The sequence below is a fragment of the Pseudonaja textilis genome, chromosome 2, assembly GCF_049901715.1.
Source record: "Pseudonaja textilis isolate UNSWEBS1 chromosome 2, rPseTex1.2, whole genome shotgun sequence".
Lineage (NCBI taxonomy): Eukaryota > Metazoa > Chordata > Lepidosauria > Squamata > Elapidae > Pseudonaja > Pseudonaja textilis.
The window spans coordinates 196,261,047-196,405,225 of NC_141991.1; the positions used below are offsets into that span (position 1 = coordinate 196,261,047).

General features: G+C 37.2%; 1 protein-coding gene across 4 annotated transcripts; it reads right to left on the minus strand.

Moving 5' to 3' along the window:
• Positions 1–27,290: 27,290 nt before the first annotated feature.
• On the minus strand, positions 27,291–106,843 carry LOC113438464 (transducin-like enhancer protein 1). 4 transcript variants are annotated; one of them, XM_026703841.2, is made up of 21 exons: positions 105,585–106,843; positions 104,735–104,835; positions 102,916–102,979; positions 102,498–102,542; positions 85,265–85,327; positions 84,182–84,256; positions 73,908–73,982; positions 72,476–72,680; positions 71,693–71,709; positions 58,436–58,552; positions 56,651–56,704; positions 53,015–53,167; positions 51,070–51,214; positions 49,783–49,973; positions 47,633–47,709; positions 39,415–39,664; positions 38,198–38,445; positions 29,937–30,084; positions 29,165–29,315; positions 28,129–28,205; positions 27,291–27,847 (listed from the first exon to the last, which is right to left on the minus strand). In XM_026703841.2, the coding sequence occupies exons 1-21, from the start codon at positions 105,606–105,608 to the stop codon at positions 27,740–27,742; spliced, it is 2,388 nt and encodes a 795-aa protein (XP_026559626.1). In that variant the 5' UTR covers positions 105,609–106,843; the 3' UTR covers positions 27,291–27,739. The 4 variants fall into 4 exon arrangements, with proteins under 4 accessions (XP_026559626.1, XP_026559625.1, XP_026559628.1 ...); XM_026703840.2 differs by having other exon boundaries at positions 84,152–84,256; XM_026703843.2 differs by lacking the exon at positions 73,908–73,982.
• Between the last annotated feature and the right edge of the window lie 37,336 nt (positions 106,844–144,179).

Consider the following 144,179-nt stretch of genomic DNA (forward strand, 5'->3'; position numbering starts at 1 on the left):
AACCTTTTTACAGTTCACCAAAACTTCCTCATCCCATTGTTTTCCTTTCCTTATCATCTGAGTTTAGAGAATAGAAGATAATGTAGCAGAAATAATCCGGGATTTATCAGCGTTAGAAAAAGAAAACCCAAGCTGAAAATAGCATTGTTTATGCTAGTGACATAAACGATCCTAACCAATCAGCATGTATTCACTCAATTAGGTTGCTTTCCATACAGTGTCAATTTCTTGCTGCTGACAAAGACAGCTGTGGGAATTCCTTCCCATACTTTGTGGGAATTTGCTTATTTTACAGTATGCCCAGATATATTCAGTGAATTAGAAAATAAGAGTACTGCAATCTTAGATCAGCCCCAAGGGATATTTGCTACGGAGACATACAAACTCAATATCCAATCAAAGTATCATGTCATACTTATTACCCTCATCTGCTAGAAAGTATAGTTTAAATTCAATATTTCTTTTTGCGGTTAATAAATCCACATGAATCCTATTTGCTTCTATGGAAAGGTACTATTCAGAGAGAAATGGCTGTATTATCCTCCTACTAGTCAAGACTATAATTATCCCTGTCAGTAGCCATATTGCACTTATTATACACTACTATTTTACTGTCAAAAGTTGCATAAGGTTCTTCCATAGATGTCCAGATCTGGATTTAATATAGAAAATACTTTTAATAAATAGGTGGCTTTGACCTGCCTAATCTTAAGCACCTGATACATATATACACAGACACATTAATATTGTATTGGGGGGGGGGAGGGGAATCCATAATGTGGCTCTAATTAATTTATTGGAAACCATTTGCATTTTGAAGTACACATAAAATGGGACCATATGTGTTAGGTTTTAACAGATTGCCAGATATTTTGTTCTTGTCCATCATTCAGAACACCCGTGTATTTAAAATGACTTTCCTCAATCTGTTGTCTCTAAATGTCTTAAGGACTGAAATGCCTCATAGTGGCTGGGATTATGGCAGTACCAAAAATTTGGAAATTACCAGTCCAAGTAAAGGTGAATTAATTCCATCATATTTAATACAGCATTAACCTAGAATAACCTACTTAAGAATACTTGTTATGCTTCATCCAAGTAAGGCGAAGTTGAGTGATTTGTGTGGCAAGCACAAATAAATATTAAAATCTTTACATCGGATCATAAAAAAAAATCAGCTATTCCCTTCTTATAAAGGACCTACTTAATTATAGTGTATTTGATACCTCAGCCTTCATGCTTTCAGTACCTACTGTATTTCCTACACATAGATCTACTTTATACAAAATTTAAGCGAACCATTCAAGAGATGTTCCTCCACATTATGACCTTACACCAATAAAGGCACCAGTGTGTGTGTGTGGGGGGGGGGAGTTCTCTAAACAACATCTAAGCAGATTTTTCAACTTTTATAATCTCAAAATAAGCCGTAAACTGAACCTTCAATGATCAGAAAAATAAATGCATTTAGATATGCCACCTTATCACAAAAATCAGTTATGTAGCATTGATATGTGAGCAAAGTACAACATCATAAAGTGAGTTCATTAAGTTATTAATATAGATTTGTAATCTATGGTACCTTCCAGTTAAATCATGATTATGCAGTCTGTACATGAACTACAGCAGTGGTTTTTAGATTCTGATTTCATGCTTGAAAATTAATATGATTTGGAAGTCTTCAGATGTTCTATCTCAGTGATGGCTAACCTTTTTGGGCTCCTGTGCCAAAAATTGTGCACACACTCACATGCCAGCATCCTGAAGGCAATGTGCACGGGCCCCCACAGCCCCTGTGCATTCATGTTTTCCCCTCCCCCTTACCAGCACTGCGCCTCCCAGCTGATTTTTGGCCCACTTGAGGCCTTTTTTGGCCTGCTAGAGGCTTGAAGGAAACCTCTGCAGGCTTTGCAGGCCAAAAAATGGGCCTGTTTCATCACTTCCAGTATTTCCAGAAATACAGGAAATGATGAAACGGGCCTATTTTTCAGCATGCACAGTGAGGTAAGTTTGCCTGTGGCACACATGTCATAGGTTCACCATCACGGCTCTATCTAAAATGTTATTCCTTCCCATTGTTTAGCTCCAAAATCAACAAGTGATTTCTCCTTGACAGACACCTTTGATGCTCTAAGAAACATACATTCCAGTTTTTTAAAAAGCAAAATTGCAGCCTTTTTTCTCCTTCAAAAAAGATCAAGTCTGACAAGTTTCAGAATTTGGAGTTTGGATTCCGTTTGTTTTTTTTAAGTCCATTTGTGAGTAAATGTTATGAAAATTCCAGCCATTTTAAAAAGGATCTACAAACAGTTTTTCAAAATCCCAAATGTGCCACCACCTCCCCCCAAAATGTTGGGATTCCTGGCACAATGTACAATTAATAGTTGTTGGCTTTTGAGTTGTTGGTTGTTTTTTTTTTTTTTTTTGACAGCTGCAGTTGAAACATTTCAAACCTTAGCCTGGAAAATAGACATACAAAGCAAACAAACCCAAAGGGTTCATTGGAGGGTGTTTTCAGCACAAATCCCTCTACTTCTTGATGGAGACCTGATTCAGCAGAAAGCAAACGACAGCAGGAGAAAAAAATGTATCAATTGTGTCTCAAGTGCACAGGGCAAGTCATCGCTTCTTTTTGTTTATATTATAGTGGCCCTTGATGCTCTTAGAGCAGTTTGTTCAGCTGTATCTACAAATAAAATGATGTGCTCTGTTCCCTCTTTGGCCATATTTTCAACTTTCTGGGAAGAGCCTTACGTTTTAGTACAGCCTTAGTCTCTTTCTCTCTCTCCCCCTCTCCCTCTCTTTCTCTTTCTCTTTCCCTCTCTGCCCCTCCCTCTCTCTCTCTCCCTCCCTCCCTCTCTCTCCCTCCCTCCCTCTCTCTCTCTCCCCCTCCCTCCCTCCCTTTCTTGGTCTCCCTCCCCCCCACCCCCAGGAAACAAGACCATAACAGAATGCTTACAAAAGTCAATGCTACATCCATTCTCTGCAGGTGAGTACACGACTTATGAAGTCCTCAGCAGCATGGGTCTTAAACCACTTCGTTATAATGGTCCTGCACAATTTCTGCAACCCATTATGACTGAGCATATTAATGGATCTTCTATAGAGTGGCCAAGGCACAGGCAGCATCGAGATGGGCTCTTGTCAGTTGCCCCCCTGCTTTGCCAAGCCCAGGGATTTCTTAATGGCAATTCAGACCTGGCTGTGGACTCCCATTCCATTTACAGTTTATATCGTTATAGAGTAGACGCTAAAAGAAGCTCGGATGTGGGGAACCAAATCCTCGCTTAACTAGAAGCGTACTGGGTGGCCTTGGACCAATTCCTTATTCCTGCAGCTTAGCTTACATTATAAAGAAATTGTAAGACTGAAATTCTTCTTTGAATTACATGGCAGAAGACCTGAATATCAATGTGGCAAATAAAGGATAAAGGAACTTTCCCTTATTGTATTAACTCTGCAATTGTTGCACTGAGCATCATGAGAAGAAGCAGATAAATGATGTGATTAATTCATAATATGCAAAGCAGCTTTATTAAAAAAAGGTTGCCATTTGATTAAGAAAACTTTTTTTAAATTTCACACATGCACACACACACACATATACACACACACACACACAGACAGAGAGAGAGAGAGAGAGAGGGAGAGAGAGAAATGGCATCTTTTCCATATTGTATAAACAATTTGAGTAATTTATCACTTTTGCAAACTAGACTGGGCAAAAGATGGAATAAAAATCAATGGTGCCTATTTAAATCACTTAATATTTGCAGAATGATGATGTACTTTTCTCACAAGACCCAGAAGAGCTACAAAGACTCCCACAAGAGTTACACAAAGCAGGAGAATCGTTAGGCTTAAAAATAAATCTAAAAATGAGCCAGGTTATTTTTAATAAAGTCATCAAAGAAAATTAGATTTTTAATATCTGAACATATGAAAATGAGCCAGGATATTTTTAATAAATTCACCAAAGAAAATAACATTTTTTTAATATCTGGAGAAGAACTAGACTTAGTAAACAACAACATATACCTTGGCCAATGGAATTTCAATGGAAGGTGATACAATAAAGGAAACTGGATGTGTGTTAAATGTAGTTGGCAGACATTTGGCAAGCTAAGCATAATTTTCCAGAACCTTCCCCTATGCCTGAAGAGAAAACGTGTATGCTACCTGCTCTAACATTTGCCAGTGAAACATGGACACTAACCTCACAATCAGTATAAAAGCTAAGAGCCATGGAAACGTACATGCTTGGCATCACAAGACAAGATAGACCTGCACATGGATTAGAGAACAAGCAAAAGTGTATGATATCATCAAGAGAGTAAAAGAATTGAAATAGAAGTGGGCTGGTCACATAGCAAGAAGACTGATGTCAGGTGGACCAAGGCAGTCACAGAATGAATCCCACTTGATAAAAAGCATCCATGAAAGAGAGGTAAAACAAGATGGATCAACAGTATCAGCAAATATTGTGGGTCCAATTCAGTGGTGGGATTAATTTTTTTTTACTACCGGTTCTGTGGGCGTGGCAGGGGACAGATACTGTAAAATCTCCAGGCAGAGGGAGTATTTCCCGGTTCTCTGAATGACTCAAAATTTCCACTACCAGTTCCCCAGAACTGGTCAGAACCTGTTGAATACCACCTCTGGTCCAATTGGCAAAAGAAAGCTCAATGGATAGACAATGGCTAAAAATGATGACGAATGATGAAATGATCACCTTCTCTTAAAATACAATAAATGATCTCTTCTTCTCATGTCCCAACTCTTATCAATAAACAAATCCTTAAAAATCTCAGCATGTCATTCAAATGAGCCAAGTCCATTAGGGACTACTAGGAATAACAACATATCTATTTTAACCTTGATCATTTTTTGACCATTCCCACATAAGGGGAATATGTATGTACATAATAGGGCATTTCTTAAATCATTAGGAATTGAATTGATGGGGGGGGCGGAGCTGGCATTGCGACGATACGACGTGCAATCTTGGAGGTCTGAGATCGCTGCCGATATCTTTGCTCCTGGACGGTCCAATCGGATCTAAACCATCCCGAAGAGACAGTGAAAGTAAAGAGAGCATCCTGTCGATCCCAGGGATATTGCAAAGATGCAAATAAACCAGGTAGATGGTTAGCATACAAATTGAGAAAGGAGAAAGAATCAAGGAAAATATTGCAATTAATAGATGACCAAGGCCAAGTCTGCTATGGCAGTAAAGAGAAGAAGGAAATCATACGAGACTATTATGGGAAACTATACACAGAAGAGAATATTGATGAGGAAAGAGTTAAACAGTATTTAGAATGCTAATCTACGCCAGATACCTAAAGAGATTGAGACAATGTTAGAAAGCAATATAACAATGATGGAGTTAACTGAAGCACTCAAGAAGCAAAATAATGGAAAGGCACCAGGCCCAGATGAACTTCCGGCAGAATTTTACAAAACATTACAAGAATCGTTGAACCTTCCATTGCTAGAAGTTATGAATGAAGTTATGTTAAAGAAGAGGATACCTAAATCATGGTCAGAAGCTTATATTACACTTATTCCAAAAGAGGAGGCCGATCCATTACAAATCAAGAACTATAGACCTATTTCCATTCCTACTAAATGCAGATTATAAAATTTTTGCTTCAATATCGACAGAAAGACTTAAAAAATACTTAAACAATTTTATCCATCCTGATCAAAATGGATTTCTGCCAAAGAGACAAATTAAAGACAATATGAGAGTAATCTTGGACACTTTGGAATACTACGAGGCACATCCTGAAAAACAAATGGCTTTGATATTTTTAGATGCACAGAAGGCATTTGATAATGTGAATTGGTGGTTCATGTTATTACTGCTGGAACAGATGGGCTTTGCTAAAAAATGTATTCAAACAATAGAAGTTATAAACAGCAAAGGTAATAATAGAGGGAGAACTGACAGATTCTATCGATATAAGAAAAGTAACAAGACAAGGGTGCCCACTATCACCTCAGTTGTTTGTATTAACCTTGGAAGTGTTAAATAGAAATATTAGAGATGAAAAGAATACAAAGGGGAAATTAAAAAGGAAGAATTTAAATTGCAAGCATTTGCAGATGATCTGGTTTTCATTTTAGAAGACCCACTAGAAACAGCATCAAAATTGATAGAAAAGATAGAGACATATGGAAAGGTGGCTGGCTTGAAAATAAGGAAAGATAAGACAAAGATCTCGACAAAGAATATGTTATCAAGACAAAAGGAAGAACTGACAGATCTATTGAAAATCCAGGTCATGAATAAGATCAAGTACTTGGGGATATATTTGACAGCAAGATGCAGTACACTAAAAGAGAATAATTATATCAAACTTAAGCAGCTAGATCTGGCGAAATGGGAAAATTTACAACTGTCATTAATAGGGAGAATATCAACAATCAAGATGAATATCTTACCCAGAATTTTATATTTGTTCCAAACAATTCCAATTAGGCTTGGAAAAGATTACTTTGAAGATTTAAATAAAATTGTGTCGAAATATATATGGCAAGGTAAAAAAGCGAGAATAAAGTTAAAACTTTTGCAAGATGCTAGAATGAGAGGAGGATTTGGTTTGTCTAATTGGGAGTTGTACTACCAAGCTAGAAATTTGATGTGGGTTAAGGAATGGATAACATTAAGAAATACTAGATTGTTGATATTAGAAGGACATGATCTGTTGTTGGGGTGGCATGCTTTTTTATGGTATAAAGGAACTAAAACACAGGGGTACTTTAGAAGACATTATATCTGGGAGTCTCTGTGGTTAAACTGGGAGAAGATTAAAAGACAATGTTATTTGAAAATTCCAGTCTGGCTATTGACTATTGAAGCATTTTCTTATCCTATAATATTCAAAAAGGAACAAACAGTTAGATATGGTGAAATATTGAATGAAAAGGGTGAACTTAAATCTATACAAAAACTAGAGGAACAAGGTATAAAGATGAATTGGTTTTCATATGTGCAAATACATTCAAGGTATGATAAAGATTCTAAAACAGAAGGTTTCTATGATAAACTGACTGACTTTGATAAGATTTTGAAAGGACTGATGAAAAGGTGATTAAAAAAATTGTATGGATATTTATTAGAAATTTAACTAGAAGAAGAACAAGTTAAAGAAACTATGATTGCTTGGGGGAAGAATTTTGGATATGGGATTGATCTAGAAAAATGGCAAAAACTGTGGTCTCAAAATTATAAAATGAACAATGTCAACAGCATATAAAGTAAATTTGTATAAGATGTTTTACAGGTGGCATTTCCCCCGACAAGAATAGCAAGAATGTTCAAGAATAAATCCAAAAAATGTTGGAAATGTCATCAGACACCTGGCTCATATTACCATATGTGGTGGACATGTGCAGATGCTAAAAAATATTGGACTAAAATCCACACGTGATTGAAAAAAATGACAAAAAAGCATATAGATTTGAAACCAGAGATATTTTTATTGGGAATTTTACCTGAAATATATAGTAAAGACTTGAAATACCTGACTATTGTATTTGCTAAAAACTGGAAAAATGAGAAAACACCATCACAGGAGGAAATCATTAAGAAAATATTGGAATGTGCTGAAATGAGTAGATTGACATTTCAAATCAGAGAACAAGATGATAAACAATTTTATAAAATTTGGGATCTATTCTATCAATGGTTAGCCAATAAAACATAGTAATGAAATATGTAGATTCTTAGAAAATAATAAATATATAAAGATGTATTCTTTTCTAATTATATCTACAAAATGATTTTAGGATAGATTTGGGATGATAATATGAACCGTTATAAAACAAATTAAGTAAAATATGATTATTTTATAAAACATGAATGAATAAAAGTATAGTCAAATAATTGATTAATAATGATATTAATGTACTTAATATTTGATTGAAAGTATGAGAGTATATACAATGTAATTGTAATTGGAGACTACGAAATGGAAGCACAAAACAATTTGTAAACCAACCGGCACACTGTATGTATATATATGGAAGATGGCTTGATGTTTTTATGTTTTGTTTGTTTATGTTTTTTTAAAAAAAAATCATTAATTTTTTTTTTTAAAAAAGGAATTGAATTGATATAAAATGGTGTTCAGAGTGGTTTGAATTTTAGATCTGTGCCTTCTTTAGGCTGGGTTTTATGTGCATTCATAGGCATAACCAAACCACTGAATGATTAAATTGGAATCCAGTAGAAAATCAAGAGACCAATATAAGTTTCCAGGTATCGGCCCTGTCAAATATCCTCAAGCACCACTTGCAGGACTAAGGAACAAAACACTCACCACTTGCTTTATTATAACAGAAATACTCCAGATAGGATGTATCCGGAGTGGATGTCAAGTCAATAATTATTGGAAATTCCAGAACTGTCCAAACAATAAGGTGATCTTAGCAACTGAACCTACTTGATTTTAACATTTTGCTTATGTAAATAGTAACTATTTGAAGAGTAGCATTTAAAAACCACAAACATGTAAGAAACATAAAAATTAGTGGCATTTTGGTTGTCCCAGATGCACTTATTGGAAGAGGGTTTTTCTTTTTCAACACTGAATATTTGACTGCCTAAATGGGCATGTGATGGTCTCCTGTGATAAAGAAAATCATTTTCTGCTATTTTGTTTCTGCAATGTGCTACAGTCTGTGTTTATAACAAGTATTTCTCACTGTGCTCCTACTTTAAAATCTGGAAGTTTATCCATAGCAATTTCCCACGTTTTTCGTGCAAAGCCTCGAAAAGATGCCTCAAGCAAGACATGCAATCAAAAATAAAACATGCCAGTTATTGACTCTGTCTCCAGCTCCTTAGGGGGCAGCTTCCGGCTACGCTAGTCTGAAGAAACCCATGTTATGAAAAGTGAAATTGAAAGAAAGCAGAAATTAAAGCCAGCAGCTTTGTCTGGGCCTCCCACGGCAATATATATGTTTTAGGTTTTTTAAAAAAAAAAAAATCTTCAAAGTTCAAAGCCTCTCTCACTTCCCCTGACCCAATTTGATCATTTCTTGTTTAGTCCTATATGAACTCTAAATTCTAGGCAAAAGGAAATGCTCCTGAGGTTGATTGGAGAATCCTGCACACATTATATTTGTAATGAATAGCAAAGATCTTTGAAATGCATGCCTAAATTGACTACAGGATGCAAGGTGACAAGTGTGATACTTCCAGAAGCCTGTGACTGGCTACGGTCTCTTGCTGAGTGCAGTTTCTCTCCCAGAATATGCTTGTTTCCATGTAACATAAATCAAGGTTCATAGCTTGTTCTACACTTGACCTCTGGGAAGGGGAAACTCCAAAAAGTTGTTAGATGAAGCAAGACAGAAATACCAGATTTCATTTAAATTGAAATCATCCATAGGTTTATTTTCAGACTTCTTTCGGCTGAAGGTAGACTAGAATCTCTGCAAACTATGAAAGCTGTTACAGAACTCTGAAACTAACAGTTTTAAAATGCAATATTTCTGCTTAGGCTAAAAACAAAATTCAAGTTTTGAGGTTTTTTCCCCTGCCCACGGGGTGTAATAAATGGAAATTTTCAAACTTTGGCCAGGAGGCACGACTGCCACTGATGCTTGTTGTTAGCAGATCTAGCTCTTGCACTGATGAATTTCATAATTTCCTTGGTCTAGCATATTAAAAAGTACTATTTTGGGCCAGCAGTCTCATAACTGCAGCCAACCTGACCTTTAGTCTTCAGGTTGGCCCTTTCTGTTACAGGTGGACACCTGGGATGTTTTAAAAATCACCAGAGATGGGCAAAGTCTTTGAAACAGGTATCAGGTTATTTCATAAATGTAGTGTATTCAAATAGAGACTTCTAAGTCGATGTTCCTATTGGTTAGTAAACGCAACAAAACTATTGCTTAATAACGTGAGTATCTAATTGGTCGCCTAAAGTGGCAGGAAGTTTAAATAGATGCCATTGGTTGCGAGCCGCAAGCAGCCACTATAAAAAGGGCTGCCGCAGCTCGACTGCAGTTGAAGTTACTTGTTATTATTAAAAGAGCTGAATTCAACTCCGGTCTGCGGGTCTCTTTATTGGCGACAGAACACTGGCGACGAAGGTGGGATTGAAGAGACAAAGACCATAAGCACGTGGCAACGATAGCCAAAGGACCCACGAGATGGCCGGCAACAATTCACCACCCGCACTGTTCAACCCAGCCGAAGAAGACTGGGAGTCATACATTGACAGATTCCTGATGTTTTTAGAAAGCAATGAACTGCAAGGAATCACTGACCAGAGGAAGAGAATGCGTATTCCTAACGCATTGCGGTCCGACTGTTTTTAAAATGGCCAAGGCATTAGCAAGACCAAATGACATTAAACAAATGGCCTGGCCAGACCTAAATCGGATGTTGAGGAATCACTACGCACCAACCATATCCAACCTCATTAGAAGGCATGAGTTTTACAAGCACGACCAACTAGAAGGCGAAAGCATTGGAGACTTCGTAGCGGCTTTAAGAGAAATTGGGGGGGCATGCGAGTTCCTCAACATGGACGAAGCCATGAGGGATCGCATAGTCCTAGGACTACGAGACGCAACCCTACAGAGCAAACTGCTAAACAGACCCAACATCACCACGAACGAAGCCATCACAGAAGCAACTGCCGCTGAAGCTGCAAAGAAATCTGCAGCAAAAATGAAGCAGATGAATACAACGGGCAGCCCAGGAGTAAACAAAGAGAAAAAGACAGAAGGAACCCAGAAGCACGCTGCCACGACCTCCTACCATGAGGACATCGAATCATCAACCAATTCAGATGATGAAGACGAGGAAGTAAACAGGCTCTATTCAGAAAGGAACCGGAGAGAGAGAGGAAGCAGAAAACCCGAGTTCCAGTGTGCAGGTTGCGGCGGAAACCACCCAAGATCCGAGTGTAGATTCTTGGATGCCACATGCTGGCACTGTGAGAAACGGGGGCACATTGCGAGGGTATGCCAAAACAAAAAGAGCTATAATCCAAAAGGACAAGGCAGTACCCCTCCCCCAGGAACACAGAAAGATCAACCGGAAACCATTGGAGCCGAGACGGAAAAAGTCAATGGCTGAATGAAAGAGAAGAAACACACCAAACTATCACAATTGGGATGGCCAGAACAACAAACACTAAGAAGGTTCGAATCAACGTCCTGATTGAAGGCAAGCCGTGCGAAATGGAAGTAGACTCCGGTTCATATTTATCAATGGTGTCATGGAACATAATAAAAAGTTTGATACCCAACATAAAACGTAGAGAACTTGAAAAGCAAAGCCTGATCATCAAAGACTACCAAGGAAACAAGATACCAGTAGTGGGACTGGGACATTTCATAGTGAACTTTAAAAGGTACACCGAAGTTCTTCCATTAATCATCGTAGACAGAGATCGCCCCAGCCTACTCGGGTTGGAATGGTTTGAACCACTCAGAATCAAAGTGACAGGAATCAACATCACCATGATTGGGAAAAAAACCTGATGGAAGAATTCCATGACGTATTTGACAGAACCTTAGGCAAGTACCGTGGGACCCCTATATCATTTAGTTTAAACCAAAACATAGCTCCAATCAGGCTTAAAGCCAGACAGGTACCATTTGCTTTAAGACCAAAAATTGACGAGCAAATAAACAAGCTAATCACTCAGGGGGTACTAGAGCCAACCGACCATGCCAGATGGGAAATCCCAATTGTGACCCCCATAAAACCTGACGGGTCCGTGCGCATCTGTGGTGACTATAAGGCCACCCTGAACCACGCATTGCAACAGAGCGCATACCCCATTCCGGTAGTCCAACACCTGTTGCATTCACTGGGAAGAGGAAGAATTTTTGCAAATTCTTTTTGCAATTACCTGTTGATGCTGAGACAGCCGAGGCACAAACCATCGTAATGCATAGAGGAGCCTTTAAATGTAATAGATTACAATTCAGTGTAAACGTGGCCCCTGGCATTTTCCAGAGCCTGATGGAACGCCTCCTACAAGGACTAAAAGGAGTGGTGCCCTACTTCGATGATGTACTAATATCAGCTGAAAACAAAAAACAACTAAAAGACCGTTTAAGGGCAGTCCTGACAAAATTTAGAGAAGCAGGACTCAAAGTCAAAAAAGAAAAATGCCAACTTGCCACAAACCGGGTCGAGTTCCTGGGATAACTTATTGATGAAGCAGGAATCCACCCCACACAAAAAAAATACGAGCGATAAAGGAAGCTCCCAGACCCAAAAACAAAACGGACTTGCAAGCATTTTGGGGACTCATTAATTTTTATCATGTCTTTCTGCCACAGAAGGCAACAGTAGTGGAACCACTGCATAGACTCCTTGATAAAAAGCCAACTGGGAATGGGGCCACAAAGAAGAAACAGTGTTCCAAGAAATTAAAGACTTAATCACATCGAAATCAGTTTTGATTCAATACAGCGACACACTACCTCTAACTGTCACCTGCGACACTTCCCCTTTCGGGATAGGCACAATACACAGCCACACATTACCAGACGGCAGAGAAGTACCGATCGCCTTTTATTCCAAGACGTCCAAAACCGAAAGAAACTACAGTCAATTGAACAGGGAAGCCTTGGCAGCCATCTCGGGGGTGAAACGTTTCCACGAATACTTATACGGTAGGACATTTTCTTTGATTAATGACCACAAGCCATTATTGGGGATCCTAGCCATAGACAGGGCAACCCCCAATATCCTGTCCCCAAGAATGACTAGATGGTCAGAATTTCTGGCAGCTTACAACTACAAACTCATTTATCGCCTGGGGAAAGCCATATCCCACGCAGATGCCCTAAGCCGCTCACCACTACCAGGTCACGATGGCGATCCAGTTCCCACCACAGAGACATTACAAATTGAAACGATTCCAAATTGGCTAATCACCACATTGGACATTGCAAGGGAGACAGCTAAAGATGCACTAATGGGCCGAATATTGAACTGAGTGGGAAGGGGCTGGCAGGAAAACATAACAACCAAGAGTTTTAAACCATTTAAAAACTGGCAAACTGAATTATCACTGGAAAAAGGGTGCATCTTGTGGGGAGACCGGGTGGTTGTGCCTCAAAAATTACAAGAAAACGTGTTAAATATGCTACACGAAGGACACCCCGGCATGGTAAAGATGAAGTCCCTGGCCAGAAGCTATGTTTGGTGGCCAGGAATAGATAAAGACATTGAAACCTGGGTTAGAACATGTAACAAATGCCAATCTTCCAGACCCACACCCCCTTCAGCACTGGTCCTTGAATGGGAGACACCCAGAGGCCCCTGGTCAAGAATCCATATGGATTTTGCCGGCCCCACAAAAGGTCATACTTACCTAATCATCGTAGATGCCTATTCCAACTGGTTGGAAGTTATCATCATGAATTCAACAACTACAGAAGCTGTCACCAAACAGCAACAAAAAAATTTCGCCACCCACGGTCTACCAGATGTAGTAGTATCGGACAATGGGCCACAGTTTACACATTGGCCTTTGAACAATTCTTGCAGAACATGGAATACGACATGCTTTGGCAGCGCCAGCTCATCCAGCGGTGAACGGAAGAGTGGAACGCATAGTTTGTTTCACGAAGGAAGCATTGGAAAAGCTTGACGGAAATGACATGCAAGAAAAACTCAACACCATGCTCACCGTCCAGCATATAACACCATGCACGGCTACGAACAGGAGCCCAGCTGAACTTTTGATGGGGAGAAAGTTGCATTCTTACTTGGATAGACTGCACCCTATTTACAACCCAGAAAACCAGACTCTTTACAACCAGACTCTTCCAGTAAGTACCACTCTTTCTTACCAGGTGACTTAGTTTATGCAAAAAATCTCACCGGAGAACCATTGTGGTTACTGGCAACAATTACACAAATCACCAGCCCTCGTTCCTACTGACTAGAAACCGCTGATGGCAGAGAATGGAAACAACACATCGATCAACTACGGTCACGATACATCGAACGAGACACTGATGTTCCCCGAAGTGCAGAACAGACAATTCCCCAAACATCCCCAGAGAGTAATAAAAAATCCGGGGGTGGGGGGAACTAATTATAAATAAAGAAAATGAAAATCATCCGATCACAAAACACCAACCGGAAACAGACATCCCAGAAAGAAATAAAAATAACTTACCATTAGAAGTTTCCAAGCAAAGGGAAGAACGAAAGGAACCTCAGGAGAGAGGCAGCCAGGCCGACTCCACCTGCCCGCACAGGGTGCAAGGAGACTACACCACCAATCCAAACAACCCAGAGCGAGAAGACACACCCGTCAATCCAACAAGGCATGGCGAGAGTGGCAGGATTGAGGAACCCTTCCAAGAAATTCCAGGGAGATGAGTGGGACAGTGGGCCTGTCCGAACCAGTGGAGACCAGCACAGGGACTGAACTGAGCAGGTCAACTAGGGCGCACAAGAGCCCCGCCTACCTGCACAACTACGTAACGTTGAGACGAACCAAGAGGGGAAGGGTATAGTGTATTCAAATAGAGACTTCTAAGTCGATGTTCCTATTGGTTAGTAAATGCAACGAAACTATTGGTTAATAATGTGGGAAGTTTAAATAGATGCCATCGGTTGCGAGCCGTGAGGAGCCGCTATAAAAAGGGCCACCGCGGCTCGACTGCAGTTGAAGTTACTTGTTATTATTAAAAGAGCTGAATTCAACTCCGGTCTGTGAGTCTCTTTATTGGCGACAGAACAATAAATCCTCTAATTTATGAAAAGGAAAAGAATTGTTCTTTTTTTGAGTCATTGAAGCAATATCCCCAAAGAAACCATATGGAAGGGTAGTGAGAACGCATTTTAATGTTTGATATAAGTAGGGGAGGGTAACTGGGATCTACAGGGCAGGGTGGTAACGACAGATTCTGCCTGTTATAAAAATCTGAATGAAAGAAGAATGCCAGAGAGTCAAAGGTTCACTTGTTTTAGAATTCGTAGAGTTGGTTTCTGATTGTGGGTAGAGGAAATTTTGCTGGTTTTGCTAAAATCACAAAGTAAATGTGTAGGGTAACCAATGGCTCAGTTGAAAAGGCAGTCCTTCTTCTGCAAAATAGTCACTAGACTGTGCTGTGCTAAGCCTGCAACAGATTTAAGTACTCTGTTCCAAATGGGCAGGAAGTGTTATTCATAAGCAGACAGAGAAACCTACCCGGAAGTCACTCTGAAGGCGAGTGGGGAATTAATAAAGAGCCATGTTGTTCATTTCTGCCCTCCAAAAACAGTTGCCTGCCTGTTCTGGTGATGAAGCAATGAGGTGGCTCAGATAACTCTGCCATTAAATGTGCATTGCATTTCCATGAAAAAGGGCATTTGATTTTATACAATTTTCTATCAGTTGTAGGGAAAGAAGGCAGGAGAACCAGAAGCATCTGCTTTTCTCATCCAGAAAGCTATAAAGATATAGCAAGTATTTGAAAATGGCATGCAGGAGAGGAAAATACCCTAACCAAGAGTTGTGTAAACAGAAGAGTTCTGTTGGCTGTGAATGCAAACCATACTTAGTAATCACAGCCATTACAGCCATCTTCTTGTAATGAGTCACTTGGGGTTCAAGGAATTTCACTGGAATGAAAGCAATGAAGCATTTGCAGTTATGTTGACATACTAAAATTCTAGATCATGTTTATTAAATATAGAAAAGCTAAAACTATTCATGTAAGACATTTTTTGCATGTAGATTTTTGCAACTAAATGATTGTGGTAGAATTCTGTATAACATTTTGACATTGAGATTTTGGGATTTCAGGATTTATTGTTTATTTGAATATGCAATCCTATAAAGATCTATTTCTTTTTTCATGTATGGTCTATCTTTCCTTTAGGTTTGGTAGACGTGATTGTCTCCAGCTCTGTCTTCACAAAAGCCCTTTGAACAAACCTGGCTGAATAATGGGGTCAAGAAGTAAAATGAATATATGAATTTAGCATCAACATATGACTTTTAACCAATATATTTAAAGGTCTATTTTCTCCATACTAACCTGCCAGCTTATTAAAATCTGATGAGCATTGTCAGGAAAGGTTTTCCCATTATTTCTCCCTTCAGATGTTTATGAGATGTCTTTTTAGGCTCCATTGCAGTGATGGGATTCAAAAATTTTTGCTACCAGTTCTGTAGGCATGGCTTGGTGGGTGTGGCAGGGGAAGGTTACTGCAAAATCCCCATTCCCTCCCTACCCCACTAACCTACTTTCCAGCTCTATTCTCCTGTGCAAGGCAACAAAAGAAGACCCAACCAATCATCTTGGACTCAGGAGGCAGAGAATAGATGGGGGCGGGCCAGTCAGAGGTTTTTTTGCCGATTCTCCGAACTACTCAAAATTTCCCCTACCGGTTCTCCAGAACTGGTCAGAACCTGCTGAATACCACCTCTGCTCCATTGCCAGATTAAGACACTATTCTCTGATGGACTCCCTGAAAAAAAATGTATTTTAAACTGATTCTTCATTATCTTTTCTTCTTTGTCTTTACTTGGTTCTTTATGGTGCTCTGAATATGTATAATCATCATAAGCACAATTTTAGGAGGTGAGAAAACTGAGTATGTTGCAGTCAATGCATATTAACATCAAGATATATTTCTACAGTTATTTATTCAAAAAGGTATGCTTCTGATGATAAAACCTCATTAATACAAATCTGATTAAGTTTTTCTGTGCTGGGATACCAGAAGCATTTATTTTCCTTCCATTTAGATTGAAGCCATCCTAACATAACTTGCATTGATACTTCAGGGATATTTGATCATTCATTCTCTTGTTCAATAATTCAATAAGTATTAACTAAGAGTTGCTGAATGATCCCAATGACTTCTTCCTATAATTATCCTGGTCCTGCCAGGAAAAAAGTCCTGATCCTTTCTCCATTTAGCTCCAGCAAAAGGATTACAGTAAATTAGATGGTCCCCAATATATAGCCTTATAGGAGTATACAAAGACTTGTTTTAACATTATTTATTTTAATAATATAACTGATGCCCGGGCTTTAATATCAAACATTTCCTCTATTCTTCATGGATTGGCATGGAATCTGATTTATTGAGATTTGAAACAGTCTCTTTTCCACTGAAAAAACAATTGTTGAGAATCGTAAGACCCAGTATTTTTCTGCTTAGACTAGGAAGATATAATTAAGAAAAGCTTAATTTTCTGAAGACATTTGCTATAGAAGAGAGCATTGCTGACATACGTATTACATATAGGTACTTAGGCATTCAACATGTCACCTTTTGTTTGGCTTTCACTTTGTGTTCTGTGTGAACATAACTATTATGTTTCTTAAAATACATGTTTTTCGTTAGCCTGATATGTGGACATGGCTAACAAACCCAAGTTAGTATATGTGAGATTTGGGTGTTAACTTAGCCAAATGTGGAAGACAATGTGGAAGAAACGAATCCAAATTGCTTTTATATGGATTCTACTAGTGATCCTGAAGCAGATGTTCTTTTAGAGTAAAACATACAAAATGCCTAGCTATATAGATCAAGGACCCATAGGCCCATGGGATACCAAGGAAGTATGTACCCGAACCTATCTTAGAAGTAGTTGGGGATAAAAATGGATAAGGCTATATGTCTCAAATTGAGGCACTCATCTATAATTTTATACATAGCATTTAAACATGCCAAGCAAGAACTGTAAAATCTATAGATGCCAATCAATATTCATTTCTGTTTCAAATACATCAAGTTTCGGAATGATCAGATTTGTTACAAGTCTATACTCAGTGCAAAAAAATTTTTAGTGGACATCATTGGAGGTCCTTATGTTGGAGTAGGGGAAGAGAGGAAATGGCAGAGTAGAAGTGTAATCTGGCATTCAACCAAAGTGTTATTTTATTTTCTATGTACTGAGTCTTTAAATATCTAGGAAGTAATTATCCATCCAACTTATGGAAATGAGAGGCATGCAATATATTCTCCATGTCATTCATGCTCATTCAAGACATGCTCTGGACAGGTGTTTTTTCCTGTGTGCCAACCTAGCCTTAATATTGCCAGCCAGTTTCTTACTATAAAGAATGTGAGAATGAAGAAGGTGAACTCAGATCATTACATACTAAGACATTGAAGGGATCAACAAAAACCAGGAAGTTAACTGCCATTTTCTATCTGCAGAGAAAGTAGATGTTTTTTAATCTAGGCAATTTATTAAAAATTAAGTTCTATTTAGCATACGCTGGCTTATTTTCAATTAAGTGGAGAAAAATTATTATTTTCCAAAGGAAGAATATTTGATATAAACTTTTTTTAATTCCACAAAATCCACCCTTAAGAATGTCCTAATTCTAGTAGTATCAATTAGCCAAGGCCATCCCTGGTGATGTTGATGGGGGAGAAGAAGAGACGGAAGTAGCTGCAGTGAGTTTGTTTTAGCATTCAAATCACAGGAGAAAAGAGGAAAAACAGAAAAGGGTCAGTCTTCACTGGGATGGTGCCCTGATATATACAACTTTGCATTTTTGAAAGGTACAACAAACCCAAGAATTCTTCCAGTCTTCCTTTCAAGAGGTTTTGTGCTCTAGGTCCTAAAAACAGTTCTTCTCTGCCATTTCCAAGATTCAAAGAAGAGAAACACTTAAAAGCTCAGCAAAGCAGGACCACTACCCACGTAGTAGGGGATAATAATTTGTACCTTCCTGCAACCGCACATAATACACCCTTTATTCAATAAATAGCAAAGCCGTTTCACACCAAGCCAAAGGTCAGCTTTTGCTGTATTAATAGCTGCTCTGGGAGGGTCACTGTTGTGCTATCCTACATTTTTTTTTCCAGGGCCTGGAGATGCAATTTCCTGCAATCTGCAGGCAATTTCCCACCAATTTTCTCAGGGAGCTAATAGGCTGTGACAGGAGATGGAGCTAGCAAGCAGCAGGCGGCTTCAGAAGAGACAAATTGCATCTCTGCCACCTAACTGGGCAATCTAGATCGACAGAGTTTATAGCTTTGTAGTGTTATTGGGCCCCATGCTAACCCAAATCACTCAAGCTGCTATCTGAATTTCATATTCTCCTTCCATCTGAATTTGCCGTCACCACATATCACCCACGGTTACAAAATAGATTGCATGTGATTAGCGGTTTAACGGCCTTTCAAATAGCTTCCTAGACATTGTTCAGATTCAAAATAGGGAAATGCAGAGTCTGCCTTCAGATATCATAGTCATTCATATTGTTCAATCAGTTTTCTGAAGAGGCAGCAAGTCATCCCCCGAGGGGATTTGCAACCACAGTTGAAATTCATTGTACTGTCATTTAATGGCAAAGGCTGGATTTTTAAAGACTGACACAGCACAGACAAAAAGACGGGAAATTGTGTAAAAGAGAGTTGTGCAGGAGCACAGAAGAACAGAGTTACTCGACAGTTTCCAGGGATCTGTTTGCTTCAGAATCTGGATTGTGTTAATTCTTAAATACATATAATTATCTCTGTTTTCTTGGATTACATAAAATACAGTAGTCCTCAATTTACAACAGTTCATTTAGTAAATGTTCAAAGTTACCACGGCACTGAAAAAAGTGACTGACCATTTTTCATGCTTTTATGACAATTGCACCAACCACATCATCATGTGATCAAAATTCACTGACTCATATTTATGATGCTTGCAGTGTCCCAGGGTCATGTGAACACCTCTTGCACCTTTCTGACAAACAATGCCAATGGGGAAACCAGATTCACTTAGTAACTGTGTTACTAACTTAACACCAGCAGTCATTCACTTAACAACTACGGCAAGAAAGGTCGTAAAATGGGACAAAATTCACTTAACAAAAGTCTAAATTAGCAACAGAAGTTTGGGGCTCAATTGTGATCCTAAGTTGAGGACTACCTGCATCAAAAAGTCTCAAAGGTAACAAACAAAAACAAAAGAAAATTGAAGTTAGCTATGGAATTAGTACTGATGATGTTGAAGGACAAAGGATGTTCTGTGGGCTGGCAAGACCATGGTATGAATATAATAGAATAGCATTTGTTATTGGCCAAGTGTGATTGGACACACAAGGAATTTGTCTTGGTGCAAATGCTCTCAGTGTACATAAAAGAAAAACTACATTCATCAAGAATTGTAAGGTACAACACTTAATGATAGTCATAGGATACAATAAGCAATCAAATCATACTAGGAAACAGTCAATATAGATCATAAGGATACAAGCAACAAAGTTAGTCATACAGTCACAAGTGGAAGGGGATGGGTGATAAGGAATGATGAGAAGATTAATACTAATAGTGCAGACTTTGTAAATAGTTGGAAAGTGTTGAGGGAATTATTTGTTTAGCAGAGTGATGGCATTTGGGGAAAAACTGTCCTTGTGTCTAGTTATTCTGGTGTGCAGTGCTCTATAGCAGTCATTTTGAGGGTAGGAGTTCAAACAGTTTATGTCCAGGATGTGAGAGGTCTGTAAATATTTTCACAGCCCTCTTTTTGACTCGTGCAATATGCAGGTCCTCGATGGAAGGCAGGTTGGTAGTAATTGTTTTTTCTGCAGTCCTAATTACTCTCTGAATGTGACTGAACATCAATCTATTCTATCAGGAAACTTAAACAATTTCAATGACCCTATCTGAATTCCAAATTCCACACCGGAAACATGATGTGGAAAACTTTCCATTTTCACTGCCAGCATTATTATTTCTTCTTTCTATTCAGGCAAATACATAACTGGTAATTCAGAGAAACTGTCTATGTATCTCATAGTGAACCCTGCTCTATAAAAGCTTTGCCATTAGCAAGTGTGTTAATTTTCAACATTTGTATCATTAAATCTGTTTAATAAATATATACAAAAGAAATATTTATATTAAATGTTTATATGAATTCATGTTACAGTTCAGTTCCATGTATGGTTAAGAGGAAGGAAGCATATAGTCGAATATACTTCTTTGGGGCAGAAAACAGTGCTTGTAAATTAAATAGAAACATGAGAATTTGCTATTCAGAACTTTAGACAAAAAAGGTAAATGAGCTGAAGTAATTCCCCCCCCCCCCCATGGAATAAATATTTCCTATTGAGAGCGAAAAATATAAAATTACACTGTATTTTATCTTTAGGAGCCTAATTACTTCACCAATGGAAAAAAAACACAAAATTATAATGAAGACATCAAAACAGCCTTTTGTAACAATTCTTCTGTTTTAAATCATACAGAGCTTAATATCCTGTTTTGGATTTGGGTATTTTTTTTTAATGAAGTGCTGTTTCTTCAAAGCATGGAAAAGTTAGAGACTTGCACTCAGACACCATTAAGAGGCAATCTGTAATTACCATTCTAAATGTAATTATTAAAAAACACACAAACAGCTGCACTTGCACAGAAGTTTATAGGAAACTTAAGTTGGAAGCTGAAATGAAATTAAGTGGATCATGGTTAATGGAATAAACATCTGGAGTAATTTACATTTTGACTCACCTGCAGCTGAAAGTCCTTCACATTAAGAAGTCTTGAAGTACCCCTGTTAAACGTGAAGTAGAACACAGAAACATTCCTAGAGTAGATCCAATTTAGCTGTAATGTCCTGCCCCTCAGTTCAAAGTGGTGGCAATATGAGGACAATTAATCACACCCTCACTTCAGTACACTGCAAGTAAAAAAAAAAATCTTAAGAACCAAGAGGCCTGGTGGCATGATGGTTAGAGTGCAATATTGCAGGCAAACTCTGCCCTCAGTCCGGGGTTGATCAGGATGGGCTGAAGATTCACTCAGTCTTTCATCCTTCTTGGATCAATAAAACGAGGACCCAGGTTGTTGGGGTCAATAGGCTATGTAAACTGCTTAGTGTGGGCTATAAAGAGTGGTATATAAGTCTAATTGCTATTGCTATTAGGGGCACAGTGGATCAAAGAGTTAAATCTTCACGTGCTTGGTTCCTGATCAAATCCACTAAGTGTTGGATTTATTTATTTAAAACATTTGAATAGCCATCCCAATTCTAACCAATTGGGATGGGGCTCCCAATCAACAGTTAAAACAACATATAAAACTAAAGATGTGAAAACTCTAAAAATACTCAGAAACCTGGCTCCAAGTCAAACTTTTAATGTGTGGTAACCCAATCTTATTCCAGCACTTGGGGGAAGCGGGGAGTAGGCTGGTCTTTAAACATTTACAGAAGGCTAGGAGGGTGGGGTCTTGCTTCAGAGGTCAGAGTGTCCCATAAGGCACGGGCTGCCATGGAAAAAACATGCCTCCTCCCATTAGATGGCAATATTTAGGGGAAGGGACTAGAAGCATGCCCATTCTATCTGACCTGGTGGGATGGGTACATGTCATTAGGGAAAGGTGATCCCTCAGATAAACTGACCCTGTGCCATACAGGACTTTAAAAGTGATAACCAGCATCTTGAATTGCACCAGGAAAGAAACTGGAAGCCAGTGCAGCTCACGCAGCCAAGGTGTTAAATGGACAAACCTAGTGGATCCCTTTACTGTGCATGCCTCTGCATTCTGGAACACCAGTTGAGGTTTCCAAGCAGTCTTCAAGGGGAATCCCATATAGAGTGCATTGCAGTAGTAAGAGAAGGAATTTTTCTTAGCTTTCAGTAAATACATTTAACTAAATACATTTCCACAGGCACAACACTGGTGAGAACTAACTTTGCAGGAGGAAGGGGCACAAGAGAAGAAAGGGACGTTAAAGAGTGAGATGTACTTGAACCGGATGAGTAAAATCTTAATGTGTAATTTTCTCCAGTAATACATGAATGACATTTCCAAACACCAGCCCGACATTAAGGTTATGCTCACATTAAGAGGAAATACATGGCTGATTAATTAGGAGCAAGTAACTGAATGACAGCATTAATATAGCATTTATAAATATTAAAATTGGGCATTAATTTTAAACCTAGGTTTTTTTCTGTGAACACTTGGCCCAATAGATGATTTGGATAATTCTGAAGAATGAACTGAGAGCTTGGAAGTGATCCAAATATCTTGATGCAGTTAACCACAAAATAAAGAGTTATTAGCTTATCATAATTGCAGCCAATTTTAAAGTAACAGAGTACTCCACTGTGGATTGCTGCAAGGAAGTGGAACAAAGCGTGTGAAATGAACAGATGGATTTGATTTGAAACAAATTAAGCTCACTCTCTGGGATGTAACAAGTGATTTTGTAGTTTTCCATGTTATGGGTTAACTTCCCACTGTGACCTTCTCATGCTGCTTGGTAATTTTTTTTTTGTCATTAAGCATAATCATTGAAAGAAGATGAGGGCTTATTATATTCAGTTCTGAAACTCTCTTCTTCAGCTTTCAGGTCTACAAGGACTACTTCATACAAGATAAACTTTACCTACAGCAAAATGAATGTGCCTGAGCTGGTTCTCATATGCTAAATTGCATAATTTCCTGCCTGGGATTTGATTTGTGAGTAGATAATCCTTCTTGTGTGAACTGGCCCCTAAAGCACCCTGAAACATGAGCAGGCAGTGAATTCAGCCATTGCATTACGGAACTGGTTTTCATCCTCATGTATTCAAGACAAAAACATAAGAGCTAAGTATGATCACACCAGCCTCTAACAAGGGTTATGCCTATCAAATCTTCCTATCAAGGACTGGATCAATACTGTATTATCCAAAAATTAATATGTCGGGTGCTCTGTGATGCTTCCTGCAAACCAGGGAATAGACCTTCCACTGGTGTTGTCTAATATTTCATAATGATCATGGGTGAAAAGAATGCGTGGAATAGAGTTTCTTTAAGAGGTAGCAGATATCACAGAAAATGCTTTATTTAGTAACTTTAATGAGCATCAGACTTTCTACTCCACTCTTCTCTTATTGCTGCAAATATTAAAAATCAGTAGAAGAATAATCAATAAATTTAAATTACAAACCACAGAGGGAGATAGAATAGCAAATTAAATGCTACGATTACAGAAAGTCCCTTCCAAACTCTAGGTTAAATGTCCTTGTGTACCAACAGCTTATCATCAAGAAACCACGTGATAGTACTTAGGCAAATTGACACAATCTCACAATCTGATTCTAAATCACTTAAGGGTGTCCAATGCTGGCTGGGGAATTCTGGGAGTTGAAGTCCACCTTCAAAGTTGCCAAGGTTGGACACCCCTGACTTAAGAGCTTTTATAGCACAACACCATGTCTGATTTAAGCAGATCTCAATACAACACAAAAGACTATATATAGCCTTTACAGAAGAGAAAAACAGGAAAAGTCTTGACGCTTACCCTGAAAGTTAGAAAGACCTGACTCCTTGAGTCAACTAATCTGCTTCAGGAAAGTCAGGTGGCATGTACAAAAATGCTTCTGAGAATTGCAGTATATATAAGTATGAAAGTTCATATATAGGTTAAAGAGACAAAACCTACCTAAATTGAAGAACATTCAAATCAACCTTATTTACTCCAGAAATGTTGGGTCTACCTCCCCAAATTAAAAAAAAAAATGATTAGAAGTTTGTGGGTGAGAAGAAGGCATTGCTTTACTCCTGAATTCTATCTTCATAGCACCAGCAGCAGAAGTACTGATTGGGCATCTGGAATCAACCCAGCTCCGTATATGCTTTACACAGGATACGGTCTCCAGCTGCTATGTTCAGCTACTTTCTGAGAGCAGAACCTGGGAGCGGCAGAAACAACGGGCCCTTTCTGCTGCTAATAAGTGCTTGTTGGCTGTGTGGATTTCCAAAACAAAAGCAATCCTCATGTAGCGGGAATATTTGTGATAGAACTAGACAACTATAGATAGAAAGAAGATATGAATAGATGCACCACTAAGCTAATCTATACAGAGATCGCTGATGAGTATCTATCTCTATCTGTTTATTGGAGTTATTAGGGTTAGAATTGTTTCCTTTTATTTCTTTACTTATTTTTCACTAAGCAAGCAATATTTTATATCCTTTTAATAAGTAAAACAATAAGTTTGTTTACTTATTTTTATAAGTATCACATTTCTACATTGCCCGCCCCACTAGAGTGACTCCATCCTCTGCTGTCCAAATTGGGCTGTATTCTGTAACATTACTTACAGAAGATAATTTGTCCTGTTATTGCATATTATGCTACAAGTAGTCCTGGACTTAGAACAATTCATTTAGTGATGATTCGAAGTTGCAACGGCACTAAAAATGTGAGTTGTGACCATTTTTCAAACTTATGACTGTTGCAGCATCCCTATGGTCATGGGATTTACATTTAGATACTTGACAATTGATGTGCCAGGGCCATGTGATTCCCTTTTGCAACCTTCTGACATGCAAAGTCAATGGGGCAACCAGATTCACTTAATAGCCATTTTACTAATTTAACAACTGCAGTGATTCACTTAACAAACACGGCTAGAAAAGTCGTAAAAAACAAAATTTTCACTTAACATAAATTTTGGGCTCAATTCTGGTCATACATTGAGGACTACCTATATATTTAGGGACCTCAGTCTGTTAGAGAGAAAAAAATACTACAAAAACAAGCAAATCTGCAATTCCATTTCTGCAACTGAAAAAAAAAAAAATCTTCAAGCAGAACACTTACATGCTGATTTAAGCTGCCTAAGTCAGGAGATATCTCCATATTAGTCCATCCAAAGAACCGAGACTTCCAACATTAAAAAAAAACACCCATAAACTCTTTTTAAGGTTTTAAGTATCCTGCTGTGTACAAACACACCGAAAAATAAATAGAGACCATCTGTTCATGAGCAGTAAAGTTGTGCAGGAGAAAAAAAAAGGGATAATTTGAAATATTTACCTTTTTATAGCTTGATACAGAACAGGATTTGAAAGTGGTTGAAATGTGGGAACCTCATGCATCAAAAATGGCATATCAAAATGAAAAACTCAGTCAGCCATTTTCATATAGATGTACATCTATTACGAATCTGTTGATATGGAGACACTGTCCTCATTTTAAAGGCAATGCATCTAGGCCATCAAGAATACTTAATATTTTATATTCCAGATGCAAAGTTATATATATTAGAACTATTATCATTTCATGCTACTATAAAATTGATTCAGCAGAATGAGCATGTAAATTGAAAAAGAAAAAAAAACAAACGTCTTTTCAGGCACTGGATGCCAGAAAGAAAATTTGCTCCCAAATGGAAAATGTCCGTAGTTAAGCCAACATTGCTCGGAGATCTTTTTTAAATTTGATTTTCAGGTGAAATTCTTCTGAATCAGGACAGAGAGGCTGGTTACTTATCACAAGTTGTGGCAGATATATTCAAGAAACAAAATTAACATTAAAACCCAAACGTTTTCTTTTTCTTCTAATATGATTAAATTTATCTTGTGTACCAGTTGTACAAAATGCACATTAACTTTTGAAGAAATGCATTTTGGATTCAAAAATGTCATTCAGGGTGGGAATAGACATGTACTTCATATCTCTCAGCACCTCTTTAGGTGAGCTATGCCTTTTCCTGGGCTCCCCAGGTAGTCCCAGTAAATCTGCATTTGGCTCACCTTTTCAGCTTCAGATCTGAAGCACAGTATATCTGCAGTTTCTATTATAGCAAATTCTTCGTAAAACCTTAACTGTATTCATATCCTTTCAAAGTAGCAAAACTCACAGAAGAATGGAATAGCTCAAAAGCAGGAAGGGCCTCAACTACAGGTAATCCTCAACTTACAACCATTCATTTGGTGACCGTTCAAAGTTACGATGATGTGACTTAGGACCATTTTTTCCACTTACCACCATTATAGCATCCTGGTGGTCATGTGATCAAAATCCAGATGCTTTGCAACTGGCATGTATTTATGACAGTGTGGTTACCTTTTACAACCTTCTGACAAGCAAAGTCAACGGTCAAAGCCAGATTCACTTAATAACCATGTTACTAACTTAACACTGCAGCGATTTACTTGTGGCAAGGAAGATCATAAAATGGTGCAAAATTCACTTAACAACTATCTTGCTTAGCAAGGGAAATTTTGCACTCAATTTTGTTTTTAAGTCAAGAACTCCCTGTGCTCATTTTCTGATGCAGTGTTGTAAACTACTATTTTCTATCAGTAATAGGAGTACTACATTTTATAAATATGTTCATATATTTCCGAACAGTTCTGTATTACTTTTGTTGGTTGTCAACATGAACTATGAATTCTTATTCAACATCCCTAAATAAACTTTACAGGTGCTGAAAATAGAAAACCTGAGCAAATACTTGCCAGTTTTAGCCGAGCTTCTAAGTTTTAAACTATATGCTGCCTTTTTTTTTCTTTTAAATTATTTAAGGGGCATCGGTGGGGGAAAGAAAGGAGACTGTTTATTGATACTAAAGCCTTTACTGTAATAAACCAAATATATTTACAATTTATACAAATGTTTGATCTTCAACAAAACATACAAAAACCCATATCCCAAGAGGCAAAAACCAGGAAACAATTTTATCCAAGATACCACTGTTCTACACAAGACAGAATGCAGGTGGAACCGCAAGTGCTGAAACGTCATCCCACATCATCAAGCAATGAGCATGATTCTATGATGTCATAAAAGGAGGCCCCCAAAAGGCTGCAACAGACTCTGCTGTTAAAAATCCATTAAAACTATGCTACGTTAGTCCTTCTTGCTAGATGTTGAGGAGCGTTGTGGGAAGATGTGGGAACCAAGTTCTTCGTTTCATCGTTTTAAAAAATTAGAGTCTTTCTACATCTACAGTTTAAAATCATTTTGGCCCAGTTCAACTCTTTTTAAGTTTCCAACACAATTTCTCAGTAGATAACTTCATAGACGGTAGCCTTCTTGTCTCCAGACCCGGTAACTATGTATTTATCATCAACGGAGATATCACAGCTGAGCACAGAAGATGACTCTTTGGACTAGGAGAGAAGAAACAGAAGTATAAGGGTCTATATGCCTGAACTCACACCTATGCACAAACCTTCCCTTGCTCCTACCCACAATGTATCAAGTTTTGGATTTAAATTCTAATGTGAGTGTAACATGTCCTTTTTTAAGGTTGAAATAAGCCTATGCTCAGTTCCCTGAACCTCCTGGCTCAGCAGAAAAGGTATTGGTAATGGTACTGGTAATATTAACCCCCCCATTTCAAAAGAATTCTGTTTTTAAACTTATTTTATATGCAAATTATAGTTCTTACCTGGAATATACTGGCACCATATGGGGTCCTCCAGGCATTTAGGAGATTATCTTTCCCGGTACTTACAAACCATTTGCCTGGAAAATGATCATTAATGAGAACATTTAGATATACTATATAGACATATACTGTATTCATAAAAGCCCTCTTCTGAATTGTTTCCTAATACAATCAACTCTGTGACTCAAAACATCACATGGGAGAGAAGAGGACAAGGGGAACAGAAAGTAGGGAAAAGTGTCAAAGAACACTTCACGAAACTTAATACAACTTTTCATTTTGACAAATGCTTGCTGGCATAAATAACCCATGGAGTTTCTGAAATCAACTTTTCAAGTGATGTATCCTTATGAAGTGACTGAAATGCAAGATTTAACTAAAAGGTCATAACTAACTGGTCCAGTGAGTATCAAAACTGTGGACCTTCAACCAGGGGTGGGATCCGACCGGTGTAACTATTGGTTTGGGGATTTTACATTTTGCATTACATTTTATCTGACAAATAAAACCAAAGCATATCAACGCCCTCAAAGTCCTTCAGAAAAGGACAATGTTAAAGACATACAAAACTCCACAAGAAGTCATCCCAGATGGCCAACCACATCATTGGAAAAAAAAAGTGGCCCCATGCTGAGTATTTGTGGCAGTTTAACAAATTATAAGGGCATGGACCACTGTAGTCATGCCCTCTATTTCAAGTAAGGCTGCAACTAGCACATCAGCTAAAATTGGCAAAAAAAAACAAAACTCCATGTACTGATCCAGCAGGAATTAAAAGTCAAAGAGTACTCCAAATTTGCAAACTTTCTGCAGGTGGTTAAAAATATTGTACAGTGCCTCTATCTGCTATATTATTATTTTGTAAGCCTTCTCACATCCTTGCTGGGAGAACCACCAAGAAGAGAACTACATTTATTTTCTACTTCTTAATGCAAAGTGGAATGGAAATATTCAAGTGGCATCTCTTCTTTTAAGGGCAGCTGCAGCTAATTTATACAAATGTTGATGACTGTTAGACATTATTCCTCAAACTTACCACAGTATGCAAACTTGAGTGATAGCACACAGCTTTCATGCAGATGAAGCTGGTATTTGTCTGGCTTATTTACATGCAGTACTTCCACATTACTGCTTTCCATTCCCACAGCCAGCCATTCACCAGTGGGACAATAGCCAAGGGAAAATATCTTTAAAATAAAAACAGAGAGCTATTTACAATCCCAGCAAAAAGGGTAAACAATGAGAGAAGGAGAGAAAGAAAGGGATGGAGGGAGAGAGAAATAGAAACTGCTTTGTATATATATTGTGAAACATAGGATGATTTAGAGCTAAAAATCAGGACCAATATACATTTATAATATGTATATATTAATTCCAGAATATGTGGACTAGTGCTAAACAGGCTTGTCACCTATAAAAGCATTTTGCTGCATTTTATTCTCCTTTGTTTTCACCTAACCCAAGTGAAAAATGCCAAGTAAGATTTATATATGCACTCAGTTTTAAAGATTGTATAGGAAATATTCAAAAAAAATTTCAAAGAAATTGTCACAAACAGGTGGTATAAATTCCTAAATACATCCTGTTAGAAGTGGTTTTTATCCCTTAATAAATGGCTTCCTTAATAGTAGTTTGAGACTATAGCAACCTATATGGATAATAAGGTTAAACTGTGAACACTGTTAAGCAGTACTTCTGAACAAATGTTTGGTCTCCTCCCAGAGTTACTAAATGTACCCAGTAGATGAAGGATTTGAAATGTGTATTATTCACTGTCTTAGAAATGCTTTAAAGAAAATAAAAGACACCTGGGATGTGAAGTCATGCTGCTGGAGCTGCCTTCCTTCTCTCAAGTCCCAGGATCTGACAGTGTTGTCCAGGCCTCCCGTCCAGAGCTTGGTACCATCATTAGAAATGTCAATACAGCTGGCTCCATCTGTGTGGCCCTGGAATTGCCTGATAAAACAAACCAGATTGAATAATGATTTCCTGCCAGAACTCAAGGTAAACACTGTTGTGTTGTTAGTTTTGGATTCTGCCTGAGTATCATCTTCTCTGCATTAGCTAATGTGCATGAAGCAGCAATCTTGCACCCTTCCTACTGTGAAATGAGCTCCCTGTATGCAAGCTTTTTTTTTTTTTGCAGGTGCCAAAGCACATGGAATGAGCCGCAAATTTGGGTAATGAGAACCAAACATATGTGTGCATTGATCTGTAAAAGGTGGAAGACTCTTTGATAAGCTGTAATTCACTACTGCAACACCTGGAAATAAAATTGAACAGATTACCAAGCTAAACTCAATATACAAAAGACAAATTGGCTCACAGAAAGAGCCAGTTATTTATAGGCTTTGTCAAGCTGCCAAATCAAGGACATTTTTTAAAAAATGTTTAAAGGATTTGGCTACATAAACACAAGGAGGAAGCTATCAAGAAACACGTCCTGACTAAGCCTTGCAAAACTCTGACCTAAGTCTGTCATCATTGTTCAACATTTTACATTTTAAATAGTTATAATTTAAGTATAAATTTTATCTGTGGAACCCCTTGTTCTCAGTAATAAAAACTTACTCAAGTATATATTAAATCCTAAGCTTGAATGTTTAAAAGACTTGCTTTTTTCCCCCATCAACAATTAGATTTAGTACCATGTCATAATAGTAGCTGAAGAAGAACTATCCTGGGATAAGCTATGAATCTGCTTGATAAGCCCTAGAGGAGCACTGTCTTTCGGAAAGTGAAAAAAGGAGTTTTTCTACAACTTGTACTGACTGCAGGTAAGGCTAAATGAATCACAAAAAGTTCAACCAATAGGGAATAATTATTGCCACCACTTGAGGCCATGTCACATTACTATTTTTAGTTGCATTTTCAAAAATAAAATTCAAATTAAGAATGTCAATGCTGATTCAGATTGTTTTTCTAAGGTAGTGAAAAAGTTCCAAGGCTATTGAAGGAAAGTGACTATTATTCAAAAAGGAAAGCCATGAAAGAATTCAAAAAATGTTCTATTGCTGTTTTGTCTTTTTTCCAATATACACATCTTATATTTCAGTACCACACTCCCTTTTCAAAGGATCTGATCTACTGTGTAATTAGTACTTGCATAAGTAAAGCCCAAACCTATTGTAATTACAGATGATGAAGGGGAAAAGAGATACAGAAGATAAAGGCAGATACAAATAATAATTTCCGCTTGAAATACTGGCCAAAACTTTCCGGTATAATGCACAGTGCAGTGTAAATTATATTCAAAGGTGGTAACTGACAAACTATTTCAACTTAACCTGATTTCTTGGGCAAATCAAACATCTAAATGTATTGATGCCATAGCTTATAAATAAGCATGCATACACTGTATGTGTCTGAAAATTTGGCATTGCAAAAGCAGAAATGCATTGTATTAGTTGATAGCATCAATATTATTAAATAACTTTATGAATATGGGTATCAGCCAGGAACCAGGAGGAAGGGAGGAAAGAAAAAAAGAGATTGAAGTTAGGGACTCAGTTTTCAAAGTCTTAACTTTTTACTATTCTACTTTATGGGCATAAAAAAAAGAATAAATTAAATACAGAGCTGTCCGTTTTCTTTAAAAACAAAACACAAGCTGCAGAACTTAAATTAATTTGATTTTTGGCCCATCAGTATAGGGTTCACATTTCTGCTTGTAATTAAGATGACTCATTCAGTCTGTAAGTGTCCAGAAATGCTTAAGTGGCCAAATGCCGATGCTTTAAATAGTCTCTCATTATGAAGGCAGGTGCAAATGTCAGCTGTGCTTGCTGAGATTTATTGTGCATCACTGCCAGGTTTTTTTTTGGTGATATATGAATAGTTGGTTTTGTGGTCCACCAAACACTGTTATATTACAAAGCTATTTTGGACTGTTAAAAGTTTCTGCCTTGCCAAAGCATTCCCACCAAGGTGTACCAAAACATTCTTTCTTTTAATCTTGAAGGCTTGAAAGGAAATTACTTATGTGAGCATTATGCTAATTACACACCAGGCCTTGCAAGCTTGGAAATATTAGAGATTGTCTGCAAAAAGAAGCCAAGGGAGAAGGGAGAAACCCCTGACTAGAAACCAACAAAGGCATCAAGAAAAGCAGAACATTATTTGAGCTAATTTTTATTTTTATTTATCCTTTAGGTAAGTGAACTGTTTGAGAGCTGTTTCATTCATTTACAGTTGACAGTTATTTGAGGATAGTTTTAAATGTACTTAACTTAAATTTAGCCTTACATTTAACAAATTGAAGTGTGTTTTTTTTTGGGGGGATTAGCCTATCATGATACAAAGTATTTAATGCCAAGAGATTGAAGCTCCTAGACCACCAAGATTAGATGCTGTCAAGCTAGTATTCAAAGTATCATGACAGAAAGGTTTTTGATTTCACACTAAGGAAACAGGAAGAGAGTTCTAAAAGTGTAATTTTAAATTTTCAATAAGTTTCATGAAACAAGGCAGGCAAAACAATGAGAGTTGGTGCCAGACTACAGTGCAGATAAATGGAAGTTTTGTTATAGTTTTTAATCGCCTTGGGTAGGAACTGTTTTGGCTAGCAAGAGGGTTAGGGTTGAATTAGGCATCCAGTCTAATTGTCAGTGAGAATTTGTAGAAATGGGGGATGAAAACATATGAGAAAATGAATAATAGGATTGTGTTGTGAGGAAAAGAGTGAGAAAATGTTAAATGTTATGAGAAGTTGTTGACAGAAGGTCAGACCAAAAGGTGAGGAATGGTGGATGTGTTATTGGAGATAGATGGACACAAAATTGAATCATGAAACTTGGCCATAAGATTTGGAGTTGTCAGACAGTGGTGAGGAAATTAGGGATAATTCAGGTTAGCAATTTTCTGATGGCCTCAGTCACTAAGGTCACAAATGGAAAATACAGCAGCTGCCATTATTATTTCAGCAGCCACTAAAGAGAAAAAGGAGGCCCAATCAGGAAAATACACACACATGCACACACACGTGTTCTGACAGAGGTGGATAACAGAGGTAGAGGCTGTGATGACAGCCGACACTGAGAGACCAATCTGGGATCAGAGACTAGAAAAGTAATGGGAGCAGTAGAAAGCCAATCCAGGAACCCAAGCTGATTTGACACTGGCTGAAGATAGAGAATGGAAGGAACCTGAAATGGCCAGGAAGCCTAGTTGAAAGAACAGGCTAATCTGGTGGTGGACTTTGGAATTCAGCTCCCAGGTGAGAGGTAGGGAGAAATGAAGAAGACCAAACTATGGGAAGAGGGAACCAGGGAGAGTAGAAACACTTGTCTTACTATAGTACATTGAGTGCAGTAGTGCATGAGTGCCACTAGGAACTATGTTGACATTGCTGCAGGTAGGTAGGCAAAAATGCCTAAAATTGGTAATGTGCAGCAGAAGGCATGACTATGTGGATAAATGATAGTAAGTTGTTTGAATGGTGAAGATGGAATGGAGTTTGATGAAGTCTGTAGAAATTCCCTGGATATTATGGCCAAATGGGATATCTAGGTCAGGGGTCTCCAACCTTGGCAACTTTAAATCTTGTGGACTTCAACTCCCAGAGTTCCTCTGCCAGCAAAACTGGCTGAGGAACTCTGGAAGTTGAAATCCACAAGACTTAAAGTTGCCAAGGTTGGAGACCCCTGATCTAGGTGGTAAATGAAAGAGGAACAGAATTGGGGAAGAGGCCAGGCATTTACCACAACAGAAGGGCAGAGGAAAGGTACAGCAAGGGACTTTATAAAAACCAACATTTATTAATATTGATATTGGACCCTAACCTCAACCATAAGTCTAACTAGCAGTGGGATACTACATGTTTCACTACCGGTTCGGTAATCATGTGTGCATGCGCATGCAGCTAACATGCTTTCCCCACACCAGCTGAGGCCTGCAGTGCCAATCAGTTGATCGAATAAAGAAAAGCACAGGGGTAGGTGGAAGGGCCGTTCCTGTGCTTTTCTCTTCTTTCTCCTCTCAGCTGATCATGAGGTGTTTTTGGTTTTTTTAAACTACAGGTTCAGCCAAACTGGGCCGAACCGGAACATACCACCACTGACTCTAACCCTCCAACCTGACGGGCTCCTACTGTAGTGGCACTGATGTCAAATATCATGGGGGAAAAGACCGACCCTTTGAAATTTCACATTGGAATAAGTACAGAACAGAGTTTTCATCATATTTATTAAATGGAACAATCCACTCAGGTAGAAGAACCAGTCTAACCAATTGTTCGCAATCTTTCGAGACAGCATTTTTCTCTTTTTTTTAATTATTTTAAGGCATGCTGATATTCAATTATACAAAGCTACAACCAGCTTTGGAAGTTTTGAATCAGAATCTGGTGGCTGTAAGAGACTGGGTACCAAGAAACTGTCTGTAACTGAGTGGAGTTGCTTCTCATTCATAACTATCTTGGCTGTCCAGAAATATCTACCAAGGGTTATACTTCCCCTAGAACACTGGTCCCCAACCGTCCTGGCTTGGAAAGAGGGGGTAGTTCTGTGCGAGTGGCAGATGAGTGGCACTTGAGTGCAAGCACCCTTTACTTGCACAAGGAGAGCTGCATGCATGAGACAAGCACCTCTGCTCACAAAAGGAGAGCTGCACACAAATATGTGTTCTCCCGATACTTTCCGCAGCCCAGTTCCGAACTGGGGATCCCTATCCCAGAAGATCTAGTTTATACTTTGTTGGTCCACCTAGATTCATGATTCCTGCTTGGACAGCAAATAGAAATTAGGACTCCTTTGCCCATTTTTTAAAATAGAAATGCAAGTTATGGCACCACTTGGATTACATGGCTCTGATGGCCCTCACAATCACACATTTTTTACTATTCCAACACACTCTACTGCCTTTGTAAATGATTCAGCACCTACATTTTGTGAAGGAGGATTGTAGAGTTACTGCCATTCTATGGTCCCTGAAGAAGCTGCCAGTAAGTTTCTGAATCTACCTCAAAATGCTGATTATTATGGATTAGGCTGTTCAGTGCATGACATTTGGCTACAGACTACTTTAAAAAAGATGATTCTGCCCCACCTACCCCAGGCAACCAAAGGAGGTGTTTTTAAGGCCATACGTCATAAGCAGAGGGAGGGTGAGGAGCCAAAAAATGGCAGCCTATTGCATTCATAAGCTGCATTCGGAGATACATCTAGCTTCTGCTATTTGGAAGGACCCTGACAAGCATCTTATTCCAGTTGGACTCTGGCCCTTGATGAGAAATTTCATCTTGTTTTTGATGTGTTTAAATGCTGCATTGATATGATCCTATGACTTTGAACACAGCATCATATCTTTCAGATTGGAGCAATATTATTATTATTATTGATTAAATTTATTAGCCACGCATCTTACCACAGGCTAACTGGGCAACTTACGATGTTAAAAAGGATAAAAATTATACAAAGCCCATATATATTACAAATACAATACTACAAAAATATAAAAATACAAATTCTCAACCCTAACTAAAAGTGGGGAGGGAGGGAGTAGGATAAGTGGTGGGTTGGAGGTGGGATTTGTTATTAATCTATCAATTACCTGCAGTGTGAAACTCCCCACTTGGAGCCCCAAGCCAACTGACAGAGTCAGGTCTTGAAGCTCTTGTGATTTCAATTTAATTTCAATTTTTGTTGACACAAATATAAAAATATGGATGAATCAATCAATCAAATGGACTATGTATTGTTCTTAAGAATATGGAATCAAGAACAGCATATGTCAACAAACAAAGCTACGCAAGAGCCTGAAGCCAGCATCAGTGGAGTAATAGTTCAAAATAAGCAGAAGGCCCACATGTAACTGAATTAAGAAAGATGATTGAGGAATTAAGAGGTCAGGTGCAGTAGGAACTCAAATTAAAAGAGCCCACTAGAGAATGAAAAGCTATTAAAGTATGATGGAAAAATGGATGAAGAATGTCAATAGAGGATCCACTCTTGATCAAGCACATTATAAAAGAGGTTAATTATGTAACAAGTTTGCCATCATTTCACTCTTAATGTTATCAGCTATCCCTGGTGGAGGCTAATTGAATGGGAAATCCTTCAGTCACTAATTATTTGTACTTACATACCAATAGATTTATGTTGTATTTTATACAGGTACTCCTTGACTTACAACCACAATTGGGAGTAGAATTTTGGTTGCTAAGGGATTCAGTTGTTAAGCAAGTGCAGACCAATTATATGGACATTTTTAAGGTGGTAGTTAAGCAAATTACAACAGTGAATCACAGTCATTAAGCAAATCCTAACTGACTTTGCTTGTCAGAAGCCAGATGGGAGGGGTACAAATCATGATCACATGACGACCACAAGAGCAGGGGTGGGATTCTATTGGTTCGGCCCAGTTCTATAGAACCAGTAGCTCTGAAGAACAGCTGACACTGAAAGGGTCCACTGTGATGATCTTCTGGTCATCTGTTTGGCCCACCCACCCGCCTGGGCTCTAGGCTGTCCTTTATTCTCTTTTTCCTCCTCAGCTGCTTTGCACAGCATAGCTGAGTGCCGCTCGTCAGCTGGAGCAAGTGCATGCTTGCTGGACCCAGTAATTTGTAAGTAGTGTGCACGCGCAGCGCACGTTTGGCACGCACGCATGCAAAGTGAACCGGTTGTTATGCTGGTAGGATCCAGGGGTGGGATACGACAGGGTTAACTACCGGTTCGGGATTTACGAGCTTCCTTGCATGCTGTGAGCTGTGCACCTATAAATCGTCATTAGCAAATCATCAGCACGCTGCGTGCAGAGAAGCAGCTTTTCTTGTTTTTTTTTTCTTTTCTTATTTTTTTAACTGCAGCTGTGCTGTGCCTCGCACAGCAGCTGAGGTTGAAAAATCAGGAAATAAAGATCCGGTAACAGCCCAGGTGGGTGGGTGGGCAAAAACATCAGCAGACATAGAACCTATGTCTGCTGCTCTTCAGAGCTACCGGTTCTACAGAGGTGGACAGAACTGGTAGAAATCCATCCCTGGTAGGATCCCACCCCTGCACGAAGAGGCTACAAATGTTGTAAATGTGGGGTAGTTGCCAAGAGCCCTAATTGTGATCATGTTAGTGTGACTATTCTAATTCCAAGAATGGATTGTCACTTCTTCTGAAGCCATCATAACTTCTAACTGTTGAGGATCCACTCTTGACCCTCAACAGGGAAAGGTCGTACAAAGTACAAAGACTACCTGTACTTTTTCTTGATACAAACTATGCACTGTACAACTGAAGATAACCAGATAACCTGAAAACAAGTTATAAATATTCTTTAACATTCAGCATTTTCAAGTGTTTGCAGAGCACACCTGCAGTATTTTTGGCAGACAAGGTGGCTAACAGTCAGCTTTCATTTTTTTTTGAGACAGGAATGGCATTTATTTACAAATGGTGACAAATAAATATTCCCTAGAATAAAACTCACTCCCTGTCATGGCCAGACACGTACAGCAATCACAAAAAAATGCACCTTTGCTCAAAACAAGTGCAGAAATTGAGAATTGGTGTTAGTTTCCATTCTAGGTAAGAAAACAAAGGCTGTAAATAAACTATATATAAGTAGCTAATGATGTACCTTCTCAAATGTTCAAACTATTGTTTTTGAAAACAAAACAGAGGAAGGAGTAGGACATTGTGCTTCCAGCTTTACAGTACAATTTGAAGCCAGAACAATCAGATTTGACACAAAGAACATCTCAGTTTCAAACAAAACCCATGCCAATTAATCGTAGAACTCATTTTTCTCACAACTTATAATTATTTTCATAGCATTCTAAAATATAAACCACATTAATGATTGCTGGATTTTTATTTTTGGACGTCATCTCACTGGCTTCTGAGATTTCAGAAGACATTATCCATAAAAATACAGCTTCCCACTCATAAGGTTTTGTTTCAAAATATCAGCACCCAGACAATTGAATGCTGCAGATTTTCTTGTGAAACTGAAACACATAACCCTGAAAACTTTTGATGTACTCAAACTTTTCATTCTGAAGAGCCAGTTGCAGATGGAGTACGTCCACATAAAAGTAGCTTTCAGAGTAGTTTCAAATGGATAAAGTAGAGCAACTAACCTGACCAGGGTCTGATTGTGCAGGTCCCATACTGCAATGTTCCCATCGCTACAGCAGGAGAAGCACACCTTGGAATCGGGGCTGATTGCTAGAGCGTAGCAGGCGGGGGCCGAGGATGTCAACTCTGCTTTTATACGTGGAGTGGGCGCTGCCAGGTCCCAAATGGATAACGTGCTGGCCTCCCCACCAACTATCAGGGTGCATCCATCAGGCAGTAGCTTACAAGACCGAATGTAGTTATCTCTATTCTGGAGAAAAACACATGGCCTCAGAAATATATAATGCACTGATAGGCTATGACACTTTTGCAAGCCATTTCAAGAAAGAGATTAAAGGACGTCTCTGTTATAGTTAAGTAACCCAAAAAGAAAAAAAGAGATGGAAAAAAATAAGGAGTTATTATAGATTCCAACCCATAAACTAAAAACAATTGTCAACATGTTCACTTCTAAAACACACATTAGAATAGTAAAACTTCTGTAAAACATCGAGAATAGGGGTGTCAAATTTGATTTCATTGAGGCCCGCATCAGGGTTGTGTTTGACCTTGGGGGGACTGGGGGGCCATGGCTAGTGTGGGCATAACCAGCTCAACATCACTCGTGTTGGGGGTACCTGTGGTTGGCCCGAGATCTCTGCCAGTGAAAACGGAGCTCAGGCGGGCTGCACGCTGAACCCACTGGCAGAGGATTGCAGGAGGCCATCACAGCTTAAAACAGAGCTCAGGAGGGCCATGCACAGCCCTCCCGAGCTCCGTTTTTGCTGGCAGAGAGTTTCAGGAGGCTGTCGCAGCCAAAAACGGAAGCAGCAAAGGTACTGCAGGCTGGTTCTTCGCTGCTTCCAGGGCAGCCCTGCAGGCCAGATCCAAGCAGCCCTGAGTTTGACACCTCTGATCAAGAAAATACAGTGCTACAAACAATTTCATTTTCTTAGAAAGTTCAGTAAGTTTTTCTCTAGGGCAGATGAATTTCATTTTAAGTTAAGCCACTTGAAGCACTGCAGCTAAAACAATATGTGTTTTTGGCAACACTGATATCTTGTAATATGGTGGAAGTAAGGATACAGTGGCACAAATTATTAATAGCTTGCTTCTAAGTGCATTTAATTAAAATTATTGCTTTTATGGTAGAAATAACCTCAAGACTAAACTAAGTTCATCTGAACCCAGGTTTTAGTATTGAACTTCAATGAAACCACCTTTATTCAGAATTTCTTACCAGACAGTCCAGTTGAGAAACAGGACTCTTATTGCCAGGTTGGCTGATATCCCAGACTTTGACACACCCTTTTCCACCAGTATACACATGTCTTGTTGGATTGCTTATGGTAACCGCACACACTACTTCCCCATGGTTCAAGGTATTGATCTGGCGAGCATGCCGAGGTATTCCCGGTCCAATGAGAGCATCTGGAGGGAAAGGAACTGGCTGCATCTGGCCATCTGCAGTAACGTGAAACGAATATGCTCTGTAGGGATGAAAGGAGCAGACAGTTTGGGAAGAAAAACAAACGTCAAATTATTGACACATTTCAACCTGTGAGTATATGTCTATGTGCCACATGGTATGGAGTGCAGGTAACCCTCAAATTATGACCATTTATTTAACAACCGTTCAAAATTATGATGCCACTGAAAAGTGAATTACAATCAGCCCTCACGCTTATGATCACTGCAGTGTCCCTGGGATCATGTGATCAAAAATCAGGCACTTGGTAACTAGTATATATTTATGATAGCTGTAACATTTGGGAGGGGGTGTCATGTGATTGCCATTTACAACCCTCCTGAGACAGTCCATGGAGGACACTGGATTTGTTTAACAACCACAGCAAAAGAAGTCACTGGGTGTGAGTCACTTTATGACCTCATCTTTTAGTGCTAGAAGTTCTGGTCTCAGTTGTGGTTTTAAGTTGAGGATTACCTATAGCTATTTCTATCTGAACAAAAGTAATCAGTAGCACAGAAAAAATAAGTTATTTTTCACAGTGATTAATCAAGAATATCTATCAATTCTGAACTAATGTGCCTTTTCAGTTCAAATACTTTGCCTTCCCTTGTCCCCAGTTTTCTAGAGCTTCAATAACCAGTTCTTAGATGCTGAATGCATAGAATAGAATGTATTGATTCAGGGAATGACTAGTCTGAATTCTTCAATAAAGATCATTGAAACTTGATCATATCCTAATTCCATCTAATAAAGGTAGTCCTCGACTTATGAAAGTTCATTTAGGGACGTTCATAGTTACAACAGCACTGAAAAATTATGACCCTTGCAACATTCCCAAGGTGATGTGATTTATATTTGGATGCTTGGCAACTGACTCATATTTATGACAGTTGCAGTGTCTTGGGATCATGTGATCCCCTTTTGCAACCTTTTGACCAGCAAAGTCAGTGGGGAAACTAGATTCACTTAACAATCATGTTACTAATTTAACAACTTCAGGATTCAGCTAACAAATGTGATAAAAACATCGTACAATATGGCAAAACTCGCGTAACAAATTTCTCAGCAACATAAATTTTTGGAGTAAGTTCTTTAAAACATTTTGAGGTGGAGGAGGAGGAGGAGGGGAGGAGGAGAAGGAGGATAGCAGCAACAGTCATATGCCTTAATTTCTCTTAGAATCTTGTCAGGCTAAAAGCATTAGCATTCTTATTACTGTTCTTTTGAACAACCAGCCTGTATTTGTATTTTAAATGCCATGTGTTAGTTCAGAAATCCATTTTGCTAGAAAGAGCACAATATATGTTGAATAAACACTAATTCACACTCATGCGCACACACTCCACCCTATTGACTTCTTGAACTATGAATGAAATGACGAAGCTCCCCCAGTCAAGAAGAGACATAGCAAGGATCCTGCATTTCATTTGCCAAATAAATTCAATATGACATCCTGATTTGTGTGCCTGAAAGGAACTAGTTTTCAAACTCAAGCTGAAAACTCTCCTGCTGTCAATATAAATTTGCAGTAGACAGGGCATTATCTGAACTCCTACACCAGAAATTTTCAATAGACTTATCTATCACAGATAAGGCTATAACATCAGAAAGTTGCTATGGGTAACTGAAGACATCCTGCTGCCTTGGGGTGATCAGGCGTAGCGTCAATCTAGTTTCAAAAAGCAAATAATGAGAGGAGATCAACTCAGCACCCAGGATTTTCAAAGTTTATCTTGTCTATTTATATAGTACACAAAGACTAAGAAAGAAGCAGCTTCTTTAAGGCAGAAAGAATATACAGTGGGTGTATGTTGTATAGGAGTCAAAGAGAAAGGGACCAGGTAGTATTATTATTTTTTTGTTCAATCAAAGAAACAAGACTGGGGAATAATAGCCAGGAGATCTGGGGCTTTTATGATCCTGGAGTTCTCAATTCATGGAGGTTTTACTTTTCAACTTAATTGAAGGTTTTGCAACCACACTGTCAAAGGAAAAAAAAGAAAGAAATCCTCCATCAAATGTCTAAACATTAGTATTTTAAGTAAAACAAAAAACAAAAAATAAAAACTGTCATCAAAATCCAGAATATGTAGTTAGTACATAATATACAGAAACTTGTGTGCTGAGATAGACATACAATTGGAGAAAGAAAACAATTATTTTATGATGATTGGGTGTGTATGTTTATTGTAGGTAATGGAGAACTGATAGGATGCAGAATATTCCACATTTACAATTTAAGCCCAGATCAAATCTCAGAAAGGATCCTAGAAAACAGGACTTCAGTTCTTAGATATCTGGGGCTCTCCAGGGATACTAAAATCACACTGAATCGAATAATGAAAAAGTTTTAAATAACAGGCCTCTGCAATTCAGCTTTGGTATGATTTCGGGATCTGAGATTCAGAAATAGAGTGATCTTGACTCAGACACTTTGTGATTTGATTTGGGAAAGAAATCATCCATAAACTATAAAGGAAAGGCATATAAATACTTGCAGTTGTTTATTTTTTAGCAAAAGGGGTTTTAAAATGATAAGAATCTCTAGAGAACATTGACCCTACCTAATTTCTGTCAAGCATTTTATAAGATTTCACAGGAAGGTTTTTTTTTTAAAAAAAAAATCCCCCTTCATTTTTTCTAAGACCCAAATCACCAAGAAGAAGAATGTAGTGAAGTAGCCCTCAAATTATACCTCAAAGACTAGGCTACTGATCCAAGGTGTTCAGAAAGATTCCTGGGGGAGAGAGGCAGAGAGACTCAAAGGAAGAGTTCCCTCACGGTTGACTTTCAGAGGAAAAACTCTTGCCCAGAGCTCTTCTGGACAGGTAACAGAAGAAAACTGCTGACTGGGACAGCATAGCTTTGCTGCTTCTGTGAGTTCCCTTTGCTTTGTGTGTGGTGATATTGTCAGGGGTTCTTTTTAAACCATATCCCATCATTAGATTGACTCATCATCATTAGATTGGAGACACACAAAAGCACTAGTTCCTACATTTGGGGATTTCCATTACATCTCCCTATAAGGAAGGAAGAATTTTTTTTTATTTTGCAAGGGTGTACAAAAATCATGCATAAGATATGTGCAAACATACACTTCCTATTACCTCTGTCCTCCTCTATTCTATTACTGTAACAACTTTTGTTTGTTTGCTCTGTACTCTTAACTATGATATATCTCTATGTTTTCTTCTTACAAAGCTAGTTCTGTTTTAACTCTCTGTGGTTTCTTCTACTTTTCTTCTTTCTTGTTGTTTAACAGCCAGCATGTAGAGCTCTTGCACCTTTCCAAGTTATGCTTTCTCTTGCTGGGCCCTTTCTACTTTTTCTGAGGCCATTTCTACATTCACGCCCTCTGAAGAAAAAGAGTTCCTTCTTTCATTTGGTTGTGTAGTCTGTTTGCTAGCGGCTGCAGAACTCCAAAACTCACAACTCCTCTATTTTTCTCCCACACCTGTGTCAAGGTTGCAGCTTTACTGGCAACTCTGCCATGCTGCAGCTGGGGAAAAGGCCTCAAATGGGAAGCAAGGAAGGCAGCTCAGGTGCCTGCAATTTTGTCAAGGAGACTTGCTTGCTTGCTGAAATTGGTATCTGCTCTGAGCTGATGCTGCTTTTTGTGTTGAAAGAATCTACAAATGGTATTATAAACTTTACTCATGTTAATATGTTTATAAAGAAGTTAATGATCCTGCTGAATCATCTCTGTGTTTCTTGGAGTTGAATTTTTGCTGCAAACTCTAACACAACCCTTGTGTTAATCTAGCACTCATTCATTCATTTTTGAAAGATTTAAACCATTTTGGGCACAATTTAAAGGTATAGTTTGATCCAAATTGCTTATTGAACTGACTGGTCTTATTTTCTGTTAACCTCAACAAAGAAGCTAAGAACCGAGAAAGTAAATTGCACCCAATTACTGTTAACCTCACAGTTTTAACAGAGTTCAATAATGTGAGTGTGGGCAACGATAAAACTCAAAGGCCAGCCACTCAAATCTGTCAGAGAGCTCCTCACACCTCTCAATCACCCAGTCTCCCTTTCTCTCAAATTGCATAAACTGTGATGGCACAAGAAAAGTTATCAATTCTGAAAAATGTTGTGAAAGACTACAAAGCATTTCAAAATCAAAGACTTCAAGCAGGTACCTTCTTTGATTTGTGAATTAACGTTAGTAACATGATTTGATCAAAATTCTTGAAAATGTTGATGAAAATGATGAAAATTCTTGAAAATTGGTGCAACTCTGGTATATACACTTTATTTGCAGAGAATGACCTAGTTTGCAGAACTACTTTTCAAATGTGGCATTTGAATTTTGCTTCGGAACATTAGGAATGAAACATGCAGAGCAAACATTTGTAAAGAATTGAAATGTGACTGACAGGTTTTATTTCTGAATTCTGAAGCTGAATGTTTGCCTTGCATTCCCATTCCACTATCTTGCAGCACAGGAACAAATGAGTACATAATATATTCAAATATTCTGAAACTGCTTGAAACTTGAAAATGAAATTATCTTTTAAGTCATATTAAACTTAGAAGTAGGAATCACCATTTTTAGCATGTACATTTCTACCGTGTTTCTCACAAAATAAGGCCGGGCCTTATTTTTTTTTTGACCCCTAAAAAACCAGGTAGGCCATCTTTTCGGGGGTGACTTAATTTCCTCCCCCACCTAGAGTGGCCCATACGCACATACCTCGCTGCGAGGCTACTTCTATCGGCTGACAAAAGCTCCCCGAAGCCAGAGTCCCCACCTGCTTCAGGGCATGGCATGGCTGCCCGTGTCCCCTTGCCTTTAGGCAGTCTCTTTTGGGCGATGGAAGCTCCCCAAATGCAGTCACCAGCCACTTCGATCGGCTGGTAGAAGCGGCCTCGCAGCAAGGGGAGTGTGTGTGCCACGCCTCGCCCCAAAGCAGCTGGGGACTCTGCCTTCAAGGGAGCTTTCATTTGCCGAAAGAAGTGGCCTTGCGGCGAGGAGAGTGCATGTGTGTGTGCACTTGCCCCGAGGCTACTTCTACAGGCCGATCAAAGTGGCTGGTGACTGCATTTGGGGAGTTTCCATTGCCCGAAAGAGACTGCCTAAAGGCAAGGGGACATGGGTAGCCACGTCTTGCCCTGAAACGGCTGGGGACTCTGCCTTCAAGGGAGCTTTCGTCTGCTGATAGAAGCGGCCTTGCAGCGAGGGGAGTGTGTGTGTGCGCTCACCCCAAGGCCGCTTCTATCGGCCGATCGAAGATCTCTTGAAGGCAGAGTCCCCAGCTGCTTCGGGGTGAGGCATGGCACACACACACTCCCCTCACTGCGAGGCCGCTTCTACCAGCCGATTGAAGTAGCTGGCGACTGCATTTGGGGAGCTTCCATCACCTGAAAGAGACTGCCCTAAAGGCAATGGGACACGGGTAGCCACACCACACCCTGCAGTGGCTGGGGACTCTGCCTTCAGGGAGCTTTTATCAGCCATCGGGGTATTCTACCCTAGGCTACCTGCAGGGCACTCCTAAGGGCAAGTTTTCTCCCCACCCCCTGCCCTTCCCCCGCCCATTTCTCTTCACCTCGTGTAGTTCTAACAAACGTTGTGAGAAATGGCAGGGAAAAGCATGGTTTGAATAGGCCTAAATTTTGGGGGCGGGGCTTAATTTCATCTCATGCCTAGAAATCATGCTGGGCCTTCCTATTGGTGGAGACCGTATTGTTGGAGAAACACAGTAGCTTAAATGCAAATTTAAACTATGTTTTATTTATCAGTTAATATTAAAATCCATTTCCCTTTAGCATTCTGGTGATGCAAAATTCTAAGAGACAACAAATCTTGCCAATATCTTCTGCCAACTAAATGGCATACAAACAGTATAATGTGCTCTGTACAGGAATGGTAAATATTGTCCAGTTTGAGCTCCTTCAGAGACGGACCAAAATCCACATTTGTGCGTGGTTTCGATCTGTGCTCACTGCCGGAGCTCCCCGAGCCGGCTGGGTTCAGGGCTAAGCCACCCCGTAGAGGTGGTGAAGAGGGAGGAGACCCCCAGCAGGGTCGAGGAGAGCCACATTTCTCCTCCCCAGCTGGCTATTACTCCCTTTCCCGAAGGCGGTTGCAGCACTGGTCAGAAATGGCCACCTCAAAGAAGAACTTGACCGGAAAAGACAGTACAAGAGGAAAATAAGAAGAGAAAGTTTTGGTTGACCGGGTTAAATCAAAAAAGCAACAACATAGGGTACCCTGGAATTTAAACTATAAAAATAATATTGTCCCCAAAGATCTTGAAGCGGCGAAGGAGAGAGGAAAGGGAAAGGATCTGGTTTTTTCCCCTTTCCTTTCTTATATTGACAGCTAAGAGACTTAAGTAGGAAATTGATAAAAATCCACTTTGACATTAATAGGCATTTAAGCTGAAAATAAAATGTCAAAGGGATAATAAAGATTTTTGGATATTTAAAAACTTTTAAAAGCAGGAAAGGAGAGAAAAGAATAAAGGGGTAGGATCTGGAAAAATAGAGGAGACTGCCTGGAACAAAAGGAATTTACAGTGAAACTTTAACAAGATTCCTAAAAGATACATTCCAACTGAAACTTTGTAACAAAATAATAGAACCCCAGGAAGAGAGAGTGAAAAAAGAAGCAAGAAGAAACACCTTTGGATTATTTGGATTATTTGGTGATTTTTGGATTTTTGGCTATTGCATTTAAATGACTAAAATCAATCGGGTGGTTGTTTAAAAGTGTTTAAAATGGCATCACTTCGAGAAGAACTGAAAATGGAACTCAAAAAAAACAGAAAAAAGATGCACAAGAAAGGAGAGGCTCTTTTGGCTTCATATTTCAATTCCTAGAAGTTGAGATCTGAAACTATGAGAAACAACAAGAAACGTTTGTAGAACAAGAAGATCTGGACAAAGAAGAAGCCATCTTTAATGATCAAGTAATTTTATGTGGGGGAAAAAAGGAAAGGGGGGAAAGAGAGTGAAAAGTTTAAGATTTGAAAAACAATAAAAAAAAGGAACAGTTTGAAAAATAATTACAATATTAGAAAGCAACAGAAGAGGGGATTACAGAAGAGAAAATTAGAAGTAGAGACAAGGGGGTAAAAGGGGGAGGGAGAAGAAGAGGGGGAAGAAGGAAAGGAAAAGAAGTTATAAAAGACAGGAACAAGATATAGAGAAGATATAAGGATTGAAAGTATAACCCTATTCAGAGATAATGGATGAAAATTTAATTGAAAAAGGGATTCTGCAAAGGTGCATAAGATAGTATTGTTATATTAGAAATAGAAATAATTTTAGAAAATATGATGACTAAAATGATGGATAAAATGTTAAAGGTATAAATTGAACTTTAAATAAGAATTGAATGGACAAAATCAAAAGATATAAAGATGTCATACCCCAATTAGTAACTACAGGGAAAAATTTGTTTAATGAGAAAAGATAATATGAAATTGAAACAGGACCGACAAAAGTACAAATATGATTTGAATTGAGATATGAGATAATTAAAAATAAAGTTGAGAATATCAAAGGAGGGGGAAACTATGTAGAAAATATTAAACAGTAATATAACATGGAATAGAACACAAAGATGAACATGAAATTGAGTTTGTGTCTGTATGAAGAAGTGACAACCCGTGATCATGCTATTCTCAAAAAAATATGTTTTATTTGTATTATGCTTTTTTTGTGAAAACCCAAATAAAATTTATATTAAAAAAAGGAATGGTAAATATTGTTAGAAAATATAATATAGGTAGTCATCAAATTATGACAACTGAGCCAAAAATTTCTGCTGTTAAATGAAGCAATTAAGTGATTTTTGTTTTTTTGAACAGTCACGAAATGAACTGTTGTAAATCGAGGATTATCTGTAGTAAAAGATGGTAGCCTTTCTAGGAAATCTTATCATACTTGCATCTTAAGGGGGTACTCATCTCTTACTAAAAACATTGTGCTCTGGTTAATTTAAATTTCATTATGATTATCAGAAATTACTCACGGTTTTCCACCAGGGATTCCAGCCAGATTGGGAGGGATTCCAGGTACTCTCATATGAGGAGGAGGATCAAACCCAACCTGATAAATTCATCAAAGAAACAAATATCAAAAATAGGTCAATCAGTTAGAAAAAGTACAAGACAACTGAACTTTCTCCCACAGTAGGTTTCGGAAAATACAGGTCTACTAAAACTAGATATATGTGTTCTCATTGATGAACAAAGTCCACCATCATAATAATACACTGCTCAAAAAAATAAAGGGAACACTTATACAACACAATGTAACTCCAAGTCAACCACACTTCTGTGAAATCAAACTGTCCACTTAGGTAGCAACACTGATTGACAACCAATTTCACATGCTGTTATGCAAATAGAATAGATAACAGGTGGAAAGCATAGGCAGTTAGCAAGACATCCCCAGTAAAGGAGTGGTTTTGCATGGTGACCACAGATCACTTCTCAGTTCCTATGCTTTCTGGCTGATGGTTTGGTCACTTTTGAATGCTGGCGGTGCTTTCACTCTAGTGGTAGCATGAGACGGAGTCTACAACCCACACAAGTGGCTCAGGTAGTGCAGCTCATCCAGGATGGCACATCAATGTGAGCTGTGGCAAGAAGGTTTGCTGTGTCTGTCAGCGTAGTGTCCAAAAAATGGAGGCGCTACCAGGAGACAGGCCAGTATATCAGGAGACGTGGAGGAGGCCATAGGAGGGCAACAACCCAGCATCAGGACCGCTACGTCCACCTTTGTGCAAGGAGGGACAAGAGGAGCACTGCCAGAGACCTGCAAAATGACCTCTAGCGAGCCACAAATGTGCATGTGGCTGCTCAAATGGTCGGAAACAGACTCCATGAGGGTGGTATGAGGGCCCGACATCCAAAGGTGGGGGTTGTGCTTACAGCCCAACACTGTGCAGGACATTTGGCATTTGCCAAAGAACACCAAGATTGGCAAATTCACCACTGGCGCTCTGTGCTCTCCACAGATGAAAGCAGGTTCACACTGAGCATATGTGACAGACATGACAGGGTCTGGAGATAACGTGAAGAATGTTCTGCTGCCTGCAACATCCTCCGGCATGACCGGTTTGGCAGTGGGTCAGTAATGGTGTGGGGTGGCATTTCTTTAGGGGGCCGCACAGCCCTCCATGTGCTCGCCAGAGGTAGCCTGACTGCCATTAGGTACCGAGATGAGATCCTCAGACCCCTTGTGAGACCATATGCTGGTGTGGTTGGCCCTGGGTTCCTCCTAATGCAAGACAATGCTAGACCTCATGCGGCTGGAGTGTGTCAGCAGTTCATGCAAGATGAAGGCATTGATGCTAAGGACTGGCCCGCCCGTTCCCCAGACCTGAATCCAATTGAGCATCATGGGACACCATGTCTCGCTCCATCCACCAACGCCACATTGCCCCACAGACTGTCCAGAAGTTGGGGGATACTTTAGTCCAGGTGTGGGAGATCCCTCAGGAAACCATCCACCACCTCATCAGGAGCATGCCCAGGGGTTGTAGGGAGGTCATACAGGCACGCGGAGGCCACACACACTACTAAGCCTCATTTTAACTTGTTTTAAGGACATTACATCAAAGTTGGATCAGCCTGTAGTGTTTTTTCCACTTTAATTTTGAGTGTAACTCCAAATCCAGACCTCCATGGGTTGCTAAATTTGATTTCCACTGATAATTTTTGTGTGATTTTGTTGTCAGCACATTCAACTATGTAATGAACAAACTATTTAATAAAAATATTTCATTCATTCAGATCTAGGATGTCTTATTTTTGTGTTCCCTTTATTTTTTTGAGCAGTGTATATATTTCTTGCCTCATCTTTAAATGGAGGAAGAGAGCCTGTTCATTTAAGAAAACAAATATTTTGTACAGCTGTTAACTAATGGGTAACATTTTGAAGGAACTGAGACCTTATTTTTCAAATAAGGGAAAATACTATTTTGTGTAGGAACATGTAAACATCGTAGGGGACAAAAATCCCATCTCTAGAACTGCAGCATCCCAAATGTTCTTTAATGTTTAAAGAAGTGTATTAGTGTTTCAGTAAATTTTATATATATATATATATATATATATATATATATATATATATCCATCCATCCATCCATCCCATTTGACAAGACTGCAAACCTACCATAGGGGAGCGTCCATAGGCAACTACAGCAGCTGCAGCTGCTGCAGCACTCATTTGGGGGGACATGTTGTGGAGACTAGCATAGGCAGCTCCTGGACTGGTCAGGTCTCCATTCATGCCAGCATGGGGTACCATTCCAAATGGAGCAGGGTAGGGACCTGGTACAGCCAGAGGTGTTCTCAAGCCAGCAGCTGCAGAAAAAGGAGACAATCTCTGTATACTTGATGCAACTTGTTTTGATTTTTATCATATTAATCTACCTGCATGGAAAACTCTGCTTACACTATATGTGATTGCGATCCTGTGTGAAGTAGAATGACTTCGCACTCCAGTATAAGGTTGAGTAAGAGTGTTATTCAAAGAGTTTCCAAAGGTAAAGATTAAAGAAATAGGGTGTCAACCATAAACTCAGCCAACATTTTTCACTCTAGCAACCTCTTGTTAGAACTACAGAGTGAGAAATGCAACCCGACCCCTTTTCCAAAATAACATTGACAGGCATTTTCTAACATTCAATCTCACCACTGTTCTATTTTTTTAAATTATTCCAATAAATTATATTTGCAGTTTGATATTACACAAGCATACAAATGGCCATAATAAAATCATTTTGCCAGGTCTGGAATCTGATAATTTTTAACATTATCACTATGACTATTATGTTAATAAACACAGGTCAAAATGCAAATGAAAAATATTAAGTCACCATACAGAATCGTCCTTTCCTTAAAAACCTTTTCTAGACTCCCTGTGCAGTTAATCCTCCAATTACAACAGTAACAGGGACTGGGAATTTCTACTGCTTAGTGTGACATCACATAACTACATCGCTTATTGATGGCTATCTCAGCACTCCCCATTGCTGTTGTTAATCGAATGCAATCAGTCATTTGGTGAGGACTCACTCCAAGCCAAGCCATTCCTGGATTGGTCCTTCCCCTGAGCCTCAGTAAGGTAAAGGACTGCCTCCTTTTCAACTTGCCTCCCCACCTATTTTTCCCTATCTCAAAGGTGCTTTTTCAAGAGGCAACTTTTTTTTTTCTTTGAAGACGTTTCGCTTCTCATCCAAGAAGTTTCTTCAACCTCTTGAAAAAGCACCTTTGGGATAACCATGAATTGGAGGACTGGGTATCACCATAGGTATCTTGCCCAATCTATGCCTTTTTATGCTTCCCACATCTATGCTCCCTCAACAGTAGGGACAATATTAATCCTCAGGTACATGATAACTATATCAAATTATATTAGTCGTAATAATTCAGTGCATGACAAAAGATTTTATTTTACCAGCTTGGTTGACCAAAGGGTCCATGGTTGGAGGTTTAGCAAGACCGGGACGAAGACCTGGTGTAGCACTAGTTCCTGGAGTCGGTACATCACTTCGTGGAGTTGGTGTGCTGGATTTAAGGACTGGTGTGCTAGCCTTTTCATGCTGGCATCATTACACAAATCAAATAAGTACTGTTATTAATCCAGGCAATTATTGGATATTCAATTTCAACACTACGTGGAACTGTGAACTTTTACAATTAAATATCCTTGGGCAATCTCCTATATTTCAATATTAGTAGTGTCTGCCCTCCCTACTTCTACTAAAAAAAAGCATGATATGCAACGTTCTTTAGTTGTATAGCTCATTGGCAAGAGGTGAAAGTTACTAGTTATTTGTAATTTTTTAAACTCTTCAACCATTTTAACTTAAATATAGGACTTTGAAAGAGGTAAATGACAGAGTAATTCAGATTACCAAGATATATTTTACAAACCAATTGAAAAAAAAAAGAGACAAAAGGCAAATGTTATGCTTCAACTAGAATTCAAAAGGATGGTGATTTACTACAAAAGACTTGTTCTCTCTGCCAGAAACTTCACAAGGAAGAAGGGTTAAAAAAAATCTAGTTTACAAGAAAATAATTATATCCATGACCTCATTAAGAATGGATACATCTTGAGCTTTTTTCATCCTTTAATTTTTTTAAGATGTACAACTAAAACTAGACAAATGAACAAAAGAGAAATTAAAAACAGATTTACAACCTGTGTTAAATTGAATACTGTAAGTATGTTCAATAGAATATTAGATTAACACTACATGTAAAATACTCTTTTATCATATTTGACTATTTTTAAAAGGAAATCAATAATAACTAATTACCAAAGGCAACCGTTATAAAAATGATCAGTCAGAATAAATGATTAACAGGGTTTCCAACCAATTTTAAAGATTTACACACACATACACCCAATGAAGGCAAATATATGTGTCCCAGGATAATGATATGAGATCAAATTTGGTTTGGTCACGGGCCCATCTTTTGTTTATCCTCATTACAATAAATCCAGCAAAGTTAAATATTTTAATGAAAAATCCAACTTGTCACACAAGTCCAGGGATAGAATTATACTCCATAAATGGCTTCAACATTAATGTCTCAACCAGACTTGATTTTTAAATACAAAGTGTCTTTTGACATTATTGCATTCTTTTATAGCCTAGTTTGTCATTCTTCTAAGGAAGGAATTCCATGCAATTTCCAGTAAGACACATAAAGTATACTGACAGCTGATACAATTTATGAGGGCAACAACCTATGCAGGGTCAATTACAGGACAATATGAACTGTTAAATGTTAATCGGAGTCTACTTCTTCACCTGTTGTCCAGTTTTTAAAGAGGGGAAAATTTTCTATGAATTGAACTTTAGAATAGAATGTCAAACGGCTACACACCAGAAAATGAATAATTTGTAATTTTAGTAAAATGAACTCAATTAAAATTACTTTCATTAAATGCACAATACAATTGTTATATGTAATGTTTCTCTTCCATCAAAATTAAGCAACAACTTTTTCATGCCACAACCAAAGACAAATATGGATCACACATTTTAATCTCCATTTGAGATATTTTGTGTGGAATGTGAAAAAGCTGTACAAACCCACAAAAGACAATGAAGCCCACATCAAATCACAACTGAAATCCCAACATTGTTTTGTGATCGCATTTCATGATGTGGACAGTGCCAGAAAAATGAAAAAAAAAAAAAGAAGGGGGGGGGCAATATTGTCCAATAATTAATGAGCAGGTAGTTTTTCTGTTAATAATGAACTGCTACTACAGTTTTGATCTGTCTCACCACAAGAACTATGGTTAAGTCATGAAGCTTGCACACAATGCAGTAATAAATAACGATTAGCTGTCAAAATATAGTACAACTGAGAAGAATACTTACCAAACCTATTTCTTTGGATTTCATGGAAGCAGAACTTCCTGATGAGGCAGTAGATGCTGGGCTACTAGAGGCATCTTTCTTCAAGATACGGGTTTTGTCTATGCCATTCTCTCGTGGAGAATGAGCCGGACTTGCACGGGGAGACGAAGGGTCCTTTATGGGCGATGGAAGTAACAAAGACACACAGTTAGTTGTTGTTAATTTAAGTGCAGTAAATTTGTACCCACAGTTGGAAAGCTTTGCCATTTATTATATATTATGTTAAATATGTGACTGCGTAATAATTTATTTTACACCAGTTATAAAAATATCTACCACATGGAAAAATTATATGTGCTTTAAATAATGAACATGACTATTTCAAACCACTAAGAAAAAATGTTTAATGCATTTCAGGTCAAGTTCCCAGGAACAAAAGGCAGTAAGAAGGATAGATAATTTTACATATTACAGCCTCCTAAAAAGACATCTTTTAAGTAGTGTGAGGGGAAACAAAGCAAAAGTACTGTATTAAATTTAGCTTTCTACTGATCATTATTAAGCATGATTATATGCTTCCACATCACACCAAAAAGATCAAAATTGTTCTTTAAATGGCTTCCTTTCCTGCATATTCCCTTCACACCATCCCTCTCCTTTAATATATATCCAGAATAAACATTGTTCATTTATTGATGAACATATGCATAGTAAGAACTTTGAATAAGCAAATAGCATCATTACACCATTTGCAGAGCCACAAAAACAATAGTGATAATTTCTATTTTTCTTCTTCTCATGCATTTAGTCTACTCAGTTCTATTCTCAAATAAATACTGACAGAATAAATACAGAGATCAAGCATTCCCAAACATCTATAAGCCACAGGACAGATGCCTTGGTTTCTAGAGTCTGTAGTAAATATGAATTTAATAATAGTGTAACTCCTGACTTCTGGTTTGCAAGCTTCAGCGGCGGCAGGAATCCGCGATCATGCGCAGTTCCTGCTGCGCTCGCCACTGGAGTGGCCCCAATCCAGCTGGATTTGGAGGCTATAGTTACCCACACCGTAGAGGTGACTGAAGATAGGGGAGATCCGGACAGGAGTCCTGGGGAATCCCAACCCCCCTCCTCAGCCGGCTTAACTCCCTTTCCCAAAGGCGGTGGAGCGGCGGTCAGCAATGGCCGCCACAAAGAACCTTTCAGCCAGACAAGAATGTGCAGGAGGAAGTTGAGAAAGTGAAAGTTTTTGGCTGAACCAGGACAACAAGTAACATCTAAATACCCTGGAAATTCAACTTTTTTAAAGATACATTGTTCCCTAAGAAGATTGTAAAAAGCGGCGGATGAAAATGAAAAGGGAAAGTTTGTTTTTTCTCATTCTCCTTCCCTATGGAGATAGCAGATGGAAATCGGAAAAAACCACTTTGGCAACAGAAGGTAATTAAATCTGAAAATTAAAGCCAATGGGACATTAAAGATTTCTGAACATTGGAATTTAAAAATTAAAATCTTTTTGCTATAAGTGGGAAGGGAGAGGTAAAGAATTTATATTAAGACTTTGCTGGAGGAGACTGCTTGGAGCTTATAAGATCAGAGATAAACTGCAATAAGACTTCTAAAAAATACATTTTGGAACTTTGTAATTGAATTCTACCCCAGGAAGAGAAAGTATAAAAAGAAGAAAGTGCTAAATGAAACAGTTTGTGTTGATTTGGATTGCTTGGTGACTTTGGGACTTTTGGAAACTATTTCTTGAAAAAACTAAAAACATTTGGGTTGGGTTTTTTTTAAAAAAAAACCTAACAATGGCATTGTCGGTTGAAGAATTGAAAATGGAATTCAAAAAGCTAAAAGAAGAGGAACAAGAAGGCAGGGGCTCTTCTGGATCTGTTTTTCACTTCTTAGAAATGGCGATTTCTACCTACCAGAAATTACAACAACAGGAAGGCTGGGATGAAGAAGTAGTAGCCATTTTTAATGAACAAATAATCTTAGTTGAGGAAGAGAGGGGAAAGAGAATGGAGAATACAGGATTTAAAAAAACAACCAAGAAAGGGAAAAATAAGATGAAAAATCGATACAATGTCAGAAAGCAACAGAAAAGAGGAATACAACAGAGAGAGGAGACTAAGAGGGCGGAGATTAAGAGATGGGGGCATAAAAAGGCTAGATTCGACAAGAAAGGAAGGGAAAAGGGGAGGAGAAGTTATAAAGGCTTGAAACAAGATGTTAAAAAACAGGTTTTTTTTCAGAGATAAAGGGTAAAATACAATTAAAAAAGAGATTCTGCAAAAGTACATAAAATAGTATTGTAGTATTTGTATTTAAAATAGAGTTAGAAAATTGGAATATTATGTGAGTTAATGTACTAAGCAGAATCAGAATGGAAATTATATATTATTTTAAGTGTTAAATTTAGGGGAAAGATAGAAAGGCGTCACACTTCAACCAGTGATTACAGGAGAAATTTTGTATTAAAGAGAAAAGATAAATAGATAATTGAAAAAGAACGGACAAAAGATACAAGTATAATGATTTAAATTGAGACGAAATAAATAAAATAGAATTATGAGAGTGAAAAGAGGGGAGAAGACATATAGAAAATATAGAATGCTAAAAAGATATGAGATAATGGTATATAAAGATATAAAAAAGATATAATGGTATATAAGGTGAGCATGAATTTGATTTATGTCTGTACAAAAAGATGTAACCCAGGGTTAAGCCACTTTCCAAAAAGAAGTTTTATGTTTTCATGTTTTGTGTTTTGTTTGTCTATGTTTGTTTATTGAAAATTAATAAAATTTTGGAAGAATGTTGGAAGAGAACATATGAAATTGTAAACAAGACAGACAAAAGTATAAGTACAATGAATAAAAAGATATAGATATATATAAAAAGATATAGAAATCTAGGTAAAAGAAATATAATTGAATAAGAAGAAAATGAGATAATCATAAAAGAAAATTAAGAGAAGCAAAGGGAGAAATAGTGAGAAGTTGGAAAAAGAGTAATAAGATATGAAGTTTAAGATGAATATGCATATGAAATTGTGTCTGTATGGAAATGTGATAACGTGGAACTATGTTGTACTCAAATAAGATGTTTTATTTGCTTTGTTAAAACTTAATAAGCAGCTTTCAGAAAAGATGTTTTATGTTTTTATGTTTTATGTTTTGTTTGTTTGTGTATTGTCTTTGAAAATTAATAAAATTTGTTTAAAAAAAATAATAGTGTAACTCCTCCCTACTGCTTGGCTTCTGTAATGAAGGTAAATTACTAATAGCATGTTTATTTGTTAAATTTACATGTCACCCATTTCAGTCTAAGTGGCTTATAACCCAAAGAAACAATGTAAAACCTTAAAATACTAAAATGTTAAAATATTAACATTAAAATTAAGAAAGATGGCTAAGGAAAAATGTGAGATAAAGATTCATGCAGGTTTCTAACAGTCTAGAACAGGGGTGTCAAACTGGCGGCCCGGGGGCTGGATGCGTCACACACAGGCCATGCCTACCCTAGCTCCGCGAAGGCAAAAAAAATGTCACAATACGTCAAATGATATCAACGTGATACAGTGAGTTTGACACCCATGGTCTAGAATATTCCTTTCAGCTTCAGCTTCAGTAAAAGAAACACTAAGCAAGTTACCTCATTAGATACATCCACAACTAAGTTGTCATCACTTTTGTCTCCATCACTGTCCTAAATTTAAAAACAATGTTTAGTATATTGGACTTGAAGAGTCTACTCACTTCAACCAACAACAAAACAAAAATAACTCCACTCATAACTCCTTTAACAAACTACCTTCTTACGTTAGCAGAGCATATGTAAGTGGGTGCCTCGGACAGTATTTCACTAACATTTGGATTTACTTAATGACAAATTGCAGGTTTTCTATGTCTGGGACCTATCAGATGTCCTTTCTTTGAAACAGCACTTTCCAAAATAGCCAAGCTGATAAGTCATGGGTGCAGAAAAGGGATATAATGTATAATGAGATAAACTCCTCCTGAGTAATGGCCCATCTGCCTCACTTCCATATTCTCATTCTTACAATAATTACATTTAGTGACAATTCAAAGTTACAACAGCACTGAAAAATGTGACTTATGATGATTTTTTCACAGTTACAACTTTTATAGCAGCCCCATGATCATGTGATCAAAATTCAGATGCTTGGCAACCAGTTCATACTTATGACCCTTGGTGTGTCCCAAGCTCAGGAGATCTCCCTTTGCAACCTTCTGACAAGCAAAGTCAATGGGGAAGCCAGATTCACTTAACAACCAGGTTACTAACTTATCAACTGTAGAGATTCACTTAACAACTGTGGCAAGAAATGTTATAAAATGGGACAAAATTCACTTAACAACTGTCTCACTTAACAACATAAATTTGGGGCTTAATTGTGGTCCTAAGTTGAGGACTACCGGTCTCACGAACATATTTTATCATTTCATGTACACATGCCTTTGTTGCTCTTTTTCACACATACTATTGCTTGTTTACTTATATATTTCAAGACAGTTCTAGCATTACACTTGAATATAAGTCTAATGTGTTTTTAAAGAGTGCTAAACCTGCTTATTCAAGGGATATATAAGCATAAGATCTAACAAGCATCTATCAGTGTATGTTAAGATGACTCTGTGAAAGGTCCATTCTTTCCTGATAGACCAAGCCAAAATCCAACGGAGAATAGTGCTCAGCCACCACAGTAGAAGACATGTCTTCTGCAGCCTAAAGTGGCCGATAGGAGCTGGGTAGAATTTAGCCTCAGACCATGTCACCAACCTATGATTAAAACATCCTAAATGGTGTCCATAGTTGTGTTAGGAGGAAGAAAATACTTCTTCAAATATGGAATAGCTATCATTGACTCATGAGTTAAAGGCAATGTCACGAGGACATATGATTTAAAAATGGCTGCTGGGGCATGTTTTTGTGCTATTGTTGGATTGTTAAAGGGCATAAGGATCAGTAACGTACACATTTTCCAGTGAAAATCATATTCATTCTTTGTTCTTAGCAGGAATACCTATTTTGGAATATTTATATTAAAAATGAAGATTTTAAAACATAATGCCCTACGTGCAAATATATGTAATTCCAAATGCCAGTTTGGCAATGATGTTCCTATTAGATGATTTATAAATAACTGTTTCTATTCTGCTATCAGCAGATGGTAAATTAATTAACACATAAATACTGTATCGTTCATCACCCTCTCCCCATTCCTCAGCTTCTTGTGAAAAAAAAATCAAACCTAAGAAATCAATGGCTATGTTAAATTGGTAATATGATGAATAATCTTATAAGCAAGAATAGGCATTGAAGAGAAAGATTAAATATACAGCAACCCAACAGAAGTGCCTTGAAAGTGGTAATGACTATTGTAAAACTGGCTACATTTTAGATGAAGTTTCTTACATAATGGCTTGAGTCCTTATCATCCACTTTTCTTTTCTTCATGTCATTGGAATATTCTGGTCCATTCCTTCGTTTATCGGTGTTCCTCAGACTCTCGGAGACCAAGAGTGAATTACTCTGCAAATATACAAAGATCATGCTTACCTTTAGAATCCTTTTTTATATGGATATTTCCAACAAACACAATTGGGTTTTTTTTATTCACAACACAGACTGCACGTGTTGTTTTGCAAGATTCCGCTAAGGCAACCTACTCTACACAGTCTTCTTTGTATGGCTTCTGTGGGACAAAGTAATGGTGGGAACAGGACCATTTGTTCATGAAAACATTGATCGCTTTCTATAAGAAAACAATTTAAAATATATCATAGTTTACCCTTTATCTTCTTTTACTGATTAACATGCTTTGAGTGGTTGGATTTGTCTTTGTGTCAGTGTTGAATCCTGACAATTACCTGCATTTTTTGAATCCTGACATGTCCTTGCATTTTTTCTTTCTGGTGATTTGGCATTCTTTGCTTCCTGGGCCTAAGACAGAATGACTGATCCAAGGTTACCCAGCTGCTTATGGCAAAAGTGGGACTAAAAAAAAAAAAATCACAGCTTCCTGGTTTTTACCCTGGTGCCTCAATCACTACACCAAACTGGGTCTCTATTATTAACACATTAACAATATTCATTTAAAACAAAGTAGAGGGAGAAAAGACTTGAAAGGCATTCTCTTTTAGCTACATAAACATGCTCTCCTCCAGGCCATGAGTCATCAGAAATGCCTCTCCAATACTAAAAATATTATTTTTTAAATATGCTTATGCAGAATCTCCTCAGAAGAACAAAAAACCTGTAGTGCATTCACAGGTGACACAAGACAGCTTAAATTAACTTTTTGTGCAGAAGAAATTTATGTTCTCTCAAGAAAACACCAATTTTATTTTATTTTTTAAAAGTACACCTGAATCTCTTTCAAAGCAACCAATGATATGAAGATCCTGCATAGAATCTGATATTTACTTTGAGGCATGCCAATGAGACATTATGATGACAAATACTTCTGCAGAAGCCAGATGTTGAGTCTCTAAACCGATATGGCCAAGAAGTTCATTGCCCAAAATCATAGGAATATCTACTGGAGCCTAAAATGGCTGAGAAAGCTTGGCAGATCTTAGTTCCTGTTTCCATCATCACCACTGTCAATGAAACACTCCAGATTAGTTCCATGACAAAAAAAAAAAAAGTTGGGAAAATATATTTTAAAAACCCAAACAGCTCCAAGTAACTTAGAAGCTACGTCCATTGTATCTGGGACTGAAGGAAAAGCATCATTATTTATATTTATATAATTTAGATAAAAAATTAGTGGGCCACATTAGTGCAATAATGTGAGGAAAATGATTTTGAGTTTTAAATCATTGTGTCGGTCTGTTTAGGAATCGTTGTATTCCTGGAGTGGTTTGGAATCAATAAAAATTTAACTTGTTTGAATCTCTTATTATTCAAGAGTGACATTTCTTAGTGTCAGAAACTGCCCAGTAATATTGGATTGTAAGAAAATAAACATAAGTGTTAGTTTGCATGTATTTAACAAGAATAAATTGAAGTCTAAATAAATACAAAGCGACCTCTATTACTTTATCTGGGGTTTGTTGGTTTCTCCTAATTTACTGCTAATACTTCTCCCCCCTTTTAAACTCCAGCATCCAACTCTTAATCTGAAAGAAAGGCCAAAAAACAAGAGCAAGGACTAATCTTGTCCACAATCTGCAGGCTACTTTCTTTAGATAATGTTAAGTACAAACTGTTGACCCAAAGGGGAAGAAAGGCATTTTAGATATTTCTGGGTCACATGATAATTTGACATGCCTCCAATTCTCATCTTCCCTCCAGCTAAAGCATTAAACATGTCACAATGGGTTCTTTTAAGTTCAGGATTAGCATATGCAAGGAGGGCAATTTGTTCAGTGGTGTGTTAATGCCATGAACAGTGCTGAATAAAGGGCTGTGGGGGGTAGGGTAGAGTAGGAGAGAGCACTTTGCACAAAGGCCTGACAAACCTTTCTAAAAGTCGCTTGTATAAGAAAGCATCACGCCAACAAGCTTTCTGAAGTTTACACAAAAATCTATTATATGCCTCACTACAGTACTACTCCAGGGAATACATTTGTATATATACTTAAGATGCAAAATTATAAAAATAACTCAGCTAAAGAGCTACCCTCCCCAGCCAAAACATAAGGGTCACTGTGTTAAGGAAGGATAGACATCTTATCTGTATCCTATAATGAAATGAAATCATGGACTCATACTGCCTAAAGTAATGTGAAGCGTTTGTTATGGTACCTTGTATTACATTTTGAAGGCAAACTCTTTTATTTCTGCTTCTTCAACCTCAGCCTATGTATGGCTTCTTCAAAGCATAAGGGAAAGCCTCATCAAAGTAGCTGAAAAGCAGCACATCTCTTTACTGCAGTGTTTCTTGATTGAAAAGGTGGGTTTGCTGGGTCACTGAACTCATTAATCTGAGATGTGAGTTTAGATCTCCTACCCCCGCCCCCTGCTTAAACCTCTTGATGGGCTAAGACAAATCAAAAGCAGCAGGGGAAAAATTGAGAACAAACACCATTTCAGATTTGAAAATGGTTTTCCGTGCTAACACAAACATATAGATACTTTACAGGAAGTTTAGCAGTATATGAAAAGGCGGTTGAGTGATCATATTGCACTAACCTATAAAATAGCTGGTTGGGTTGAGCAGAATGTGCTAACTGGGTTGGCTGTAGCTTATTCTATAAATCATGTTGTTTTTTTTAAAGAAACTTTGCTTTGAATGTATGAATATGAATGTATGAAGAAATATGAAATCTAAGAACAGTTCAGATGGGAAATCTTGTTATTGTTGTTGTAGTAGTAGTAAATCTATATTGGATGTATAATCATATTAGCAACCTCAAGAGAAGTTGAAAGTGAAGTGTATCAACTGTATCTTGGAAAATCAATGTTTTTTATTAATTTTAATTGCTTTATTTGTATCTCACCTTTATTATTTTTACAAATTCAATGCAGCAAACATATCCAACATATCCTATTTTCCCCATAACAACAACCCTATGAGGTGGGTTGGGCTGAGGATGACTAGTTCAAAATCACCCCACTGGCTTTCATGGCTAAGACAGGTCTTGTACTCACAGCCTCCAGCTTTCTAGCCTGGCGCTTTAACCACTAGACCAATTTGGTTCTACATACAAATAACAACATAATACTCTATATTCATGGTATTAGCCTTGGTATAGGTCTTTCGTCAAGATGGGCAAAAAAAAACATGGCTGATTTTTCAAGGCATAGTATGAATTTAGATCACCCATATACTTGGATATCATTTTAGATTTGCCCTATTGGGGAAAATAACCCTAACCCTAACCCTAAGCTGGTGACTTGGGTTTCTGTGACCCCAGGTCAAATGTTGACCATAGGAGCTTTACACAATGAACTAAGCTCAACGTTCAGAAACTGCTATGTCCCTGACAACTACAGTTCCCAGTCAGGTCTGCCATGACCCTAGCTAGGGGAAAGGGGTGTTGTGTCCCTGACACCTGCAGTTCCCAGTCAGGTCCGCCATAACCCTAGCTAGGTGGAAGGGGTGTTGTGTCCCTAGCATCTGCAGTCCTCAGTCTGGTCCGCACTTCGAGCGGGAGCACCAACCATTCCCATTGGTTGAGGCCGTTTGACAGCTGCTATAAAAGGGAGCTGTCAAACGGCATCAGCTGGCTCTCGCTCTCGCCCTCTGGGCTGCCAGCCCAGCCAGGGCAGCCGCAGCAACCTGTTATGCTTCAATAAAGAGATGTTAACCTTCAGCTCCGTGTCTGCCTCGTTGTGTCCTGCCGACCACATAACAGAAACCTTTTGTATTATATCCAACTAATGAAATCTTAGAAAGAAATAGCGTAAAAATGTTCATTTCTGGCTATCACAGACTAATTCTTCAAAAGGCAAACTGAATGGTACCAAATCTGCTCTGTGGGGGAAAAAGTCATCAAAATAAAAATGATGTTCAGAAATGGACCAGATAAGACCCAGAAACTGCCTCACTAAATCAAGGGGAACAGGCAGTTGGGCAGCTACTCAGAATGTTCTAGAGTCCTCCATTTTAAGCCTCTCTTCCCCGTCCAGCATGGACATATGCAATCTGTCTTGTAATTTTCAGTGTACACAGGCACAAACATACCAATACACCAAAGGGACAACAGAATAATTACATAGGGATTTGTTTGCTATTTGTTTATTTGTATTTAAGTGCTGTCTGATTCCAAAAGAGCTCTGAGTGGCACAAAATAGAATAAGCAACAATAATACAATGCAAAGCACCAGATTTTGGATCTGGTGGCTCTGTATAATGATAGACAAAAATACAATTAACAAGGATGAACATCCAATTTGGGACAGCAGCCAGATCTTTAAAGCCTTCCAGAACACCATCAAGATGGGGACCAGATGGATCTCTGGGGGCATCTTGATTCAGAAGGAAGGTGCAGAAACTGTCAGCCCCACCCAGTAAATTGGACCAGAAATCAACTCCATAGTGAAGTTAAAACTATTTTTATGGTGTTTGAAGTAACAGAATTTCACAAGACTACTTGTTGTGTACCTCTTCTACTTCTTATAGTCATGTGAATTAGGAAGGTGTCTGCCTGCACAACTTTCCTGTATTTTCTGCTTTTTGTGATTTAATATATGTTTCTTTCCCTTATTGCTTTGGTAGTGGATCTTTTGTCTGTGTCTGTTAAGATCATCTTCCTTACTCTTTGCAACTTACTTCCTGGGTCCTGATGGATGGCACTGTTAATTTGAAGGAAACCTGGAATGTGCCAATTCTGCCAGCAGATACCATCTTGGCAGAAACCATGCAGTTCCTCAAATAACCTGATCCTATGCCATTTGGGGCTGTACTGTATAAGTGACAATCAGCACCTTGAAGCATACTGACAATCAGTGCAGCTCGTGAATCAGAGGTGCCTTAGGGAACATAGGAAGACATGAGTTTCACGGCCTGCATTCTGGATAGGTTGAAACTTCCAAGTAGTTTTCAAGAGCAGCCTAGGGTAGGGTTCACTGCATTAGTCAAGCTATGATATGACTAGTCAGGAGTGACTGAAGGGCCTCTCAATTTAGGAAAGATGCAACCGATACCATCAGATGGAGTTGGCAAAGGCCCTGTGGCCACAGCTGCCTCCCTGCTCTTTTGCAAACAGCCCTGTTTGTTTGTTTTGTAAATGAGTGTATCTTAAAAGATGTAGTTTTGACAGAGAAGAGCAAGTCTTTTTAAGAGCTTTGAAATTTCAAGGGTCCATGAGATAGACTACTATAATTTAAGCAGATGAAATTAGGAAAATAAGTTTGATCATATAGAATTACTGCGAAAGGGGAAGAACATAGAATGAAAATTTATAAAAAAAAATTATAGATGGTATAAAATAGGTAGGATATCAGACAAAGCTCTGCTCTCTCCCTCTTTTCCTCCCTCCCTCTCTGTGTATTCAATCCAATTGAAAAAAAATCCTGAACTGTTTAACAGGGAAAAACTGAATAATGCAAACCTCTAAGTAGGGATGTGTCTGTGTTCAGAATTAACCAAACACCTTCAAACAGATGTTTACACCTGCAATGAAATAAAGTGACTCTGGTCAAGCCCATATAAAAATTCAGCTTTTCTAGTAGGATTTTTCTGACATTTACTCAGTTGTCTCTTGCAGCAAAAGTCATGGTTTGCAAAGAGCTTACAAAGCATTCAAGGAATTTCACTGTTGGAAGTCAAGAGAAGGGTACAATTTTTTTTTCAAGGCACTGGATATACCAATGGAACACATTGAAGAGAGTCATCAACAAGTGAAAAAAATATGGCACAACAGTCACATTACCAATGACTGGATGTCCCTCCAAAACTGATGAAAAAACAAGACAAAACTAGTCTGACAGACTGCCAAGAGTCCTACAGCAATATTAAATTAGCTGCAAGAAGTTCTGGCAAGATGGACTGGTTGTGTACTACGTGACAACAATCTCTGGTATTCTTCATATGTGTGTGTTATGGGGTAGGGTAGCAAGACCGAAGCCTTTTCTTACAAAGAAAAACATCCAAGCCCAGCTACATTTGCAGAAACCTACAAGTCTGACAAGAACATGTAGAAAATGCATTATGGTCTAATGTGACCAAAGTTGAACATTTTGGCCCTAATTCCAAAAAGTACAGTCAAAGTGGGGAAAATTATGAAATATTAGTCAGTTTTGGTGCAGAACCTTCAAACTTCTACTAAAAAGTTTTAGATTAAGAGAAATTTCACCTTGCAATGACCCAAAGCATACCTCTAAATCAACAAAAGGATGGCCTCACCAGAAGAAGAGTAACAATAGCATTTATATACCAGTCCATAGTGCATTACAGCAAAGGTCTCCAACCTTGGCAACCTTAAGACCAGCAGACTACAACTCCGAGAATTCCTCTGCCAGCTTTGCTGGCAGAGGAATTCTGGGAGTTGAAGTCCATAAGTCTTAAAGTTGCCAAGGTTGGAGACCCCTGCTCTACAGCACACTCTGAGCAGTTTACAAATGTTGGCATATTGCCCCCATATGTGCCCCCATTTTACCAATCTTGGAAAGATGTAAGACTAAGTCAACCTTGAGTTGGCTCTGGGCAGAATTAGCCTCAATACAGCATTTTTAACTATAGCTACATCTATTTTAAATAAGAAGTTTACCATGGATTGCATTTAACATATCCTACAAACCTAATCTGCTTGTCTTAAAAATGGTCACTCCATATGTAATATCCGTTTGAAGTTGCTTATAAGCTACAGTTGCAATATATTGGCATGAATTTGCACTTGGCACTTTGCTTTAGGTCTACTTATCTGCTGTTCACTATTATGAAAAGACTCACTGGCCTCATTTCATGCATCTAAGACCCCATCTCCAACAGGCACACACTTTATGGTCATTTATCCCCTTCACATTTTAATTCACTGGCAAAACAAATTATTTTCAGGAATAAAGATTTGCAGCTGATTTTTAAAAAAAATCCATGGAAAGATCAGGAATCATGAGCAACAATACTGCAAATTTCATTTATTTATTCCCAGTAGTATATCTTTGCTTCTGAAATATCACAACATTCAATGTAGGCAGAACTGGTATTCTCATTTATTTACTTGTTTGTTTCTTTATTAAATTTATAGGCACCCATGACACTTCAAGGTAGCTTATTGCTAGGGCTCTGTGATCTCCAGCCTATTTGTTTATTTATGGATGCAATGGTAGTCATGTTACCCAAATGTATTGGGATAACAGCTTCCTTCACACTTACACAGGGATATGCAATTACTGAAAACTACTTCTAAGCTCAATTAGTTGCTGAGTTCATATTAAAATCCACAGTTCTGGTCATCTTATTTTGCCCTCAAATGCCTCTTTGTATTAGACCAGGCTTCATGATCTAAGAAAAATGTATTTTCCATTCTGCATTATCTATTATGCTCTGACAGTGAGGAATTGAAAGAGAGATTTGAGGGATACACAGGCTCCCATGGGATGACTTAATGCATCAATCTACCACATTCTCGAAGATTACGCAACTTCTTCATTTGTGCAGACTGTCTGCCTTGACTTCATCTATGGGAGTTTTTTTTTCCTACTTCTGCATCGGAAATTGTGTTTCATGCTACAAAATCATCCACAGAAGTTGTAGACTATATTTCAATTCAATTATTATTTTTTCCCAACTGAAGAGGAAATTATGTGTCAGAACAATCCCATCATTTTTATAACAGCCACATCTACTTTCCTGAGGGACACAGCTCTGATAAGATCTATAAACACTAGTAGATATAAATGCAGTTTTCTCAGTCAAGAAACCGTAACAGCTAATGCCTTGGCATCCTGACAGAAATGGAAAGTCCAAATATAAAGACATAATATTGATAATGTTTTCCAGTATACAATCTATTTCCTGCAGTTGATAGTTTTACATCAAGGCAAGCAAACTTTGAACCATTGATTTCACGCAGTTGCTTAAGATTAACTACATAAACCTTGCCTCTCTTTGTGTCCTCCAGATATGAGGAAATTCTATAATGGAAACTGAAATCATCAAGCTGTGTGAAACTGATTCATATCAATGTGTTATGACTTCTGTGATGAAGCAATATATACTTTAAATTTAAAAGCACACTTAAAAATGAGAATGGTTGTTTTTGAAAGTGGGGGAGGGAAATCCACTTGGAAATAAATACAGATAGTCCTCAACTTATGACCATAATTGAGCCCAAAAGTTAAGTTATTAAGGGAGAAACTTGTTAAGTGAATTTTGCCCTCTCTTACAATTTTTCTTGCCACATTTCCTAAGTAAATCACTGTAGTTGTTACATTAGTAACATGGTTGCTAAGTGAATCTGACTTCCCCATTGATTCTGCTAGTCAGAAGTCACAAGAGAGGATTATATGACTCTGGGCACTGCAACAGTCATAAATATGCGTCAATGCATCCAAATGTAAATGGTGATGCTGCAATGGCCATAAGTGTGAAAAATGGTTGTAAGTTACTATTTTCAGTGCCGTTCTAACTTTGAACAGTCATTAAATGAATTGTTGTAAGTGGAGGACTATCTGTATTACAGAAGACATCTGCATCCTGTTGCGCCTCTGACACTTGCCCTGTCATATGTGAGATGGTTGGCTATTTAAATTTAATAAATAAGTAAATGTGGAATAATGGCAATCATTCCTGAAGGAAGGCAGATTCCAATCCATTCATTACATGTTGTTTTTAAATCAAATGATATTTCAAAGAAAAATTTAGTACTTGGTTTTGCATTGATACTACACTCCCATGATAACCTACTAATGTCCTCTTTGCACGTCTGATCCAATTTTCTTCCATCTTAGCTGCACTACAGTTCAACTTGCAAAATTTCTGATGCTAGTGTTCTTTGCAGCTTGAGGACAGTCAGGTTTCTCTGTAGAAATTTTTGTCTCGACTGACTTTTCAATGTCTGAACTCATAGTATCTCATACTAGAATTCTTCATAAGAGTACTACTAATAGCCAGCTTGATTTTAATCATTCTACAGTTTTAAAATTATTATAACATGGCTAGTACTATTAATGTTGGTAGTTTATAACACATTTATCCAAAAGGAAAATGACTGGGAAGAAAAATATGACATGCCAGACAAGATAACACAAAACCAATAAAATACCTTAATTTCTGTGCAGTACCTATCTTCACCATCTTATTAATTCAAATTGTTACCTCCACCTATATTCAATCCTTCTGATTCCTTCATACCTCAATGAATATATTCATGTCACCCTTTATATATGTGCATGTTTGTGGTTATATATCTATAAATGTCACACATTAACTGAATTAATACCTATTTAAATTAATTGTCTATTAATAAAGAAACTACTTTATGAAAGTCAAGGTTACATGTATTAGCCACCTTCACATATACACAATACATGCAAATATTGCTATCCTGCTTTTCAGCAAAAGAGAAAGAGAAGGCGAGGAAAAAGTAGTGGAAGAAGAAATGGAGGAGGAAGATAAAGAAAATTAAGGATGGGGATAAGGGAAGAGGAAGAAATAATTAGACAGAAAAGGGGAGAGAAGCACAGGTAAGGGAAAAATTCCCTTGATTCAAGCTTCAAACTTGGTAAATCCATGGATTCACATATAATTAGATGCTAAAAACAAGTTGAAATTAAATCCAGAGAAGATAGGTGTGGCCAGGCAATTACATCTAGTGTTCCAGCTATTCTTCCTAGATATTACTGTCTTGGCTACTCTTCATGGAGCTACCGTTAAAAAGACTCTGATGAAAAGACTCTGATGAAAATGTTAATAGCTAGTCTGCTGATCTATGCAAGAAACAGGGATCATATGGTTCCTGTACTGGTTGTCAGCAGCATACTATTTATAGTGTTTAATGGTTTAAGGCCTGATTACCTAATGGACTACCTCTCCCGTTATAAATCTGTCTTGTAGATTAAATCAATGGGAGCAGCCACCAGGTGGTCCTGCTATTAAAATTTCATCTTTCTGGAAGGCTTTCTGCTCTGTTTTTTCTCAGGTTATGGAATGCATTCTCTTGGAGTTAAATTATCAGTGTTTAAGAAAGGACTAAAGAAGCACCTCCAACAAATTTGACTGATGAAAAGGTCATATACTTTATGAATTGGAAATATTTTTCCTGTAATATATTTAAAATTGCTGCAATAACTTAGAATTATTTGAATAGTTAGCTATTTAGTTATAAAGTCATGATCTTCAAAAGCAACAAAGAATAAATGGAATATGCAAGTATGGAGGATCACTTAAGATGGTTTGGTAGAGAGGGGGAACTTATTTTGTGTGTGTTTTTTTTAATTTTACTTCGCTTGGTTTGAAAGCAAAAAACATCTGGTCTAAGAAGAAACTACTATTCTTATGCATAGCATTAATCTTCACAATTTTTTATGCTAAGGTGGTAGTTAAGGGGAAGGATTGATAGGCGGCTTTTATACAAGCTATCAAAATAATACAGACGCATTAGGGTATACACAGCTCAAATCTCTTGTTGATATTCTTCACCGCATATAACGTTATCTCTTTATTACAGACCATTTAGTACATTTTGTCCGCATCAGCATTCCCCAAGCTAGTGCTTGCCAGAACGTCCAGCTACCATGACCAATGGGAAGCTATTGTCCAACACCTTAGAAGAGGATCAGACAGGCTCATTTTGTCACATTTCATACTATAATACTGCCATAGGGAGGGAATATTCCAAATAGTCTTTTTAAATCCATTTTTCTCTCAATGTGCTATAATATTGATAAATATTCTAAAAACACCACAAATCTAGTCAAAGTATCTTTTCAATGGACTGTTATTTTCTTTACTAAAAGAAAAGTTGCAGTTTTACAGTTTCATCATTTTTTTTCTTAACAAACCCACTTTTATATACAAGGAAAGTATATATGAGAATATGAAAAGGGGAGTTATTCCTTGGCAGCCATCCCTTACTATTCTAATTTTATATATCTGCACTTATCTTCTGCTGCAATCTGGTTACAGATAACTTTTTAGGGACCTCCAAGGCAATTTTGATTCCTGATAGCTGGCTGGATAAATTCACAGAGGTTTCACACAGTTTTCTTAGCAAGATTTCAGAAGTGTTTTGCCACTGCTTCTTTCTTGGAGCTGAATGAGTGAGTGAGTGACTGGCCCAAGGTCACCCAGCTGGATCAGGACTAGAACTGGTTTCTAGCCTAGTGGCTTAACCACTATACCAAACTGACTCCTGCTAACGTGATAGAAAATGTTAAAACAGTTAAGATTAAAATATGATGGAAGGAAACCAAATATAGGCAGTCCTTTGATTGGTCACTTAGCAACCATATAAAATTACAATGGATCCCCTCCTTTCAAAAGGGACTTATGACCCAAATTTGAAGTTATGACAGCCACCTCCCCCTCACAATCACATGACCACATTTTGGGCACTCAGCAATTGGTCACATCTGCTTAATGACTATCACAATCTATGACTGTAGGGTAGTTGATGCATTGATGCTACCTAATTTGGTAATGAAATGTCTGCAAGAAAACTACCTAGCTCAGAGACCACTGAGGATCCCACAGTTCGACCCTGAGCTACAAATATTCTTTTCTAATGAACTATAATTGCAGGCTCAGTCGTGGTCATAAATTGAGGACTCCCTGTACTGGTGGTCCTCCAGTTACAACTGTTCATTCAGTGACCATTCAAATTTACAACTTCACTGTAATACAAGAGGGTGCAAAAAAAGAGGGAATTCAGTAGTATTCATCACCTTCACTTCTCTTGCAGGAACAAATTCAAAATCCAAACTAGTAGAACCTCCGGTCACGACAGTAATCTATTCCAGGACTTTGGTCGCAACCTGATTTGGTCATGACCGGACGCAAGACTGACTGTGCATGCACGCACGCACGCACGCACACACACAAAAGCCCAGCAGGGAAAATTACCACGGCCATGTTTGATTGCCACCCGAGGATGTGTTCGTGACCAGAGTCAAACATTTTGTGGATTTTTTGGTCGGCACCTAATTTGGTTGTGGTCAGAAGCATTCGTGATCCAAGGTTCCACTGTATATGATTGGACTGAGAAGCCCTCCTACCCATGCAGGACAAATAGGCAGAATCCGTTTTTGCCCACCTCATCTGTTACCTCTTTTAAGGGAACATACACAATATTTACTAATATTTACAGGTATCTTATTTTTCTTCTTATATCTTTTGTTTTAATTTTAATTTTAATTTGTAAACTGCCTAGTCATCAAAGGGGCCTTGAAGACAATGATGGAGAAAAACCTTATTGAGCAGCTTTAATAGGAAGTATACTCAAAAAACCTTTTGATTCACTTTTTAAAATTCCACACTTAAAACTCTGAAAAAGTATGTGAAGACAGAGGAGCACATTAATTTCTCTCTCACAAACCTCTTTCAAAACCAGAGTAAAAGCTCTGAGAAATCCCTTTGAAAAGGATACAAGAAAATCACAATTTAAAAACTGTATAATTTGTTACTCAATATAATTGCCCAGAGGGTATAACTATCACATGTATGTTATCTATGGAAGACCAATTTTTTTAAAAAAGAGCATGACTCCTTGAACAGTATTGTTCTATGTTGCTAAGGAATTTTATAGGATATGTGAGTAATCTATATTATTGTTTTTTAAATATATTTTAAAACAGTAGGACTCTTTTCAAAAGGATATTACAAAGTATAGATAACAAGACATTTATCTTTTAATTAATGACAAATTTTGAATTAACATAGTGGCTCTGATTAGATGTGTAATGTCTGATCACACACTTGAAGAGTCAGGTTTGTGAAGATAAAATTATCAAAATGTTCTCATTCCTGGTGACTGCCATATAATAGCTGATACTGTTTTCCAAGCACATATTAGTTAAGGAATTAGCAAGGCTGTGTCCTGAAACCAGATTAGTTTGCAGGGATTTTATCCCCATAGCCACAAAGGCTATTAAAAATAAATAGTATTTTTTAATTCTCCCAACAGAGCACTATGGTAGAAGAAATAGAAGAAACTGTGACCATTATCTAAACTAAGAGAGAGAAGCAGAAAGTAAGTCTACAGGGAGGAAAAGGTGAATATCTAGGCTATCAACTACTGTAATTATGAAAATGTTAACATTAGCAGGAATATTGGTACTTACTGTGCCTGGATCTCTGTCTGTTCCCGTAGTAACCAAGAAATGCACAGACATGCCCGTTCAGACACAGAGGCAAGAACAGAAATAAAAAGGGGGAAGAAATTAGAACACAAGCCGCAAACAGTTTTAAAATGGCTTTTATTTATATAAGTCATTGCACATTCCTAATACAGTGATTTCCTGAAAATTACATTTTGTAAACATGATTTACAGTTTAACCATACACAAGGCCTAGTTCTTTTTCCATGACAGAATAAATTAATTTTTATTCTTCAAAAATTATTCAAGTGCAATTTTCCCAATATTTAAAGGTGTCCTAAACAAAACTATAAAAAAGGAGCAATGCTTAAAACCTTTCATTTCAACTCATTCAACTCAGGTTTTTTTATTCTTCATTTGCCCACCCTTTCACCTCTTGCCCCCTTTCAGTTAAAGATTTCTTTCTTTAATTAAAAAAAACAAAAATATTGCCCACTTATTCTTGTGTAATGATCATCCACAATATTGTGCTGGCCACTGAGGTTACAACTAAGCATCATCTGTAGGGATGTTAAAAGGCCCTGCATTTCATCAAAGCAGGAGTGAACTCCAGGTTCAAAAACTAAGTACCTCAAGCTAAATTTTGTTTCAGTGATATAAATGCAGGACATTTAATGTTTGGCTTTATAATTGTTCTTGGTTTTCATTCTAAATAACTCCTTAGAATTCTTTAGAGATGCCCACAATTTTCAGCAACGTGCGAACATTTATTTGAAACGTCCTAATCAGGCTTTCCATGCCTCTCACCTCTGTGGTGGTCTGTATCGTGGTGCTTCTTGTCATCTTTTATTGCCAAGTGAGACTGCCCACCCAGCGCGCTTGAGAGGGCAAGAAGGCCAGCGCTGCTTCCAAGTGGAGGGATTCCAGGAGGCTGAAGTCCTGATGGGTGTGGAGTAAGAGGCACTGGAGGTCCATGGCCGTGAGAGAGATGCTGAGCCTGCAACTGTTGTTGCTGTTATTTATTGTGGTATTTCCAGATAGAAGCATCAGGCAATTGGAAGGAAGGGAGGAAGGAAAGAAAAGGAGGACTGGTTAGCCAGTGAACATAACACCATTTCTTGTCTCAGTATCTACCTTATTTCAACCTGGTCTAGATAACCACCCTGTGCTAAGTTTCACAACTGTAAGAATACTGCCTTGGATATTGACCCTCTTTTGCACTACAGAACTAAGCCATGCAACTTAATCTGCAGCCCAACTAACAGATTTGTGTAGTCTAGACTCTGGAAGACAGCTGGCACCTTTCAAATCCATCTCCGTATTAAAAGAATTAGTGCAGACAGAGATATCATTGCTCTCACCTTCCTGTCCCCAAACGGTTGTTTTCACAATTGCTTTGAATAAAGATGAAAACCAACAATTTAAAAGGGCCCTATCTAAAATAAGTCTCTGTTACAGCTTCTGCTAGGAACATTTCCAGTACTGAATCACCAGTTGGAAAAATGACCAAACAAGTGTTCTTTTCACTTCATTCTTGTTGTCGGTGTATGCTTGACAATAAGACTGACAGAATACAGAGTATTGATCTGATTAGTCTTACCCTTAGGGCACTATATGAGATTTACTTCAACAATTTCAAATCTATGTACCTATCCCCAAATTCAGCAGAAGATCAGACTGATCTTTGCCAGATCACAATATATGCTAGCCTTTTCCAGCCTCAATGTCCTCCAGATGTGCAGACTTCATGTCTCAGAATTCCCCAAGATCACAGCTGACAATTCTGGGATTCTGGGACTGCAGCTCGTGGTTCTGGAAGGTGCCTTGTTTGGAAGACTAGTACATGTAGTTACACACACATAGAGAAAATATACATTTTCCCCTTCCAGTCTACCCCCGTTTGAATGTTAAGACCAGGGATAATATAACCAATTTGACTGAGCTCCAAACAGAAGGCAAGAGATTGACTTAAGCTGCAAGGCTTCAAGTTACTATTTATCTTCTCAGAAATAAGCCCCACTGCGAACAATGACACATACTTCCAGATAAGCATGTATTACAACCTTCCCCAACTTAACACTCTCTCCAGATAGACTGGGATTCTAGAATTCCCAATATGATTAATGCCAGGTTGGAGAGGGTTAGTGCATAGAATTGCAGCCCACACCTTGTATAGCTTAGCAGCCAGAAGTTCTACTTAGCCCTTTCTAATTTTGAAAGAATTATTCAAAGTGCTTACATTTGTAAGCATGGGTCTCTGCATTATGACTTCAGCCAAGCTGCAACTCTCAAGAGCTGATAGCATTACCAGGTCCTGTGTTTGACACATGGTACAATCACATCAATTACATTTATCGCCTCTACAGTGTAGTACTTAACTTTTTTAAAAAAAAGAAAAGAAAAAGATAATCATTACCACTGTGCTTATATAGACAACATAACATTTAACAGAATATTAGAGGCACTTAATGGAAAGTATGTGTTTCATTTGTGTGTATCTTAGATCAAGAATTTTAAGCTAAACACCTGCTTTTTTGAGTTATTTAATATTGTATTCAGTTAAATTTTGTGTGGTGACCAGAGAAGACACATTTAAAATCTTTCTCGACCATGTTTTTTAGAAAACTTTTGGGTATTTAACCATTTTAGCAGTGTTCCCTGTCACCATAAAGTGGACACAATCCATGCAGTCATTGTGAAAACATGTATTACAAAACACTTTCATATTATAAAATATGAATATAAGGTTATATTTAATATAAAGTATATATTTTTACCAATATTTCTACAATGTCTAAATGTACTCTATGCATTCTAGCAAAGGACATCTGATATATAGTTTCTTTTTCTACTTTTTATATCAGGTATTGTCTTGCTACTGCTTCTCTGGTACTTTTCTTAATTTTAATTAGCAAGAAGTAACAAGCTGTACCAAGCCAAACAAAGCACAACACAATTTATGCTCTTTTCACAACAGAAGCATCTCTTCCAGTTAGGTGTGATATATTTTTGTAAATAATTTGGCATCTAGCAAATAAACTCAGGGATTTTATTTTTCCGTAATTAAACAAAGATTTTAAAATAATTACAACTGTGAGTTCTGCCATGCCATCTTGAATTCAAGATCTAAAGTTCTCAAACATTGTTTTATACAGCTGTTTATATTTAGGCTTCTTCCAAGGAACATGTCCAAAAATGGGGAGGAAGGTTTAAAGAGTGATTTTATTTAAAAATGTACAATCAAAAAGATAAAAATGAATGCAAACTAAGAAAAAAGAAGAAAGTGCAGAAAAGAATAAATTTAGTAACTTACCACCTTCTCTTAACAAGGGTGGGTTAAAAATTTTTTTTAAGAAATCCCTCATTTTCTCATTACTTATCTCTTATCAATATATATATCCTAAAAGCCTCCCTACTCATTCCTTATAAACAAAAGTCTTTTAAGGATTATCAGAGGTGAATACACACACATATACCTTGATCAAATAAACCAACTTCATACCCCTTTACTTTTAACAATCCTAATTGTCAAGTTTCTTTCTTCATACTGTCCCACAAGGGAAGGGTTTGCTTTTCAAACCCCTTCACATAATGCCCTAGAACAGGGATGTCAAACTCAGGGCGTGTGGGCCAGATGAGTCACATGCTGGCTCTGCCCCCACCCAATTTAGCAAAGGGGGGAATAGTCCTGATACACCACGTGACACCACTGTGACTCCCCAAATCTGACACTCCTGCCCTAGAACTTGATTTCTTTTTCTTTATTTGGCTTTTGTCACAAAATTCTTCACAATTGAACAAGTCTCTCTTATAAATCCAGTGTAGGAAAGTTAGTGAGGTCAATATTTTGGTTTATTTTGTCTATGTTCATTTTAATTTATTAAGACATCCACCAGTTTCATTTGTACATCCAGCGTAGAAACAGTGAGGGCACCATTCTATACAAGACACTTACAGATTTTAAGTTTAAGATACAGATTTTCTGGTTATGGAGAGAAAGAATTTAAAAAAAGAAGCAAAGTGTCTGGGATTACCCAGGAGCCACCTTTTTTCTCTCTTTTATGATGCTTCAGTGTAGACTTATAGTAAATAGATACAAGTGTCAGGGCAAGGGTATCTAGCATTTAAGATGGACCAAATAGACCTCTTTCGTGTAGCTGCTACTTATTTGAAATATTCTGCAAGGAAATGAGAACTCAGATATTTCCATTATGATTACTTTCATGTCACTTCAATTATTTCACCAGTAATAGCTTCACAAATACATATGTTGAAAAAGTGCATGAAAGGATTTCCCACAGTATGCTCAAATTTCATTTCCTAGCTGTCATCCACATGACATTTGAACAATATGTGAAGGGGTTCTACGCAGATATAATACATGAAGGAACTTTCTGCTGATCAGGATGCATATAGTAACTTTCCCTTAGTATCAAGTGTGGAAAATGGGATACAATGGCTGCGGCATACATCCTTGTCATTCATTGGTGAGCAAGATTGAAAACACTTTCTTGTTTTCTACTTTCTTAAAAGGAATTTCCAGTCAAAGCTTTTTTGTGGATTCAAACAGACAAGATAATATGGCTGAAAGATAAAAGACTGCTGAGAATCCAATTCAGTGTAGCACAAAAGGCTGCATGTTTCATCAGGTGATTGTGAGTTAGCCATAATTCTGCCTTTTTTTAAAAAATTGAAAAACTATTAAGTACTAGTTTCAGAGCAAGCCAAAACCCAATATCAAACATCTGTGGTTTAGTAAAAGTATAATCATTTGGAAGCAGTCTGACTTTCTGCAGGAATAATCCACAAATAAAAGACTAACTTTGTCTTTATTTAGTAAACTTGAGCTTTATTGTGTAATCTGAACCAGATTCATCCAGATTCTGCATGAATTATCAAGACAGCTTATAATAATTGATAGATTCAATTCCTCCTTTTCTGTTTATATCACTCACAATTTTTAGATTACAAACTTGCAGTTAGGTGCTTTAAACACTGCACAAAAATGTGCTGAAAATGTTCTGTGATTTTAGGTGTTTAATAATGCTTACGATGTTATTTTTACAATATAAACTTTAAATTCATAGAAATGCTAAAATTAAATGCTCAAATACTAAAAATTAAAATTATGTTTATAAAATAAATATTTTGCCAACAGAAAATTCCAGCCTTGGTTCTTAAATTGTATTATAAAAAGAATGAATAGGAGCCTGCATTTAAACAGCAATTTAACATTACAACATGGTAGTAAAACATTATTATACACTACATTTTGGAGAAGACTTTTTAAGAAAGTGTTTTTTCTTTCTGCTTGCTATGAAGTGCAGAGTCAATAGAACCTGATGCTTGGACATCTATGCATATATAGAATAAAACAATATTTCAGTAAATAAGTTTTACTTGATACAGAAACTGAATTTAGATCTCATATCAGCTGGAGAGATTAGGTTTAGATTATCAGACTGAATGTATATATTTATTTGTCTTTAGGCTACGTATGAAGTCACTTTGCATACTGCAAGTGACCAACCAAAAGCATTCCAGTCAACTAAAATTGCAATCTTTTATGAACCAGGAAACTGTTTAGCACAATTTATTTGCTTTTAATCTTTTAATTATGTGAAACAAATCACTATATCTACAACAACTAAATGTTTTAAGCCACTTTTATTCTCTGTTCCAAAGACAGTTTCAAATAGTTAAACTGTTAGTGCAATGAATGTCAGTAATATTCCTAAATCTTACCTTTAGCAAGGTTCAGTACAGAATTTTCTGTTTGTAGGGTGTGTGTGTGTGTGTTTAAACTCTCTTCATGAACATAATGTGGCAACATGGGATATGTATAAGCTGTTTTACACTAGTTCAGTATTTATTTTCTCCACTTACTGCACCACTGTTCACTCCAGCTTCACTCCAGTTCCTATCCTGTTAAGTGGAGTATTTCCCCCATCACCTGATTTTTTTTTTTTAACTGAGATCGTTTAAGTTATAACCTATTGTATACAGAGGATATGGATCAATGAATTGTATCTTTCCCCACTCCTAGTAAAAATGCTTGTATAGGGTATATCTCCTTAAGTAAGGTGTTAGTAGGTGATGGTCTTCTCCAATCTTGAATTCAAAATTAACATTGTACATCTGACAATATGCTGGATTTGCAATTAGGATGCCAGTAAAAAGGGGTTGTTGATGCTTACAACAAAGATTTTTTTTGTGTGAAAACCAGCAAATTGGGTGCACCTGGAAAAACTCTTAGTTGCTTCCTTGAATAATTTTTGAAGTAAATATATCATGACACTAGTGTCCTAAAACTTTATTGTAACTAATGTAATTAATGCATTTAAAAACAAGTTCTAAATTAAGAAAGTAGCATATTTACTGTAAAAGGAGAAAAATAGTCAAATTAAATTATACAATTTAATAAGATATTATTTTATTAAACCTGCAAGTTTAATTCAGCTAAGTGACCTTTAAATCCCACTTCAGAGTAGCATCACTATTAACCAAATATTTTTTAAGCCAGGATGAGTAGTGAAATCTAGCAACAGGAGTCAAAGCCTGATGTAATAAAGGAGAAAAGTATGCTGTTTGAAGAGGCTTGGCTCTTTCAGCAGGAATTTAAAAGTTGTAGCACAGTCATATAATTATAATTGACTAATTTCATGTTTGGTTTTATGCTTTGGAATATTTTCTAATTTAAATCAAGTCCTAATCTTCTAGATATTTTTATTCAATAAGAAAGGGAAAGAAAAAAAATATAAACTTAAAATGGCAATCTGCCCCTCACTTATACAATAAAGTATTTCTAGAGCAATAGCACTTAGCCTTATATATCACTCCATAGTGCTTTACAGCACTCTCTAAGCCACGGATGTCAAAATCGCAGCGCCACTTTGCCGTTACATGCTGCATCGCCACTTTTCCCCCTTCATGGAGCTGGGTTGGATGTGGCCTGCATGTGACGCATCCAGCCCTCGGGCTGCCAGTTTGACACTCCTGCTCTAAGCGATTTACAAATGTCAGCATATTGCCCCCAACAATCTGGGTCCTCATTTTACCAACCTCGGAAGGATGAGTCAACCTTGAGTTCCGTCAGGATCAAACACATGGCAGTCAGCAGTTTGCCTGAATTATTGCATTCTAACCACTGCGCCACCAAAGCTTTTCAAAATTATGATCAAAATATGATCAAAATTTATCATATATAATACATTTCAACTTGCATTTCTGAAATAATTATTAGCATAGAGAATAAAAACACAATAGCATGGGTGTAAACAAGAACAGAAAAGCTTTAAATTAAAAACTGGAAATAATGGAATAGACAGATAACAGATTTTATAGTTGTCTGAATAAATTTATTTTATGTCTCTGTACATTCCTCTATCTGACCTTTATGGCTCTTTAGTACTTGTTTCTAATTCTAAATTCACACCACCCATCACTGAGCAGCAAACATATGTCTTATTTCAAAACCACAGCTTAATATTTCAAATGCAATCTGCAAGGTATATGGGGAGAAAGCAGAATTTTAAGAAATGCATACCAGACTCTAGTTTTTAGCATACTTGAAATTTAGATCCTCCAAAGTAAATAAAGAAATCTTACTATTTGTTCAGTATCTTGTTTTTGAGTTTAAGTCTGCAGTATATTCCTCAGATGAAAAAAATACAATTCTTGTAATTTTCAATCAGTATTAACCAGCAGTGGGGGTGGGAGGGGGGGGGAGGCAAATGGCAGCTGCAATGTGTGACACATGTAAAAAAAGGAATGAGTTATGAATCCCAATGCTCTATCCATCATCTTGCCGATTTTTTCCCACCACTTCACCCCCAGATAACTCTAATTTTAACAGCTGGAGATTTGGTGGGTTGTGGATTAGGTAGTTGCAGCTTAAAACATTTGGACATCAGGCTGGAGAAAATACTATTAAACATTTTTCCCAACATTCTTTTAAAAAGACTTTTGACATTTTATCTCTGCAGTGGCCCATTCACCCTATCCACTCCAAAAGTAAAGTCAGAACTGCAGATGATGATTTCTAAACTTCTGCAATAAGAAGCAGCAGCAGCAAATTTTTGCCTCCAGATTTCTATTTTATAGGAAAATATGTATTCTAGTAATTTATAGGCACTCTGTAGATTAACTACAGGCTCATAATAAACCCTCAAGAGGTTAACCTCATCCTCTTAAGCTTCACACACTATGGTCTCAGAGATGCCACAGCCAAGGAAAGGAAAAATAATCCAGTGGTTTGCTAATCCTTTAGTCAATCACCTCATGCAATGGCACAAAGCCCTTTAGATGCCAACAACTCAATCTGTCTCATCAATACCATCAATCCAACTGATACATTTCACAGAAGCACAAACAGCACACCTCAAAAGGGTAAGAGGAAAATTAAATTATTTTTCACCTCAACTAAAATATCCACAATATCTTGAGGACCCAAAAGATACCCTTTAAGATGTATTTCTACAGTTGATTTTTTAAAAAGTGAAATCTTATCAATTTCTTAAAGTGATCTAATTATCAACCCGTGTGGGCCAATTATGATTCTAATACAAACTGCCTTTAATTTTCCTAATTGTTGACTATGTTTTCCTCTTATTCTAATCTCTTAAAACTTTTCTAAGAAATCTATTTAAATGTCCAAGGAAATATTTATCACCGCACTTGGAACATTGAAATAGGAAGAGAACGATTGCTTCACTTGCCATTTTGCTAGTTCACTTTGTAAAATTTAAAATCAGACATTTCAATCTCATTATCCTTCAAAGCAAATGTCTGTGATGTATGTGAAGGTATTCTGCCCATGAGCCCTTTGCCCTATGTTCAAAAATACAGTCCCAACTACTTAACTGCATAAACTTGGATCAGACTCCTGAAAAAGGACACCTGGACACTTTTCAAGAGTGTTACATTTGAGGGGGGGGGGTTGTAAGAATTTGTTCTACCAGGATTAAAAATACACAGTTCCAGATCTAGTTTACAGACTTTATGAGAGCAAACTTCTCCATCCACTACCTCCCGTCTTTTTCTTAACTGAATGTTTCCCAACACACCTTCCTCACACTTTCCTGTGCCTTAATTCTTGTGCCAAATGGAATACAGGTCTAGAGGTAGAAGGTCATTCCCAACAAAGAAGTAAGGGAAATAATTTAGAAGCAATTATTTTCCATGTCAAGAAACAAAGCTCTTTAAAAAACAAAACTAAATCTACCTTAGCATCACTAAAAACTTGGATCTTAACTATTTCCATATACTTATTAGGAATATACTCAACCTTTCCCTCAATTGTGCCTCTCTACTGCTTCTCATGCAACTCAAATTTCTTGGGCCTTGCCTAGCCACTGGCTACTTGATTTGAGCTTCTAATGTTGGAGAATTCAGCAGCTGATTTGCATTTTGAAAAGACTCATGATGTTTTAGGCTCACAATAGATGTCTAAACCGTTAAATTACTATTTCTTTTATTAGCCTGAAAGACACTGCAGTTTAAGAGCATGGCCTCCACTATTGTTCTTTATACTAAGTTGGGTTTCTGAACAATACTGACAGCTGCTATTAAACTGAGCTGGCGTTTACTTTAGTGCAGCTGCTGCTTGTAAGAACAGACCGACTCCTGATGCTTCCTTCCCTCTAGGGACACAGGCTGACACAGTGAATGTTCAATGAAGAAGAGCAAAGGGCCAGTGAATTGTCAGCCCAATTTTATGCTACTCCAATTTTCCAGAGTGCACCCAATCCCTTTCAAACAAATCAAGCATATGTCAGAGCATGAAACTTATTGTGCAGCACAGGATAATTATTTGTGTATACAAATGTGCAGTGGAAGAGATGATCTCTTGCCGGACCAATATCTATGTGTAAAGTGAGACTGCAGTTGCACAACACTTTTTGGATTATAACATAATTGTTAGATCATCTATGCAAGGCACTTGGATTGGGGGGAAAGGCTGGAAAAAACATGATGCTTAGAAATAGTGAAAAATAAGATATATTATAATTGACAATGACATATTAATGCCTCAGTTTGTTAAAGGGCTGATATCCTATGCATACATGCCATTGAGAGGAATATGGCTGAAATGCATAAAGTCACGAATAGCTTGCAGAAAGTGGGCAGGAAAAAGGCTTATTTCCTGCTCACAAATTACTAGGAATTATCCAATGGAAAGAGTTAGAACAAATGAAAGAAAAGTCCATCTTTACAAGTCCATTTAACTAACCCATGGAATTCATTCCAAAAGATGTAATGGGGTGGTTTAGATCCACCCACCGAGGAATGATTTATCAAAAAATATTAGAGTTGAAGTTGGAATGTTACTTTAGGATTTAAGGCAGCATCCCTCCAAATAACATTTGCTGGGAAGCAACTGCAAGAAAGAGGCAAACTTCAGTCTCCTGTCTGTGATCACCCTACTTTGATTTAGTCCAGCATTTTATCACATTGAAAAAATGCTGGTCCAATTTGACAGGCCAAATATTATTTTCTTGCTAATGAGTATACAATTATTTTTCAGAAGTTCATTGCATATGAGGCAAATCTCAAATTGCAGTCTTTTTTAATGCTGTTGTTTCACTTAAAATGAAATCAGCATATTAAATAAATGGGTGGTATTCTTGTTCCTTTAAAAATACACAAGAATAAAAAAAGCAGGGTTTGCATTGAAAGTATTCAACTGGGGGTAGTCTGCAAATGAATCAGTATTGTTCTCTTGGCTGCTGGGCACTCTTAAGGAAAAGGTAGCACTGGACAAAGATATAAGCCAGATGCTCCACAAAATATTCATTGTCCAATTTAAACATTTCCAATTTAGTTTAAAAGCTATTTCGAGCTGTGTCAGCTAAACACACTTGCACACATAGAAAATACCCAGTCGAACTTCTGAACTAAATTCCAAGTAAAGACATCATAGGGACAAGTCATGCATCATGAAGACAAATAAAGACTTTGGAAAAAAGATAGTTAACTGGATGGGGCAAGCAGGAGGAACAAGGACCTAGTTTAAAAGGGGAGATGTGTTTATGCAAAATTAATCTGTGGCATGTAATAAAGCTGCCTGAATAAAATTTAAGTTGAAAATCTACTGACATTTGCAGGGAGGAATGGCTATTAAAAGGAAATGAAGGTCATTCTCTCAGTTTATTTCACCTAATTGACTGCCAATAGTTTACCACAGATCTACAATTCAGAAATTGATTAAAGCAGAGTTTTCCAGCAGAGGATCATCTTTTAATCCTCCTTAGGTCTTGTGGGGATGGGGGCGGGGGAGTTCCCCCATCTCCAGTTGGGATGTAATTTTAAGGACAGATGGATTAACTGGTGCTATTGTTTGAACACGTCACTGGACTATTGCACTGTTAATCCATACAGCAGCATGTCTAATTATCATTACAAAGTGTCTGAGGGAACTATAAAGACCAGCAGGGCATCTTCTCACAAGTAATTAACATAAACTAGTAAATGAATAATTTGAATCTCTCATAGTACTTGCACATGAATATAAACCAGAAGGAGGGCTTGTTTCAAGTTCTTTTGCCTACTGTAGAAGAAATAGGATGGAAATACAAGTGATATTTCTTCAGCATTATAAAATTAATATAAATGACAAAGCAAACTGTCTGGTGCACAATGCTCATAAATGTGAAGCATGTTATCTACTTGTTTTCATATATTAGCAGATGATTTTCCCATGAGGTTAAACTTTGTATGAACATGACAGTTATACAAATTCTGGCAAACCTAAAGATTGTCTACTATCCTTTCTCATTTTTTTCCCTATAATGTCAGGAGGAAGACTTTAGATAATTACTTTTACTTTATTTAAATACAACTTGTCATGTTATTTTGGGATGTAACTATGACATTAGTATTACTATAGTATATTAATTGGAATGTAGTTAAGTAAAAGTAGAAATAAAAATTTCTTAATCTTTTCACCCAATCATTTTTTCACTTATAAATGTGTACAAATTGACTTTACTTTTATAATATGCTATGTTTTTTTTTTAATGTAGATATTCAGATTATCAAATGACTCAGATACCAAGAAAGTCTGTTAATCCCTACAAAATATCTCATCTCTAATCAGTTTGGTTTCTTTTTTCTAACCTGTAATATACCCACTCCAAATATTAATTTACAGTTCACAAACATTCCACATATAAAATAGGTTGATGTCCAACCTTGGCAACTTAAAAGACTTGTGGATTTCAATTCCCAGAATTCCCCAATTTTGGGAATTGAAGTCCACAAGTCTTCAAGTAATCAAGGTTAAACATCCCTGATACATAGGATAAAGCAATATCATTTGATAAATTAAGGTTTTAGCAATGCTACCAGTTTAAAAATTCATAGATGCCAAGAAAATAAATACCTAAAATGTAGCCATTAAGTATCCAAGATATTATTACACATCAAAAATTAAAACATCAAAACTGCCAAAAGCAATAAAAAAGGAAAGCTGGTTATACACACTGTAGGAGGTAGACCTGGAAGGCCACGTACCCCGATGATGGCATTCAGCTCAGCCATGGTCACTTGTTTGGCACGTTCCACTGCTTGAGCCACTTGTTGTTGATGCTGAAAGGACAAATAAATGTCTATTATCAGAACAACCACTGTCTCATATTTAAGAAGGAGAAAAAAGCATTTTTTTAAAATCAAGCAGTAGTTATTCTTCAAACTAGCAAACCAAGACGCAACTTCTTTTCACCATGCATACATACATAGCTTTTACTATAGTTTATTTGCAAGTTAACCTCCTTCCAAAGCTGATAGTAATGCTTCTGTTGTGCATATTATGCTAAACCATACTATTGGCTGATGTTGGTCACAATCTCAATCCTTGCCTTAACACCATCTCATTGGGAAATCATCATTCAAGGCACCTCTGGGTGCCAATTATGGGCTAGGAAAGTGTGTGGGACAAGGCATTAGGGCAGTATATCTGGCCTATTCGTGTTGTGTTAATAGGCATTCTGCCAATGTCCTGGTATCAATTTAGTCACCAGGTTCTCCCATGCACAATAAAATTTACATCTGTGCTAGTAACCAGGTTTTCCTACTCTCCAAAATTCATCTCTGTGCTTTACAAAATTCACCTCTGGCCTTTTAATTAGATTTTTATTAGACTTCTGCTTTCTTAGGCTTTAATGTTTCAAATGAAATGTAAAAGGGCTTTCAGAATTTCAACTGCCAATTCTTAGAAGTTTTTTGCTTTTGCAAATGCCACTCAAAAAGTTTAGTGTGCTATTAAACATTATCATTTTTATTTACTGAAGATTTAACAAATGGCTAGACTAGCAGCTGCTAAGCTAATGCTAGCATTAAAAAAATCTTGATAATCTTTTTAGACTGCCTCCTCCTGTGTTGGAAAGAATAATTTTGTGGTTGAGCTATTTTACCAGTTATACAGTTGGTGTATCTCATCTCATCTGCTAGACCAAATTAACAGGGGGCCTGCATACTTCAACTACAACAGATGTTCCTCGTTCTTTTGAATTTTGATAAAATTAACATTTTAAAAACTAATTTACAAACAAAGATGCAACATAATTTCACTTTAAACAGCTGAACATTTGTACTTACTTCTTGAGACAAAAATGGGATGACTTGTGCACAGATTGTATTCAATCTCTTGGCAATTTCAGTCTACAGAGGAAAGTAAATATTTGGATTAAAACATGCATATTATATTTTAGTTTACAAGTTCATGTGAAAGACAAATGTTATAAAATGTGAAGTACTCCAATATTACATCAAATACCTGGAATATGTAGTTAAGCAGACAGAGTTCAGCTTACTGAAGAACATCTGCTACAGCTCCACATATATTTAAACAAATATATTCTTACTACATAGGTTATTAACAAATAAAGCATCAACTGAAGCCCAGCGTGAAATTGGTAAATCTATTGTTGTTCCTCCTCTTTTTATTATTTCAAGTCTTCTGATTGCTGAAAAAGGAGAAATAAGTCACAGATATCCCCACAAACCGATATCCAAGTAGGTACTTTATAACAATCTATGCATAGTATCTTGTGATATTTAGGGCAGAAATGCAGGATGCTTGATAAGGGCATCTTCCCGCCAGCCAGCTGATTTCTGGGTATCTGCTGCGCATGTGTAGGGGACAGGGTGAATGTGGGAGATGTGTGTGCATGTGCAGGGGAGCGGGTGGAGCGGGAGGGGGTCACGCATGCATTGCATTATGGGTGCAGACATGTATGTGCACTGTCACACACGCATGCACTTTTGGCACACGATAACAAAAAGGTTAGCCATCACTGCTATATATAATTGTATAGCACTGATGCAGAATCTTTCATTCAAACCATCTGTGAGCCACAGAAATCTAAACTCAACTTTACTTTATGCTATCCTTTCTGGGTTTTTTAAAGTAAGAACTCAATCTACTTTGAAATGTTCCACAACTATTAATGAGAGCTTCAGATATTAAATGAAGACAAGCTTGAAGCATTAAAAAAAAAAGGCCTAAGAAATACTCGTGAGACCAGAATCCAACCTTTAAAAAGAGGGGTGGGGATGAATAGCCTCAAACCAGTCAATCAATCAAAAATATAAGCTATGCTTTAGGAATATGCAATATAGATGGCATTAAATCTCTGAAATGTCTGACACAGCCCCTCAGGTTCATGTAATATTCATGAATTCTGAGCTGTCGCAGCTAGCTTGACATGGCTTATCGCTAGATTTCTGATCTGCAAATACAGGGGACAGTTAAAACAATGTGGGATAAAAGAAACCATCCCTTGCAGACAGCAGATACATCAACACTAATTGCCCATATTCTCTTTGCTCACCACCAAAGCAGATCTGCAGGGCTGGTGCCTCACATAAAAGCCCCTCAAGTACCCTTAATTGTTTATGTTCTTAATGTAAGGCCTCTTGAATGCATTCATTTTTAATAGCAGGCTTGAGTGTGGGGCCTATCAAGCAACCCCAGTCATTCGTCCTTTGCTATGGCGATGATGACCTTTTGATTTATTTGTAAATGACAAGCTTGCTGGGGGCTCCAGGCTCAATCAGTGCCCCCCCCCCTTTCTAAAGCATCATAAACATAATGGAGGGATTCAAGATAAAGTCCGAGACTGAAATTGTTTGCATTCTGTGGGAGGTATGTGTATTTTTTTTTTTACTAACTTAAAGTGTTTTGATCTGAAGCACACAGTCAGCTTCAAGTGTTGTTATTTGTCATTTTGTCAACATTTCATAGTGAACTGAGTGATTAAGGAGAGAAAAGGCAGGTGCTTGAACAGTTTCAAAAATGCCTGCTTCAAATTCTGTAAATGTTTGATCAGGGATTTTCTTTTCTTTCTGCTTTCCACAGAAGGAAACAACACATATTTAACCGAGATTAAAACGTATGATACTCAAGCTTTTTCCCCACACATTGTTTCATAATACAGCAGTTTCCATGGGTCATTTTTTTACCATTAAAAGTGAATTCTCATTCAAAATTTGAAAGCAACAATAAAGTTAAGGTTTCCTTGTACAAACTGGAAGCTTAGATAAATAATCATTCTATTGAGAGCCTGTGTAACAAAAATCATAAGGCACCATGACCTAGAGCAGGAAATGTTTGCTCAGTCTTTTAAGCACAGAAAGTTAACAAGTTTCCAATCTTATCTTTGAGCAATGCCTTTGTTAGAATGACCAAAAAAAAAAAAAAGGCGTGAATTCTTCTGAGTTCTCCATTAGAGAAAATGTTATAAAATAGATGGAGCTGAGAAACAGCAAAAAAAAATCACAAATTAGGCCATTTTTTTTTTCAAGTGTTAAGAATAAATTATTTTACACCTTTTTTAAAAAAAAAAAATCCATACACAATAACTGTTGCTCTCTCATCTAGTTCCTGGCCTAACAAGTGGCAGTGATAAGAAATCAGCAAAAAGGAAAAATAAGCTTGCCCTTTTGCTTCACCTCCTAAATTGGAGAATGCATATAGCAATAACATGTAGATGTATGTCACAGGTGTGAAACTTGCCGCGTTACGTTGCTGCCACGTGACGTTTTGCACCATTTTTCCCATTTGCGGAGCTGGGGTAGGCGTGGCCTGCACATGATGCATTCGGCCCACGGGTTTGACACCCCTGACTTATATACTGGTTCACAGTGCTTTTCAGCCCTTTCTAAGGGTTTACAGCATCAGTATATTGACCCCGATATTCTGGGTCTTCATTTTACCAACCTCAGAAGAATATGTATTTATGCATCCCTGGCTTAACAACAACAACAACAGCTCAAGATAATGAGCATATGAAAGAGGATTCTGCAAGGTAATGCATAAAGTAGTATAAAAATATAGATTGCTAAAAATGGAATGATTGGAACTGATGTTTTTTTTTCTTTTCTATTTGATTATTTTCTAAGAATTATTGTTAAATTAACTGGAATATATGTAGAGATGGGACTATTATAAGAATATTAATTACATTAGATGAAATTATAGTTAAAATGAATTATGAGAATTCTATTAAAAAGGCAAATATCAGTTTCTACAATTAGTTGAAAAGATCAATGTATTAGAAAAAATAAGTGTCTTAGAATAAAGAAAAGAATACCATGTGGAATCTAACCTAAAATGTATATGTGATATGTAATACCTAGGTGATAACTTAAAAATGATTATATTATGGTAAATTTTTAATATGAGTTAAAGGGGAGTAAACTGAATGATGTATAAGATAAAAGGGTGGTGCACTCAAATGGGCAATTAAGGGGGAAATGTTTGGAATTATTAAAATTAAAATGGAATATACTGAATAATGAAATAAGAATATGTGATGAAATTGCAAATATGACATATAAAAGTATAGAAGTCTAATAAAAATAGATTAAGAAATAAGAATAATTAAAGAAAAACAGAATAAGTTAAGATATGAATTAAAAATGGATAAAATAAATGTAAACAACATAAGGATACTTTTTGAAAAATTTATAGAAAATGGAAAGTGTAATGATATGATAAGAAAATGAATATGTAAGATGGATATGTAATTATGGTCATGTTAAAAACCTGGAATCACACTGTTCACCAAAAGAGATGTTTGTAAAAGATAAAAATAAACTCTCTGGAAAAAATACAACAACAACAAAACCTGAAGCAACATCAGGAAGGTAAAGAAATACTGTTTTCAAACTTATTTGTTAACTACTTGGAAATAAAATTAGACCAACATTCTCCCATATTTCTACAAAGGAATATTGAAAATTCTATTCTATGTTAAAACAGTTGGATTTATTCTATTTAGAACTGGAAAGTGTCAAGGACTCCAATTGTCTTAAGTAATTACTGAAATTGGGTTTACAGCTGTAGTATTCACTCCAAATCTCTTTACTGTGGCATATTAATAAAAACAATGGATCCAGGATGAAATATATAAACCAATATTTTCCTATTTGCTTGTAACCTCCTATTTTTACTTATCTAACTTATCTTTTCCTGTCACAATCACCAACTGTCCTTGTAATTTCAACAATTGTAGATCCTATTTGATAAAAACGTGTTCTGTGTTTCAGCCCAGAAGACCACCAGACCTTTTCAGAGGTTATCCATGTGATTAAAATAGTATTTTTGAGGCAGGAGAAAAGGAGTAAGTGCTTCACACAATTCAAACACAAATTAGAGACTTATAAAAAGCTAGATGTCTTAGAAAATACAATTTCATCATGCTAATTAAACAGGATATCACTGAAAGCTTTTACTTTCAGCTACTTTTTTGTGAGAAGCAATGCTTTATTATCTGAAAGGCAATCCAGTTTCCTGACTTCAAAAGGCACCATCCTCATTGTTCTTTGTTAGATGGGAAAAAATGAACTAAATATTCCATTGAAATCCTTAAAAATTCATCTCACCAATTAGTTCTTATAGAAGAAATCCTTATGTGGAAGTAGTCTGTTATATTAATTTCTAATGCATCTCAGAATAAATTAAAAATCTTTCTTCATTGCATAATTACAAATGACATCTGTAATTCCACTAAACTAAAGATGTATAGAGTTTCTAGGAGTTAGGTGACAAATACATTTAAAAGCAATTATTTTTATTATGATGTGTAACATCTATTATCTCCTCTTACTGCCTACTGAAGAATAAACCAAATATTTCATACTTTTGTTTCTTCATTTTCTGAAAAAATGTATTTGGCTATCTGGTATACAAATAATTAACAAATGCATACACTATTGTTAAATTAGGTTCTGTTATATACAGAAGAGTTTTCTGTAAACATTTAGTAGTTTTCACTCCCTTTGGCAAAAACTGCCTGCAGAACAACTGCTATCAAGGAGGTGGGACTATACCCTACCTCAAACAAGACAGATGTTCCCACATGCTGCCTACTGGACAATGATGCTGTTCAAAGAATCCACATGAAGTTAGTCAGCCAGAAATATCATTCCAAAACATTATCTCACTCTGTGCGTAGAGGGCAGCTCCCACAGGAAAGGAATATATATCTTCCGCTGTCAAGAACTATCTTCCACCATCTCCAAGTGGCAGCAAATTGAGGAAACAAGAACACCCCCCCTCTCCGCCGCCCCCCACGTACATAAATAGGGGACAGGATAGAAAGAAAGGCATGTAAACTTTGTTACGCCTACCGAAATGACAGCTTTCACAGAAAAATAATGAATCTCATGAAAATTCAATGCAGCTCTAATATGTCCATTGTTAGAACATGTACTTGGTTCAATCTGACAGCTTCCTTTTTATGATTAATGTAACTCTTAAGGTCCTCTTAAACTGAAGTGGTTCCTGTAGCTATTTGGATTATAGAGCCCTAAAAAATCCTGACAGCCTTATGACATGCTTGTCATTATCATGCCATTTCCAGAAAAGCCAGTCTAGAAGTGGCGTGAACTGTGTATCCCAGACATGAAACCCCAGTGAAAAACTCAGTCTGCCTTGGATTAAAATCAACAACAGCACTCCCACATTTTTTTAATTGTTTGCCACTTTGGGTATCATATGGGTAGGAAAGCAGGCTCTAATCATGAAACAAAACATGCATTTTCCATTTCCCCCCCCCCCATTTTTATGCAAATAGTAAAATTTACATAATAATAAGCTTGGCTGTTTCAAGATGCATAGTTTTGAATGTTCCAGTTGCTCATAGCACCGTAATTGGACTGTTGTTTTGTGACTGCTTTTTTTCATCCAGCATAGCCAATACCTCAGCAGGGACCAGTCGTATCTTTGCTGCTATTGCTTTAGATTGAATAAGGTGATGTGGGAGTGGAGTGTTGAGTGGAGAAAAGCAATTAAACACATGGTCAGACAGGAGAAAACTGCTTGTAGCTGCTTGACTGCTTAGCAAATTATTGCTTTTTCCCCCTAATGCTAGGGAAAAGTTAAAAATTCAAGTGGGTGGTTGTATGGGCTCTCCAAGTGTTGTGCTTGTTCTGCTTCTGTTTTTTTTTAACAAGCAAGTAAAGTAATGTAAAACATCACACACATTTTGTGCACTCACTACTTTGCTTCACATGCAAGTGTTGCTTATGATATTGAGGTTGTATAAATGTAGATTATTAGTGCAAGGTGAGTTTGTTTAGTTGGTTGATTGAATTTTGGTGTAGGTGTTTGCTCTACATATATTCTTGCATCTTACAATAATATATTAATTTTAATTTTTTATCCTTTTATTATTTTTATAGCTCAAGGTGCTACATATACCTACATATCTTTTCCCCACAACAGCAACCCTGTGAGATGGGTTGGGCTGAGAAACAACAATTAGCCCACCCTTTAGGCTTTCATGATGAAATCAAGACTAGAACTCTGTCGCCTGGTTTCTAGCCTGGTGCCTTAACCACTAGACAAAACTGGCTAATAACATTCACACAATTAATCAATAACAGCAGGCTTCCCCCCCCCCCCTTTCTACCCGATGTGCAGGCAAAAAACTGTGGAAGGAACAATGAAGTTGATTTTCTTTGGCTGACAGCTAGCAGGTAGTCTGTATAAAAGGAAGTAACAGTGCCTAAAGAAAAACTGAGATAATTTAAGGCACATTGGAATTATTGGTTTTTTCCCTTCCCTTCAATCATGTCTAATTCTTGGAGAATACCTGGAGAACTCCCTGCAATTTTCTTGGCAAGGTTTTTCTGAAGTGGTTTGCCATTGCCTTCTTCCTAAGGCTGAGAGAGAATGACAAGGCAAGGTCACCCAGCTGTATTTTGCCAAAGGTGGGACTAGAACTCAGTCACCCCGTTCCCAACACGAACAAGCACCATGTACCTACTGCAGCTGGAGTAAAACAGCAAGGCAGCAACAGCTGAGCTCAAGATGCAATGGTTTCCTATGATGGAATATTCAACACATTGAATAACTTTGATCCAATGAAATAACAGACAACTTGTAATATTACAACTGAGGTTCTAGAAACAAAATACATTTTATAATGAGCAATCCTAGGCTGAATACACTCCTATACAATATGTTGCACTGTTTGAGTGATTTTTGCATGGTATGGGAACTGTAAAAAAGCAACCACAGAGAGGAAAACACAAATCATATCTACATTACTTCTATTTCCTGTATCGTTCAAATTCAGAGCAAACCTAGACTATCTTTACAGTGTTTTCTGACTATCAGAGCAATAGAATTTCAACCATAGACACAATTACTGTTCTTATATTGTTTATAAGAAACTATTAGTTCTCATTTATTATATACAATGGCCAAAACAATCTATTGGGCTTAGCTAATATCCAGCTGATTATTACTTACTATGGACTCAAGACATTCTTATTTAAAAATCACCCTACAACCTAGACAATCAAATAAATAACATCCTTTATCCTCTAGAAATCTATGCATTATAATCTTGAAATATGACACATCAAAAAGGATATTTTTAAAAAAATCCATAGCAAACCATTTGCCAAAATAAGAAAAACTATTATGGAAAAATTAAATGTTGCAAACATGGGAAAAGGAAATATTTAAGCATTAGTAGTACGAATTAAAATACGAACTTCTGCCAAATTCATTTACTATGAGTATTTTAAAAAAAAGAAGTTATTTTTTAAAAAGGAGCACAATAACTCAAGGTTCTGGGGCAGGGGAAAAAAAACTTTCAAAAGGACAGTATGATCACCTAACTGAAACTGAAACTATATATTTAGCTTTTCCACAAAACAAGCAACCAACACTGTTCAAATCCCTGCATTGGCGCTATAGAGATTTCAACAAAACAGAGCTGAAAACTCCATCTGAATGAGCAAAATATTCTTGCCATTTATATACAGTGTAACAGTAATCCACCAGGGAATAAAGGTCAAGGCTGCCCTTTTGGTCATTACCGAATCATTTGAGATGATCTGTGGTAAGGAAAATCGAAGGCTGTGAGTATGCTGCAAATGGCTTGACCTCAGTCCAATTTTTGTCTCCATCTGTCTAACCGATATGAGGATGAAAGCTTTTTACAGGGTTCTTTTTAAATCCATGTTGTAAGGCACGAATCGGTTTGATATAGCATTAATAAGGGGGAAAGTAGGCTTTTCTGACTCAGAAACACATTTAGATTGTTATTCTTTATCACTTGAAGTATGTCCTTCTCTCAGAAGTTACTTTCCTTACATCAGTAAATTGTTAACAAAATGGCTTGGAGATACCTTCACTTTGCCAGGGAGGGCAGAAAGCATCCAATTTGCAGCCTTCCACAAGAGTGACTTGCAGGACAAAAGAAAAGAGTCTTCCACAAAGACAGTAAGTAAAACCGTCAGTGGAAGTTATTTTGTGCAGCATACCTTATTTTTTAAAATGTTTCATTTGCTCAACAACAACAACAACAAAAAAACGGTCTTCAAGACAACCTGAAAGAGCCAACATAACAAACAGTCCAAAGGATATAATCAAGGTTATAATGGCCATCACACTTGCTTGCCTTTAAAGAGCTGTAAGAAAAGTTGTCACACATTTAAAATTGAGATGTTAAATAATTGGACATATGAAGTCACTGAAATTTCAATTATTCAGGTCCTCAACTTACAACCATTCATTTAGTAACCAAAGTTACAACGGGACTGGAAAAGGTGACTTATGACCATTTTTCACACTTACAATCAGGAATGAGACTCTACCAGTTCAGACTGGTTTGGGAGAACCGGTAGTTCTGGTGATAATTGGGCCCCGTCCACCCACCTCTGCTCTTTTCTTATGCTTTATTTTCTTGTTTTGGAACACAGCTGATTCGTGTGGCAGAGCGGTTTTGCTGCTCCTCAGCTGTTTGACTCACTGGGGCTGAAGTAGAAGGTAAGTATTATAAGCTGAAAAGGGGCTTTCTTAAATGGTGTGCAATCACGCAAAGCGTGCAATCACCGAATCAGTTGTTATACCGGTTGAATTGCACTACTGCTTACAACCGTTGCAATATCTGCCCAGTCATGTGATCAAAATTTCAACCTTTGGCAAGTAGCTCATATTTATCATTGTGTTGCAGTGTCCCAAGGTCATGTGATTATCCGTTGCGATTTTCTGACAAGCAGAGTCAATGGAGAAGCAAGATTTACCTAACCATCAGTGACTTCACAACTGCAGCAACCGTGTTACTAACTTAATAACAGTGGCAAAAAAGGTCATAAAATAGAGCAAAACTTACACTTAACTGTCTTGCTTAGCATCAGAAATTTGGGGCTCATTTGTGGTCATAAATCAAGGACTATCTGTACAATTATTGTTTATTCATCTATCTCACAATAGCACGCATTTTAACCGCTATATTTTTAAAGCTAATGGGCTGGCTAGGATGATGGGAACTGAAATCCTTCACCTCTGGAAGGTGCCAGTTGGGAAAAGGCAGTGCTGTTTTTTATTTTGGCCATGACAGCAACGTATTAAGAGGCTCTGTGCCATATCTGGAGGATTAAGCCCCCACAGTATATCAATGTCAAGCAACAGCATGTCAAACTAAGATTCAATACAGGTAAGTGCCATTGCCAAATGTTCTTGTTCCCAGACGTGCTTTAAGATTATTTTTATTGCTTAAAATTTAATTTGTTCCAACTCACATCTCCATGACAACACCGGCTAGCCCTGCAAATCATTTGGGTAATTGGATACCTTATCTCTCTATTGCTCTCAAATCGAATGATTCTGCTAGAATTGTAACAGCCAATCATGTTTACAGGCCTCCTGAGTAATAGACTTAGAAAAGTAGCCACATTCATCTCCTATTTACAGCCATATTAACCATTACACAAAGAAGTTGTGAAGGTGGCCTCCCAGTATATTTCAAGTTATCGGTGTTGTCACCATTAATATTGCAATCAACAGAGTTGTGAAGCCATAATCAAACAGATTAAATTCAGACTGATAAAGAGGTGTGTATGTGTGTGTGTGCATACACATAAACTAGATGAGCTTTGATCAATGACTGTCTATGTGTTAGTAAAACAGTGCATCATTTCAGTTCTAGCAACCTTATATCCAATAGAACCATGCATGCACTTTAAAAATGATTGCTACATTATAATTATATATCAGGACTCCAAGTTAAAAAAAATCAAATATGTATACGATACAGATCTTGATATGTCAGAAATGAAACCTACATGTTTTAGGCAGCAATAATGCAAGTGGGTACTAAATTCAAAAGGCCATCCACGTCTTTCTGAGTAATTCATTCATATTTTTTATTCATAAGAAGTTGACATTCAGTAATTTGACTGGGCCATTGCCATTGCCCTTCAGTAATTTGACTGAATCAGATTTCACTCTCTTAACTGGCTAGTGGATAAGACTGTTAACTGATACATTTTTAATTCGTATCATACTTTGAGTTCTGCACATTCTATTCTTTATTAGAATAGCTTCACTGATTCAGTGAATTGGGAATCAAGTCACATATAATACATGCCAATGTCTTCCAAATCCTTAAAGAGGAAAAGGGGATTTTTTTTATCATACACATCTCTCTATTATAAATAACTGCTGCTCTATTATAAATATATACTGGCTTGTCTTTTCTTGAAAAACAGGAAATAATTAAAAGAACAATTTTCTCTATTCTTAGCACATCTTTTTCAGTCTTTTACTGAGCAAATTTACGTTCATTTTATGTGAGATATTGCTACTGCTGCTAAAGACAATTACAATGGATTTTGTATCCAGATCCATTCTATGAATTCAGCTATTTCAAAGTGTTATGCATATAATTAAAAATACTAAAAGGTACCCTTCAGTTGAGCTCAACTGCTGATGACTATATGGGCAAATCCATGGCAATATATTGAAATTGATTGCTATCATCTGTTCTCTCTCTCTCTCTCCAGCTTTATAAGAATTTTTAATTGAAAACCTCCTTAAATTGCTAAGTATTATATACTTTACTGATATCATTCTTGAAAGTAGGCCAATATATAAACTTTTGCATAAACAATTATCCACTATTTTTTCATACAAAGTCTGATTACATATTTAAACATAAAATATTTCATTCCCCATTTTTAGAGCAGAATGTGTGAACTCCCCCCCAAGGTGCAGCCCTTGAGATTAATAAAAACAGCCTAGTTAAGTAGGGAATCCAATTTTAGAATGACACTACACTTATTATAGCTTAACCCTGGACTGATGTGCCATAACCATGGGTACTTACTATGGTTTTCAATTAAGCCAATATTAGTTACAGTTATTAGAATATCATTGCCATCACCATCTTGTTATGGACTTCTACTTCCTACATGTATAAACAAGTTTGAAAACCACAAAGAATATTTGCAGGTCATGCAAAAGAGATAGTGATAGTTCTATACTGAATTCTAATAAAGCACATTTACTGCCTCATTTTATGGCTATACATGAACCATACCTTTTATGTGTAAGATATCATATTAAATATAGATCCGTGAAAATATCTTAACTATTTTTATCAAGTGTTAAATAGGAACTTGGTTAACTTAGTTTTGAGTAAATACACATAGGACCAAGTTGCAAAGGAGGGAGGGAGCAGTATCATGTGCACTTTTGGTTTGTTTGTGTGGGTTTTTGTGGTAAAGTGAAAACAAATTTGTTAATTTAGGCTACCTCTATTTAAGCTAAGCAGAATAATCCAAAGAATTCCTTATAGTTGATTGGGGACTTCATATCTTTTTAGGCTTAGCATCCTAGCCAGACAGCAAACAAAATCTTTTTTGCTCTGTTCTGTCACAAAATGGAAAACTACCCTTTTGTTTTCATTCAGTAATCCACAGAAGCTTTTCAAATAGCTCAAAACAGAAGCTGCAGCAGTTTGTTCTTTAAATCAATTCTCTTCTTAACCATCCACTAGATGTTCCAGCACAGAGAAAGAACAGTCCTTCTGCCTTCTAATTCAAAAATCCATACTGCCATTGCCCTTGCAAACTGCTAAACAAGCAGTATTGGCAATTCACTTGTGTTCAGTAATATATTTACTGCAAATCCCAATGGCTTGTCTCTTAATGCAGTTTTTTTCCTATTGTGTATGTTCTTGTCAATACTCTGACTGGTCACCTTATTCCATAAACTACTTTGACCAATTGTTTACACAAGATATCAAAAGACCAAAAAACAAGGCAGGAGACTTTCCTTGGTTTTTTGTCCAACAATTTCTGTCACCAGTCCAAAAGGAGCATGCTATACAAGAGATCGGGCATCTCTTAATTGGAATCACTTTTATTCAGTTTAATTTGGGAGCTATTCTGATTAATCAGGATAAAACAAAGATAACTATGCTATAGCCATGCTGACCAGCATATAATAACTGTGTTCCAAACTCTGGTTTCAAGAAGCATATCCAACTACAACAATCTCCTCTTTTCAAACAAAGATGTGTTTCATTTAATTTAGTTTATTTGAACTTTTGTAAGAGGTACTGAACTTCTGCTATGAATATATAAAAGCTTAAAATGCCACGGATGAATTAATAGTGCAGAGGATTGTCTTATTGTTGCCTTATAGGCTAAAAGTTATACAAAATACAATGAAGAATTAAATAACTAAAAATTAGAGGTGAAGTAATAGGATTGTATCTATTGCAACCAGTTTGCCAACACTAATCTTCTCTGACCTTTTGGGGTGTGGGACAATGACAAAATTTGTTAGTGCTCAAATATGTTCGCCAAATATCTTGATGACAGAAAATCAAGAAACAGAGAAATTCAAAAAGCAATAAGTGAAATACAAGCACAGCCACGCAAAAGGAAATCTATTTTTAAAAAGCCAATCTTTTGCTGAGATGGTAATTCTGGGTTTGAGAATATATTGCACCACAATTCAGAAAGATATCTTGATTTATGCTACTCCACACAAAACCATTTCCATGCATTAAAAAGATAATATTTAAAATTCTATGCGCCTGACATTAACTTGCTGTAAAGAAATTAGTTTCACAAATTCATCTGAGTTCCCGCTTGCAATCTAAATTAATGAAGCTATGTTAAAAAGTACATGGAGGAAGATAGTCCAATATCATGACCATTCCTAATCAAAGAACTGTACTAAATCAAGAAAATATCTGAATTGTCCGAAGCCATCTACTACCTATGATGCCACAAGCAACCATCAGGAGATACGGCTGTTGAACACAGACAGCTTTACGAGTGGCTTCTTAAAAGAAAAGACTGGCACTGTTAGCACTAGGCTCCATTTTTGAAGTTGTAATTATTTGGAAGCGAGAAGGCAGCAAGCCAAACAGAAAACCTCAGCAGGGCAAAGTAACAAGCTTGCCTGAAGGCAGGTCAGAGAGATCATAGCTGTCCCCTCAGAGGAGACAAAGGCCCACCTGTCACTTTGAGAACGGCAGAAACTCAAACACTGTAGTAGTTTATATAGTCTGTCTGTGGGCTCAGCAGTGATCAATCTTTATTTGGCTGACTGCCACTGAACTAAGGCTAACCTTACCCCTAAACAATTGAGGTTTTAACACACAAGAAGGTTTACTTTCTGGTTTACTCTAAAGGCCATCAGACAGGAATGATGAGAATGACACAGAGAAAACATTTCCCATGCAGCTACTAATATCCAAGAAACCCTGTATCTTGGCAGCAAATTTACCACAGTAATCATTGCTAACCCTAACTGCCATAATGAGTAAGTATTTTTAAAAATGAAACTCATAACCTTTAAGCAATTCCCTAGAAAGATCTGTATCGGCCCTAGACTGACTACCAGCATAGTTTCTGAAATGCTAATAGAGAAGCAAAAGAAAGGAAGAAAGGACTATGATAAGCTGGCAAAAGGCTTAAAATCATACATATGTAAAGCAAAATATGCAATCTAAAAGGGAAAAAACACTTGCTACAATTGTTTGTTAAATCAAGGATTAAATGTATTACTCATTAAATTAAAGCAAGGCTTCATTTCCTGCACACACACACCCTCTTTCTCTATTTCTGTCCTAAAAAGAAAAAAAAAAGATGAATCCAGGGATTCCACAAGTAGTAAAGAATTCCCAGAACAAACCCATTGATGAGGAGGGTAGAGGAATTTCTGCCTACTCCCTTAGTCTAACCAAAGCAAGGACACCCTTGCAAGGCACTCAACTCTTGATGGTGATATTCACACAGTACTTTTGGAAAAAAACAGAAGTGGTTTGCAAGTGGAATTTAAAAACTGTGGAATCCTAAGTGCTTTCAGAGCCTAGTTGTTTGTTTGCAAATGTTTTATTGTCCAAGTAGTTAGTATTTTCAGTGTTAGAAGGAGGCGGGAAACCCCTCTCTCTTCTATAGCATTAAATATGTTACCTAAGCAGGTAAGGAAACATCTGCAAGCAAATAACCAATGGTATAATCAGTAACATGATGCTCAGAGAGCATCAAGGATTCCATAGTTTGACCCTGAGCTATCCTCTATTGTTTTATTTTAAGTTCCCAATCTATTCAAAAAGTTTTGGAATTACAGTACTCTCTCATCCAAGAACTAACCAGAGCGGACTCCTTTTAGGTTGAGATCAGACAAAAATACATGTTGACACCTGTTCTAGCACATTTGTCTCATGCCCTAAATAATTCATTCCAAAAGATTGGAGATGAACTTTTTCACACATAACTACAAGGGAAGATCAGTGAAATGAGCTCTTCTCCTTGATGGATTCTGCAAACAGAATTTTCAACTCAATAAATAATTGTGATCAGTAGAAACCCATTTACAAGTAGCAGCTTTTTGTCTGAGATGTTATGTTGGCCTTTAGCTCATTGCTCTCATAACAAGCCTCAATACAAAAAAAAAATATCACAATGTTTCTGGAAATCCTGCTAACATGGAACTCTAGCTCATTTTATTCCTGCAACAATCCTTTGAGGGAGGTGACATGACAGACAATGATTGATCCAAAGCTATCCAGTAACTTTGAGGTTGAGTGGGGCCTTGCCCAATCCATTACACGATATAAATGCAAATAACTAACGGCATATTAAATAAATGAGTAGAGAATCATCTTAATTTTATAAAAGATGGCCAGAATCCGAAACATAATTTCCTGGATGCCATCCACTTTGCTTAAAGGCAAAAGACATGCAAAGAGGGAATAGAAAGAGCTTGCCTACATCAAATGATGTTCCTACCAAGCAGGTAGAAGCCTGTTCAAACAATGTTGATTTTCACTTTTGGAAAATATTGCCAACATGAAATAACAGCCATGGAAATAAGGACAAAATAATCCCCCAGATTAACATGACTTTTTGTTGTTGTTATTTTGCTATGCTACTGCAATTTCTTTTGCTAAAGTTTGGAGTGAAGAGGGTATAGATCTCTGAAAGCATCTATTCACATTTATAAAATTAGAGGCATGCATCGGTAACATTAAAATTGATGGGGAAAAAAAACCCTATCACTACATTTTGTGTAAAAAAAATGTTGTCAGTTATGATGACTTTTATGTCTCCTGATGGTGCCTTCCTAAGCATTTGGTTATAAGCCATAAAACAGGAATAATTTCAGCCTGTCAGGAGTCTAGCTAATGCCCAGTTTCCCCCTAGAGAGAATTCCTGTCAAATGTAATGAGAGCTCTGAAGACCCTCTCTACAACATAATGAGCACTTAGGCCAGGCTGGTGATCAGCCAGCAAAAAGCATCAATTGGAGCCTAGCTTCTCCCTGGGGGATACACATCAACAGTTTTAATAAGAATTATGATTACTCTCCAGCAAATGCCAAAGAACATACTGTTCATGTTTAAATCATGAAATTCTCACATAGACACATCCTTTTTTCCAAGATGAATTCATTTTCTTTTTTCAACAACATTGTTAAGATAGAGAAATAGTTACCTGTGTCGTACGTGAAAAGTATATGGTAAGATCATTGCTACTTCTGTTGTATGCTATATAAAAATAGCAAATTTCTACCAAATATAAATATTATTTTGGCAATTTCCTTTTACAGAAATAATATAGACAATGCTTATTGTATCTGAAAACATTATATATACATTTCATATTCAGACTAAATAAAATTTGGTACATTAAATGCATAGACTAAAATAACACTCTCTGTTCAAAAGCTCTTTCAGTTTTGTTTGTTTAATCTTTAAATAAATCCAGTTCTCAATTCTAGTTTCCAATTTACACATTTGGTTTGCTGTTAAAGAAGAAATTTTTAAAGCTAGTCACATTGTTGGACAAAAGTATGATCAATTAAGCTCATAAAAACCTGTGATCTGTAACAAGCTATAAGTAAGTTTTAAGCAAATGGCAGCCTACACTGGGAGAGAGAAGGGGTTGGAAAATATTAGTATTTAATGCAGTGTAATAGTACTATTTTCAAAGCAAATAGAGAAAATTATGAAAGGAAAAATGAGAATTCTTAATACCTACATTTCAACAATTTAGTTAAGGCTTAAAAGCTGCCATTATTTATGTGACCAAATGTTTAATACGTAAATGTCAAACGCACTACCTATACAAATAAAAAGCATCTACTTTTGAGAGAATCATAATTCTGTATTATCAAAGGTTCTTGCATCTGATGAATTTTACACATACTCCCCCCAAATCAAAGAGTTCAGAATTACAAAAGCAGAATTCAGCATTCAAGCACACTTGCTTAATGGGAGCTTTTGAATACACTGAAGATGTGAAACCTGAACGAATCAATTTCTTCACTTTGCCTTAGCTGGTCAGCCATGCTCCTTAATTTAATGAAACAAGAGTTTCAGATGAAATAGCACATATACATCAAGAAAGAATTGTATTGTTGCACTTTGAAATGTATCCAACTGTGCAACTTCATCTAATGATAATTTTTTAAGAGGCCATCGATTTCTGAAAGACTTATTGTACCAGCATCTTGATGAAAAAGTGGATGTCAGCATATCTACAGAATATTTACACCCTGCCATTAATGCTTTCTTTGGCAGACAATAACTACTCAATTGAAGGTCCTTTGGGCTGAGCAATCATTTAGCTTTCTTTCTCTTATGAGGTCCTTAGTGCCTTGTTCCAGTTCAATACTCTTTTTATTCACCATTATAGTAGCCATAAGTGTGAATTTTATGGGAACTTGCAAACTCAGTCATAAGGAATGCTTTCCAAGTCACTAATCTTTTCATGCTTTTTAAATGGCTTGGATTTGAGCAACCATCAACATATGCTGCCTAGACATAAAATACTGGTTAGACAGATTCAAGGATGTGCCGACCTCAAATTTCTTCTAGAAAACCATTTCCTTGAAAATATTTAATTTTAAGCATCTCTCGTATATAATGGTGAACGCCAAGATAGTATTTATAAAACTAAATGGAAATTTATAGGGAAATTTTCCCTATATTTCTCCAACCTTTTAGATATCCATGTAATATAATTTTGTATTAACACAGAATTCAATAATCACAATTTCTTACCTGTTTGTGCATTTCAATATTTAATCCGTATGACATTTCATAATACTGTGAACAAAACAGAGAAAAGTTTATTTAAAACAAACACAAACACACAAACAGTTCGATCATGCCCAGAATTTTCATTTTCTCTTGTTCCAAACAAGCAGAAGTAAATCAATACATTGAAACTGTGGTAAAATGATTTAAATGAACAACAGGAAATGTCCTGAAATAAATTCAGCATGGAGCAAACTGATAAGGGAGATTCTGAGTCTTTTGCTGGAGGAAGTTAAACAGAAGCTATATCCCCAATCTGTCAGGGATATTATAGTGTATCCTGCCCTTAATGGTTAGGTTAGGTTAGACTACTTTCCATGCTTTCTTCCAATTCTGATTTTACATTTTAATAAGACAAATAGATAAACAAGATTGTACTTACCATAACATAGTGCCTTTGCATTTCTGTTTTCTCACTTGCGAGCTTCTCACATTCCAATTTAAGGCTACAAAGGTAAAGGTGTGTATTTGTTTTAAATATATGAATTTAAGATATGCTTTTATTTACATTCTGAAAAGATGCTTGTTATGGAAACTGTTCTGCGATCTCAAAGTAGAAACACAGAGATGTTTACCAATTCACTTTAATAGATGACAAGATTTGAATATGCAGAGGAGAACAGATAAAAACTTTCCTATTAAATGTAGAAATAATTTAACATAGTGGGAAAATGTTTTTAAAGAGGTACCAACATAGAATTCCAGCATTCCTATGAAATTCAGAAAGTACATTTCTATAGAAATCCATGTGAATTATTAGCAAATAATACTTCAGTATGTATTTCCCAAAAATCAATTTTTCAAATATAACCAAGCTAACAAACTTTTGCCCATCATGTGAACTACTCGGTATACATGTACTTTTAATTAGACCCAAGTATAAATAATTTATGGCTTTCAGTTGAAGTAAAATAACTTAAATCAAGCTGCCAAACTTCAAATTCATTTACAAATTATTTCCAATGGAAATTTACTTCTAGGATTGGGACTGTAATTCTATTAACTAAAAAATAAAAGCCTGAAGGTCATCAAGCTAAATCCTTTAGATAATTAAAGCCTTTCAGTTTGCTATTATGATTAAAGGGTGTGTACCATAATTCTTGAGACTCCCACACTACCATAAAAACTTTACTGTTTGAATACTACTTATTTGAACAGGCTTGATCTTTGCAGTTAAGACTGTGTACACAGTGTGCTTGAGCTATATAACAGCTGAGCTCAATTTTATATATGTATGTTTGTTTGTACAAACCAAACCAAGATAATATACTAACCGTCTGGCCCTGGAACATGTTTACTTTAAAGATGTATTCCTCAGATTTTTATTAGGCATATCTTTTACTTACATGTACGTACAAGTTAATGTTTCAGTCAATAACCCTAACTTTATTTCTTGTTTGCAAATTGTGCATTTGAAAATTTTGCTGAACTTTTATGCACACTATCTTGGGAATATTTTTCACTGAACTAAAAAAAAACATAATTCTAAGTAGACACACACAGGATCAAACAATGGCCAAAACAAGCATGCAAACATTTTATTTTATGTGTGTGTGTAAAATGTTTTACTTAGCATGTTCTGTTCTCTCAGGAGCTGTGCTGACAACATTAAATAGAGGCTTTTTAATTATTATTATTATTATTTTCATTTAATGATGGCATGCTGGAATGAGGACAGGAACCCTGGTTGACCAAATGTCAACTCAGTGTCTTAAAACTTTTCAGAGCAGCAGTTCCTGTAAAGCTCCATCACAGGGAGATGGAGGTAGCAAGAGAGCAGCTCATACACCTAAACTGTATTAACACAAATAAAAACAATAGCTGGATCCACCAGCCTGCTTGCACACTCACCTTCAGTGAGTGAGTGACAGACTTTTCACTGCCTCCTCACGCCACCACCTGGGCATAACTACTAAGTACATTTGGAAGAAGCAAAACACACCATATATATGTGTGTGTGTGTGTGTGTGTATATGTACGTATATATGTATCTATCTATCTGTGTGTGTATATATATATATACACACACACACACATACATATAATTTATACACACACACACACACATGCACACACACACTAAAGAGACCATTAAGGAACACCTTGAAAATCTCAGCCCAGAAGAACCCTTCCTTCCTTCCCAAGCTTCAAGAAGAAGAAAAAGGTTGATGCCTCTCTAAACTGACCAGAGCCATTCTCACCTGTGATACTGAGCTTGGAGAAACTGGAACTCCTCTTTGATTCGGTCTAGAGACTCCGGGATTGTGAACTTAAAGGGCTGTCCTGCAGCTTGGTGTGGCGTCTGAAGGGGAAGGAAAGAAGGAAGGAAGGGGGCGCAGGAAGAAAAAGGGAGTTGTGAGGAAACTGTTGAGACGACAGGCAAAGTTGCAGCCACCGCTACTGAGGGAACAATGCCACCTGGTCCAGAGAGAGCACGTGGCAAAGGCAAAGGCAGAATTCCCCACAAAACCGCCTTTGTAGGGATGCTGTCCCATCCAGGACTCTCTGCTATTTTTCATTAAAAAGCACCGCAACGCCACTGGCGGGCAAGAGAGAGCTCGCTCCAACGTCCTCTTCCTTCCAGGAAATGGCAGCAGCAGTGTCTCGCATTCGGTCTTGAGGGGAAAGTACCCGCCGCTCTGAACTGGGAAAGGGAACCGAAGCGGCCCGGCCAAGGGCTACGAGTAAACAAAAGGGGAAGCCGAACGCGCCGCCTCTCTCATCCCCCCCCCCACCCGTCCGCCGCTCCCCCAAAAGCCAAGCGAGGCTTTTCAAACCAACCCCGACCAGGCCAGCTGACGAGGCAGAAGTTTCCCAGGCCTTTCCTCGCCCGCCCGCCCACACATATACAAACCCCGCTTCCCAAAAAGCTGCTTTCGGCCCCACCAGCGTTCGCAGAGAGACAACCGAAGCAGCCGACTCCGCTTTCGGACTCCTGCCTTTAGCCAAGAACCCCGCGCGTTACTTTTTGCCCTGGAAAAGGGGACCAGGGTGGGGGGAATTGATGGGGGTGGGGGAGTGAAGGGGGTGAGGAAGCGAAAGGCCACTTACGGGATGCCGGCTCTGAGGAAACATGGCTCTGGCCGCCGCTTTCCTCCTTCGCAGGTCTCGCCTCGCCTCGACCCCCTGAACTTTAGATTCCGCGGAAGCTCCAGAGCCAACGCCAGGTGGAAATAAGCGGGGAAGGACGCTTACTCCGCTTCTCGGCTCAGCTGCAGGCTCATCCTCCCCACCTCCCCCCCCCCACGCGGCTTCCCTCAAGCCCCAGCCCAGCCGCTTCCTTTGTTGTTAGCTCGAGAGAGCGAGGGAAGAAAAAGTCACCGGGGATCTGCCCGAGCAAGCGCAAGAGATGGCCAGTCCGAGATGGGTCCTTCCTCGCCGCGCCGTTGTTGTTGTTGTTGTTGTTGTCGTCGCTCCTTGGGCTTCCTTGGTTGTTGTTGTTTTCCTTTTCCTTCTTTCTTTTTCCTTCCAGGAAATAACCTTTCTTTCCTCGGCCGCCAAACGCACTTAGAAAAGACCCAACAAACAAACAAACAAACAAACCACCCGAAAGATCGGTGGCTTTGGAGTCGATCGAAGGAGAAATCCCAAACAAGTCAAAAGGGGCTCTTTCCGACGATCGGGTGGAGGAGGGCTAGAGCCGAGGAGCGCCTCTGCGAAAGGCCGCGCTCTCCCCTTGTCGGGAGAACGATTCAGGCCAGATCGGGCGCCGGACGCGAGGAAGGAAATCGTGGAGGGGTGGGGGGAGTTATGAGGCAGGAGCCGGACTGAAGAAAGGAGAATCCTGAGAGTTACACGGAAAAACCACCCCACCCGGGTTCAGGCGCTCTTCTCCCTCCTGGTACCCACTCTTCCCACCGCAGTCGGTCTCCAAATCAAGAGCCGCTTCTCCCTCGGAGTCGGGCCGAGGCTGTCTTCCTAGGCCCGCAGCGCCTCGATCAGGATCCCCACGTTAGAATCCCGAAAGGAAAGCCCGCATTCGGAACAGAAGCATCCCGGGCAGACTTCTTCTGGCGGCGGCCTCCGGTTTCCCTTCCGCTGCTTTTCTTTCTCTTTTGCTCAACCCCCGGGCCAAAGTTCTTCTTTGCGAGATCCCTCGAGGAACCATCCAGGCGGGGGTGGGGAGAAGGCGAGACCTTCTCCTCCCCCCTCCCCAAAATTATCGCAAGGATTTGTCTTCCATGGAGACGAAACCGGCACGTAATAAGAAAACTCCGCAGGACACACAGCCCAGCTCGGCGGCGGCGGCGGCGGCGGCGGCAGGATCTCAATAAACGGGACACAATGTATCCGCCCGCGCTGGTTACATTAACACGCGGTTTCACACTCCTCGAGCTAACCAGCCTCTTGGCTCCGCCCCGAGCGAGAGGGAGGAAGGCGTGGGGCCAATCGTCTGGTTAGGAACCAACGTGGGGCAATGACATCAGGCCAATGGTAGGCGTCACCTCCCCTTCTGCCTCCCTCCCCCTTTCCTAGGAAGCCTTTCTAGTTGAGCTGCAGGACCCCTCCGAGCGAGCCAATGGGAGGCAGCGGAACGTTCAGGCAGGCAGGGAGAATAGGAAGGTCGGGGAGAAGGAGAGTGGAGAGGCTGGGCTGTCAATCAAAGTAACGTGGGGTAGAATATGGGAAAGAGAGAGAGAGAGAGAGAAATAACTGCTGGGCGCTCGCTCGCCTTCCCTTCCTCCCTCCCTCCCTCCCTCTTTGTCTCTTTCTTATTCTTCCTTTACTTTGCCCCACTCCAGAAATCTGTGAAAATAACGCGGAGAGATAAATAATGCATCCCTCATTCAGGACAAGCAGTACCTACAGTTAGATGGTTTAAGCTAATGGAGGGATCGAGGGGCATGAGTGTCGCCTCGGAAGATGAAGTGTTCACAGCGATCTGTATCAAAAGTTTCCTCGGAACAAGCCTTCTTGTAGTGCTTCCGGAAACGTAACCTCTTCTCACACAACAGTTTTCTCTTTAATTTTGTCAGATCGGGGAGAGTGTAGGCTGAAGTGCCCCAGGTAACCACGAAGACTTAAAAGGCACGCTGGTCCATCGATTTAAATATATTCAGCCAAAGTGGCTGGCTTGTTTCTTAGGGCCTTGTTGGAGGTCTTCTTATCAGGTGATTTTAAACTGCTATTTCAGCTCAGGCTGATGCCCAGTTCTTTGAAAGTTTCCGAGTGACAGCTATTGTGATAACTGCTCTTAGGAAACTCTAGCGTATTTTGTTAAAGATAGCCTGTAACAAGAGGCTGAGGCTCCATTCCAGCTTGGCAAAGAAATCCCTCCATTATTGAAACTTTGGCAAGACAGGTCCCCAGCAAAGTACTTGAGCTTTTGCAAACATCTTTGGTGGGCTTTATTGTCTTCTTTTAGAATTTCACCCCCATGATTATTATGCTAAGGAACTTCCTTATTCATTCCTGTCCCTTCAGTTGAGGAAGGAGAAAGAAGAAGCACAATACTTTCTTTCTGATACCTTATTGATGGTTCCCCCAGTCTACTTGGGACATCCTGAAGGGAGAGTTTTGTTTTCTTTTAACTTGCTAAATTTCCTGGTTAAAGGGGTTGAAAAGGCTCTCATTGGTTCAAGTTTGGGAGCAGAACAAGGACTCCTACCTACCATGTCTTCAGAAGAAGTTCAGCCAAGCCTGTCCTCCAGTGCACCCAAGACAGCAGGCAAGGACAAGTTTACTTTTGTACATTCTTCGTTTTATTCCCTGAACCATCTAACATCTAATTGCTTTCACTTTTTTTCTTAAATTTTAACAATGAAACTGCATACTGTCTTTAAAGTTTGAGGCTGACAGGTCCTTAACACCTTCTTGTGTGAATTGTTTCCATTTCTGGGATTAGATCAATGCTAGGCTTCCCCCCCAGATTTCTCAATCAAACTTACAAATCCTGCTCTTTATGCTTTTTGTATGATTCTAAATCCCCTGATTTAGAAACATTCTCAGTTTATGTTCAATTCTAATCCTCCTGAATTTATTTTACTTTTTCTGAAGTTCACGGAGGGTTTTTTTCTTTTCTGTTTTAAGCTTTTACCAGGGTTCACCAAGTCAGAAGGTACTTTATATGTGGGCTCAATTTACATGTACTAGTCAGCATCCAGGCAGGTAAATGAAAGTATTTACAGACTGATGGACAACATCAGGCAGACATGACTCAAAAATCAAGGTAAACCTGAGTCATTAAATCTGAGTAGCTCTGGAAAATCAATATCTTGCACTTGCTTTTGTTCTTTGCAAGCTTGCTTTGTATGTTCTTTGATACTCTTGTCTCATTGTTTGTGCTCTTGGTGGGGAGAGGTTGAAGTGTTGATTATTGAGAATATTCCTGAATGTGATTTTTGTAATTGAGGCTGACTGGGTGGTTGGGAAATTGTTTGTCTTGACAGAGAATGCTCCGTGGCTTGCTACTCGCTTGGTGGAAAATACGCTCAGCGTTCCCTGAACACAAGGCCAGCTTTTATCTCACCTCTGACTTTCCTGACATTCACTTAAACTGCACTAGACAAACTTGTCATAGTTGTGTCGGATTAACAGCTGGACAAAGTACCCCTCGGTCTCACCTTGGTCAAACAGGGAGAAGGGAAGATCTTTTATCCGAGTCCTTTGTCAATTTTGAAATCGGAGCTTAAGTGCCCCTATTTTACCAGAAGCCCCCAAAGCGGGTTAATTATGTGGGGGATAGGCATTGAAGAGGCACAAAAGGGTTTATCTGGAAACAGGGCAGGCCGCCTTCAGCAACACACCTTCCCTTTCCTCATTGTTGTGGACTTTGGGAAAATTTGTAAGCTATTCCCTTCTGAGAGCATTGCTCACTTCCTCCCTTTCTGTTATTTTGAAGTTAATTGAACTGCACTGGGTAGCATTAAAAGGTTATTCCAGGGCAGGGATCTGGATCTGCGGTTGGTTTAGTATCCCTGGATTTGAGTTGGAGAGCTGTAGTGTGAAATCTCCTCTTTGTCCCATCCCCCCGTCCCCCCACAGATGGCTTCCCAAATTCTGGCTTCGCTGCTAAACCATACTGGGCAGCTCCGAGCATAAAGAATCTGGAACATTGTGGCTGCATAGAAACTGTGGTGCCCTCAGCTTGGCAATAGGCCTCCTGAGCAGTGCTCTTCCCTGTTCCCTGTTTGGAGAGGAATTTATGCTTAGTTTGTTTTTGGAAGAGGCAAACTGAGAAAGCATCTTTAGGTTGCTGGGTTTTTTTTTCCTGCTTTGCTGCTCAGTTTTGCTTGCTTTAAAGCAGACCAGCAGGACATCTTTTGGATTAAGTGGCATTTGGGTGTTGCACAGGAAAAACAGTACTAATATATTGAAGTAATCTCATTCGCAGTATACTTTCAGTTGTTGATATTATTCCTTTGTTGGTGTCCTTCGGGAATTCAATGTTTGTTTGGTTTGTGCACGTGCATTTCATGTGAATGTATACTTCATTTACCAAGAAGAGATAACTCTTTGTTATTACTTTCCCTCTCTCTCTCTGTCTCTCTCTGTCTCTCTCTCTCTCTCTCTAGTGGGAGCTTTCCAAATAAATCTGGCAAGAGGCAGATCCCTCATATTTGTTTTGAATAAATCTAGCATTTCTACTGGTGATAAGATAGTACTGCTAAGCACTTTGAAACCAATTTTTGACAGGCTAATTGGGGGCGAAGGTGTCTGTTATTGACAAAAGTCTATTGAACTAGAGAATAGGGCATTGGTGAGGGGATTTACATAATGTGATCAGTACAAATAAAGTGAAATAAATTTCATTTTCATATACAATATTTCTAAAATGATGCAAATTGCAATGGAAATTGGGTCCACGATAGACAAAGTCTGTTGCATCAATATCCTCTAAAAGAAAGTGTCACTCTGAACTGAAAGTTAAAGTTAACTTTCTTATTTTGAAAGGACAGAAACATTTTTCCAAAATTGATTAAACTGAATCTACTTCAAAACCAAAGGATAAACTTCCCAAACTGAGAAATGTGTAATAAAACAAGGAAACTGCCCCTAGGATCACCCTGATGCTATAACCACTGCAAAGGAACACTATGTCCAAACCTAAAGAATTTAAACTTGGTAAGAATAAAAACAAATAAATTGTGTCTCATGGATACTTCCAAGTAGACTCTAGAGATTTATTGCAGATCAAGGACAAAGAACTGAAAGGTAAGAGGAAGTAGTAGAGGTGGAGAAATGTAAGAAATATAAAAAAAAATAATTTCTGGAATAGGGATAAGTATATTTATCTAACATATAACTTTGTTAGAAGTAGAGGCATGGACGAAGCAACAGAGTAATGATCTTATTTCAGAAAAGCACAGGTGGGCAGCTTTGTTAGAAGAAATCTAAATAGCCAAAGATCAAACTAGGCAAACTGCCGAATTTGCAAAAAATGAACTGCTACTCCAAGGATGCTGTTTAGATGACTCAAATGGCAGTGATTTTTTGGCAGGTCTGCATAAATCCGTCAAGTTATCAGGAAGCCACCTGCACTCAGGAGTTAGAGGACCAAGTTGGTATCTCGGAGAAATACTATCAATAGGCATAGAAAATGTCATTGGATCTCTGGCCAGCACTCATCCACATAAAGCAGGGTTGTCAAATTCGCAGCCTGTGGGCTGGATGTGTCACATATTGGTCACAGCCACATCTGGTTTAGTGAAGGGAGAAAAAAATGCAAAACACCAGTGCAGTGAAACATCATGTTAGCAAAAAAAAAAAAAAAAGTTCTTTTCAGAAGCACAAAATATGCTGGGCTGAAGTCCTGAACCTTATTTAGTATGGAGGGAAAAATATTTCCACAGTGACAGTGTTTGGCAATGAGATATTAGCAATCCTTAACCCTTTTGGGGGCACTTTGGATGATATATCTGTGGAATCCAAAGATTCCTTGCTTTGATATATTACGAGCTTACTTTAAATGGGGCTGAGATTCTAAACAGTGTAGGAAAACTAGAAAGTCTGAATAGTGACTAGACCAGAGGTGTCAAACTCGATTTCATTGATGACCGCATCAGGGTGGTGTTTGACCTCAGGGAGTTGGAGTGGGCGTAGCCAGGGTTGGTGTGGCCAGCTTGACATCACTTGTGTCGGGGGCGCCTGTAGTGGCCTGAGGGCTCTGTCAGTGGAAACAGGCTCCCGAGTTCCATTTTCAACTTGAACAGTCTCCTATAAGCCTCTGCCAATGGAAATGGAGCTCAGGGGAACTGTGTGTGGCCCTCTCCAAGCTCTGTTTTTGGTTAGGGTGGCCTCCTGCAACCCTCTGCCAGTGAAAATGGGGCACACGGCCCTCCCAAGCTCAGTTTTTGCTGGCAAAGGCACCGCAGGCCTGTTCTTTGCTGTTTCCAAGGTGGCCCTATGGGCCAGATCTTCTCCCCGGGCCTTGAGTTGGACACCCCTGGACATGAGACAAGAGAAATAATGTAGGCAAAGATCTCTCTTGAATTAAATCTTTTCATACATTTTTGTTAAATGGTGACTGCCAGTTGCAATTTGGAAGGAGCAGGGATGGGAACAGCAACGAGTTTACTAAAGTTGTTGCTAAACATCTTGTTAGTGACAGCACCAGAAAGAAGGTTGTGTAACATTAAAGTTAGCTGTTAAAAAACAATAGCCAAATTCTACTAGCCAGGTTTGTTTTGAACTTATTCTCTCCAGATTGAATGACATTAAGGATTCAATGGTTATGTTACACTGTACCTTGCTAAAACACACTGGAAGTATTGATATAAATTCCATAAATCTCAGCAGGCAATTGTCCTTTGGAACATCTGGCAAAATTAAACTATTCTGTTGAAATTCAGTTTCAGTTATTCCATCCTGCTTCTAATTGTTATAAAAAATCCAAAGCCAAACTAATGAGCTATACTAAGTGTGTGCATGTGTGTGTGCACGCGCACGCACACACACACACATACACACAATCTTCTCTATTTTTTTTTTATAATAAGAGTTTGAAGTAAGATGTAATTGTTATATAAATGCCAATTTAGACAATGCATGCCTTTCCCTTTATTTTAAATATCTTTTACACAGTGTCCTATGGATTTGATCTCTTTCCCCTTAAATCAGGGGTGGGGAACTATGGCCCTTTTATGACTTGTGGACCTCAATTTCCATAATTCTGGGAGTTGAATTTGACAAGTCATAAACGGGCCATAGTTCGCCACTTCTGCCTTAAATAAATTATTCTCATCCATGCTTACAGTAAAAGCTATGAAGAATGAGAGAATTAGAAACTGCTACAGTATCAGAAGGTGATCATGCTAATTAATTTATCAATCATATTCTAGCCAAAGCAGAAGTAGCTGATGATGTTTCTTGGTGGAAGATACAGCTTGGCTGGTGCTCTACCACATATAGATTTTTTTTCTCTATTACACTTCAATCCGCACCTCTGAGCAGCAGTGCTATTTCTAATCTGCCTGAGAATTGTAAGAGGTTCAGCCTAAATACATCAACATGACGTTAGATTAGAGAAGGTTTCTCTAGGGCTACCTAAGATCATAGATGTCAATGGCACTTACTTCTAAAAGGACATATGTAAATATGTATACATGATATTAGAACCATTGGAGTTACAAAACTCCAGGTTAGACTTTATGATTAACATGCTGATAGAAACCCGTAATATAGCTCAATTTAAGTGAAACCATGTATTCTATAAAATAAGCAAGAGCTCTCGGACTTTTCTGCTATAGACACTTATTCATGCTCAGAACATTGACGAAACTTAATTTTTGGAAGGAATGTTTTAACATTTTCTTGAGGTACACTCTGTTATTTATATTTTTCTGAACAAGCAATTATCATTAAGCCAGCTGAGTTTTTACTAGGAAACATTACCCTCCCCCACCCAATCTCTGCTGTTGAAATTAACACTGGTAAATATTATTTAAGGCAATAAAAGCTGGCTTGTTTCCACGTTTAACAATTATTTTGTTCATTTGATGGTTGATAAAATCTATTCTTTGGTATGCTGATTTACAAATTAAATTGAAGAGATCATCTTTGTAATTGCTTAAATACCTGTACTGGAGACCTTTTAAAAAGTATTCCTTCTGAGAAGATTTAAATAATTTTCTGTGTGGCTTGCAATTTTCCTACACACAAATGTAGAACAACTTGTGGAACTAGACTGGTCATATTATTCCACACACATCTGAACAAACTAAGCCCATTCACATGCAACTTCTAGAAGAATTCCATTGCTTTCTAATTGGGGTAGGGTAGAGATAGGAGAACAACTGAAATATTTTCAGCAGTTTAGGAGCTACATATAAATTTATAGGTTCTAAGGCAGGGGTGTCAAACTGGATTTCTTCTTCAGCATTGTAGTTCTCCTCTGCAAGCCTTTGGTGGGAGGAGGTGGTAAGGAAGGGCATGATGGATGCCACCTGCACCACCATGCCAACCAAAACAGGGTGCGGGGGTCTGCACAAGGCCCCCCTGCACCTGGTTTATGCCTTCCATGGCTTCCTCCATGGCCCGTTTTTGGGCTGTTTTACAGCCTGTTTTGGGCCTGTTTTGGGCCCATTTTATAGCCTATCTTGGCCCATTTTTCAGCCTGTTTTAGCCTATTTTGGGCTCATTTTTGGCCTGTTTTGGGTCCATTTTTGACCTGTTTTGGGCCTGTTTTTCAGCTTGTTTTGGCCTGTTGTGAGTCCATTTTTTGGCTCATTTTTGGCCTGTTTTGGGCCCATTTTCCAGCCTGTTTTGGGCCTGTTTTTCAGTCTACTGTTCCAACCGTTTGGGGGCCATTTGGGGCACATTTTTCAGGCCAGTTTTCTGCTGTTTGGGGGGCTGTTTTCAGCTCATTTTTGGCCCATTTTTCAGCCTGTTTTCAGCCAGGTTTCAGCCAGTAGAGTACTGCAGGAGGCCATGGAAGGTGAAAACGAGGGGGGCCTGCATGCAGCTGGTTCCTTGATACTTCCAGGCTGCCCCCAAGGGCTGGATTTAAGTATGCTGCAGGCTATATTCAGCTCGTGGGCCTTGAATTTGACACCCCTGTTCTAAAATGTCCATAAGATGTCACATCTTGCAGGTGGAGGATCAGAGCCCCACATCTTTTTATGCATGTAAAAAAGGGAGTGAGGTTTTCATGATAAAGCTCTGCCTGCCATCTTGCCAATTTGTATTCCCATCCCCCAACAAACATGGCCATGTAGGTTGATCAATTATGACAGCAACTAATATTAAAGCTTAAATTAATACAGTCTTTAATATTATGGAAATAAGGCTGTGACATTAAAGATGAGTTTTTTGTTAGCAAATAAATGATTAGCATCAAATTAGCTTCATTAAGATTTTAAAGTATGTGTGACCAGAAATTGCCATGATTATAACAATATAATTCATTACATCATCTATTTATATTACAGTATTAATAATAAAAGTGGGCCCAGTAAGAAGTGGGTTTCATTCAGTTAGAGAAAAATTGTTCATAGGCACATCTTCAAAGGACAGCAATATATATTAACAATATTGAACATTATGGTATATGAGGTTTATATACATTTTTCAGGTGCTGAAATTTATAGCTACATTTCTATAGGCAGCAGCCTATTTAATCTATAATTTAATTTAATTGATTAACATATTTTCATCAGTATTTTACACTTAAAATGAAATTAGTGCCTCATTGTTACTAAGCTTTCTTACTAACTGAAAGTTGATATTCAAATAAAGTAGTTTAGATTTTAAAATATATAGAGATATGACCAACAGCAAAACATGTTGCATGACATATGGACAAACAAGTTATGCAGTCTTTGAAACTATTTCAGACAAAATGCTTGAAACCTTGTGAGAATGCAAATATACTACCAACTTTTTAAAGGAATCATGTACTTCATATAATTATATTCTTATTCTAATAAGAAGTAATTTTTGATCCTGGGTCTAAGTTTCTCCAAAAATCTTTAGTCTATTATTTGTTTCCAGCAATATAAAAATATGCATCCAGTAATTCATTATGAATAAAGTCATATTTCTAGAATCTCACATGCAATTTCTTTTACTGAAAAAGAAATGGTCACGAAAAAATGCTTGCTTTTTGATATTGGTCAACTACTTCCAACTTTGGTAACTTTAAAACCTGTGGACTTCAACTCCCAGAATTCCTCAACTAGCCATACTGGCTGGGAAATTATGGGAGTTGAAGTCCACACATCTTAAAGTTGCCAAGTTTGGGGACTCCTGATCTAGAGTGACCTTTTAACATAAATTAAAAGTTGCTAGTACTATAGTATACAAAGTTTACCATCACAAAGCTTGAAATTTTACCCTTGATGATTTTGTGGTGCTTGGATGTAATCTAATAAAGAACTTAATGTGAGTTTTAAGTTACTGGATTTAATATAGTGCTTCACACCATCATCATACCTGCAGGCCCAGTTATATTTTTGATGGGTTTTTTCAGACATTTATCTAAACTCTCCCATTTATCCATATGATTTATTTTCCTCCCATTTTATAGTTTCACTAATCTGTAAAGTAGATTAGACTGCCTAGCGTTATCCAATGAGTTTTAGGTAGTGATCAGCCCTGTACATCCACATTCTGTGAATCCCTATGAAAAACCTCAACATCATTCTAGGTGCCTTGCATCACTTTATCTCAGGCTAGGGGGCAGTCTATGGAGTATGCTGTAATATACAGGTATTCCTCAATTTAACGGTTATGGGAGGACTTGTTACTTTTTTCAATGCCATTTTAACACTGAACTTTTGCAACTGTTTAGCAACTGTTCAATGTTCATATGGCATTGAAAAAAGTTACAATCGGTCTTCCCACAACTGTTGCAGCATTGCCACGTACCCATGATCAACATTTTGATCATGACAGTTTCAGCATCTTGGGGTCATGTGCTTGCCATTTGCAATTTTCCCAACTGGCTCCTCCCCAGCAAAGTCAAAGGTGGATTTGCTTAATGACCATGTGATTTACTTAACAACCATTGCAAAAAGGTCTTAAAATTGGACACAATTCACTTAACAACTGCCTCGTTTAGCAATGAAAGTACTGGTCTCAATTGTGATCATAAGTCAAGAACTACTTATAGTTCAAAACTTGGTGATCTAGGAATAATTTTTTAAAAAAAACCCTCTCAACTCTGAGGTTCCCACCCACAAATAGCTAATACTAAGGTTGAATGGATAGATAATCAATTACTAAAACAAACAGCGTCATAAAAGCTGGCCTTGTTCATAGAAATGTGTGACTAACTCTAGGATATTTGTTTAGGCTTGGTTTGTGATATTGGTAGTGGTCAGTAGTGCGCTACTAAATGTTTAAGAACCGGCTCTGCTAGCTCCATTGCTACAGCTTACAAACTTCTAGAAAATTTAACAATCTACACCGGCAAGTTGGTGCAAGCCAGTTCTAGCATATCACATGTGATGGTAGTGGTGAGTATTACTTGTTTATCTGCTTAATTTTGTTTTAACCATATATAATAGTTCCAGGTATTTTTTATGCTCTTGGTTATTCTGAAGAGCAGACCAAGATGAAGGATAAATAAATAATACAACACAATCCCTAGAAATAACTGTTATAGAAAGCCAAATGGTAGCACTCCATTTTTTTAAAATAAAAGTTTTATTTAAGTTTTCACAAAACATACGAATACAAATAAAACATCTTTTTTTGAGAACAGCGTGGCTCCGGGTTATCACTTCTCCATACAGACATAAACTCAATGTATATTTATTTGTCTTATATATTCTAATCCATATCTTATAACTATTTTCACAATTTTTTCAATAGTTTTTCCCTTTCTTTACTTCCTATAGCCTTATTTTAAATTATCTCATTCCTTTCTTAATTCAATTACATATCTTTTTCTAATTTTTAAAATCTTTCTAATCAATGTTTTTATACTTTTGTCTGTCCTATTTACAATTTCACATTATTTTTTCTCATAAAAAAATTTTCCCCTGTAATTACTAGACTGGAATGGAACACCTTTGTATCTTTTTTCAAATCTTATTTAAAATTTAAGTTACATCTTTACAGTTATAACATTCATTTTCTAACCTCTATTTGATAACACACACCTATTTTCAGTCAAATTCTGCTTGGTACATTCCCCTAAAATACACATTAAATTCTTAAAAGAAAAAAGTATATATGTATATATATCTGTGTTTATATGTATAACAATAGTAAATGGAATAATCATTCTATTCAAGTACAGCTCTGCCATTAATATTAATCTTTTACATTTCTATTTCTTTTAACAAACATTACCTAGTAATATCAGTTGTCTTTCAGTTTAATCATCTATATTTCATATTTTATTTATTACTGTCTTTAAATAAAAAACCAAACAATAGTTATTAACAGGAGTCAATAAAGTTATTATTCTTATTCAAGTTCATCTTATCAACTGATAAAAATCTTCCATGTTTCTTTTCAGTTTTTTTTAAACATTCTTTTTAAATCATTGAGAGCCTTATTCTCTTTACAAAAAAATATCAATAGAAATTTTTTCTATCACTTTAATCATCTAACATATTATATAACGATACTATCCCATGGACCTTTGCAGAATCCTCTCCTTAAGTTAAATTTTAACCATTGTCTCTGTGTCTTTTAAATAAGTTTATGCCTTTAATTCTTGTACATTTTTCCTGTACTTCTACATCTTGTTTCTGTCTTTTGTAGCTTCTTTTCCTTTCCCTCTTCCCTTGCTTCTTCCTCCTCCCCTTTTTATTTCCCTTTCTATCTGATTCTCCCTTCTCTGATCCTCCCTTCTGCTTCTTCCTGATATTATGATTACTTTTCAAATTACTCTTTTTTTTGGTTGTTGCTTCAGTGCTTAAGTTTTTAACTCCCTTCCCACCCCCCTTTCCCTTCTTTACCCTGCTTACAATTGTTTGGTCATTAAAGATGGCTTCTTCGTTGTCCCGCCCTTCTTGTTCTGTCAGCATTTCTTGTTGTTTTTCATAGTTCAAGATCTCCATTTCTAAAAATTGAAATACGAAGCCAAAAGATCCTCTTCCATCTTGTGCTTCTTTTTTTTGTTCTTTAAGTCTCATTTTTAACTCTTCAAGGAGTGATGCCACTTAAAAAAAAATTAAACAACCCCCAATTGATTTTATTTTATTTCATTAGGATCCTCTATCTAAAGTTCCAGGAATCATCCAATAATCCAAAACTGTTTCTTGCTTCTTTTCTCACTTTCTCTTTCCAGGGGCTTTGTTCACTTGTAGCAAAGTTTCAGCTACAACATATCTTTTGCAAGCCTTGTTAAAATTCCACTATCAATTTTTTTTAAGTTCCAGGTGGTCTCCTCCATTTTCCAGATTCCACCCTCTTTTTTCCTTTTTCCCTCCGCTGCTTTCTTTCTTTTTTTTAAATAAAGTTTTTAAATTATCCAAGAATCTTTATCCCTTTGACGCTTTATTTTCAGCTAGAAATAGCCTATTAATGTAAAAGTGGATTAGTATCAATTTCTTATTCAAATCTCTTCTTCTTAATTTTCCAAGTCAGTTAAAGTTAGAGGAAAAAAAGCCAATTCCATTTCCTTTCCCTTTCTCTTTCACAGCTGAAAATTTTTTTTAGCAACAGTATTAGTCTTTAAAATTCAGGTTCCAGGTACCTTAAATAGATGTTCTCCATTCAACCCAGTCAGTCAAACTTTCTCCTTTAAACTTCCTCCTGCACAATCTTGTCCGGTTGGGTTCTTCTTTGAGGTGGCCATTTCTGACCACCGCTGCAACCGCCTTTGGGAAAGGGAGTAATGGCCAGCCGAGGAAGAGAGATGCGGCTCTCCTCAATCCCGCTGACTGCTCCCCCTTCTTCACCACCTCTACGGGGTGGCTTCAGCCCCAAATCTGGTTGGCTCGGGGCGCTCTAGCAGCGAGCACAGATCAAAACCACGGACGATCACGATTTAGGTTGATCGCCGAAGAAGCCCAAACCGGAAGTCTCGAAATGGTAGCATTCCTGAAGAGTCTTTCTCCATTCCTATTATAAAGTACTATGTTAGGTCATCCGTTGGGGAAAATACTTTCTAAATATGGCCCAATGTTTTAAACTGAAAAGAATAAACAAAAATCAGTAGCAGAATTGGTGAATATTTAAAACATAAATCCAAAGAATGTCTTCTGGTTTCACACAATAGAGTTTAATTAAAAATTTCAGGAAACCAACTGAATTAAACTGAAGAAAAATGACCAGGTTTTTAAGAAGATGACACGTTCACTGGCCTGTGTGTGTGTGTGTGTGTGTGTGTGTGTGTGTAAAAGACCAATAATTTCTTTGTTGAGGCATAGATCAAAAGAACCTGCGTATGTTTTCATTTTGTTCTAAGCCAAACTGGAAAATTGCATCCAGATGTTTAATAGGCATTCTGCTGGGGGTTTCTTTCTTTCTTTTCTCCCTGTCTATCTCCCTCCCTTTTTCCTTTTTTCTTTGCATTGATTAGGTAAGTTGCTGTTGTTTACTTACAAGTGTATGTGGATTGTTAGCTAATACAAAAAATATTTGTGTGGAGTTGCTAATTAGGCATGTGGAAGCCCGCCCTGCTAGTGAGCACTTTATACCCTGACTAAAGGAAAAAGTTATAATGCCTGAGAAGTTGCTTTCCTTTCTGTTACTGGAGAAATGTTTTCCAGTCTTTCTTTGCTACAGGGAATAATACTTTCTTTATATATATATTTTATTTAAAGACAAACATACACAGACAATACATTAAAAAAAACATAAAACCATCTTCCATTTTGTACATACAGTGTATCAATTGGTTTAAAATCTTTTGTGCTATCCTTTCATAATCATTGTTCACAATTTATATCAATCTCACATTGTCAAACTAACATATGCTTATCTATTTATCAATTATTAATTATCCTGCTATTTATTCCATCAATATTTTATTATGCTGTCATCCAATGGTTATATATGTCTACATTATATTTTGTGTCAGTGTACTAAACATCTATAACAAAATTATTCTGTTACCTTACCATGTCTTTTTATCCAATCATTGATAAAACAAATCCCATATCATATAAAATTGCTTGTCTTCTTGTTCTCTAATTTCAAATATCAGTTTACTCATTTCAGCACAGTCCATAATTTTTTTTAATAACTTCCTCCTGCATAGGTATTTTGTGATTTTTCCAGTTCTTCGCAAATACAATTCTAGCCGCTGTTAAAACATTTACAATCAAATATTTCAATTCTTTATTGTATATGTCAGCATAACTCCCAATAAAAAGATCTCTGGTTTAAAAGCTATATGTTGTTTTATCATTTTTTTTCCAATCATGTGTGGATTTTAGTCCAATATTTCTTTGCCATATGTGGTGGAACATGTCCACCACATATGGTAATATGAACCAGGTATCTGATGACATTTCCAGCATTTATCCAATTTATTCTTAAACATTCTTGCAAGTCTCATCGGGGGTAGGTGTCACTTGTAAAACATCTTATACAAATTTTCTTTATATGCAGTTGACGTTGTCATTTTATAATTTTGAGACCACAATTTTTGCCATTTTTCTAAATCAACCCCATATCCAAAATTTTCCCCCAAGCAATCAACATTTCTTTAACTTGTTCCTCCTCCAATTTAAATTCTAATAGATGTCCATAAAGTTTTTTAATTACCTTTTCATCAGTACCTATCAAAATTTTATCTAAATCAGTCAACTTATCATAAATACCTTCTGCTTTAGAATCTTTATAAAACCTAGATTGTATTTGCAAATATGAAAACCAATTCATTTTTACACGTTCTTCCAACGCTTGCATAGATTTAAGTTCACCTTTTTCATTCAATATCTCACCATATCTAACTGTTTGTTCCTTTTTATATATTATTGGATAAGAAAAACTTGATATCAATAGTTGATATCCATGTTGGAATTTGTAAGTAATATTGTCTTTTTATCTTCTCCCAGTTCAAAAACAATGCCTCTCGAATATAATGTCTTCTAAAATATGCCCCCTACAGGGATTAATACTTGATCCTAATAGATTGAAGTGAAAATAAATTAGGCCACACATACCAAGAGAGAAAAAGAGCTTTTTAAGCAATAATATAAAAAGCTAACATGCTCCTTGCATGGCAAAGAAAATGTGGCAAATATGGTAAACTTTGAACCATAATATTATCACATTCTCATAATTTTTGGAGCATACTTCAGAGACAGATGGAGTCGTTTAAGATAAATTAGTGCACTTGAATTCGTTACAGCAGTGCTTATAATTAAACCAGCTCTTTTAAAACTTCAGTACCTTTGCAGGGTACTTAAAAGACAGAAAAGCATTTATTATTGGAAGTGATTTTACAGATAGAAGGAAAGGAGAATTGTGGTTTACAGAGAATCTGGAAATGAAGTTGGTGTAACTATTTTCAGAATGCCTCATTATACCACACAAACATTTGCTGTAATAAAGCAAATTTTAATGCTTGGAAATAAAAATAAACCGAGAAAGTTGACAGACATAATAATTTTGTAAAAGGGATTATTTTATAACCTGTGGGACTGAACTGATAACCTTTTATCATGTCATGTCTAGGCTGATTGACATGGATAAACCACTTGTAATAATGAAGGGTACCTGTCAATAGAGGTTTCTTTTTTTCCCCTCCCAATGGCTTCCTATTCATGTCAAACATGCAGCATTTACTTTCCTATGCCACCGACTTTTGTCCTATTTCTTCCCCTTTTTAATCCTGACTTTATGCCTAATATACAGACTGGATAAACATCTGCACAATTGGAAAGTATGCACATTATTATGCAATATGTTTAACATTATTTAATATTATTTAAAGGTAAACAAAAATGAATGGGATAGTAATATCCTGAGAGACAGACATCAAATTAAGAAGAAGCTTGATACATTATTATTATTATTATTATTATTATTATTATTATTAACAAAAATAAAAATAAGAAATCATTTTGGATAGTTAGATGGGTGGCATATAAATTTAATAAATAAATAAAACTGATCTAATAATATCAGAATGAAGAACGGGAAGAATACTTGATTTAGCATTGCAGCCTACTGTAATAGTAGTAATTGATTTAAGATTGGAGAGAAACTTGGCTTCTGGTGAGGGTTCATGGTGAATTAGGTGAAAGAGTGGGGATGGCATTCATATTGCAGTAGAGGTTAGCAACCAGACAGTGAAGTTTGGCCCATGCAATCTCTCTGGGAAAAGGAGAGATTATAAGATTGCCCACTTTACTCCACACAGCTATCCCTCAAGAATAGATTGCAGGAACTGAAGTTTTTGCAGTAAGTTCATAAGTTGAATGTCTGGAAGCTGTGGGATTTCAGTCAAGCTCACAGCCATAATGCAGCTTATATAGACATAAGGTTCACATGAGCCTCATTTCTTAAGCACATTGTCATGTAACTAATGTACAGCTAAAGAGATTTTTTGAGCAGCAGCATAATATTCCACTTGAAGAGTTAACGTTATTTTTTAGATTACAAAGGAAAGAAAATGTTTTAAATATTTAAAAACTTTTGGCAAATGCTTAACATGAAGCTAATTGCAAGAAAGTTTAACCATAAAGGGGATAGTTACTTTGCCAAATTATTTTTTGGTGAAAAGGCTTCTGAACAAATTGGAATTAAAATAGATAAATGAACCATGACTTCATGGAAATGGTTTACATTAAAGAGTGCAGATATTTGATGGATTTTACAAAACAAAAGATAAAGATAATTTGAGCCAGAATGATACTGACTGTAACCATGGAGATCAGTGGTGAGATTCCACATTTTTCCTACCGGTTCTGTGAGAGCGCGCTTCAGAATGGGCCCATTTTCAGCCCGTTCCAGGCAACGGGAATTGGAAAGGGCCAAAAATAGGGCACACAGAGGCCAAAAACAGGGGGCAGGGAGGCTGAAAATGGGATGTGGAGGCCAAAAATGGGGTGTGCAGAGACAGCAATAGGTGATGGCAATCCCTGCAGCCTGAAACAGCTGATTGTCAAGAGGCTGATCCAACCGACAATCAGCTGCTTGTGTTAATCAGGCTGTGCTGAAGCTGAAACAGGCTGTTTGCTGTTTGCTACAAGGAGGCAAATTGCTGGGAGGCAGAGGCAGATATTTTTTTTCTTGTTTTCCTCCCCAAAATCTAGGTGCGTCTTATACTTTGGAGTGTCTTATAGTCTGAAAAATATGGTACTTAAAAATCCTCAAATGGATGAAGATCAACACTGTTGTTTAACTCGCTGGAATGTAGAACACAAAATAATACATAAATATGATTATGCTCCTCCTAACAGTAAGAGACAGTGAAACCAGTTACATTGAATGTGTAAGCTGACAACTTTTTAGGGGTGATTTAATTTGGCTTACCAAACAAAGAAATTGGACTTGATAATTGCCTTTTTAATTCTATGATTTTATGATTCATTTAGTCATCAGAAGGCTTAGGAGGAACAGCCTATGACCATAAACTTGGCATCAGGGTGGACCTGCATGAGCACTTGCCAGATCTCACAAGCTGATGCTTTCCTGCTGACATCAGTTCTTTCTTTTTCCTTTGTTTGCCTCTTTTTAAAATATATACCGATATGTGATCTCCTTATAGTCTTTTGAACTGAGAGTATCACTTGGCTTTTGAATAGTATGTCATGGGCCCCAGCTAAAAAAATGGGCAGGACTAGATCAAGCTTCTGATCTGAGTACATTGGAATTGAATCCAATTACTTTTCAAGTAATTATGCCCTTCCCCAGTCTCTTTTACACACACCCATTGGGTGGTCAACTTAGAGAAGCTCTTGGGTCGTACTCTAGATATCAAAGCCAAAGGTTAGCATAGGTCCTAAATCATGCATCCCCCTGTCACCTAAATATATAAACTCAAAGGCAACTGTTTTCTTTTTAATGAGAGGAATGAAACATATGCTGCTTAACATTTTGCCGCCAAATTTTCTTGAGAGAAAAAAATCCAGCTTCTGCAGTGCTACAATCATGTTTCAATTTAAATTTAGCCAGTTTCATTTAATCCAGACATTAGAACGGGGTCCCCAACCACCGGTCATGGCCTATTACTGGGCCATGGCCTATTTGCAACCAGACTGTTTGAGCGGTTGGTGGCATGGCGACATGTGCAGCTCAACTTGCACAAGTCAAGCTGTACGTGCATGTGTGTGTGCACTGGTCCAACACACATAGGTAGTTCAAAAAGATACCATGGTAAGATGTATCAAAGTCTCCTGAGAGATCTAAAAGGACCAGAAAGGTGCAGTGTCTCTAAGGGACCTAAAATATGCCTGCTTTTTCTGATCGTATGGGAAGCCTTTGTGTATTGGGGATAACCTACATCTTCAACGAGGAAGTTCATGGATAATCAGTGCAATTTGGACAGCAGAGGTTCTGAGCTCAGCGCAAAACGGCTGCAGCTTCCAAATATCCTTAGAGACAATTCCATTCAGGTACATTGCAATAATCCCTTTGTAAGGTGACCATGAGAAAGATTTGGTTCAAGAAAGGGATAATTTCACATATTATATCAAGGATCTTCAAACTTGGCAAGTTTAAGATATGTGGACTTCAACTCCCAGAATTCCTGAGCTAACATGGCTGGAGGAGGAATTCTGGGAGTTGAAATCCACAAATTTTTAAAGCTGTCAAGTTTGAAGACCCCTGTACTAGGTGAATCTGAGTAAAGACCATCCTGGCCCAGCTTCCACCTCCTTCCTAATAAGAACTTTGAGTATTACTCTTAAACTGTTCACCAGGTTTGCCTAGGAAAGTGCCACCTCATCTAGAATCAATCATGGAAAATCACCAAGACCAGAAGAACCATGAATCTATGGTCACTCAGTCTTGTCAGGGTTAAATTTGTTTCTTCCCATCCGGAGCAGAACAGTCTCCAGGCAATGAAACGTGATCTCAACATTATCACTTGTCAACTAGGGATCCAGAAATACAACTATCATTATTGTATCTGACCCAATGTCAAAGAATGACCTCATCCAGTAGTTTCAGAAGATTTTAAACAGGAGAAGCAAGCCTGTCAAGTTCTGAGGCATTCTGAAAACCAGGAGCTTTGGCTTCAACTCCTTGTCACCTGTCAACATTGATTGAAACAGGCTATGGAGAAAAGAGAAAAGCCATGCTTCCCGTGGTCCAGAAAAATACCATGATCAATTATATCAAATCTGCTGAGATCAAAAATAACTAGAATAGCCACACCACACCCTTCTGACTCTACTAGAGTCATCAACAAATATGATTAATGCGATCTCCATACTGTGTCTCAGCCTGAAATCTGATTGAAGTGGGTCAATCCATTTTCTCCAAGTCTTTCTAGACAACCTTCTTTACAATTTTACACAAAAAGAGAAGGTGAAATATTGGATAAATATATCTATAACCATTATATTTAGTGATGCCTTCTTGAACAGGTAGAATTACCCCTTCTCTGTGGATGAATTCACTATCTTGTTCATCCAACCACATGTCAATTTTCAGGTGGCCCTAACCAACCAGGAGGAATTTCAGTCTAATAAACAGGTAGCTGGACTAATGGTAAAAAAAATTCTGCCCACTTCCTCAGGAATTACAGGATCAAATCGTGGTGAGGGAGGAAATCCTTTACTGCTCATTACCCTAAATTGATACATCCTGTTCATCATGTTTGAAAGTTAAATGTGGCAAAAGATTCCCTCCCTCATCCCTAACCTTCTCTTTATAGTCCAACAGCCAAATAAGGTCATCTGTGTGCACAGTTGTCCAAGTCTGAACAGAATTTAATTTCTTCTCACATTCCCGAGTCTTTTCATGGTGTAGAATCTTGAGATATTACAGCCCAGGGTTATTGCTTCTGCTTTTAATAATGAAGAAGGCAATTACCATCTGCATTTCACATATCTTGGTATCTACCCTGGGTAGATTAATGTAATGCTTTCATACACAAACAAAATTTACAATAATGCTTTCAACTATCTACATGTTTACTTTATGGAGAAGAAGTTGTCACACTTTAATATGCTGATGATGAGTGCTCAACATATAATTACCATGGGTGTGGCCCAAGAATCTGAATAGTACAGATCAAAAGAAGATTGAAATTTTCATTTTACTGCCTCTCATTGCAGATGTCAGCACACATCTTTTATGAAGCAAATTTAGAAAATGAATCACAAACATGTTTCAAATGAACCAATGTAGCCACCACCAGGTTGGTCTAGAGATCAAAGGGCTTAAGGTTATGGGAAAGATCATTTAAAAAAAACATGTATTTAAAAACCACCATAATCCTAGAACACAGAAATTGTCTTCCCAGTGAAAGCCATCCATCTGACCTGGTGTAGCCTGTTGATGTATACTGGCAGTGGTTCCTAGACTGCCATCATTTACCTGCAGAAATGTCCTTTCTTAAGCAGAAAGAGGATAGAAAAAGTATATGCTGTGTTACTAAACTGTGTTAGATGCTCACTTTTATCTCAATGATACTTGACATACATGAAAAATATGCAAGCCTTCTATGTCTAGTTTAAATTTTAAGCTGCATGAGAACAATATGAAATATAAATATGAGAAGTTATGATGTTGGTTTTATTGATCAATCCCAAAACCAATACATGATCAAAAGCTAATGGAAAGCTCTTTTTTTTTACTAGTAATCTTACATGTTCTTTTTTTAAATCAAAAGACCACTTCTGAAAATTAGGCTCAGGCTGTATTTCAAAGTACACTCACAAGAGTGTAAGATCTGTTTGGCTAGTAGAATCTACTTTTGTGTAGGACTTTACTAAGGGTTTCCACAAAGCAGGAAACTTAAAAAAAAAAAAACAGCCAGCTTCCGATAAGCAACTTCAATGGGAGAAGCCAAATTTGCTTAATGACCATACAGTTCACTTAACAACTGCAATAATTCACTTAACTATCAAAGCAAAAAGCTTGTAAAATTGATTGTGACTCACTTAACAACTGCCTTACTTAGTAAAGGAAATTCTAGAGTATTCAGAATTCAGAACTTAGTATTCTGAAATTCAGTATTCTGAAATACTAAATTTTTAGAAAATAGAATAGAATATGAATACAGGTAGTCCTCAACTTATGACCACAATTTCATTTATATTGATTGTTTCCTAGTATGATTGATTGCTTATGGTACCCTATGACTATCATTAAGTGTCGTACCTTATTATTCTTGACTCCTGACAAATGTATCTTTTCTTTTATATATATTGAGAGTATTTACACCAAGACAAATTCCTTGTGTGTCCAATCACACTTGGCCAATAAAGTATTTTAGATCATTGGCCTTCTGTGGTGGTGCAGTGGGGAGCCGTGGTTAGAATGCAATATTGCAGGGCTAACTCTGCCCTCAGCCAGCAGATCGATTCTCACCGACTCAAAGTTGACTCTGCCTTCCATCCTTCCAAGGTCAATAAAATGAATGCCCAGATTGTTGGGGGCAATTGAATATGCTGAGATATGTAAATTACTCAGAGGCTGCTGTCAACCACTATGAAGCAGTATATAGGTCGTAAGTGCTATTGGTATTAGAATTTCCATAATAGGGGGTTCCATAGACATAACAGTAAATATACATCAATGACAAAATATTCAGGCTATCTGCAGGATTCCTGCATATATGTGTGCATGTGTTCCTGTTTCATGAAATGATGTTTGGCTAGAAATAGCATTTTGAAGCCAGGGTCAGTATGAAGACTTTAAGGTAGGCTATATCCAGAACGAGTCATTGAATTTAAAATGTAATGGTAAATGACACAATCATAGTAATAATACTGTACTGCATGAGATAGGCCAACAGCCCTGGCCTGCCAAGTAATTTTGCTAACTGAAACTGAGTTAAAATATTACTCCATCAGATTTGGATCAACCAATCTGCCCTATTCAAGCATTAATTCTGCCTTCATCTGTCCCTTCTAATCAGGCTGCTGTCTAAAACAAGCTAATCTGCACAAGCATTTTTTATCCCATAATTATGATCTCTGACATACTCAGAAAATACATATGGCATATATTGCATTTCCCTTCAATATTATGTATTTCCCAGAGTCCTTTTATGATGGTTTTGGTGGGCCATCACTGGTCTTCTGCATTACTAATTCAAATGTTGCATTATAGCTGTTACTTATTCAAATGGTTTTAAAGACCGTCTGTCAGGATGGGTGGTAAGATACAGATTACCTGAAAGTGAATTTATGATTGCTAGAACATCTTTTGAACGCCACAGAAATTGTGATCTGATGAAAGAGAAACTAAGCATCAAAAAGAAAGGAAGAAAACATGTTACCTAGCAGAACTAGGGACAAACATGGATTAATTTCCCAAAATAAGATTGGCATTCTACTGCAGGCATGAAGTTAATGTATGAATTTCTGGCAGAAAACTAATGATTCATCCTTTAAAAAAATTTCACTTTCCATATAGAAAAGACCTAAATATTAAGAGATAGCTGATTTTAAATAAACCAAATATGGCATCCATTGGGGTCTACTGCAATATTATACAGATAATCCCCTTTCAGTGACTAAAACCGTGACCATCAACTCAGTTGTATAGTCACTAAGTGAAACCCCAGTTGTGCTTATGATCTTACTTCAGCTTTCTGTCAGCCTTGGAAGCCATATTAGCACCAGACGTTTCCACACTGCCACATTTCAGTGCCTGGGAAATTAAGAGGGGGGATTTTATAAAGTATATGTAGTTAGACATAATAGCATTTTTCTTCTCAGTCAAGGTCATGTCATCCTGTACCTGTTTGGGGAGTGGTTAGAGGATTGTCACCAGTTGGGGCGGATGGTGATTGGCCATGTGATGGACTGGTGGGTGCAGGGGATGGATCTTTGATTTTGAATTACTGAGGGAAAACCCGGAACTCTCAGATTTGGGTTTTCCCAGATGTGCCAGTGTGACACTCTAATAAAATGGAACTTTGAGAAAATGCCTGTCTCAGAGTTTTGGTGTTGGAGTTTGTTTTTCTGGAATGCTGGCACTTTGCTTTATAGACATGTGAAGATAAATGCGAAGATTGGTCACAAAGATATTTTTTTTCATCACCATTGTAACTATAAATGGACATTAAATGAGGCAGACACTAAATGAAGACTACCAATATAGGCATGCAACGTTTAAGAAAAGTAACACGACTTTCCTGAGATGCTACATTTTTTGCATTTACAGTGATAGTTACTGGAGTGTGAACTCAGATTCTTAATGATCTTACTGAGTAGTAGTTGGATTTGAAAGATATACTGACTGTACAGTACTTTTAATTTTAAAAAGTTACAGGTAGTTTCTGAATAGGCTAGGAATATAAGTCCTATATAAGTTTATTTGTGCAATCTTATATCTACTCTTAAAGAAGTCATATTGAATTCAGTGAAGTTCACTTCTAGGTCAGGTTTTCAGAATTAATTATCATTGAAGTAGCTTCTGTATTTTAAAAATAAAACTATAAAGACACATTTTTTGTTTGTGCTTCAGAAAATAAATATGAGCTTGTTTTTATTTGCATGTTAAACAGTCTATGAATTTAGGCAGTGGCCTACTTTGGAAAAAAAAATGAGTGGATTAGAATTCATACCTGAAAAACATAATGAGAAAACTAGGCAGTTATTTTCTTGTAATTGGGCCCTTTTAATTAGGTTTTTTTTTTCTAATGAAGGAAAAGGAAGAAATTGAAGCAAGCATTTTCAGCTGAAGTACCTTTATTTCCGTCCAACAGAATAAAGTATACAAAAAATGAAAACCTATTTTGTGTTGAGTTTAATCTAGAACACTCCAGTACCATAGAATAAAACCATTTCAAGCGTTCCAGCTATAAACCTGTGTTGCAAAGCAGGTAGATTATCAACTGAGAATCAGTTTTTCTTTCACTGCAGCTATGCAACATACCTATGTCAAATTAAAGCAAGTTTTGTCAAATAGCTAAATCTGCTGATCTAGCCATCCACCAAAACTCATCTTTTACCACAAAAACTCATCTTTTACCTCAGTCTCAATGCCAACTGATCTTATAAAGAGGATTATTGGGTGATATTTGGAAGTGGAGAAGGGAGGGGGGAAGTAATGCTTGGAGAATCCATCAGTTCCTGTAATGTATGCAAAGGTAATGTGGTGACTTTCTTTTTTACCTACAAAGACCCAGCTGCAGTAGAATAGTTGATATTTCTAAAATCTAGCATGCCTCCCTCTCTGTGGCTAACCTTTTCATAGAGACCTGAAGGAGACAGCTGGCTGAGATACTGGCTAAAACAAATATTTGAAGGCAGGTTCCTAACTCCGTTTAGCCTGAATGGAAAAAAACAAATATTGTGGACTCTCAATCCATGCCTTATGCTGAGTTTAGTAAATCTGCAGGCAAAATAAGCAGAGTTAGTTGATTGTTTTACAGATGTTAACCATCATTTCATCATTATCACATCCTTATCAGTGTTTCTTATGTTATCACCAAATATGCTTATAATAGTTTGTCAGACATACACCAAAGGACATTCACTTGATGGCCTATTCCTGAAGGTGATTGAGAGGAGATTTTACAATATTCATTATCAACAACACTTCTGCCTGTGTTTAGACACCAAGGTTGAGTTGTTCAAGAACAGATGTTCTTTTGAGGTGTCCCTGGATCACATCTCATGTCTTGTGTCAATCTTCCCATTTATGAAAAGATGCTTAGGCTGGTGTCAGACAGAGTTGTGCTTCTAAGCGAAAAATCTAGAAACAATTTTATGAAACTTACAAAATGTTATGTCTCAGCAATCATTTGGTGTGTATGACTAGACAAATTCATAATTATCATCTTCCTCTTCTTCTTCTTGTTCTTCCTCTTTCTCCTCCTCCTCCGCTCCTCCTCCTCCTCCTTCCATCATTTTCCATCATACATTGTCACAGTGTTGATATCAAAAGCTGTAACTTCAACGGATTTGATCTTTTGTTATGCAGTGGTAATTGGAACTAAGATACATTTAGAATACATATATAATAACAACAACAATAATAATAAATCATAATACAATTTTCTAGCATCTTACAATAGGACTATCAATGAGAGCAATAGATTTGTAATATAGGTTTTTGTTTTATGGTCAAAAAATTTTCTCATGATCCTTTTGGCAGCCAACAGCCTGCACTGCAGGCACTGAGATGATTGAACAAATGCTAGTACCAGACTAAAATTATCTAGCTAACCTTAACTGAATTTTTAAAAAGCAACTACCAGGAAATCCAAGGACTGTAGACTGGATTGAGAAGTCAGAAAGAATGAATTCCAGAAGGCAATGACCAACCACTATTGTACTGTTGTCAGTTAAACTATTTAATAGGTAGACTGGTGGAAGTAGATGTGAGCAGATATAATAATGATGGCTAGGAAAGGTAAATGATAGAGCTATTTGTTACAAATCTTTCAAGAAAGTAAGACAACAGGAGGGAAGATTTGGGGAAGATGGGCTGTTCAGAAATGTGAAATATAAATCAATGTAATGTAATATAATACATACACAATTATATACCTATTATTTCTATTATGACTGTAAATATATCATAATGTACTTTATTATTTTTATATATTTAATGGTTGTCAGGTTGTATTTGTTTTTTTGGGGGTGGGGGTGGGGTAGGACTGGATCCAAATGGAGAATGCATTATAAATAGTGTTTGCTTGTTTCAGATCTTTGAATTGCTTTTATTTTTATCAAATTTGTTTTTTGCTATTGTTTTATACAATCTGATCCATTTATTATTACTTATTGCATTTATTTAATCAGTAAGGATAAGGATGAGGATGAGGATGTGGATGAGGATAAGGATAGAAGAGCTCTGGGAAGAGTGGAAGAGAATTGGTGGGCCATTCAGGAATGGCAGAGAAGGGAAAACTGGCAGGTGGACTGCTACACAGTTTAAGAGCAGGGAAGAGATTTCACTAGAATCCGAATTGATGACACAGATTCTGAGAAGTGTTGATTGTTGCTATCAGTATGATTTGATTTTTGAAATATTCTTATGGTAATATACACAGGTTGTGCCAAATATTTTGTTGCCTGACACAGACCTGTAATGATACCCTATGCCCACAAGATCATCATATTAGAGGAGAGAGTGCAAGAGGGAGAGGCATCAGGCTGTGTCATTCAAACAGCAGGACTTGCCTTAATCTCTTGGCTACTATTGGTTGTTTGACTTTATGTCATAGAGGAACTTGGCCTGGATTTAACTGGTGGGGAAAATATCCAAAAGGAAGTATCTATTAGGACCGATGTATTTGTACAGAATTAAACAAACTGCTCTGTTGGGTAATTGTTTCAGAGACATTTCCTCATCTAAAAAAGAAACAGAATGACCAAGAGTGGGCAAAAAGCAGTGGGTGCAGGAGTGACATCCAATTTCCTGGGACTTTCCCATGTAGTTTCCTTGTGGGAATCAGGTAGGGAACATCAGAAATCTTCTCTTCCCTTCCCTTTTCTTCCTTTCCTTTCCCTTCCCTTCCCTTCTTTCTATGTGGCTGCGTCTAGGTTGCAGAGGGAGTGATAGATTGCAAGACTGGCTGGGAAACTGTTACAGAATAATGAAAATCAAGATTACATGACTGCAGGAGCAGCAGAGAAGTAGCCAGTAGCACTGAAGCAGCCACAACATTCCCAGATTTCATTCCTTTAGGTCATAGGTCCCAGATGTGAAATGCATTCTGTAAACCCATTTGAGGTACTCTGGTTCAAAAATTGTTGTTCTATGATATACCGTTTCATCGCTAAGGGCCATGATGACTAGAATTTTTGTAGTCTATATGTTCATACTTCACTTTTCACTTTTAGGTGGAAAAGCAATACAATTTTTTTCTTTTATCATGTTTGTGATAAAAGAACAAATCTGTCTTTTTCTGAACAAATGCTGTATAATCTCTATCTTGCCAAAGTTTTAATGTACCTAAATATGTCTGGGATTTTGCCATTCTAAAAATCCATTAGATACTGAAATTAGCATTTTAATTAATTAACAATGAGCTCCTGGAGAAAGTAGGGCACACACTTTCTGCCAGTCAACAAGAAATAATGATGTCTCATAATGAAGGCCAACAAATGGCAATATTTTATGTTGCCATGAACCAATTGAAAACAGAAAACTATGGCTCTCTGTTATCTTGCTACAAAGTCCAGTTTCCATTACCTGGATCTGCCAGAAAATCCTAGTCTTCTGACCTCATACAACTTAAACTTGGCTGCTAGACTTAGACTCACTGGAACTCTCTCTAATACATGGCATAATATGGTTTAATTAGAATGAAACTAGACCCAGCAGTTAATTGCCTTCTGTTAGCCTGAGGGGGAAGTTCTCCATTTCTATCCATACAAGTTCCAACCCTGGCTTCTTCTTCTTCTCCATTTTTCTATGTTTAATGGATTCTTGCCTGCATTCATGGTCTTTGAAGCTGAGCTGTTTAGTTGTTGACTTAGTTGACAACTTTGCCCTGGGAATTGCATCCATCACCATGCTATTAAAAAATGAAGCTGAGACTCTAGAAAGAGTTCAGAGAAGAGCAACAAAGACAATTGGAATTCCAGGAATTGGGTATATCTAGTTTAATGAAAAGAAGGACTAGGCATAATGTGATAGCAGTGTTATCACACATTATAGCAGCAAGTTGAAGGTGCTCCAACACAGAAAGTTTTTAAGAAGGAATTGGACAATCATTTGCCTGAAATGGTGCAGGGTTTCCTACTTAAACAGGGGGTTGGACTAGAAGATCTCTGAAGGTTCCTTCCAACTCTGTTCTTCAATTATCCAGTTTCCCTCTCTCACACACACCCAAGATCACTATCCCAACTTAAAAGTGATAAGACATTCCCAGTTAACCCAGAGCTGATGATCATTAATAATACTTACTTTGAAATAGAAATGCCTGCTCAAAGCTTATTGTAAGTATCATTCTTCACTATTATTAATTATAACTAAGATATATATTTGATAGACAGATATTATATAGATATTTTACACTGTATATTTTCTACTACTTATCTGGTGTGCTACACTGCATCAATAAGCAGGTATAATGATAGATAATCTGATAGTTCATTTACTCATTCATCTCCAGCCCAAATAGTTCCCAAACCACAGCATCTTTGAAATATCTGGCCTTCTACTTCTAGAATTCTGAGCAATGACCACACTGGCTGGGGAATTCTTGAAGCCCACAAATCGCTGAGATTTGGGAAATATTAGACTAAATCAATCCATTGCAGGCTTCTTCAGCTGCTTCCAACTGCTTTGATATTTTTTGTTGTTGTTTAACATCCAAGTTTTCCAATCTTATGTCACCACAGATAGTATACTAATTGAACCATTTCCTGAATAAATAACCCTCTTTTTGGCAGAGAAATCAGCTGGATGACTTGGGCCAGTCAATCAGTCTCTCAGTCCTAGACAGGGAAGTTGAAAAACATCTATTTAAGAATCCTCATTGGATCAATGTGGTAGATTACCCCCAACCTTAATGAAGATTTTTGGAGGCTTTTATCCTGCAGTATTTCATTCAAATTGATTTTATATAGATAGATATAGATATCAGATATAGATAATCTCCCCAATCTAGATGCTCTTCTTTTGGGGGAAGTTCAAATAATAATCCTATGTTAATAATGTCACTATTCCCCTTTCTTTTACTAGTAAATTAGTGTCAAGGATGTATAGTGCTCTTGATATTGGAAAATCTTCATAGTGCTGATTCAGAGATGAAGAAGATTTTGCAAGGTGAGGCCTGTCTGTTAACTTTCTTCCACTGGCCTCTTGCATAGCATGAGTCCATGTACAGTATGGATCTCAAATCTGCTGAAACAGCATCTAGTTCCACTCTTAATTTTAAACCTAATCATGCATTCTAAGTATCTTAGGTGGGGAAATAGTGTACTAACTCCATACGTCCATCACTGCCATACAAATTGAAGGTGACTTTTGGTCATGGAAATTTTTATACATTAATTGTACTATTCTAAACCATGCTGAGAACTTTTTCAAGGAGCCCAGATTTCTTCTCAGCAAATAACTACCCTCTCTATCCTAAGAAAAATATGAATAGTAATAGAGGAGATAAAACTCTTCTGGGATTTGCCCTAATTGTGGTTTTAATCATAATATGCACATATGGGATAAAAAGAAACTTTTCAGATGAAGATGCCATTAAATAATTTAGAGTAATGCAGTAGTTAGAAATAAAAAAATACATCTGTTTTAAGTTGTTATTTTTTACTTTTAATAAACATTTTCAATATTTTTAAAAATATATCTTACAATAGCTTCTCTTTCTTGACATTTTGACCTTTCAAAATTATGCATTCATGTGGGGATAATTAGAATGATTCATAGTGTTCACAGATGCCACAGGTTTTGTGACTGTCCAAATTAGTCTCTCTCCCTTTCCTTCCTTCCTTCCTTCCTTCCTTCCTTCCTTCCTTCCTTCCTTCCTTCCTTCCTTCTTTCTTTTCTTTCTCCCTCCCTCCTTCTTTCTTCCTACTTTCTACTTTCCTTCCTTTTTTTCTTCATACTACTTGATACTAGATTGCAGTGTTGGCAGATGTGCTGTAATGCTTCTTAATTCTCATATATTTTCTTTATACATTATGAACATTATTAGGTTTTATAGATCTTATACTAATCACTCAGTTCTATTATCACATGCTTTCATAAATTAACTGTAAAAAACAACACTATAATGTTTTTATCATTCCAATTTTGGACCTCACCCAAATATTATTCTGTTGTTACAAAGTGTATGAAATACATGCTCATTTGGCAACAAGGTAGTAATTTATCCTGTGCTTTATGAACAATATCTTATCCATAACTTTCAGCAACTCCTTAAAGAAGCACATTTGTTGTATAAAATATGTTTGATACAAGAAAACACCTGAAGTCAGGGAACTTATGAACAGTGCTCCTTTTGACAAACTATACTTTCAAAACAGAGTATCTGACCTCTGTGGGATTATCTTCATAGCTGGAAATAGCTTTCTTGAAAAAGCTTCATAGCTTTCTTGAACTCTGGTAGACTATAAACTAGTGTTGCCCAAACAAAGTCATGTTGAATCAACAAGGGTACACCCATTTAGGATTACAGTAAATCCTCCTTGGGAATCCCAAAGTTCAAAATACCAAAAATTGTACTGTGTTGAATTTTAAGGGAATCCAGAAGAGATTGTTTCATGAAGAAGGGGGAAAAAGCCCTTAGGAATTTCTTACCAATGTGCTATATTTTAAATCAGGAAGGAGAGGACCTAGATTATGGATAACACAGGCTTAATTTATTTATTTTTGTTCCTTTATCAGATAAGTGCTATTGCTATTAACTATTCATTCAGCTGAAATGGTTCAAGTTTTCTTTCATAACCTAAATCGGTGATACCTAAATCTGTGCTTGAAATCATGAAATTCTACTAAACTGTTGCTGTGGTTGGCAAATCACAAGTTTCAATTAGTATTTCAGTGTGTAGTTTCTGTTTGTAATATAAAATATTAGGAAGAAACATTTTATGTTACTGGAGAGTGGACTCCAGCCTATGGAAAGACTACTGAAGCAGCTTTTGTAAGTTCAGTAGAAAGAATAGTTATTGGATAAAATAATATTTCTAGCTCAGGGTTGAACCGTGAGGTCTTTGGTGCTCTCTGAGGTGGGGTTTTTTTTCCAGACATTTCAGCATTGTTGATGTCACCTAGTTTGGTAATGAAATGTCTGCAAGAAAAACACCAAGCTCAGAGAGCACCAAGGACCCCACAGAAGATTTATTGATGGAAAATACATATGTAGCTCTTACATCCTACTTGGGGTCCATTGCACTTCTGCTTGTCTGGAGAACAGAGATGGGAAAGAAGATTGTGAGATTAGCAATCACATAAACAAAGAGTAAGAAGTCCAAGAGATGAAGAGAAACAGTTGGGAATTTGTAATCATGTAATACCTCATTGAACCTTGTCAGTAGGATTATGTGATTCTGAGAAAGAGTACAACTGAAGTCACATTTTCAACAGAAACCAAATTCCTCTGCTTCTGAACTGATGTTTGAGATATGAAACACAAATAAAGGCAAGGTTTATGATATGACATCACAAATTTCTGCCAGTAAATCTATTTCAGCTATATGAAATCAAAAGTCTTTGAAAGCTAACCAACATTTATGGTATGAAATCAGCATGCTACCACTAAACCAGTGTCTCCTCTAAAAAATTTTGTTTGTGGTTTGAAATTGTAAGTCCCTAAGAGCTAAACAAACCATACCATTATTGGCTTGAAATCACAAGTCTATGCTACCAAGTCAGTATTTTAAGAACTCTACACCTTTGAAATGCCCACCCAAGTGTCAAATTATGACTTTTGGCTTCTTGTGGACAGCAGCATCTTAGATACTTGCTGGCCCCACCACTCCTATCATGCTTCAGTCTGGAGACAGCAAATGTGATTATCTTTTCTTGAGATTACTGTGACAAATTCTGACCATCTGGCTACTTGTTATCACTTGACCTGCTCTCATTGGCCTCTGACACTCCAATCCAGATGTTTGGGGTATCTCTGCCTGCCCCTTTCACTTTGCAGGATTAGTTTATATTAATAAGAAGCAGTGTTTTAGGACCCACACTCTTTCTGCTTTATATCAACAACATATGCAATCATATTAAAAGCATCTGAGTCCTCTTTGCTGATGACATAAAATTGTTTAACACCACCGACAATGTTGCTGCCCTACAAAGTGATCTTAACTATGTGTCAGAATGGTTGTGCAATTGGCAACACCAAATCTCAACTAATAAATGCTCTGTCCTACACATTGGCAATAAAAATCAGAATACCAAATACAAGTTGGGCAGAAACCATCTCGTAGATGGCCCTCACTCTGTCAAGGACTTAGGAGTATTCATCTCAAATGAATTAAACCCCAGAGCTCACCAAAAAGGCATGAATAGTTGTTAACCTTATTTTGCGAAGCTTCTTCTCTGGAACATTCTATTGCTAACTAAGGCATACAAAACCTTTTCCAGACCTATTCTTGAATATAGCTCATCTGCCTGGAATCCCAACTGAGCAGGTTCAGAGGTATTTCACAAGAAGAGTGCTCCACTCCTCTACTCATAAAGGAATCCCTTATGCCACCAGGCTTGAAATTTTTGACTTGGAAAATCTGGAACTGCGCTGCCTGCGGTCCGATCTAAGCATAGTACACAAAATTGTCTGCTACAATGTCTTGCCTGTCAATAACTTCTTCAGCTTCAACCACAATAATACACGGGCAAACAATCGATACAAACTCAAGGTAAACCGCTTCAAACTTGATTGCAGAAAATACAACTTCAGTAATACAGTGGTCAACACCTGGAATGCTCTACCCAACTCTGTTGTTACAACCTCAAACCCTCACAGCTTCAACCTCAAACTGTCTACCGTGGACCTCACCTCATTCCTAAGAGATCCATAAAGGGGGCATGAATAAGCGCACCAGCATGCATACCGTCCCTGTCTTACTATTCCCATTTATCTGTATTTACTTCCTTTGTTCATATTTATGTTCATACTTATACCTGCTATCTTGTACATGTCTGACAAACAAACAAACAAACAAACAAACAAATAGAATGAACAGGCAATCCAGATATGCAATTTCCCCGTGCCCCCTACTGTTTCAACTAGACTAGATTTTTTCTTTACTTCTACCAGTTGAAAACCAATTTAAAAGTGGAGGCAAATGAGCAGAAGGAAAGGAGACCTAGGTGTGTGCCTCCAAACTTTTCTTTACAGTTGTGTAGACTGGCAATATTATTCTTTGAGAAATAAGTGAAATGCTAACATCAGCACTGAATTGCTCCTGGTAACAGACGGGTTTTGAATGGGTTGATGGATGGTTCTTTCAACTTAAAAGAGCATCCTAAGAATGTTCATTGTTTATTCATGGCTTCCTGTCCTTTACAGTCTTTACTGTGAAATATTTATCAATACATTCCTGAAAATGGAAAAAATAAGTTTGGTTTTTACATATTACAATTAGTAAGCAAAAGGCTTTTCTAAAAAAATTATTACAATTATGCAGCATCAAGGTTGACAGATGCAGTTTTTTGTACTGATTTACAGTGTTGTATTTTAATATCTGGATAGCTTGATATGTTTCCTAAAATAAGTAAGAGAAAGGAAACAATGGTGTAGATAACGGGAGAAAAGTCAGAATGACTGAAAAATCTGTGTAGATATGTTTTTGGAAGCAACATGCTTATTATGCTTATTTTAAAAAAACACATACACATAAAGATTCAGACTTAATATGAATGCAAAACATGCAAATTCTGTATTAAAATATTGGCTAATAATGTAGTCTGTGTGAGAAATGAATGTTTTTCAATACAAATCACTTTACTATATGAAAGTGGGACTCAGGAAAAGTATAAAAGTAAATTGACCTCAATGGTTCTGAGTACTTAAGTAATTTGTGTTTGCAGAAGCAACTAGGAAAATTTGGCCAGACGGATGTTATAAGATATGTTATTTAATTATATCAACTCTAATTTGTTGCCTTTGGGATCTGCTATACCTATAGACTACTCTAATCAATTAGGATTTATAATTTGTACAGGCTTCATAAAATATTTGAGTTTAAATCTGTATTGAAATTAGCATGATTTTAAAAATTAAATATATCCAAATACATAGATGGTACTTTAGTAGATGGTTAAGCTTCCATTACACTTTTGAGGCATGATTAATATTATCAAAACAAATATTACATGAGATTAATGTACATTTTAAGAAAGATGTCTCTAATATATATTTTACACAGTTTAGATTAGTTAATGATAACATGTTTATGGTGGGCTATAATCTTGGTCAAGTTGAAATTAATCTATAATGATGGTAGCTTCATCCTATCAGGTTTTAAAACTATATAATTGGATTTTAAAACTATATCATCTTCTGTATTGTTTAGGAATGAGACCTTTCATGAATATTTTCCTCTTTAGGCCTATTTAGACAACAAACTTGTAACAGCTCCAAAATCTTGGCAAGTTTTAGCATCCAGGTATATTAAACAAGGATCTTTGTTCCAGCTTTGAACAGTCATAATATTTTGATCCCAATTCTCTTGAGAAAATCACATTGTGACATAACCCAAATTTCAAAATATTGGAGAATGCTCCATTGGAATCTTGAACAAATAAAGGATCAACATCTTAAATCAGTTAATTATTAAAAGTTGTTTTAAATTCTTTGAGAGACTGCATCTTAAATATGATTTACTTACAATATTGGCCTGGCAAAATATACAATTCAAACCTGTATTAATTAAACTCCATGTCCTAGATGTTCTAGCAGCCCATGAAACACCAGCAATTTTAAGACCCTTAAAAGTTGTGGCACTTGAATGAAAATCAATCATTTAATTTAAAAAGAAACTATTATTAAGACAGTATATCTAAATTGTACAATGAAGAATTGGAATATTCAGTTTTGAAGAATCATTGGATGCAGTTGTTAAAAATATAAAATATACTTCTTATAATTTATAAATAAAATTAATTAATCAGAAAATATTATTTCATGTTTATTAGTTCCCACAATGAATGAATAGACATTAGAATCTTTTAAGGCAATTTGAAGGTTCTTTAACTCATATCTGATTTTTTTCAGTTATACATATGTTTGACTTTAGATCACTACATTTCTAAATACAATCTTGTCAAGAAATATTATAGTTAAGGATCCTAATGTGATGTTGAACTATATTCCAAAAACATACAATTTGTCATTGCATGAAAACGTAGGTTTCTCATGCTTTGGGTTATGCAGATGGTTATTTAACATAATTGAAAGAAACATACCTGTCCAATTTTAAGGAAACGCTTAGGATATGAATATCAGTCTATTTTTTAGAAAAGATCTCTCTGTTAAAAATGAGAAAATTAAATAATATGTTTCTTCATGGTCTAGATTTAATGATAATGCTAAGGATTGAATTAATTCTAAATTGCTTTTTATAGTTAGTATATGGATCTCTCTTCCCCTTTTTTGTCAAGTTTAATTTATTTTAATAATCATAATATATCTTATGTTTCCTATATTATGGTAATCACTATCGAGTGATGTAGTTGTAATTTGTAAATTTTAAATACAAATTCTGAAATGCTGTACTTATGTCTGTACTTTTCATACTTTCATTATTATATGTAAGACATTTATTTAAGTACAATAATGTAAGCATTATGTTTGCCTACCTCTCTTCCTCAAGCCAATCCTTCAAAGTTAAATATCAACCATTGGTTAACATTGTCTCCTGAAATCTGAGTGATCGCCTTTCCTGTGACATTGTTATAATTGCCACCAAGTCTTCAGGTCCTTCCAGCTCCCATTGCTATGACCCAATTCTTCCTCCAGATTCTCCTCTACCAGCCATAGATAGTTGTGTATTGGAACTTCTTTTATAGTCTAACCTGCTGCCAATGTTGCCCTCAATCACTGCTAAGTGTGAACAATGACAAGTTAACCAGTCTTTCTCCGTCTGAGGATGTATGTTGAATGCCCTTTTTGTTTTGAAAAAAAAGAAAAGAAAAGAAAGGTCTATGGAAGAATGTCTCTATAGCATCTTAAGGAAAAACAGGATTTTTCTCCAGTTTTCTGAAAGTAATTGAGATAAATGTGTATCAGAGTGCTACAGGCCTAGTGTCAGAGCATATCATTTCTAAATTATGAGTGCTATAGTTGCATTATAACAACTTTCAGTTTAAAATGACATGTTTCTAATTCAGTAGAAAGGTCCCTGGTTCCTTTCCTTGTTCAGTTTGTGGTCACCTCATTAAATTCCCTGCATTATTTGAAAACCAGGCCGCAGATGCTCTCATTAAGGTATGCTTTGTGATCATCGCAATGGAGTTTAATTGTTGCTTTATTTATGAAAAGGTTAACATACCCTTGAGGTGCTGTTAAAGAATTATTCACACGCACAATCATGCCAGCAGAGTGATAACCATTATTAGCCATTCATCATTCCCCATTCTGTTTTAGAAGTTCTGTTCAACTGCTTGGGGAATTGCCAGGCGTGGAGACTAGTGGCTTTCTGGGTGTTTAAATATGAAAATATATGCACTTTGTATTTACTGACTGGCATTCATGATGCATATCTACTGGTTGGCAATTATAGCATATTGTTTTTAGGACTGGCTTTCAGATTACATTGTCCATATGAATAATATAAAAATCAGATGTTGTCCTAAACAGTGCCCTGGCTTGCATATGTATCATATTAACTGAAGTAAATTGAATCAATCACAGTTGGCTGGATTGTTAGCAAAATGAGCTATAAACCATGATTTATAAACTTCAATAGCCAAATCCATACAAATAGCTAAACCGAAGTCAGATAAACCATACTATGGCCTCACAGTTGAGGCGGGAACTGAACTATTGTTTAAAAATATGCTTCCATTCTTTTCCAAGACCAAAAAAATTGCATCTTCAGTTTTACATATAAGCCATGAAAGCTTATGAAACTGCAGCATATGGGAACAGAAACGATTTTTTCCTTTCATGAGGTTTCTCTTCAATCTACATTTGCTATTGAGGTACCATTTTTACTAATGGTGGGACTGTTTGATGTAAGTTTCTCAGACAGAAGCTCAACTGCCATCAAATAAGCAGAACACGTGATATCTCCATAGTAGAAATCCAATCAAATGATTTGGCTCTTGTATATATAGTAAAATAATTCATCATAGAAAATACTTTATGCATTGTTCTGATAGTTCTGCTTGAAGCTGGAAACCATAGCATGATATTATTTTTTCTCCCCAATTTGAGTAAGATTGTATCCAAAGATAGAGAAGCTTCAGAGGACAGTTTTAACCAGACTTGAGAATATCATGGATAACCAAAGTATGTCACATGGTTTTCAAGTTCTTATGATTAGTTTTCTTCAGAATCTCTGAAAACCAGTTCCACCATTCATCTAGATTTATCCTACACTGAAAAATAATCAGTCTTTTTAAAATAATTACTTTTCAAATTACAATTTGATGAATAATATTTAAGGCAGGCTTCCTGATAGATTAATAAAATGATAGACTTGCAATATTTACTTTATACAACATGGAAATTATATACCACAGTTGTAGAAGTCTGCAATATTTGGGTCCAAAACAGACAACTTTCTACCTGTCAGCTACTTGTTAAAGGAGCTGTGCCTTTTTCTGGGTTCTTAATTCCCTGAATTATATAATCTAACCCCACCCCACCCCATCCAACATCACTCAAAACTAGGCATTCACACTCCTAACAACCTCTATTCCAACCACAACTGGCCTTAAATGCAAGCTACTCAATGCAAGAAGCCTTGTAAATAAAATACCTGAATTTCTCCTCTTACTAAATATGGCTAAATTCAACATTATATTTGTCTGGGAAACATGGCTCAACACATCTCTCCCTGATTCCATTACCACAGTAATAGACTATCAAGTTTACCGATCAGATCGTGAAGTCCGTAGAGGAGGTGGTGTCGCTATCCTCTATAAAAAGTCCCTACATCTAAAAAACATCCAAGTTACCCAAGAGAGCTTGCTATTCCTGAGACCATTGTCTGTGAACTGTCCTTAAATATCACACTTCGGTTCTTACTATGTTACAGAGCCCCTGATTATGACATCGAACATGCAAACAAGCTAAATACATTA

Bases quoted from the DNA above. Each gene is read 5' to 3' on its own strand.
- LOC113438464 (XM_026703840.2), bottom strand. From the start codon at position 105,608: ATGTTTCCTCAGAGCCGGCATCCC. The intron at 72,681-73,907 runs GTAAGCACTTTG...AATAAATAACAG, and splicing joins AGAGACCCATGCTTACAAAT to CAACAACAGTTGCAGGCTCA. The intron at 51,215-53,014 runs GTAAGTATTCTT...TAATGATGCCAG, and splicing joins AATCCAAAGAAATAGGTTTG to CATGAAAAGGCTAGCACACC.